This window comes from Eschrichtius robustus, chromosome 7, assembly GCF_028021215.1.
Source record: "Eschrichtius robustus isolate mEscRob2 chromosome 7, mEscRob2.pri, whole genome shotgun sequence".
NCBI lineage: Eukaryota > Metazoa > Chordata > Mammalia > Artiodactyla > Eschrichtiidae > Eschrichtius > Eschrichtius robustus.
The window spans coordinates 139,364,857-139,500,506 of NC_090830.1; the positions used below are offsets into that span (position 1 = coordinate 139,364,857).

The 135,650-nt window shown below is 60.0% G+C and overlaps 6 protein-coding genes across 10 annotated transcripts in view; 2 read left to right on the plus strand and 4 right to left on the minus strand.

Annotated features, from left to right (window-relative positions):
- Positions 1–30,923: 30,923 nt before the first annotated feature.
- ADAM8 (ADAM metallopeptidase domain 8) lies at positions 30,924–43,147 on the minus strand. Of its 2 annotated transcripts, XM_068549115.1 has the most exons (24): positions 43,018–43,147; positions 41,813–41,916; positions 40,795–40,871; positions 40,558–40,636; positions 40,387–40,463; positions 40,040–40,223; positions 39,664–39,726; positions 39,525–39,593; positions 39,050–39,219; positions 38,870–38,951; positions 38,414–38,562; positions 38,103–38,280; positions 37,758–37,847; positions 37,481–37,670; positions 37,304–37,385; positions 36,835–36,997; positions 36,281–36,358; positions 35,573–35,657; positions 34,743–34,857; positions 34,013–34,199; positions 33,504–33,569; positions 33,269–33,319; positions 31,879–31,956; positions 30,924–31,499 (listed from the first exon to the last, which is right to left on the minus strand). In XM_068549115.1, the coding sequence occupies exons 1-24, from the start codon at positions 43,061–43,063 to the stop codon at positions 31,449–31,451; spliced, it is 2,514 nt and encodes an 837-aa protein (XP_068405216.1). In that variant the 5' UTR covers positions 43,064–43,147; the 3' UTR covers positions 30,924–31,448. The 2 variants fall into 2 exon arrangements, with proteins under 2 accessions (XP_068405216.1, XP_068405217.1); XM_068549116.1 differs by lacking the exons at positions 30,924–31,499; positions 34,013–34,199 and having other exon boundaries at positions 31,883–31,956.
- Positions 43,148–45,373: 2,226 nt separating this feature from the next.
- Positions 45,374–64,267, minus strand: TUBGCP2 (tubulin gamma complex component 2). 2 transcript variants are annotated; one of them, XM_068548803.1, is made up of 19 exons: positions 63,936–64,267; positions 62,695–62,949; positions 61,965–62,134; positions 60,928–61,056; positions 60,027–60,203; positions 59,006–59,165; positions 55,443–55,650; positions 55,061–55,260; positions 54,620–54,809; positions 53,895–54,040; positions 52,285–52,465; positions 51,711–51,891; positions 49,516–49,688; positions 49,238–49,366; positions 48,845–48,965; positions 48,191–48,334; positions 47,941–48,069; positions 47,075–47,238; positions 45,374–45,628 (listed from the first exon to the last, which is right to left on the minus strand). In XM_068548803.1, the coding sequence occupies exons 2-19, from the start codon at positions 62,810–62,812 to the stop codon at positions 45,493–45,495; spliced, it is 2,856 nt and encodes a 951-aa protein (XP_068404904.1). In that variant the 5' UTR covers positions 62,813–62,949; positions 63,936–64,267; the 3' UTR covers positions 45,374–45,492. The 2 variants fall into 2 exon arrangements, with proteins under 2 accessions (XP_068404904.1, XP_068404905.1); XM_068548804.1 differs by lacking the exon at positions 62,695–62,949.
- Positions 64,034–67,705, plus strand: ZNF511 (zinc finger protein 511). Of its 3 annotated transcripts, none has more exons than XM_068548805.1 (6): positions 64,034–64,244; positions 64,494–64,567; positions 64,847–65,063; positions 65,181–65,305; positions 66,431–66,580; positions 67,371–67,705. In XM_068548805.1, exons 1-6 carry the CDS (start codon positions 64,092–64,094, stop codon positions 67,447–67,449), a joined length of 798 nt encoding a protein of 265 aa, XP_068404906.1. In that variant the 5' UTR covers positions 64,034–64,091; the 3' UTR covers positions 67,450–67,705. The 3 variants fall into 3 exon arrangements, with proteins under 3 accessions (XP_068404906.1, XP_068404908.1, XP_068404907.1); XM_068548807.1 differs by having other exon boundaries at positions 67,400–67,705; XM_068548806.1 differs by having other exon boundaries at positions 64,862–65,063.
- A 13,069-nt stretch (positions 67,706–80,774) lies between these two features.
- Positions 80,775–82,486, minus strand: LOC137767219 (homeobox protein MSX-3-like). Its single transcript, XM_068547929.1, has 3 exons — positions 82,186–82,486; positions 81,812–82,093; positions 80,775–81,202 (listed from the first exon to the last, which is right to left on the minus strand). The coding sequence occupies exons 1-3, from the start codon at positions 82,484–82,486 to the stop codon at positions 80,775–80,777; spliced, it is 1,011 nt and encodes a 336-aa protein (XP_068404030.1).
- A 33,664-nt stretch (positions 82,487–116,150) lies between these two features.
- CALY (calcyon neuron specific vesicular protein) lies at positions 116,151–119,347 on the minus strand. The gene is made up of 4 exons (XM_068549117.1): positions 119,225–119,347; positions 118,235–118,351; positions 117,492–117,605; positions 116,151–116,471 (listed from the first exon to the last, which is right to left on the minus strand). Exons 1-4 carry the CDS (start codon positions 119,345–119,347, stop codon positions 116,151–116,153), a joined length of 675 nt encoding a protein of 224 aa, XP_068405218.1.
- A 15,419-nt stretch (positions 119,348–134,766) lies between these two features.
- Positions 134,767–135,650, plus strand: part of PRAP1 (proline rich acidic protein 1) — a 4,258-nt gene continuing 3,374 nt past the window's right edge. The window contains exon 1 of the mRNA XM_068548808.1: positions 134,767–134,916. Coding sequence (XP_068404909.1) covers positions 134,909–134,916 — 8 coding nt within the window. The 5' untranslated portion in view covers positions 134,767–134,908. The remainder of the gene's footprint in view (positions 134,917–135,650) is intronic.

Sequence of the window (135,650 nt, forward strand, 5' to 3'; positions counted from 1 at the left end):
ATCCCTTCTTCTGGCCCTGCCGTGACTCCCTTTGGCTGTGGCTCTCTCGAGGGCCTTTGGCTGTGGCTCTCTCGCGGGCCTGTGTCCCTGTCCCGCTCTGTGACACGTGTATCTTATGCCGGGCATCCTGGGTTTGGCTCTGCACGTGTGCGGTGGACACACCCTGGTGGGATGGTGTCCCGGCCAGGAGAACACCTCTCCCTTTGCCAGACCCCGGGTGCAGGGCAGTGACCCAGCAGGGTCTCCTAGGACCAGCCCTCAGGTTAGTGCCATCTCGTCTCATCAGTGGCCCCTTGGCCAGCAGATTCACACTTATTATTTTATTGTGGTAAAATACACATAACATAAAGTTTACCATCTTACCCATTTCAAGAGTGCAGCTCAGTGGCATTAGGTATATTCACATTTTTTGTGCAGCTGTCACCACCGTCAGCTCCAGAACTTCATCTTCCCAAACTGAATCATTAAACACTAACTCTGCAGCCCCCTCTCCCAGCCCCTGGCACCCAGCACCTACTTTCTGTCTCTGGATTTGACTGCCGTAGGAACCTCATGTAAGTGGGATCAGACATTATTTGTCTCTCTGTGTCTGGCTTATTTCACCTAGAATAATGTCCACCAGTTTCATCCAAGTCACAGCATATTGCAGAATTTCCTTCCTTTTTAAGACTGAATGATCTTCCATTGTCTGGATGGACCACAGTTTGCTTCTCCACTGATCCGCTGGTGGACACTTAGGTTGCTTCCACGTTTTAGCTATTGTGAATAATGCTGCCATGAACAGCGGTGTGCAAATACCTCTTCAAGACCCTGCTTTCAATTCTTTTGGGTGTATATCCAAAAGTGGAATTAATGGATCACATGGTAGTTCCATCTTTAATTTGGGGGGGAAACCTCCATACTATTTTCCAGCCGCTGCCCCATTTTACGTTCCCACCAACAGTGCACAAGGGTTCCAATTTCTCCACATCCTCGTCCACACTTATGTTCTGTTTTGATTTTGTTTTTTTATCTCGGCCATCCTAGCGAGTGTGTTACAGCATGTGGAATCATAGCAATGCTGCAACTGACCAGCTGATGCTCGCCTGTCCAGCTGCTTGGTGGACCCATCTAGCTGGTACTTCCACCAGCTGCTCCCTGTGTTCGTACCACGTGAATTCAACTGCACGCCCGTTCTGTCCTGCGGTGCACTGAGCCCCGTGAACAGGGTACCTGTGCCCCCACTAGCTCGGATGACCTCCAGCAGTGACCGTGGGTCCTCCGCTCCCTGCCATGGGGCCCTGCCCCCCATAGCTTCAGGGCCCTGGGGCTGGCTTTGCTTTTTCCCTTTACCCCATGTCCTCTTGGTGCTGCCGTGTTGTGTGTGCAGGACCGCCCTGGGCCCTTATCCTTGTCCGCCCCCGTAACTCAGAGTGGTAGCCAAGGCTCGCTCCTGGGGCCGGTTTTGTTTCCGTGTGGGCAGCCAGTAGGCTGGAATCCAGCTCCCGCCTCATTCAGCGCCCTCATCCTTCCACCCAAATTCCGTTTCCTCCCAGGCTGGGGCCAGAGAGAATTCGTTTTCACAGCATGTTCGTCCATTAAGGATCAGTGCTGTAGGGCCCTAGAAGAGCAGCTATTTCCAATGAGCGATACATTGGTTATAAGGGAACACCTAATGTTAGATGTATTTTCCCCGAAGAGGCATTTAAGCCTCTCAACTTGGGGGCTTCTTTACCCCTGGATAGGGCTACACTCTTTATCTCTAATTAGCTCTGCTACCTGTGCTCCCTCCCATGTCCAGACTGTCCCTAAAAATTTAACTGAAGTAAGTTTCCTGTACAACCTCATGTTTCAGAATTGCCCGGCTTCTTGATTCTCGTTGTTCATCTTCCAAATTAGTCTCTTCTGTACCTGTTCCTCCAGTCACACCATCTATACAATGCTCCACTGTCAAAGAGCTTGGTATTCGGAACAATCTCAAACCGGAGAGTCTGTGGGGTGCTTGGACTCGGGGGCAGGCTCTGAATCCGCATCATTTTTCAAGTCAGTGCAGATGGGGCCTGAGGATATCGATCTACTGTTTTTGCAGATAAGAAATCCCTAAGATTTGGTAAATGTGCGTTTCTGTGATTTATAGTGAGATAAGGATGGCTCCCTCTAGTATTTTCTCCATGCTTCTGGTCTGCCTAATCACCCCCTTCTCTTACAGGACATCAACCCTGACTGTGATTTCTTCCCCACTTTTGTGCCCCCGGGGGGGTGGGGGGCAACTGTGCCAACAGGCACAATAGCAATGTTTCCCTCTCATCCTGGTTCTGCTGCTAAACTTATTTGTCTGCCAAAAAGCACACTGCTCTGTGTTATGGACTGAATGTGTCCCCAAATTCCTATGTTGAAATCAACCCCCAGTGTGGAGGTGTTGGTGGGGTGGGGGGAGGGGGGTGTGTTGGGAGGTGATTATGTCATGAGGGTGGGGCCTCATAGTTGGGATTGGTGCCTTTGTAAGAAACGAAATAATGAGAGAGCTTGCTTTCAGTCCTGCTCCCTGCCAGGCGAGGCCACAGCAAGAAAGCAGCCAGCATTTGCTGCTGAAGCCCCCAGTCTGTGGTGTTCTGTCATAGCAGCAAGAGCAGACGGGACACCACTGCCAGTCTACACACGTGCATTCAGGGTTCAGTGCTGCGTCTGCTCCAACATGCTGCAATCTGCCCAGCCCTCCTGCCCACCTGCTGGTTGGCCTCTCCCAGAACTGTCCTCACTTACAATCTGCAGTTTTTAAACAGACAACGGCTACTCCAGGTGGGCCTTTCCTCCCCCTCACCTGGCCCAGATCCAGGCCCTGCGGAGTCCCCGGCATGGACCCTGTGTGTGACCCATCCTGGTCCTCTTCCCGGGCCTCACAGTGGGATCAGCCCCTGCCCAGCCTCCATCAGCGGTCAGTGGGGAGTCTCTGCGGCCCATCTCTGTTGGCTGTTCATCCATGTGAGTGCCACTGTCATTTCTGGTCCAGTTTCTCTGCCCATCGTGGGTCTAACCCAGTTCCTTCCCCTTCAGGACCCCCGTGGGCATCCCCTTCCTGCCTTCATTTTCTGAGTGCTTGGCTCTGATCTGTTCCTTCAGGGGCCCTCCTGGCCTCCAAGAAAGGTCAGATCCCTGGCTGATGGGTGGTAAGTCTTACTCTTCACTGTGTCAGCTGGGCCATGATTAATCCGCCTTCATTTTATGTTTCTATCTTCTACCAGATGTTTCACTAACGTTTGTCACCACACCCACACAGTTCTCTCCTGAAAGCCCGCCTTTGTCAACAGAGCAGAAGGTCCCGTGTCCCTCGCCAGGCTGCCACCTGCCCTCTCCACCGTGTCGGAGTCACCACGGCTTTTAGAGCGCCGCACTACTTCTCCCCGTCCTGTCTGTGACCCCTGACCCCATGTGACACAGCCCTGCTCATGCGCAGCTCTGTGGGTCAACCTGTCCCGTTTCGTGTCATCACAGGTCACGTTAGTCACCGTGCCTGCCGCCATCTGCAATGCCTGTCATCTTTGTCACCAGAATCTCCCATAAGGGGGTCCCTTCCTGAAGACCCCAGGGGTCATCGTCCTCATCATGTTTATAAGCAGGTGCTTGTCTGACTTGTCTTGGTTCATTGCTGTTTCTAATAACAGCACCAAGCAAAAGAACTCTCTGGGGTGACGGGAATGTTCTAGAACACCACCGTCCAATTCGACAGCCACCAGCCACATGTGGTCACTGAGCTCCTGAAACATGGCCAGTGCAACAGAGAAACTGAATTTTTTTTAATAGGTATTTATTTATTTATTTATTTATTTATCTTTATTTTGGCTGTGCCAGGTCTTAGTTGCAGCACGCAGGATCTTTAGTTGCAGCATGCATGTGGGATCAAGTTCCCCGACCAGGGATCGAACCCAGGCCCCCTGCATTGGGAGCACAGAGTCTTACCCACTGGACCACCAGGGAAGTCCTGGAACTTAATTTTTTAATCTAAGTTAATTTACGTCGCCACATATGCCTCAGAGTTCCACATTCAGTCCTTATGTAAAATTCTGTTTTATTCTAGTGCCATTGGTTTCAGCTTCCTATTTTCAGAATCTCACCTTGAAATTTACATTTATCAGCAACAAAATCCCATTCCTTTCACCAAAGACAAAGCCCTGGAGTCAACAGGGTCACCACAGGCCCCTTTCTGAGTCTCAGACTTACCGGGCGACTTACCAAATGCAGCCTGAACCCGCCCCCGTACCACTCCGACCCTGTGTCTCTGGGGGACAGATGCAAGACCACAGGGCCTGGCTGTGGGCAGTGACCTTCAGTCTGTCTTCTTTCGGAGGACCTTGCCCGCACGAGGCCACACCCCAGCGCGGCCCAGCGCCTCCTGCCAGAGGCCCTCCCGGGACTAGAGGATGGCGGAGCCCCCACCTGCCAAGGGAGACGTGAGGGGAATCAGCCAGTGCTGGGATCGCTTCTGAGGCAGCCGACCAGAGCAGGGAAGGCGAGGCCTGGCGAGGGGTGGGGGCTGGTGAGCAGAGGGGCGAGAGGGGGAGGGTGCGAGCAGAGGGGGCTGCAGGGGGGTAGGGTGTGAGCAGAGGGGGCTGCAGGGGGGGAGGGTGTGAGCAGAGGGGGCTGCAGGGGGCGAGGGTGTGAGCAGAGGGGGCTGCAGCCCCCGTACACTCTGCAGCACCAGCCTCAGGGCGGTGGTTTTGAGGAGGGGAGGTGAGGGCTGGGGGGTGGCAGGTGCCCCCTGCCTCTGCCTGTCCACTCGGCCTGCCCTGCTGCAGCCTCTGAGGGCAGGATGGAGGGGGACAGGGAGAGGCAGGGTCCAGGGCTGCGGTTCCTTGGGCAGCAGCAGGAAGCTCTCCTACCTGGCCCCCTAGGAAGGAAGGGGCATAGGGGAGGCGCCCACCCGCCCGACAGGGAGACCCAGACAGATGTGATGGGGTCCCCATGAGCAGCCCCTTCCCAAACTAGGGGAGGGCGTGCAGGGCTCTACCTCATCACACCTGCCACCTGGGAATCGGACACCACCCACCCACCGGGTGCTCTCCCAGACTGTCGTCCTGCTGGGGGTAGGGTCATGCCCACCACGCCCCCACAGTCACACCTCTGTTCTCGCCACCGGCAGCACAAACTCGCCCTCTTGGCTGCAACGAGGGAGGTTAGATGAGGGGCGTGGCGACAGGGGAGGGGCCGACCTGCGAGGGCGGGGGTGGGGGGAGTGCCGTGGCCCTGGCTCTCTGGGATCGTCGCGAGACCACGGGGCGTTGGAGAGAGATGGGACAGGAGCAGTGATGCGGTCACACAGGACCAGCCTCACCTCTTGGTGGGGGTGGGCGTGGACAAAGGGTCTTGGGAGGGGCGGGGCCTCCCTCGGCGCAGTCGTCCCCGCTGTCGGTGGAGGTGGCCTGGACTAGTCGAGGCCGTGATGGCGAGAACCCTGCGGGTCGGAGGATTTAGGCAACTGGACCCCCAGGACCAGGTGCCAGGACGCAGGGCTGGGGCTGCTGGAAGAGCCCGTTTGCAAGGGGGGGAGTTGACTTCGGTCGCGGGTTGGGTCGGGCCGCAGGGCCTCCGAGTGTAGACGGGACTCGAGAACGCGGGGCGGCCACTCACCGCTCGCCTCCACCGGCCCGCACCGCCCGGCGCAGGAGGGACGCGGCTCTCCGCGGCGCGCATGCGCGGGATTCGGCGCGAGGTCGGCTGCCGAGAGCCGAGGCCACGCCTGCGCCTCATCACCGGGTCTCCGAGGAAGCCAGCAGCGGGGTTGCAGAGGGGCAGCAAACCCGGGGGGTGGGTCCCAGAGCCAGGAGAGGGGCAGGGCCTAGGACGCTGCTCCCAAGCCAAGTGAGGAAGCTGAGGCCAGGCGTGGGTGACACAGCTGTCACTGGAGCAGCCAAGGTTAGAGGGAGGGGAGACCCCAGGGGACACGAGCCAGCCAGGTCGGGAGAGAGCGGGCCTGCGCCCGTGGCAGTGCTGAAGGACGAGAGGGGACCACCCCAGGCAGCAGCCGGGAGCTGGCGGGGAGGACTCGGGGTGGGGGCCGTCTGACCTGCGGAGGTGAGGTCACCTTAGGACTCAGGAAGGGCAGCTTCAGGTAGGGGCTGGGAAAGTCAAGGTGGGAGGGCCATTAGAGGAGGGCCCCGGATTAGGGAGGGGGTCGCCCAGCAGAACTGGGGTGGTGGGTGCGGAGGATGGTGCCCGTGTGGGGACAAAAGACCGAGGGGCCGGCCCTGAAAGATTAGAAAGGCAGAGATGCTAAAACTGGGGTTTGAAAGACGTGGTACATGTTAATGCCTGACATTTCCTAAATCACCGCTTTTGAGCACACAGTGCAGTAATTCCCAACAAACGTTTCCTGTTACCTAGAGGGTGCCTGTCCCGCCCGTTCTGTGCAGCTGCAGCAGTCGTGGGGCTGGGGTTTACTTCTCTTTGCCGCCCTGGGGAGGCACCGCCCCGCCTCCACCCGGAGGGGCTCCGCGTACCCGTCCCCCCGTCCCCCCAGCTCGGCCGCTGTCGCAGGTAGCGGAACAGACACTCTCGCGGCGGCATTTAGAAGCCTGCCCCGGGCGTCCTTGGAACAGCCCTGGGGACGCGCGACTTCCAGGACACCGTGCAGTAATCTCACAAGACACCCCACGCGACACACGGCGAGTGAGTTAAATCCCCCGCCTCACCCCTCAGGGTCCGGTGACCGAACTGGGCTGGCCCAGGGGCGGGAGGAAGACGCGGGGTCCGCGACCCCGGCTCCTCCCCGGTGTGCCCGGCTCCCACCTCACCGGCCCCTCCCCAGCCCGAGCGGCTCGAGGGCGGGGTTGGGGTGTTAATCCCAAGGCGAGGCCCGTGGGGCCTTTGATGTCCGCGGGGCGGGCGCGGGGGCGGCCTCGGTGTCCCGCCAAACTGGCGCCGGCGCCCCTGGGAGTCCAGGCTGCGGGCTCGACCCGACCGCTCGGAAGCCCTGCGGCGCGCTGGGGGCCGAGTTCGGCCGCCGGGGGCGCCGCGCCGACTCAAGAGCCCGCGCTCCGGGGGGCGCAGCTCCCGCCGGCGGGTCCCCGCAGCAGCGCCCTGCGGTCGTCTAGAACGCACCACGTGTCCGCCTGCCTGGCGGCGGGGAGGAGACAGACGCGGTCCGGCCAAGGTTGGAGGAGAGGTCCCGCTGACCCCGCCGCCACCCCACGGAGCACGGGCGCCCCAGACCTCGCCGCCCCCCTTCCCCGAGGCCAGCTTGGCGCCAGGGACGCAGACGGGGCCAGTGAGTAGTGAGGCGCTGGCGGCACAGGGCACTGGGACAGGGTGACTCTCCCTAGGCTAGCCCGTGCGGCCTGGGCTGCTCAGTCCGCGGGAGCCCTGTGCCCTCCTGGCCACCACGAGGTGGAGCCAGGCAGCAGCACAGCAGAGCCCGAAGCGGTCGGGGACCCACAGCGGAGCACGGTGGCTCCCCTGTCCTTCCTGCTCGGTTCCTCCTGGGAGCCGGACGCGGACTCATCCACGTCCTGAGCCAGCAGACCCCCTTTCTTCCTGTCACCCGAATGTGGAGACAGCTCCTATGGCACCAGAGTGAAACCCAGCAGAGGGTCTGGGCAGGGGCTGGGGGGTGGAGAGAGAGAAGGGCCAGCAGAGCCCGAGGGACCCTCTCTGACCAGCCCCTCCCCACCCTGTCTGGCTAGTTGCCCGCCCACATTCCTACCCAGCAGGCCAGCAGGCTGCAGGAGACACGCCCTGTCCAAGCCCTCCCTGTGCTGGGAGTAGTGATGCGGACCCCTGACCCCCTCGGGTGTGCACACCTGTCACCTCTGGCACTGCAGACCCACGGGGGCAAGTTGGACAGAGGAGACAGCTCGGCACTCCACAGGACAGGCTCCCAGCCGGGGTGCTGGGTGGGAAGGGGCCGTCCTCACCTTCCTGCAGCCCAGGCCAGCCAGGTGGGGGTGGGGGGGAGATGAAAGGCTGTAACAAGTCCTCAGTTACCACCTCTCCATTCACCGGCGACACAGGCCCGCCCCTCCCCCAGACATCTTGGAGCCGGGGGAGGTGTGAATGGCCTCCTTTGTGCCTCTGAATTGCAGGCAATTAGGTGCTACTTGTCTGTGGGGGGCATTTGGGTCCTCTTTGCAAACCCACCTCCCACCCACCCCGCTCCTCCTGAGCTTATAAGTGCAGCCCAGCCCTGCCAGACCTGAGGCGGACCCTGTGCTCATCCTGGCCCTCCTGCCCGGCCGGGGCACCCCATTCCCAGCCCTCACTGTCTGTCCGGAGGCAGATCCTGAGTGCGGCCGCACCGTCCAGCAATGCCTCCCTCCTCCGCCTTTCCTGGTGCCTGCGAGCCTGCCTCCAGCCTTGGCTCGGTGGACCGGCTCTCCCAGAGAAGCTGCGCGGGGCCAGCGCACACCACCAGGCCCGCCGAAGTCTCCCGGGGGAGCCTGTCTGCCCCAGCCCGGGTGTGCAGCGGAGGGGACCACCCCCAGACCGTGGGCAAGGAGGAGGTGAAGCCCTCAGGAGTGTCTGCACCGGGGACGCCCACACCTGGTAGGTGTGGGGATGGGGGGGCCTTCCTTCCCAGGTTGGGAAGGGAGCTGGGGAGGGTTCAGGAGCAGGGTCACACGTTTGTGTACTCCGGCCGCAGGTGGGGCATTCTTTGCAGGGCTGGGGCTTGCGGGTTGCGCCGGACCCGTCCGGCCGGTGAACCCTTCCCCTTGGAAGCAGAAACCACAGTGGCGGTCTTCCCTGCTCAGACCTCGTGGAACTTCTCTTCCCCCCCGCCCTGGAGGGGCTGCCCCCGCCCTCTCTGAGCCAGGATGCCCACCTTAGCACTGGGTACACGTGGCCTTCAAGCTCGAAGTCCTTGGGGCCCGCTTCTGCAAGAGGGTCGCAGGTAAGTGCGTCTTGCAGCTCACGAGTCTGCTCCGTTCGGAGGGCTCACCGTGGCTCCTCCTGCAAAGCCGGGTGCCTTCTTTCGGCATCCAGACTATGGCCTGTTCGCCGGCCGCCTGGAGCCCTGCAGGGTTGCTTAGGGAGAGCCACGACCCGGAGCCCGTTGTGGTTCCGTCCTCGTGAGCTTCCCGTGGTTTCCAAACTTGATGGAACGCTTTGTCGTTGGCGGACGGGGCTTTCTTAGTCCGTCTTTTAGTCTTTGTGACTTAATGACCGCTCTTAGGTGTCAAGTCCTACATGGTCAAAAGTGGGGCTGGTATTTGTAAATTTGCATGTTTTAAAAAGTTTAAATAATGACCATGGAGACATCTTCACCTCATGGGGGTTCTTAGTGCTGCCCCCATCTCATAATTAGAAATCAGAGAACAGACCTGCAGGAGACAGGGCCTGGGTACATGGGGAGTCCACGGGAGGGCTTCCCCAGACCGCAGGCCTTTGCCGAGGGTGGGCTCCGCCAGCCCGCATTGCACACCCCCCCCCCCCCGCCGTGAGTCGGAGTTACTTGTCTGCGGGTGAAAGAAACTGGTTTCTGGAAGGGAGCACGGGGCAGCGGGTGAGGGGCCGGTGTCAGGACTGCTGTCCACTCTGTCGTCCTCTTCGACATCCACGCCTCTGGACCCCTTCCACACTCAAGCTGAAGGCGAGGAGGGGTGTCGCCTTGGCCCAGTGGGAGGCTGGAGGGCGGGCTGCTCTCCTGAGGCCCCGCTGCCAGCACCCTCTGCGGTCACAGCTGGTGGCACCTCCCGGGGGGTGCCCTGTCCCCCCAGGCAGCACTTCCAGCCGCACGGAGTGGGTGCCCTCCCGCCCTCCCCTAGGGCTGAGCCAGGAGGCAGAGGGCGCTCGGGCTCCCCGTGTGCGCACAGCCTCCACGGCGGAGCAGGTCAGCGCCCTGGAGCGCTCCTCCCGGCACCGCCGCTGCCTGGGCCCGCTGGAGCACCAGAGGCTGGCCCGGGAGATGCAGCTCCCCAAAGTTCAGGTGAGGGGGCTGGCCGGGCAGGGGGGTGGCCCGTCGTCGCCCTGCTCTGATCTCCTTTTCCCCACAGATCAAAACCTGGTTTCAGAATCGCCGCGTGAAACACAAACGCCACCTGCAGGGCTCCCAGCTGAGCGCGCCCTTCCCCACAGCACTCCGTGCGCCCCTGGCGCTCTGCCCCCCCACCCTCTGCCCTGGGCTGCGGCCTGCAGCTGCTGTGCCCATGGGCATCCTTGCCTGGGCCCCCGGCTCTGGCCCAGCCTCTGGGCTCCTTCTGGGGTCCCTGCCGAGCGGAACCAGCCTCCCTGGCTTCCATGTGGGCCTCGTACGGCAGACAGCCCCCCAGACGCCAGGAGCCCGGTGCACACGCTGAGCCCAGCTTTGCCCTGGGGAGCCTGGCGCCTGTGCGCCCCGCCAGAGACCCGGGATGCCTTTTTTTTTTTTTTTTTTTTAATTTATTTATTTATTTATTTATGGCTGTGTTGGGTCTTCGTTTCTGTGCGAGGGCCTTCTCCAGTTGCGGCAAGTGGGGACCACTCTTCATCGCGGTGCGCGGGCCTCTCACCATCGCGGCCTCTCTTGTTGCGGAGCACAGGCTCCAGACGCGCAGGCTCAGTAATTGTGGCTCACAGGCCCAGTTGCTCCGCGGCATGTGGGATCTTCCCGGATCAGGGCTCGAACCTGTGTCCCCTGCATTGGCAGGCAGATTCTCAACCACTGCGCCACCAGGGAAGCCCCCGGGATGCCTTTTAAGGACGTGTGGCTGCCCAGAAGCCCGCAGCTGAGGCCGGTCAGACCCTGGGCCTCCATGCAGAGATGTGTCTGGCATCCCTGCAGAGACACGGTGATCCCCTGTGTGGGCACCTGGAACCTTCCGGCCTTAGGACTGCGGAGGGTTTACAGTCGAAGGCGTTTCAGAGCCACTTCATACCTGAAAATTGCCAAAGGGTTGGTTTAGGAAGTGATGGGTCAGCAAACGGTCAAAGGCCTAAGTGTACTGTGCTGCCCGGGCCCTCACACATTGGTAACAAAGTTACCCTTCGTTAAGGGTAACTTATTCAACAGAAGGTTTCCAGTTAGGATAAATGAAGTCGGATTCTTATGCTATATGCTTCCAAGCTCTGCGCATGAACATGGAAACTGGCAGAATTAGGGGGAAGTGAAGGTGCTTCTCACCTTGGGGTTTGAATTCCACGTTAACGATGACCCCAAAGCTGGAAGCGGGAAAGGAACTGAGGTGACTGATTTCCGCGGTGGTGATGGTAGCTTCCAGAGCGCGTGTGAGCCAGGGACTGCTCGCCGTGCTGCCCTGCTCCTTCCTTTGCTGAGGAAGGACCCACGCAGCGTCTGGCCTGCTCCCCCTGAGCTGTCCTCTGTCCTCGCCTGCAGGGCTGTGCCCCCGGAGCAGGAGAGAGAGGGCCCCTCCCTGCCGGAGGCGCGCCTGGAAGCCGCCTCACTGCTGGAGGAAAGAGCCAGGGGTGCAAACTTTCTGGAGGGTTCCGACACGGCACTCAAAGGGTGTCTGCGCCACATGGGTGACAGCGGGCGAGCCGGGGCGTGGGGATGACTCCGCGGTGAAGGGCCAGTTCAGAGGGGACCTGGGTGTTCATTACAGGATCACTTCGTATTCATTACAGGAGTGCTTTGGGGGAGAGTAGGAGGGATTGAGGAAGAGGCAGGTGATCGGGGTGGGTTCTGAGCAGAAAGTCTCCATGCAAGAAACAGAATCCTGGGTGCCGGAGGATAGAGCCGGGCCAGGGTGGGAGCCGCTGCCGAAGGCCAGTTGGAGCCTTTGGGATTTTGGCCAAGTTCGCAGCAGCACCGTGTGGGCCTTGTTACTGCATCGCGATTGTGGCTTACTTTACAGACGTGGGGCTTTTACAGCTGTGTGCAGCCATTTATTCAAGATTTCTTGTGGGATCAGGATTTGCTTAAATGTGTACAGGTTTGTGTGGTTTCAGCTGTTTGAACCTTTGGTTCAAAAACGCCTGCCTGGATTCTCTCTCGACCCTAAAATCTTAGCCAGTGTCTAGCTTGTCTCGTTACTTCTAAGCTACCCAGTGGTTCAGGGGAAGCTGAGTGATGCTCAGTGTCAGTGTGCCGTGATGTGTGTGTGTGTGTGTGTGTGTGTGCCTCTGTGTGTCTGTATGTGCGCGCCTCTGTGTGTGTGTGTGTCTGTGTGTGTGTGCGCCTCTGTGTGTGTGTGTGTGTGTGTGTGCGCCTCTGTGTGTGTGTGTCTGTGTGTGTGTGCGCCTCTGTGTGTGTGTGTGTGTGCGCCTCTGTGTGTGTGTCTGTGTGTGTGTGCGCCTCTGTGTGTGTGTGTCTGTGTGTGTGCGCGCCTCTGTGTGTGTGCGCCCCTCTGTGTGTGTCTGTGTGTCTGCGCGCCTCTGTGTGTGTGTCTCTGTCTGTGTGTGTGTCTGTGTGTCTTTTGCCTGAGTGCTGTCGCCCCCGCTCCCAGGGCTTTGGGTGTCACTTGTCTGCAACCTCCGCCCACTTCTGGGCAGCGGTGCCCCCTTACCTGGTCCTCTCTAACCCACGGTTGTCATGACCAGCAGTGACTGGTGAGGCCGCGCTTCCCAAGCCCGCCTTCCCTCCTGCTGCTCAGACAGGCGCGTTAGAGCCTCACCCGCTGGCAGGGACTGGGCAGAACAGTCTAAATCCCAGTTTAGGGAAACAGGGACTTTGCAGTGGACACTGGCTGGGGTAGCTGGCCTTGAGCAGGAACCGGGTGAACATGGGAGAGCCCACGGCTCTGCCAGGTCCGCCTCCTCTGGTTTGGGAGCAAGACCTGGTGACAGTCTGCAGGGCCTCGTGCCTGAAACTTACACGCAGAAGGTTCCAAATCCATACGGTAAGGTACATAGGCCAAATGTTTACAGCGGAACCAGCTGGTGGGGTCTACGGGCTGTCTGTCTTGCTTTATTCTCTCTGCAGTTGTCACAGGAGGTGCTGGGCTGGGCTGCTTGGGTGTCGGCCCCTCCCCTTCCCAGGGCCAAGCGCGTCCCTCCGCCCGCGCCCCCCCCCCCCCCAGTTCTGAGCCACCCAGTTCTTGGCGCCCAGGCAGTGACGCCTGGTTGTGGGTCACGAATGGGTGCTCTCAGCCAGGCCACCCACACGGGCCCCATAGCCGAGTGGAAGGAGCGGGCCTGCAGAACAGACGCGGCACTGCCAAGCCCCCTTAAGGGTGTGGGAGCACCCCCCCCCAACACGACCGCACAGATTCTCGGTCCTCCTCCCGCTTCAGTGGCCCCTGGTGGCAGAGGACCTGCCATATCCAAGACCATCGCTGTCCAGGGGTCAGGACTACCAGGGCCACAGGGCAGGGCTCCTGGCCACCAGGTGGGAGCACAAGCCTCCCGGGGCGGCAGGTAGGCGCCAGCACCCAGGCCTCTGCAGCTGGAGGGCTTCGTGTCACCCCCTCCCCAGGCCGGTAAGATCCTCATTCCCAGCTGTGGTGGTAATTGCAAGAGACAAGGGGGCAGGTGGAGGGAAACCCCTCCACAGGGAAGCCATTCACCCAGCGCCTCTGATCTCCACCCCACCATTTACCGGGACAGGGTCCCCCTGAGACTGGCGGCCTGTATGGGCGTCACCTGGCTTTTCCGAGGGCTGCCTGGCCCCAGGCTGTTCTCTGTGCTGCTCAGCTGAACCAGAGCTGATACAGGACACACTGGCCTGCTCTGTTCGACCTCCTGGTGGGGACTCCTGGCCTATCTCCCTGCCCAGGGAGCCGCCCACAAGGGACCCCCACCCTGCGGCTGGGGCAAGTCCGGGACCAAGGGGAGGGTATGCCCGGCCAGCTGCAGTGACTCTGAAGGGTTTCCCTCCCTGGGCCCAGGAGCCATACCCTGCAGCTGCTGACTGGAGGATAATGGTAGAGAGCAAGGCAGAGCCACTGGCTGCCTGGATCCAGCCGTGCCTGCAACCCACCTCTCTCCCCATCACAGGAAACACAGGTGTCTGGATCAGGCCACTGTTCCTCATGCACACAGGGTATTGTATATACCTGCTTCCCTTCAATACTCTCAGTGGTCCAAGGGGAGCCTCACCAGCAGAGCCAGCCCCCAGCCCCCTGGTGAGGATGGACCGGATGGAGAGTGGCACTGTGGGGGTGGGCGGCTGCCTGAGCAGGGAGGGCCCCGGGGGCTGCGCACCCTGCCTTCCCTGCTGCGGCCCGTGCTCTTCCCACTGCCGAGCCTGGGGCGACCACTGGTAAAGGGAGCCTGGTGTCTATGAGCTCCGTTCGCTGGGCTGATTAGCTGATAAGATAAGCCTGCCCGTCGCTGTTGAAGCTCTCAGTTCACTGGGCTCCCTCTGTCCCTTTTCCTGCTGCAGGATGTTAAGGCCAATAGGCTCCAGGGCCAGGGAGTTCCCACCTGGACCAGCGGGCCGGTGCCCCAGGCAGCGCTGGGGGGCGGGCTGTGCTCACTCCAGCCCTGGGAGTCCTGGCCCGCCCACCTGGCACCCGCCAGCGCCCTGGGAGTGTCCTGCCCCCATGACCCTGGTTATCAGAAAGCCCCCCACCCCACTGCCCCCCCCAGCTGATGTGTCTGGGAGTCGTTTCATTCCCCCATGTTTATGTATTTTTTATTAAGTTCCCTCAAGACCACTCACTCTTACTGATGTGCCCCCCCCCAATGCCCCCACCAGCACGGACGAGAGGAAAGCTTTCAGCGCTTCAACGGTCAAAGCTTTTCCACACTGAACTTTACATGAAGTCACCTTTATTGACATTTTCGAAGAGAAAATCCACTCACACCCGTTACAAGTATGATGAAGGTGGAGGGAGCAGCCCTGTGGCAACTCTCGCTGACGCCCTCCCCCCGCCCTGCTTCTCCGCACGTCCGAGCCCCCTGGTCCCAGACCCAGACCCCGCAGTGGTCCCAAACGGGCTGCCCCCCGCTCCTGTTCCGGCACCTTCTGTAACTTTTCAGGGCAGCCCCAGTGACAGTCACCGTGGAGCCGGGGCCTGCTCCGCCCCGCTCCCACGCTCCTGCAGGGGCAGGGCCTGGACCGCGCCGTCCACAGCTCTAGGGCACACATGGAGGCGAAGGTTACCCGATCTCGTCCTACGACGGGCGACCCCTCCCTCTCCCTGCCCCCACCCCCTGATCCATCATCCTGATGGAGGAGGGCAAGGACCCCCTGGCCCCGTCATCCTGATCCATCCCCGAGCCGGCGTGCGGGACGTGGAAGCAGGTCCAGAGGCAGGTGCATGGCGGGGAATGGGCTCTGCGGCGCGGCAGGACCTCGGCGCCCCATTTTCCCATGCCCTACACCTCTTTAGGCCAGACCCTCAAAGAAGTATATGCATAGGAAAAAGGAACAGCGAGCGGCGTGTCCGGGAGGGTCCGTGCTGGGTCGGGTGAGGCACAGGGACAAGCTGCGGGCTCGGCTGGGCGGCTGCAGGCGTCCTGTGGGTGCGAGCAAGCGGGACGGGCTGGTGGGCTGAGGAGGAGGCAGGGAGGCCAGCCGGGCCTTACCTGGTCAGCCTTGGGTCCGGGGTCTCTGCGGGCGAGCGGGGCCGGGAGCGAGGAGGAGAGCCGCTTGCTGACTGCGGGCTCTGCTGCTGCGGCTGCTGGGCGCCCCTTTATGCGAGGCGGAGACCTTGGCGGGTGGCGCCCGGAGCAGCGGCCGTCATGTGCGGTCACGGGCTGCTCTGTGCCAAGGACCCCACCCGCCCCCGCACCTGCGAGATTGGGGCACAAAGACCCGCTCTGAGCAGAGCGCCCAGCCTCGGCAGGCGGGCAGCAAGGCCCACGGGGCGGGGGGCTGCTGGCCAGGACCTGGGACCTGGGACCGGGCCAGCCCTGGCCGGCAGCCTCCTCCGGACCTTATCTCCCCACGAGCCTCTGCTTGCGTCACGGCCCAGAACACACAGGGGAGAGAGAGCCTCCAGGGAGGCGGCACCTCTCCCCTCCCCTCCCGGCCTCCTGGCCTCCTGCCCCGGCCACGGAGCCCCAGGACCCCTGCCTCAGGAGGCCGCCTGGGACTGGGGCAGCCAGGAGTCCAGAGGATCCGGTGGGGGAGCTCTGCCTGGCCGCACACCCGCCCGCCGTGTGCTCAGCTCTGTCCCAGGGCCCCAGGCTGTCTGGAGAAGGGCAGGGGCTCTGAAGTCTTGGGGGGGACACTGTAGGGACAGGAGAGGGAGCGGCACCCAGGGGACAGCTGATCGAAGACCCCAGGCTTCCCACACAGAGACACACACAGGCGCGCCAACCCTCTCCCAGGCCCAGGGGCCCCAGGAGGGCAGCTCAGCCTCCCGCCGTGTGTGGGCGTGGGTGCAGTCAGTACCCGCTGGAGGGGCAGCTGGCTCCACGTGGGCGAGGGTCCCCACTCTGCTCACGAACATTTCTGACCTGTGGGGAACGGCAGAGGTGGTGGCCTGAGTCTGAAACTGACCGGCCATCACGTCCCCCACCTGTTCCCTGGGTCCCAGGGGCCCCTCCCGTGCAGCACCCACAGCCTCTGCTCCCCCTCCGCCCCTGGGGTGGTCCGCGCCTCCAGGACCAGGGACGGTCCCCCTCCCTGCCTGAGGGTCCAGAGAGGTGACCCCACCCTGCCCGCCCTTTGCCCTGAGACCGGCCCTGGTGTGTCTGTGTGTCTGCTGCGTGTGTGGCGTGCAGCAGCCCCTCGGGCGCTCAGCCAACCAGTGGGGCCTCGGGACTGTTGCTGAAACCCCGACTGAGGGGTGGGCTCCTGGATGGGCCAAGGCAGGCGGAGGGCACAGGTGGACGTGTGAGGGGAGCCAGGTGAGAGAGTGACCACCCATGCCCGTGGACGTGCCAGGCCCTCCTGACACACGCCCGCCGTGGCCTGGACCCGTCCCGGCTGAGCAGTGGCTGAGACGCTGCAGACCCTGGGCTGGGTGGAGGAGGCAGGTACCCCTGCCGGGAGGCCATCCGCAGTCCAGGGCCTCTGGGGGCCTGCAGCCTGGCAGTGGGCGCAGGGTCAGAAGATGCCAGTGGGCAGTTGCTCAGGGCTCTCCTGGGCGGGTGGGAGGGGCCGGGCCGACCTCTGGGCTGCACGGGGCCACAAAGGGGGTGTCAGGCCCCGACCTCTGCTGGGCAGGGGAGGGGCCCTTGGTGGAGGAAGACCCCCCCCCCGCTCCGGGAGCTCAGAGGCCCGAGGGGGGCCACCTGCTGAGTCTCAGGCTGATGGGTGAAGCCCCAACTCGAGTGGTGGCTCTGGGACCATCTGCTCAGGCCCCTGTTCTCTGGAGAACCACTCGGGGTCCTGCTCCCCCTACCCCGGGGCCGCCTCTTCCTGAGCCTCCATCGCCCTTGACCCTCCCCCTCGAAGCTGCCTCCCTTGGCTCTTGGGAAACACACTTGCACCCTTGACCTTGGGCTCCTCAGGTGGGTGGGCGATGGGCCTGCAGGAGAGGAGGCGAGAGGCAGATGGATAGAGACAGAGAGAGACGGAGAAACAAAGACAGAGACAGAGACACAGAGACAAAGAGACGGAGAAACAGAGACAGAGAGACACAGAGAGACAGAGACAGGGAGTTGGAGGGGTGATGGGTGCAGGAGGCCCTGCTGCTCTAAAGCACCTCGGAGGCCTTCCCTTGTCTTCTTAATCTTACCGTCCTGATTATAAAATCAACACCTGCTAATTACAAACCACTTTTTGAATTCAGAAAGGCATAAAGAGAAGATGGGGCAGGGACGGCAGCCTGAGCCTTCTGGCACCAGCCCAGCGTCTCCGGTGTGTGGACCCCAAGCCGTCCGCTGCTGTGCCGCTGGCCCTGCTCCCGTCACCGCCTTAAGCCCCTGCCTCCACTTTCCCTCCGGCAGTGGGAGTAGCTGGCCCTCTACCAGCGGGAGCCCGGGGGGCTTGGGTGGGAGGCCAGCTGGGGTGAGGGGGCTGGACCCACTGTTTCCCCAAAGGCGGCAGGGAGTAGATTCTGTGTCCAGGAGATTTCCTCAGGCTGCCACATAGAGCTAGGCAGAGGGAGGAGGCGGCTGAGGGGCTGGGCCTTCCTTCCACAGCGGGCTTCAATCCCATCCAGCCCACCTTGACCCCTGGAGGGCCCAGACTCTTAGGGTCTCAGCCCCCGAAGGCTTGCTCTGTGGCTTCTGGAGGTGAAGGAGTGGACTCAGGGCCAGCTTCTGGCCGTGGTGGCCGAGGGCAGGAAGTCCCCAGCCAGAGGGCGCTGAGGCTGCTCGCTGCCCAACAGGTGCACCCCAAGTGCTCTCCCTGCCTCGAGGCGCTGTGTGGGCCCTCAGGGCTTTCAGTGGGACCCAAGGCCCCAGGCTGCCCCTTCCTACGCTCTGGCCACAGACCCATCCAGGGGACCCCGTCAGACTTTTCTAGGAGCTGAGTGGAGCAGTGCATGCCGGGTCCAGCCCCCTCCCTAGGTGGTGAGGACGGTCCCCCCGGGCAGACAAAGCAGCTGGATTCCAGGGAGGCCGGACGAGGGCTCCTCACTCGTGCAGCCACTGGCCGGACCCCACTGCGGGAACCCTTCCTGTTTGCCAACCCTTTGGCGTCCACACAGCCCCGGGCACTGCGTCCTGGTCCCTGTCACCTGGGGCAGGGCCCCCTGCTGGGTCCAGCCAAACCCTGGGCGCAGAGGCACCCACAAGCGGCCCTTGGAACACAAAACATGCTGGGCCCAGCCCGCCCTTTGCCCACAAGACAGAAAGTATCCTTGCCGGCCCTGGAGGACGTGCTTGGCATGGAGTTGACTGGTGATAAGGGGTGTCCTTCAGGACTGCTCACTCCCTCCCTCTGCTCCATTCCTGGGGGGGGGGGTCCCCACAGCTGTCTGCTCAACTCAGGCCAAAGTTTCCAGCCACCAGGAGGTAGCCTACATTAACCCTTGGTGGGTTCCCATAGAGGGTGGCCTGTGGAACACAGGGACCTCGGCCTCTGCCCTGCCTCCTAGCCTGCCCTGTACCCCAACCTGCCCTGTGCCCCAACCTGCTCTATACCCCAATCCTGCCCTGCGCCCCAACCTGCCCTGCACCCCAATCCTGCCCTGCGCCCCAACCTGCCCTGCTCCCCAGTCCTGCCCTGCACCCGACCTGCACTCCCTGGGTTATTATCCACTGGCGCTCCCCACCCCGAGGGGCAGGCCAGGCAGGGTCAGCAGCCCCTCCCTAGGGCGTGGCTGAGGCCTGGCTGCAGCTCACACAGCCGTGCTGTGCAGGCCGACCCTCCTGGCCTCAGTTTCCCCACCCATCAAAGGAGGCTCTGAAAATGGCCCTCCCGTCTGGAGACAGCAGGTTGAAGCGGTGTCCACCCTGTGACGTGGCACCTCCACTGCCAGGTGTCTGTGCACCCAAGACGAGCTGCCCCAGACAGACTGGAACAGCAGTGTCTGTCCTCAGACTGGAAACCTCTGCAAGGCCCCCCGAAGAGCAGGGGGTGGAAATCCCGGCGGCCTGAGGTCCACGTGGTGGAGAGCACGCGGTAACGTGGGGAGCGTGGCCACGGGAAGAATTATGCGTTGTTGGTCTGAAACTGCACTTTAACCGGGTGCCCTGGATTTTTATTTGCTAAATCTGGCGTCCTTACACCCTGTTTATGGAGAGGACGTGGGCCTGGAGAGGTGGGGGGACGGGAAACCAGGTCTGGGCCGAGACTCCTGTGGCTCCCGGGGCCTCCTGGGCTCGGGGCTTCTGGCACCTAGAGCCTGAGCCCCGCCCGGTCGGGAGGGCCGTGCGGCCAGCGTGACTGCTGTCAGAGGCCCCGGTGGCCCTGGGCACCTGTGGGAAGCCCCTGTGGGCGCTGGGCCCCCAGGCGGGACCAATGCGTGGGTCAGGCTGGGCCTGAAGGCTCGGAGGAAGGGCCGGGAGGGAAGACAAGGAGTTAAGCCTGGACCTGGGCCCCCCCACTCCCCCCGCCCCAGCCTCCACGTCGGGGTTTCAAGGTTGTGTCTGAGCAGCTCCCTTGCTGGGGAGATAATCTCGGCTTCTGGATACTTTCTCTCCCCTCTCCAGGGCAGATCCGGAACACTTGCCCGGCCATGGGAACTGCCCTCCGCCCTCCAAGGCCACAGCATAGACGGCCCTTCCCAGGGCACCCTTGGCCTTCCCGGGACCCCCAACCCGAGGAAGAACTGTGGCCGCTTTTTCCAGACTGCTGACCTGGCAGCCCCACCCCAGCCACTGGCCCAGAGCCTGGGCCGCTGGGCTTGTCACACAGGCTTGCACGCACACTCAGCCCTGGCCACCGGCCCTGGGTCCCGACCCCAGGCTCGGCCCAGGTCCCCAGCCCCCGGCCCCCGCGCGGTCACTGCTGTCCATGAACCAGGGGCTGGGGGTCTCTTTCTCACAGGGGGCTGGGCCCCCACGTTTGGGGAGGGACCTGTCACCTTCAGGCTGCCCCCCTCGGTGGCTGCTGCCCCTGGCAGTCTCCTGGGCACTCAGCCAGCTGACCCACAGGCAGACAGCGTTCCTCAGGCCAGCTCAGCGCCCCTGATCCAAGGCCCCTCGGGGTCCCCGCAGGTACTGAGGGCCCCTTAGTAGAGGCCTGGGGGTCAGTGAGGGGTGGGGAGCGCTGCGGGTGAGGGCACAGCCTGAGACTGGGCACCTCCTGCTTCCCTCAGCGCTGGCCCCCGCTCTGCTGAGCAGGAAACCGAGGCCCAGACCAGCAGGGGGAGCCTAGCTTCCCAAGGACAAGGGCAGCCTAAGCTGGAACCAGCATCCTCTCGGCTCCAGGCGCCTCCCAGGGGCCCCTTCCCACTCTCCTGGATGGAGAAGCCACCTGGCCGGGCCGGGCCGGTGGGAGCCCCCAGCTGAGCCGCCCCCGTGGACTCGCTGCCCCTGACCTGGGAGGGGGCTGGGAGGGCCGAGCGGACCCTGGATCTGGGGAAGGGGCTGGGCTGGGGCTGACCTGTCCTGGCTGCCAGGCTAAGGACCACACTGGGGGGAGTCCCGAGACCCTCCCGCTCCAGACAGCCGTGGATCACAGAGGAGCGCCCAGCCCAGAAGGTCAGAGCCGGGGCCACAGGCGGTGGGAAGAGAGGGGGAGCCCCGGGGGCTGAGTGTGCACGCACATATGTGTGAGCACGCGTGTGAGGACCTGTGGGTTTGGGGCTGTGACCTCGCAGTGGTGAAGCGGGTGTGGGGGCTGGTGAGGAATGCTTGGTCTCTCCCGGGTCCTGGCCTGGGAGGGTGGGCTTTCCTCTGGGAGCCCAGAGAGGGCTCGACACCCACGGGCCAGCTGCCCAGCGTGGCTGCACCCAGGGGGCGGGGTGGGCAGCATGGTGTCATCCGGGGCCAGGGGTCTAGGGATGGGGCCGGCAGTCCAGGTGACTGGCAGGAAAGGTGCCCAGACATGCCACATCCCCACCCAGCCCTGCACTGCCCCTGCCCACCCTCCTTGGCCTGCGGGCATGCCCTCTGCCTGGATGGCCACTCAGCTGACTTGAGGGGTGGAGTGGGGGTCACAGAGGGCAGGTACCACTTCATCGCACCGTGTGGCCTGTTATACTGCGGGGACAAAGACCCCCCCACCAGAACACGTGGTGGGCGGCAGTGGGATCTGGGCCTGGGGTCCTCACGCCTCCCCTGGGGTGAGGCCAGGGCTGCTCTGGCCCCTGGACTCCCAACAACCCTCTCCTGGACGGTTCCATTTTTGCTGGTGGGTGAGGCCCAGCAGGGCTGAGAGACGGATCAGGCCCTCAGCTGCCTCGTCGACTGGTTCTCTGAGGGAGCTTCTCTCTCTTTTAACAAGTGTGTCCTTTTCAGGGTCTATGAGGGGACGGGGCAACCGGGACGGATGTCAAGCGTACGTGGGGCGCAGCAGCAGGCCTGTCTCTCTCAGGCGAGCTTGTTAGAGCCATTATTCTCATTTTTTTCCAATTATAGAACAACATGTTGCTATGACTGTCAACAGTACAGAAGTGACCATTCTGCCACCCAAGGGCCATCGCTGGGAACCGTGTGGGTTTCCGTCAGCCTGTTCTCTGGGCATCTTTTTACCGCTTTCTACGCGTGAGCCACGTCCCTTCCAGGGCAGCTTACCCCCGCCCCCAACCCCGTGGCAGCGGCACGAGGCGGGGCCGCCAGAGGGGCCAGGAGCCCCAGGCCTATGGGTGCTGAGGGCCTGGCCCCCCTGGGGCAGCGGCCAGTCCTTGTCCCAACACGCTCACGTGTCCTCTCCTGCATCTTCTCCGTGCCTTCATTTCTAATCTCAGTCGATTGCAATCTGCTCTGCTTAATTTACTACCTGAATTTAATCACAACTTTGAGCTAAACAAACTCTGTGTTCTGGCTGAACCTCTAAGTTAGTTTTATGGAAGCTCCCCGTCACCAGTTCACTTCTCACACATTTTGTGCGTCTAGGGTGTTTTTCCCTGAAAGGTGTTCTTTAGGTGTCACAGCATATTTAATACACGCACAACGTGAGGCCGGCTGCTCTACCTTACAGCTCAGAAACACAGCCTGGCGAGCTCGCTCAGCCTCGACGCCCCGGGGGAGCCGGGAGCCCGGGATTCGGCCCCCACCAACCCCGCGCGATGGCTCCGGGCCCTTTGGTTGAGCACCCGCCCTCCCGTCTTCTGGAACTCTCTCTAAGCATTAGTGATGCCCGCGATGTCGGGCCCACCGGCTCTGCCTTCCAGGCGCCCCCGGAACCTGACTTCTCAGGTCTTCGCTGCTGCATCCTGGTCCTCGTCCCCCAGGGCTGTCAGGTGCCTCGCTGCCACCCCGGCCCCTCTGCCCTCCCCGCCCCGCAGCCCCAGGGCTGAGCCCTGCTCTCCACCCAGGCCCCTGTGTCGCTTGCTCCTCTGTCTGAGCCGCCAGCCCCTCATTTTCTTCACGCCTTTACTCAGGAGTCAGGCGTGGCGGGCTTCCGTGGCCCCCACTCCCACACGTCAGGCTCGGTTTTCATCTCCCCACCCGCTCTATTTCTGGGGGGTGCGCCCCTCCCCCCCCCCCCCCCCAGGCCTCACATTTCCCTGCTCCATCCTGCTCTCTGGCTCTCGGCCGCTGGAGAGGGTGGTGGTTCTTTGCAGGACTCACAGCGTGTTACCACTTTTGAAGGAGGGTCGGGAAGGCGCGATTTCTGTCCTGGCCACGCGGAGTCGCCCTCGGGCCAGCCCGGCGCCGCTCCTGGGCAGTGTGGGCGCGGCGGCCCCGGGCACCTCCACTTTCCCATTTCACAAAGGAGGTTGGGGAAGCCCGGGCTGCCCACTGACCTCGACCCACCCTGGGCGGACGGTGTCACTGGATCCTGGGCCCTCAGGATCTCATTTACACCTCTGTGCCTCCTAAGGTTTTCCCCTTAAAAATGTTTTTAAAATTATGAAATATTTAATACATGCAAAAAGATCTGTCCAGTGGCGCACCAAGTATCCAAGCGTCCACCTTGTGCCCACGGAGACACTTACCAGGCCTTGGGGTCTGCTTCCTGGGCTGGGGGGAGGGCAGCCTGGCCTCAACCTCCCCGTTAACTGCCAGGCAGTCTCTGCGCCACACAGAGAGAGCTGGAGTGACCTAAAACGCTCAAACCAGAGAGCTGCCTTGAGTCCGCAGCCAGCGACGGTGAGAGCACGATGGGTGAGAGCACGATGGCGTTGGCGGGATGGACCAGCAGGCGGCCTCGGGGCGGCATCACCTCCTCACGTTCTGCCAGAGAGAGCCCCGCCTCTGCTTCTCCCCCGGGACCCAGGCCTGAGCCAGCTCTGCCCGTAACCCAGCAGGACTCAGATCCACTGCCCGTCACACGTCCCCCAGGCCCACCAGCCAGGGCAGGGGCCTCCCTCCAGGGCCCCCAAATCAGGCCCTGCCGATGCGCCCCGAGCCCAACCCTACCCGGGCTGCTCCTCTGCATTCCTGCCCCTGCTGGTGGCACAGCCCCTCCCGAGGTCTCCCCGCCTCGTGCCCCCTGGTGAGCCCCCTGCCTGCCCCCAGCCCCAGCCCTGGGCTTAAGGCCCCTCGAAGCTGGAGTAGGGCGGGGGCTTTGGCTGGGACCCCTGCAGGGGCCACCTGTGGGCTCGTCTTCCGGCCAGCGATCGGGGCCTGCATCTGGGTGGTTTGATCCGGGGCCTGCATCTGGGTGGTTTGGGTGCTGTGCTCCTCACCTGGGAGCAGCCCCGCCTCTGGCCCCTGCAGCTCAGCACCTGCTCCCAGGTCCCTGTCAGGGCAGCCCTGTGCCCTGGGCTGTGTTTCCCAAGCTCCATCCTCTGTCTCCAAAGCCCAGCCTCCGGGCCAGCCCCATGGCCACCTCCCCGGGTGAGCGAGCACATGGGCACTCCCTGACACACGGGCACGTGTGTGACACGCACAGCAGGCTCCTGCTTCAACAAAGGGCCAGCCAGCCTCCCGCGTGTGCGCGTCTGGGTGTCTGGCCCTGGAGCACAGTGGCAGCCCCTTGCTGTACCCTGAGGTGGAGGGAGGCTGCAGGAGCCCGCACCACACCCGGGCTCCTGCCCAGCTGGCAAGACACTGTGAGCTCCGGGCTGTGGGAGCTCATCTCCGTGGGCCTGCCAGCTCCTGACACTAGGAATCAGCAGGGGCTGCTTGTGGCCCAGAACCTCGTAGCCGGCAGTCTGGAAGCCCCAGCACATGGATCCTGCGGTCCTGGCTCCACAGGCAGGGCTGCTACCCCCACCGCAATGTGCTGCCCCCCTGGAGGCTGTGTCCAGGGCAACCCCCAGAGATGGTCCCTTCCAGGCTCTCCCGGAGGCAGGGCCCCTCCCGGGGGGAGCAGGTCCTCGGCCTCAGCCGTGCTTCTAAGGAGCTCAAGCCCCCATTCTCTCCACAAGGGCCTTGGAGCCCGCCCTTGGAGCGCCATGGCCCTGACCCGGGCCGCGCAGTCTGACTCAGGGAGGATGCGGGCTGACTCACAGCTGGAAGCAGCCCTGAAACCCTGACAGAGGTTTTCAGCTCTGACGCCGCTTCCTGAAACCCTGCAGGGGCCCAGGAGCGTGAGTCAGTGGGCGGGGAGCAGAACCAAGGCTCCGGGGTGCCCCCCAGCCCCCCAGCCTGGATGCCAGGACACGGAAGCCAGCAGGATGCAGCCCCTGTCCCCACCCCCCAGCCCCCCTCAGCGTCTGGGGCACCTGGCCACACCCACCCACCGCCCTGAAGTCCCCGCCCAGGGCCAGGAGCCCCACGTCGCCTGGGTGGGGCCCATCCCACAGGTCCTGGCTCCGCTCTGACCCCCCGGCCTCCAGAGCAGAGTGGGGCGATTACCGTGAGGCTCTGCCGGTTCCCACAGGCTCTCTTCACGGCCTCCCAGCGAGCTGTTTCTCCGGGGTCGTCAGGGAATTCAGGTCAGCTGACAAGCAACATTGCCGCCCCCGGGCCCCCACGGCACACAGCACGCCGCAGACCCTCCACATCCACAGACACAGCGATGACGGGACAGCTTAGGGCCTCCGGGGAATCGGACCCAAGTCTTCACGTCCAAACCAGTCTCGGGCGCGGGGGAGCCACGCCGGCCGGGAGCCCTGGGACGCGCGGCCGGGAGCCCTGGGACGCGCAGCCGGGACGGGCCCAGGCCTCACGCTTGTGGACACACTCGCTTGGCCCCCGCGGCGCTCTGAGCCTGCTGGACGGTGTGCGGCCACACCCGGAAGCACCTGGTCTGGGGGAGTTCTGTGTGGGTTCAAGGTCAGAGTCTGGTGGACGGGGAGCGTGGCCCCTCTAGCCCTGGGGGTCGCTCTGTCACCGGGGCTGGTCTCTGTTGCACGAGCTCTCCAACCGCTGGTCCTCCAGCTTCACCAGGTGCTCCAGCCTGGCCGCCTTCATCTCCCCGAAATGAGCCTGAGGGACCCAGGGTGATGGAGGGCAGGACACGAGAGGGAGGGGCTGGCTTCCCTCCCCCATCCCTTCCAGCCTACTCCTGGGTCCTGCCAGCCGTGGGCTGAGACCTCCGGGAGCCTCCCGGCCTAACCCCTCTGCAGCCCCTGCCTGGCCCCGGGCAGGTCCTTGGAGCACGCCCGCTGAGGTATGGTGCAGCGCCATGTGCAGGGGTCACTTCTGAAGGGAAACAGCCAAGAAAACGCTCCCGTGAAGACTGACGGTTGGGAGGGACCTCCCGGCGCCCCTGCTCCGCTGTCCTGCCTCGAGTGCAGCCGCTGGCCCTCCCGAGCCTCCTTCCACGGGCGGCCACGGCGCAAGCCTCCCCTTACTGGGAAGACAGAGCCCGCCTCGCTCAAGCAGGTGAGACAGAGAATAGATTTGGAAAAGCTCATCTGCCCCCAGATGCCGTGTCCAAGGACAGATGGCTCCAGCTGGCCGAGGCAGGGGGTCGGCATGTCAGCAGACAGACCCCTCCGAGGCCCCTGGGCAGGGTGCACCAGCAGAGACAGTGTGCCACCCCCCATGCGGCCTGGCCACACCTCTCCCCAGTGACAAGCTGCGAAGGGCAGGGGCGTCCCGAGGCGGCACACCGATTGAGCGGCACACCGATTGAGCGTGTCCAGTTCTAATTTCAGTCGACGCAGCAGGCCCCGGCCCGGCACACCCAGGCCCCTGGGCTGCTGCTTCTCCACCGCCCTCCCCCCACCTGCTTTATCTTACATCAGTGACAGTCATGGGAAGGGCACTTAACTGTGTCACCATCTTTTTTTTTTTTTTTTTTAAACTCAGTTGCTTGCTTCTTTTTTTTTTTTAAAGCATTATTCATTTTAATTAATTAATTTATTTATTTTTGGCTGTGTTGGGTCTTCGTTTCTGTGCGAGGGCTCTCTCTAGTTGCGGCAAGCGGGGGCCACTCTTCATCGCGGTGCGCGGGCCTCTCACTCTCGCGGCCTCTCTTGTTGCGGAGCACAGGCTCCAGACGCGCAGGCTCAGTACTTGTGGCTCACGGGCCCAGTTGCTCCGCGGCATGTGGAATCCTCCCAGACCAGGGCTCGAACCCGTGTCCCCTGCATTGGCAGGCGGATTCTCAACCACTGCGCCACCAGGGAAGCCCTGTGTCACCATCTTAAATGGCAGGTGAACTGTTTTCCCCTCTGGGTTTCATAAAATAAAACACAGTTGGCAGTTGAACAATGCGGCGAGGAGTGGCGGCGGGATGTTAGGGGTGCCAAACCCCGCCTCGCCCCGCACAATCAATAACCCGCCTACAACTTTACCTTCAGTCCCGCACCCTGGGTCTGCGGCACAGACAGCGCAGCGCCGTGGTGCATATCTACTGAAAAACACACGCGCCATTCAAACTCATGTTATTCAAGGGCCCACGGAGGCCAGGGCTCCCTGTGTCAGCCCAGTGGCCAGAGCCACGGCCGTGGGTGCGAGGGCTGCGAGGGGCCTTGCTGAGACAGCAGCTTCGTTCCTACCACGGCTTCCTCTCTGCTGTCCAACACACGCAAACCACACAATGACGCCACTTTCCTGCTTCCTCAAGAAAACTGAGTCAAGATCCGCGCAGCCCTCAGGAACCGCGCTGTCATCACAGTTCCTCACAACCCCTCGGACCCTGAGGCCTGACATGCTCGGCCTGCACGCCCGCCCCGCCCCCCCTGTCTTGGGCCCAAAGATGCAGCCTGTGCTCCCAGGGGGCTGGGGGAGCACGCAGTGGTCGCTGTGTGGCAGTGAAGGGACCTGAGCACGTCCTGAACCCAGGAATGCTGGAGACCCTTGGTGAGAGAGAGGGGAAAAGGCTGCGCCCTCAGAACCGGGCTGCGCCCCCAGAACCGGGCTGCGCCCCCAGAACCAGGTGTGCACCTTAGGGATGTGCCTTCTCTCCCTGACCCGGCCCCACGGCCCCTGGGCTGCCGTCCAGCACATCGGTGGCAACGCCTGTGAGTCTGCAGCCCCTGGCTCGTGGGCCCCAGGTTTGATGACTGGTGAAGCTGGGTGGTCAGTCTGTGGGGATGGGGGCTTCTAGGTGTCTTCGGAACGTCCTGTATTTAAATAATCAAACTAAACGTGGGTCCCCGGTCAGGGGCCCCGCCTGCCCCCCACCGCCTCCCCGCACACCGTCCGAGCTGCTGGGAGGGGCGCCCGGGCCGGTACCTTGACTGCCTCTTGCAGAACGCCTGCTTCTCCTCCAGCAGCGCTGCAGCCCAGGGTCCAGGCGCTGCCAGGGCTCGCCAGCTGGGCCCCGACTGAAAGGCAAACCCGGGGCCTTCAGCCCGCGGGCCAGCGGAGGTGGGTCTGGGAGCGCAGAGGGCTCGACATGGGGCCCACCCTCTGTGTGCCCAGCAGCCCGTCTCCTCTGGAGCCCTCTGACTCCCAAGGGTCTCCGCCCCGGAGGGCGCTGAGGGGCTCGGCAGGCCTGCAAGATGAGCGGACCGCCAGCTCAGGGCCTCCGGCTGGGAGAGGGGCACACAGGGGCGCGGTGGGATGGGGGGCTGAGCCCACACCGACAGCACGACGGGGGCACAGTCGGGCCTAACGTGGTGCCCAGGCGCAGCCCTCGGTGCCCCTGAACGGCTTCCCCGTTTGGAGAGGTGACCATTGAACGACGGCCTCCCCGCACGGCCTGTGGACAGGGCCCGGGGGCGCCCACTTGTGTGTGTGGGGGTGTTGGCCATTACCAGCGTGTGCAGAGGCGGTGAGCCCCACGCATGGTCTGTCAGTGTCGCCACTGGAGGCTCCTGGGTCCTGCAGAGGGTTCAAACGTTGTGCAGGGAGACCGGCGGGAGGGGCTGACTCTGCTGGGTCTCCCAGTCAAAGACGGGGAGTGGGGAGGGGCTGACTGGGGGGGGGGGCGGGGCTGGGCCTGAGCACTTCTGCAAAGGGAAGCAGACGGGTCAGGCTGGAAGGGGCCCTGGCCTGGGCCTGCACTGGCAGCGCAGCCAAGACTTCACTGCAGTCTGGGCCCCAGGGCCGTGGGGACCTGGGGCTGCATCCCCACTTATTTCCTGGTTTTACTCTCTCTCTGGCAGATAATGAGCCGACGTCCAAACACAGCAGGTTCCAAGGCTGTACGACGGTACCCGCATGTCCAGCCCTGCCGGGCGGGTCCTCGCCGGCCTCCACCTTATCCCTCACTGCACACAAGACCGGCTCGATGGCCCCAGGCGTGCTGGCCACCACCTTGCAGATCTCCTCCTCCGAGCCACAGAAACCCAGCTTGTGGAGGACTTTCCTGCAGAGGAAGCAGGGTGCAGCCCTCAGAGCAGAGCGCCCTGCGGAGCTGGGCAGCAGGGCTGGCTCGCCTCCGTGCAGAGGGGCCGGGACAGGGGCACCTGCTTGCCCCACCCTGGTACCCACAGAGACCCGTGGCCATCTCGTTCCTGGCCGCCCCATCAGGGGTCACAGGACACATGGTGCCCTGTGCCTTCAGGCCAGGCGAGTCCCAGCCTGGGCCACCACCTCCCCGATAAGTGTCCCAGGGACTCTGCGGAGGACTCATCCTCTTGCCCGAGTCTCCTCTGTTCTGGGCGGAAGTCCTTCTGGCTCACCTCCAAAGTGCTCAGAGCCTGACCTCTCACCACATCTGCCTGCAGCTGCCATCCTCTCGCCTCTGGGGGCGGGGTCAGCCCACCCCTCCTCCCCCTTCCCCAAAGCCCCCTCTCTCCTCAGAATAAGTCCTCGACCCTGCCACGGCAGTGACCCCCCCCTCAGGCGGTGTCCTCCGAGGACCCTTGGTGACATCCCCTCCCCACTGCAGCCCCACTCTGTTCACTGTCACTGCCTTACAGGTTCTGCCTCGTTGTCCCTCATGTGACTTGTCACAGCTGACACTGGTCCCATCTCTTCATTTATCTGTCTTCCCCACAGACGTACACCCCACGAAGGCAGGGGCCCATTTACTGCTGTGTCTGCTGGGCCTGAGCAGAGCCTGTCAGCCAGAGTTGTTGGCGGGCGGGTGGGTGGGTGAGAGGTGTGGTTAGCATGAGCCGGTCACGAGGTCAGAGGGCAAGGCTGGCGCCCCGGTGAGCGGGTCTCGAGCTGACCGGTGCCATCCTCTTGGCGGGGCGCCCCAAGGAGCCCCAGGTTGGACTGGACGGTGTCAGGGAGACCCACAGCAGGAACGCAGCCTGAAAAGTTGTCCCAGGGGCTGGGAGGGGCTGGGGCCCCCCTTGGAGAGTGAGGAGTGGGGCCCCAGCAGAAAGGGCAGGGGGCAGAAGGCCCGCCACGAAGCCCTGCCTGTTGGGAATGCTCCAGTTGCTGAGCTGCTGGAGCGTGTTGCAGGTGGGGATGTAGCTGTGCATGTCCTCAAGCCGGGGGCGGAAGAGCTTCACAGTCTCGGCCAGCATCACTGGGGCAGAGCGGGCAGGGGCGCGAGGTGAGCTAAGAGTCCTTGGATGCCTTAAATCATCAGTCATCCAGGGCCTCCGAGGCGGATGAGGACAGAGAGAAGTCCTGGGGAGCAGCCGCAGGGTGTGGGCGCCCCAGGGGAGAGGGCTGTGAGAGCCGGCGGGGTCAGAGGAGCTGCTAGGAGACCCCCAGTCTGCCCCATCCTCCCCCGGGGAACGCGGGGTCCGGGGGCAGGAGGAATTCCCGTGGCCAGGTTGAACGTATAACCGGCCCCTCTCTTTGCCGCATTCCTCCTCCGTCTGGGGCCATCGAGGCAGCGCCCCTCCCACGTCCTGCCCACTCTTTCCAGAGGCCCCTCACGCCCTGCCTCTGGGGTCTTCTGCATTTTGCAGGGAGCCCGGGGAGCGGGGACACTTCCGGGGCCGCGGCCCTTGCCTGGCCGTCCCGACTACCGGCACATCTCGCTGGCCGGGAGGGATGACCGCTGGGCTCTTCCCCTGAGCAGAGAGCGCCAGGACCCGGCTGACAGGCGGCGGCCCTGCGGCCTGGACCCCCGGCGGTCACCCCGGCCCCCGGCCCCCGTCGTGGCCGCCGCCCCGCCCTCACCGCCGTCGCTGAAGTCCCGGGCCAGGTGGCGCTCGCGGCGGCTGAGCGGCAGTGCGTCCAGCCAGGCGTAGAGGCCACGGAGGGCGCCGGGCAGCAGCGGCGGCCGGGGCGGGGGGCTCGGCCTGGCGGCGCCCACCGTGGAGCCGGGAGGGTGGTCGGGCCGTTGCCGGGAGACGGCGGCGGAAGGGCGGGGCCGTTGCCGGGAGACCGGAGCGGGGTCGGAAGGGGAGGGGCGCTGCTTAGTTTAGGCAGAGGAGGGCTTACGATAAAGTCTAAGAAGAAAATAAGGGGAAAGTTTGACCTTACCCATTTACAGTAGACTTTTATTTTAACAAGCGTTGGACCCTTAACTCTTATAAATTCCACATTGTTTCGCATGCAACATTTTCCACCGATCTCCCGTCCTTTAGAATTTGATCAATAGTTTAATTGTAGAATACAAAAATTTCATTAAAGTTTTCAGCCCTACTGAATGTGCATCTGAGGTTTCCAGAGACCCAGACAAGACACCAGTGGCAGTCTGGAGACACACGTGGGTGAGAAGGCACTGGCCTGGCCCCCCTTCCTGAGGTCAGGACAGCAGCCGAGGGCCCAACCGCGGAGTCCTGGGCGGAGAGGGCCTGGGCTGTGACCGTGGGGTGAAGAGTGACCTTGGCCATGAGGAGTTGGCTCTTCCGCTAGGACTTTTCACAGTGGACCCAGCCCTCAGGGAGGGGGACGGAGGGCCTGGGGCCAGGCAGCTGGTCTGTCAGTGCTGGTGGCGAGGTCACATGACCACAGGCAACGTCCAGACAGGGGCACAGATGCCCCCCAGGGTGCTTTGAGCTCAGGCCCCATCACCTCCTCTGGTCGGGGGGTTTCAGAGCAACCTTTGGGCCAACAACTCCCTTGGAAAAGGAAGAAAGAACTGACATTAAAAACCATCTGCTACAAAGAGCACAACTGAATCTAATTTCCTTTTACTTTTCTTAAAATTTGGATCCTCAGTTCATCCAACGATATGACTGGGCTCAGAGCTCAGAGCTGAGTGGAGACAGCCCAGGTATTAACAACTGATGCTTTATCAAGAATAGACTTCTGTGCTTACACTAGTGGAGAAAAAGACACAGTAACAGCTGGAAGAAGCGGCAAGCACCGAAAAGTCCTCTGACAGGGTAGAGGGCGGATGTTACACCCTCTCAGGGCTGTGCCCCAGGCAGCCAGATGGGGGAAGACAGCTCGCTCTGCCCGGCGAGGTGGGCACTGCCCTGTGTGTGAGGGCCTCACCTGAGTGGGTCCAGGCTGGGCCCCTCCGGCCCTGGGCTTGACAGGTGGCATTGGTGGAGTGCAGGTTGGCTTGACGACCTGGAAGGAGGTAGACACAGCTGATGGCCAGCTGGACCAGGGCGCCAGCTTCCGAGCACCTTCTAGAAAGTTCCCTGGGTGCTCTGCTCTGCTCCAGACCGGACTGCACGTTTCTCTTCGCTGAGCTCTCTACAGAGAAGTGCCCCCAACCCCCTCCCCACCCACAGCTGCCACTGCCCCGGAATGAAACCGAAATGTGGCAGGGCCCCCATTCCTGGGCCCATCGGCTTATCTCACTGCCCCACCCTCTTCCCTCAACTCCCCCACCCTCTTCCCTCAACTCCCCCCTCCACCCTACCCCAACATTACCCAGGAAAAGCTCTTAAATTGCCAGAATGTGTGTCTTTGGAAGCTCTAAAGCGAAGGATCCACTACTAGAATTTGTATTTGTTTGCATCTCAGCTTTCCCCGGGGCCAGGGCTGGGATGGAGAAGGAAGACCTCCAGCAGGGGCCCTGCTCAGCCCAGGCAGCTCATTCCAGCGCCAGGGGGACGGGGTGGGCCCAGCACACTGAGAAGGGCCCTGCTGAGCAGAGAGGGAGAAGTCGCCTGCACTTTTCTCCCCCAGCACAATTCCCTGGCTGCCACCATTTCCTTGGCCAGAAATCTCTCTGCCCAACCCCCCTTCCCTGTTTGGCCTGTCAAAACCCCTCCTAAGACTTTTTTACGGACTATTTTTGTAACTTCACTGTAACTCTAAAATTAACTCAAAATAAAAAGCAAAAAATAGAGAATCTCCGTTAAGCAAACGCCACAGTAATGGTTGTTGTAGGCGAGATCCACCCACGGAGGCACCGCGGGTCAGTTTAGGAAGTAACCAGCCGGGCATCGCTCCAAGTATCTCCACGACATTAACCGCTAAGGGAAGACGGGCCCTACAGAGATTTAGAGCCCTGCAGACACCACTGCAACCAAGTGATGACTCCACACCGCCCGGCGGACAGGCTGCCGCGGGGCCCCCCAGGCTCCTGGTGGGTGGAGAGAGGAGCCTGGGTCTCCCTGCCTCACAATTCGCCAGAGCGGGTGACCTCCCCGCCTGCCGGGAGGTGAGTGTGCCTGTCCAGAGGTGCGCAGGACCCTCGGCAGTACCCATGGGGCTCCCAGCAAAGGAGGGGACCCGCCAGGGCCAGACCTCAGGACAGGCGGGAGGGCCTCCCGAGCGAGCCCAAAGGCAGGGGGCTTGCTGGGGCTCCAGTGACTCACATTTGGGAGAGACCCTTCCCAAACCCCTGAAGCCTCAAACCAAAGGGAGCACCACGATGGAGCCCACGGCCCCGCACACCCCTGTGCCCCTCCCCCGGTGGTCCTCTCACCTGCTTGGCCTTCAGCACCGGGAGGGGCTTGGTGGGAGGAGCAGGTCTGAGCTGGTGGGAAGGGAGGAGCGGTCAGGACCCCAGTTCCCCTGGGTTCAGTTCATGTCGGCCCCCTGAGGGTGCAGTGGCCACCACCCTAGGGTCCCTGGCCCACCAAATCCAGCCCCAGACCCTCCGCCTCCCAGGATCTGCTTTATGCCACCGCGACCGGCCCCTCTGCCAGCCCCCCACTCACCTGGCCCGGGGTCTGCCGGCTATACACAGGAACTGGGGACGGTGGGCTGGACATAGTGGCTGGAGGCTGCAGGAAGGTGGCCGTGAGCCTGGGTCTCAGGGCGGCCACCTCCAGGGAGCCCTGGCTTCGGAGCTGCCCCCACCCAGCTGAGGACCCAAGGTTCCGGCCCCTCCCAGAGTGGGAAGAACAAAGCCCCGTGTGTGCAGAGGGGGCGCCATCCTGCCCCACCGCTGGGCAGGGCCCTGAGTTACGCTCCCTTCCCACAGCCCTGGGGACGCACACAGGCGCCGCACGGCAGCGAGGGCGTCTGGGCCTCAAAACCGTCCCGAGGTGGACCTCGCAGAGGCCTCGAGCCTCAGCTTCAATTCTGTCACCAGCTCCGCTCGTCCTAAAGCCTCGTTTTGCCTCTAAATGGCGGTCGTGGTGGCCACTCTAAGCCCCAGGGGACCGCATCCTGGCCTGAGCTTTGGGGTGGCCTGGGGAGCCCGTCGGGGATGCCTGGTGCTTACAGCAGGGGGTGGCCACTTAGGGGTCACCGTGGAAGCCGTGGGTTTGGGGGGCTGGCTGGGGTGGGAGGAAAGGCCCGGCTCTGGGGGCCCCCTGGTGGGAGCCGGGGCCCTGCCCTTCACGGGGGTCCTGTGCCCCTCGTGGAACAGGGGGTTGGAGAGCCCCATGGCCGTCTTGGCTGCCACATTCCTGGGGAGAAATAAGATGGGTCAGTGCTTCCTGGCCTCAGGATTCAGCCCAGGGACTTGGGGCTCCTGGGCGTGGGAACCCTGGCCTGGCCAGAGGCCCACTCAGCTGCAGCTGCCCCTCGGGATGTGCCAATGACAGCCATGTGCAGAGGGAGAGGCGGCCTCACGTGTCCTGGCCCCATTGGCTCTGGGGTCCAGGTGGGCCCGCAGGAGGTACTAGGAGGCCACTGGGCAAGTGTGTCCTGCTGCGGCCAGCGTGGGGGTCGAGGTCCCCCCAGAGTGGGCACCGGGGACACCCAGAGCCCAGGGCAGGCTCAGAGCGCAGTGCCCACCGAGGGCGGTGGGCCGGCGCCCGCTGGGGTGCGAGGGGGAGACGGGGTCCTCTCTGCGTTTCCACATCACCAACCTGTCACCACAACCCGCACCTGCTCCCGTGTCAGTGAGGGCAGGGGGCCCAGAGCGCATTCTCCCCCTCCAGCAGTGCAAGCAGGCGACTCACTCTGCACACACACGCTGACGCTCTGCAAGCCCAGAGCTCACGCACCTCCTTCGGACGGGGCTCCGGGCTTTGCGGTAGATGACCACGCCTGCCAGGGTCAGCGCCAGAGGCACCAGGAGTGCCACAGGCACCAGCACGCCCACCAGGAGGCTCCCGGAAGCTGTGGGGACACAAGAGGCCAGGTACCACCAGGGCCGGACGTGCCTCGAGGCAGCAGGGGCTGGGAGGGTCCGCGGGCAGCTCAGCGCCCGTCCAGGCCAGCCTGGGGCCAAGGAGGGGCCTGAGGAAGGTGCCCCCTCCTTGGCCACGCCAACAACCCAGAGCCCTGGGCCCCCTGCGAGGGCCAGGGCCATCTGAGGACCCTTGGCCCTGAGAACCGGTACATGACGCCAGCGCTCTGGGCTCTCAGGGGACCGGTTGGAGGGCTTGGCGGTGGGTGGCCCCAGGCCCTCAGTGACGTGGGCGCGGCCAGGCCAGGCCCTGTAGGCCTGACCACTGGGGAGGAAGACACCTGTGGGGGTGGGAGGCCCCGAGGCTCCCGGGCCCAGGATGGGGCGGAGCACCCGGCAAGGAGCTGGCGCTGTCCCACGTTGCTCCTGCAGCCCTCCCTCTGGGACGGGCCCCCCTCCTCCCACAGGGCCGAGGTGGGGACTCGGGATCCTGGCCCCAGCTCCGGACCTGTGGGGTCCGGATGCCGGGGGCTGCAAGGCCACATCTTCAACATGCCCCTCACGGTTTAGGGGCACACGGCCTCCTTCTCGGCCCCTCCCAGGTGGCCTGAGAAAAGGCAGGACCCGCAGCCAGACCCCACTGGGCTTGTGAAGGTGCAGGGCGGGGCGCAGGGCGGGGCACAGGGCGGGGCGGGCCCTGCCTACCTGTGCGCACGTTAGGCAGCAGCTCTGCGCAGTAGGGCGGGGCCCAGCCCGGGTGGCAGTGGCACTGGTCCTTGTGGTTGCACACCTGGGGGACGACCAGGCGTCAGGGCCTCCAGACCCCCACCTGCCGCACTGCCCAGTGCCCACTGAGGCGCCGGCTGCTCTGCTGGGGCCCCTACTGACAGAGGACAAGCTAGGGGTCCAGGACCGCCACCACCCAGGTTTCGTCAGATGTGCTGATGGCAGCGGCCCCTCCCCAGGTGAGGGAGGAGGGCTCTGACGGGACGCTGCGGGCTCTCTGAGCAAAGCAGGCATCGCCGCAGGAGGGGCAGGGTGACTTCGGGGCAGGCTGTCCTCCTGAGACGGGGGCACAGGAGGGCACTGCCCCAGGCCCCCCGGTTTCTAGCCCTCAGAGCTCTGACCTCCCCAGCGTCATAGCACAGGTTACTAAGAGCTCAGAATAGGACACTTCACATCAGACCGGCCTGGCCCACGTGTCCACCGGCACCGTGACTACCCCGGGCTCCCGTGTCTACACGGGACGCCCAGATCTCTGTCAGTTCCAGCCTCGGGAGGCCCCAGCGGGCTCCTGGCACAGTCCCAGGGCACCAGCCTCTGCCCTCTGTTTGTCTGGGCTATCCTAAGCACGGCCTGCGCATCTTTCAAGCCCAAAGGGCTGGTGGGAGGCCATCCCCTGGGCCCACGTACCCCATGGTTGCTACACCGGGCAGAGCAGTTTCTGGATCTGTAGACACGGAGGTCCTGGCAGAAGCCTTTCCAGCAAACCTGGAGGGCAGTGGGGGTCTCCGTAGGCAGCCAGTCTAGACTCCTGCTTGAAGCACCCCCGCTCTCCACCATCAACCAGAGTGGACCCAAAACCTGCGTCTGGGCTTCGGAGGGGCAGGCCACAGCCTTCACACCCCCGGTGGCCTCGCCCGCAGCCCATCTGCTGGCCGGCCTTGGCCACGGGGAGAGGCACTGCCCGGCCAGCCCTCTGCTGCCACCAGGGCCACAGAGGACTGGCCCCGCCCATCCCCAGAGGGCTTGCAGAGGGCCCATCCCCAGAGGGCTTGCAGTCTTTAAACCCATTAACTGAAGAAGGGTCTTCTCCCGCACCCAACCCCCCCCCCCCACCCCGCCCCGTGCGCCTTCCGAGTTTCTACCCAGAACAGAGTCCTTCTCCAGCCGCCACCGCCCTGCTCTGGGCCCCGCCAGCTCGCCCTGGGGTCCAGCAGCCCGACCGAGAGGCACGTCCGGCCCACCTGCTGCTTGCCACACTTGGTGCCTTCTGGCACTGGCTCGTACGCGCTGCTGCTGTCCTGGACAAGAGCCTGGCAATCACCCGAGGAGGAGGTGAGGGTGCAGGAACTCCGCTCCGGGGGCTTCTGCCCCCACTCACAGAACAGAGTGCCACACCTGTTGACCCTGAGGACAGAGGGACGTGCGTGGAGCCAGCTCCACGGGGACTCCTGCTCGGTGCTTACAGCCGTGCTCAGCGCACCAGGAGCTGTGGGTGAGGCCCTGGGTCCTCCCGCAGGGGTCCACAGCCCAGCCGCAGTGACCCACTCTCCCAAAGGGCAGCATGCTCTGGCCCGGGGGTCCTGCAGGGCCAGGTAGGCCCCCGGAGAGGCCCCTGACTCAGCTCCCGGACTCCTTTGTGCAGAGGACTCTCCTGGTGGAGACATTCCGTGCCCTGGACCCAGGGGAGCCAGGCCACGGGTGGACGCTCACCTGCCCAAGTCCAGGGGGATCCCACTCCTGCAGCCTGCAGAGATGCTGTAGCTGTAGCACGTCTCCGTGGCAACCCGAGCGCCTGCGGGGCAGAAGCAGGTCAGCCCTCCGGCTCAGGACCGGCAGCCATCCTGGCAGGCCTGAGGGTCCCATGAGCGGGGCCCAAGCCCGCCTCACCTGGCCCCCACAAGTCCCGGCACCTCTGGGCCAGCGTGGGGCAGGCCCCGTTGTAGCAGTAGCCCCCCGGGCAGGGCGTGCCGTTCTCCCAGAAGGCGTCCTCGGGACACACAGGCTGCCGGCCGTCGCAGTACTCTCTGAGGTCACACTGGTCCTTTGCAGGGCGGCACGGCTCTCCGGCCGGCTTCACCTGGTTCAGCAGAGCCAAGCTCACCGCGGGAACGGGAGGCCCCCAAACACCCACGCCTGCTGCTGTGCCCCAGGACCCCAGGCTCACCCTGCACTCGTGGCAGCAGGTGCCGTGGGCACACTCGGCCCCCTTGGCCAGCAGGCAGGTGCTGGCATTGCAGCAGCGGTTCTGACAGTCCTGGGGGGCGGGGGCAACGGCGAAGGTCTGAGCGGGGTGCACGCTGGGCCGGCCCCAGGCCCTCCCCTCGGGTGGTCTGGTCACTCCCACCCATGAGCCCTGCCAGTCGTTTCGGTGCCAGAGGACAGGAGGTGTCGCTGTGCGAGCGCAGGGCGCCCGGGGGTCAGGAACGGTTGCCCCAGCCTGTGGATGGGGGCCGGCCGCCCACGTGGGCGGGCGGAACGCCGAGGGCGGCGGCGGGGCCCGGCCCCGCACCTGGGGGGCGCCGCAGTCGCACTGCTCCCCACGCTCCACGAACTGGTTCCCACACACGGGGCCGCCCACCAGCCGGGCGGGGTCCGGCACGTCCACCAGGCAGGCCGTCCGGGCCTTCTCCACGAATGTCTCCAGGTCAGCCCGGCTGCAGTGGCTGAACTTTCTGGGGAAGTTGGAGCTGTGGGGAGGGGAGTCCCTGTCATCAGAAGGGTGGGTGGGTGGGTGGGTGGGGGCCGGCCGCCCGCCCGCGCCCTGGGACACCCCTGCTCGGCGGGGGGCCGTCGGGCGGGCTGGCTGGGGCCGAGCCTCACCCGATGCTGGCCGCCATCACGCAGCCGCCGCCGGCCCGCGGCACCGGGCAGTAGCAGTCCTGGATGTTCTCGTCGTGGTCCATGCCCAGGTTGTGGCCCATCTCGTGGGCCATGGTGCTCGCCACGCCCATGGGGTTCGGGCTGTGGTCCTACAGGAGGGGCCATGTTGGCTGGGGCCACTCTGGTGGCCAGTCCCCCGCCCGCCCCCAGCCGGCTGAGGGGCTCGGCGGTGCCTCCTGCCAACATCACTTCTTCAAACCTAAAGCGTCAGTGCATCCTTTGGAAGAGGCAGCTGCTCAGGTGTCCGGGGGACAGCGTAGGGACCAGCAGGTGGACCTGAGTCCTGAGGTCCCCCCTCACAGGCCCCAGCTCAAGCTCCGATCCCCACTCCCTGCCCCCCAGCCCCCGTGGCCAGCTCCAGCCTCTGTCCAGCAAACCCAGCTGGATCCTCCGCACCTGGTTCACAGCCCCCGAGTCCTGGGAGCACATGGCGGACACCTTGGCCAGTCCCACGGTGGTCCCTGCGAAGTTGACCCCGCTGGGAAGGAGAGCAGTGTCTGCACGTGGACACCTCGGAACCCGCCTCCCCTGGGGGCCCCCTCGTCCCGGCGACAGCGTGGCCCTCCGCCCACTCACGTGATGAACTGCGCGTTGTCGTGCAGGTGCCGCCCCGCCAGGTCTTGCACCCGCCAGGACAGGAAGTTGCTCAGTGTGGTGTCGGCCTGGGTGCTGACGTGAATCTTGTCCCCACCGTTCCACATCTCCAGGCCCACGAGCACCACGCGGAAATTGAGCTCCTGATAAAGCTGCCAGAGGATAGGGAGCCCCGAGGGTCAGGTTCCAAGGGTGAGGCCAGCGAAGGGCCAGAGGTCCCCCCAGCGTCCGCTGAGATGGGACAGGTCACGAGGGCTGGGGCAGAGTCCTAGCCCCCCCATCACCTGGCGGATGGTTCTACCGGCAGCTGGGCGCCCCCCATGGCCAGCCCTCGCCTCCTCTCCCGGTGCCCCAACAGGCCTCTACAGCCAGGGTTTCTGTTGGGCTGGGTGTGTGCTGCCGCGGGGTCCCGGCAGCCCCTGCTGAGAGGAAGCCCCCAGGGCGAAGCGGCCCCCACCTTGTCCACGTGGTTGACCACCTCCAGCACCCGCTGGCGCACAGCCTCTCTGCTCCCCAACCGCTGGAACTGGAGGACAGCAGACCCTCAGCTGCGGCCTGTCGGCCCGCCTGCACCGCCCCCGCCCCGCCCCAGGTACCTCTGTGCTGTCCGTGACCACGAACAGCTCCACGTAGCGGGTCTCTCGCGGCACTGGCCAGCTCTGAGGGGTGGGGACAAGAAGCCGGTCAGCCACCCAGCCACAGCCCGCCTGTCCTCAGCCCGTCTCTGCACACTGAGCAGCTCCGGGCCCCGGAGCTGGCCCCGCAGTGCTGGGGGAGCCTTGGTGGGAGCGGGGGGTGGGGGGCGCTCTGGCGCAGACTAAGGAGCTGGGTCTGCAGCCAGCGCGCAGCCAGGCCCAGGCCCACCCCAGCCGCGGGGGTGGCAGGCAGCGCCCCCGCTTCGCTGGGCACCCAGGAGTCTGGGGATGCACGGGCCAAGCGGACGGGGAAGCAGCGGGCAGGGCCACCCCTCACCCGGGGCCTGAGGGCCGCCGAGACCCGCGGCCCCAGGACGGCCTCCAGGCTGCTGTCGTTGACCCCGCAGGTGCCGGCTTTCTGCTGCAGGTGCTGCGCCTGGTACAGCGCGTGTTGCCCCTCTTCCCCGCCCCCATCCAGGGGCTCGATCAGGTGGACGGTGGAGCCGGCCTGGAAGAAGCCCCTGAGGCAGAGCGAAGCCCATGGCTCTGAGTTAGTGAGGGACCCAGGGCAGCAGCTGCCCCCAGCCCACCCCTCTCTTCTTGGCCTCAGTTCACTTCGCTGGAGAGTGAGACAGCGCTGGGCCCTGACGTCCTGACGCACCCCGCCTGGTCGGCAGCACCCACCTGAGGCCGGCGCAGGTGCTGAGGCTGGCAGCGGAGCCCTGGTGCCCCTCCACGTTGCCCTGGTAGAAGCAGTGGTCCTGCAGGAGGAGGGCATGAGGGTTCCGCTCCCGGTGCCCGCGCTCCCCGCACCGCCACCACTGGCCTTGGCGAGGGTCACTCGGGGGGCCATACCTGCCTCGGCAGCTGCTCTGTCACCTGGGCGCCATCGGCGGCCGTGTAGGTCTCCACGTAGCCCGAGCCCACCAGGTCCCTGGAAGAGAGCCCCCATGATGCTCTGGGCCCCGCCTGCCTGCCCCAGAAGCCACCTCTGGTGTGGAGGAGAGGCTGGGCCAGGGAGCTGGATGCCCAGGACACAGGTGTGCTGGGGGCAGGGGTGGGAGCAGGCTGCAGGCTTAGGCCCCTGCTCACCTGTTCTTCCGAAGGTGCAGGGTGAAGGTGTGCCCTCGGGCCCCCAGGACGTAGCTCACACTCTCCGGATACAGGCCCTGAGCCGGGAGAAAAGGGAGGGGTCCAGAGAGAGGGGCCCTGCCCCGGCCACGCCCACCTCAAACCTGGGGGTGGGTAGCACCTGGCCAGTAGGAGGAGGTGGGGCCTCAGGCCGTACCGGAGGCAGTGGGCAGGTGGGGAGCTCCACCCGGAACCACCGCCTCGGGTGCCTCAGGCCTCGGTTTCCTCACAAGTCCACACAGGGAAAAGGAGAATGCCCCTTACCAGGAAGCAAGGGGAGGGGGGACACAGCCCCTGACAGGCAGCCTTAGAACCCAGGCGGCAGAGGTGACCCGCCCCTGCGAGGCCCCGCCCCTTCCAGCCCTGGGCCCGACTAGAGGGGTGCCCCCAGCCCGCAGCTGACCCCTAGGACACTGTGCCCTGTGCCCGCACCCCGAGGTCAGGACGGGGCTGTCCTCGACACACACTTGGGCACGTCCATCCGCACACCCGCCCAGACGCAGGCGCACACGTTGCAGGTCTCAGAATGCCCCCAGGCGCCCCGGGGAATCCCAGCCCCAAACTCCCGAGGGGCGTAAGCTACGCCCCTGCTGGGCCATCCCCTCCGGTCTCAGAAGAGTCTGACTCATCGCTGGAGTGAAACTGGGGAGTGGCCGCGGCTGGCGGAGCTCCTGCCCAGCCGGCACCCCCCACCCCCTGAGGCGGGGCGGCTGTGGCCCTGCCCAAGGGTGGGTGGGACGGAAGAAGAAGGTGAGCCCTGGGGGGAGGAGGAAGGCGGCCCAGGCAGAGACGGCCCAGGTGGGTTGTGAGCTCCCCAGGGGTCTGCCCGAAAGCCCAGAAGCCCGCCTGGCCCTCAGCCCCAAAGGCGGCCCCTCACGACTCGCTGGGCACACGGGGAGCTATCACCCTGCTCACAGACAGACACGGGCTCTGAAGGGCCGGGGAGGGACCCCCAGGCCAGCCTCCTGCCCAGGCTTACCGAGTGGGAGGGCAGGGCTCGGCGGGTGCGGGGTGCTGGCAGGCGCCGGGGCCTCACCACCTCGTACTGCTCCACGTGGGGCAGAGTGGCCCTGGGGGCGGCCTCTGCAGGAGAGGGGGGTCAGCAGGCGCACAGGGCACCCTCCCGCCCTGGGGGTCCCTCCCCAGCCTGCTGTGCGCCGGCACCTCCTCTTGGGGAGTCACCCGGCAGCGTGGGGACCGCAGACGCTGAGGCCTGGCTCCCCAGCCCAAGCCGGGTTCTGCGTGAAAAAGGCCACAGGACCCCCGCCGTGGGTGGGGTCGGGCAGACTTGCGCCTGCCCTTCCAGGAGCCCACCAGGCTGCCTCCCAGACCCTGGGGTGACCCGGATGCCCCCTCCTCCTCTCAGGACGAGGACACACACAGGCCCTGGGCTGGGGGTGGGGGGGGGCGCGGGACGACAGGTCTGCCCGTCCAGCGCTTAGAGCTGACGTTTTTCATCCCAACTAATCACATGACTGCATCTAACGGGGAACTGGCAGCCCTCTTCCGCAGGGTTCACCCAGCCCAGATCTAGAAGCTGCCCCGTATCCAACAACAGACAGCAGAGACCCAGCCCAGGCCGAGGTGGAAACCTACTCCCCAGGTGACTCTTTTCTCCCTCTTTCAAGGTGTTAATGGTTGTGTCTCTGTAACCGTTATCTGGCAAACCTCCCGGAGTGAAGGCCGTGGGGAGGGCCTGCCCCGTAAGCGCCCTCTCCCCCGAACCCCAGGAGGCTCTCAGGAGCTAGGGTGGGGGCCAAGGCCAGCAGCACAGTCAGTCCCCCCAGAGGAGAGGCAGGTCCCCATGTGGCAAAACAACCCCCTGGGGTGCCCCCAACCCCTCGGCTCCAGGCCACTGCTCCTCGGTCCTCCCTTCCCTGCCAGGCTGGGGGGTCCCCGTGGAGGTGGGCAATCCCCCCGAGGCCCCGGAATGGAGCCGAAGCAGCCAGGCCCTCCACCCCGTTCTGTCCCAGCCGGTCCCCACCTCCAGCGCAGGAAACGCCCAGGTGGCCGCTTCCCCGCGCACTTCCCTTTTGAAGTTTCCGTGTGTGCACCGCCCAGGGCCTCCCGGCCGACTGGCCACCTGTATGCCGCCGAACCCCCGAGACCAGCCCAGAGCCCCGCGCAGGGAGCGGGGGTCAGGCGACCGGACCAGCCAGAGCCAGACGCCCAGCACTCACTCACCCTGTAGCCACAGCGCAGCAAGCAGCAGGAGCCCGAGGCTGTGCATGGCGGGGGGTGCGGGCGGGGTGCGGATCCGAACCCACGGTTCCGGGGGGCCGGGGAGAAGGAGCTCCGTGCTCAGGCTGGCTCTGGTCCTGCCCTCGCCTCTGAGGCTCGTGCCCTCGCGCCCCGCCCTGCCCCAGCGACCAGCCCCCTGCCCGCAGCCAATCAGCCCCTCAGCGCTGGGAGGGGCCGGACCTGGGTACCTGAGGGTGCGTCCCGCCCCCACCCCGCCTCCCCGGTCTCCTGGTCCCCTGGGGCTCCTGGACAGTGTCCCGTGTCCAGTGCTCAGCACACAGAAGTTCTGTCAACGTGGACTGAATTAAGCAGGGCAGGTGGACAGACTACCCTGGGCCACTCCTGCCACCGCATCCCCCAGGCAGGTGAAGAAACAGGCTGGGGCTGCCGGGGCCCCGCGGGGGTGGGGCTGGGAGTGGAGGCCCTGCTGCGTGTGAGGGTGTGAGGCGTGCGAAAGCTCCAGCAGCCCGCGGCCAGCCCTGCTCCCAGGCTCCTGAGGCCTCACTGGGGAGACTGGGCAAGGGGAGCACACAGGGGGGGCTGCTGGCCAGGTGCCGGGCAGCCGCCTGGCTCAGGGAGCAGACCCTGCTCTGTGGAGAGGGCGGATGCGGAGGCCCAGTGGACAGCCCTGGGATGCGGTTGCTATGGGCCAAAGTCCGCAGCTGCCTGCCCGCTGCTGCCCCCGGCCCCCAGTTTCTACCCGCCCTGACCTGCCCTGCAGGCTGGGGCCGCCCCACTCTGGCCTGGTACCTGGGGACCCAGGCTTCTTGCAGCTGAGCCGGCCGGTGGCACCCCAGCCCCATTCTGGACGTGCCCCTGGGAAGGCAGGACATCAGAGCATGTCAAGGCCTCAGGTGAAAGGGTGTGGTGTCCAGTCCACAGTGGGTCCAGACCAGAGGTCAAAGTTCAACGGACCATCATTTCCCCCAAAGTGAACAGCAGAAAAAGGAAAACAAGGCAGGAGGGGTTTGCACACTCTTTGGGCTATCTCGGGCGTGGGTGACAGAAGCCCCCAGGGCCACAGTGAGCAACGGGCACAGGCAGCTTGTGTCCCTGAGCCCACACATGACCGTGTTTCACACAACGATGCGTGTGAACCACCCCAAATCCTCCTGGCCATTGTACTTCTCTTTTTTGGTATTGCGTGTTATCTGATAGCAGAAGTTCAAAGGCTACGTGTCCCTATTTGGGCAAAAACCCCAGCTGCTGGGACTACATGCTCTGCTGCCCAGACCTCAACAGGGAACTCGGCAACAGGGGCTCAGCCCTGGCACCCCCACCCCACCTACAGGACCAACGTGGGCCCACAGAGCCCCCCTACCACAGAGAACCCCTCCCCAAGCCCACAGGGTGCTCCCCTCCCGCCGTCAACACCTGCAACCCAGAGGTGTCTCCTTCAGGAAAGCCCAATGCCCAGAGCCCAGGACAGGGATGCAGGGCTTCTGGGCCTCGGGACAGGTGGGAGGGCCAGTGGGTGCCTCTGCCCAGAGCCTGTGTCGCAGAAGCCCGGACTGTGGCATTTTGGGTGCACCCGCACGCACTGCAGCTTAGAAGAGGAAGCAGTCTGTGGCTTGAGTCCAGGCCCCCAGCTCAGGGTGCCCCCTCCACAGGGCAACAGCGGGGCTGGGAGCTGCCCGACCCCCGCCCCTAGGGGAACCCTGTCGTTCCTTATCTGCGGAGGTCGGGGGGGGGGGGGGGGGGTGGGGGTGGGGCGGGGACCTGGAGGAGGCGGTCAGAACTGAATTTTGAAAACGACACACGTGGAATTCTGCAGGAAGGGGTAGCGTGGCTGGGAGGGGAGCAGAGCAGCACAAAGGTATTCACCGCAGGCCACACCTGGGGCTGGCTGTGCCACCCACTGCCCGTCGGGAGGGGCCGGACAAGGCTGGGCCTAACAGGACAGAGGCCACAGCCTCAGCCGCCAGTCCCAGGCAGCTCTTCCATCCTCAGTGGGCGTGTCGCTGACTCACCCCCCAAGCTGCTCCAGCTTCGGGACAAGGGGCTGTGCTGCCCCCTGCTGCCTGGACCAATCCCCTGCCTGCGGTGTGAGGGGTTCCTGCCGACCCCAGGGAGCCCAGCCCCACTTCACAGGGCCGGGTGTGGACATCAGGCCCAGACCTCGCCCCCGCCTGGCACCTTGGTGACTGTCCTGATGTTGTTCAAAGGCCATGTGTTCTCACTTTGTCTGACTTGAAACCAAAAAACTCTTTAAAGTGACTGCTCGCTTCAGGAAAGCGCGCAGACAAGCAGACCCTCTCTGGTCTGAGTGTGCGAGCCCCGAGAAACGAGAGGAGCTGAGTGCAGACAATTCAACTTTATGTTTAAACAGGACACACAGCACAAGCGTTCTGGAAACATCTGGTGAGAAACCTCTGAACTCATCCACCTGAAGCTTCAGCTGTGGCAGGAGCGCTGGCCTCACTGCGCAGTGACGGCGACCCTGGGCGCTGGAGTTGGGGGCCCCCGCGGGCTGGGCACTGGGGGGGCCGCCTTCTGGCTCCTCTCTGCAGACAGGCGCTCCAGCCGCTCTGTGTAGAAGCCGTTGAAGTCGAGCCTGCAGGGGAAGTGGGCAGGGTCCCTGCAGACGCCTCCATGGCCACACTGGCGACCCCCTTACCACCCCACGGTGAAGGGCATGGGAGGCACTCAAGTCGCCAGCACACGCGCATGTGGACACACACACGGGCCCCAGGCTCCACCTGCCCCAGCAATACTGAGAATAAAGCTTAAAGACACAGGTGAGGGCTTCCCTGGTGGCGCAGTGGTTAAGAATCCGCCTGCCAATGCAGGGGACACGGGTTCGAGCCCTGGCCTGGGAAGATCCCACATGCCGCGGAGCAACTAAGCCCGTGCGCCACAACTACTGAGCCTGCGCTCTAGAGCCCGCGAGCCACAACTACTGAAGCCTGCGCTCTGCAACAAGAGAAGCCACCGCAATGAGAAACCCGCGCACTGCAACGAAGAGTAGCCCCCGCTCGCCGCAACTAGAGAAAGCCTGCACACAGCAACGAGGACCCAACACAGCCACACACACAAAAAAGACACAGGTGAAGTGAGACAAATGTCTCCAGCCCCTGGATGTTGGGGCTCTCCGAACCCCGGAGCCCGGGACATTGGAACACCTGTGGGCAGAACAGGGCAGCCCAACGTTTGGCCGAGCCTGAGGCTACCCAACAGGAGGCTTCCCAGGGCAAGGACAGCCCCCTCCTCACCTGAACCCGCCCCCAAAGTGAGCAGGCCCGCCACGTCCCCACTGAGGAGCAGGCAACCGCCAGCCCCAGGTCCACAGACCCCACTGACCGGCCCTCGGGCCCCGCGCGCCCGTCCTCACCGTTTCTGCACAGTCCTCCCCATGGCCCCCCAGACTCCGCGGACTCCTGCTTGCGTCAGACCTGCACGCTCGCCGCTCCCGGCGTCTCGGGAGGTGGACCCCAGGGGGGCACCAACGTGGCCCTCGAGGCGCGGCCGGCCCCACATGCCAACACGGCAGGCCAGGCGAGCGCTGCCCTGACCTTCCGTGCGTTCCCCGAGGTCTTCTGACCTGCCGCCAGTGGGAAGGCAGCGCCTCCTCACTGCTCACCTGGAGACAGTGCGACGGCCCGCGGCTGGGGGCCAAAGGGCCCTTCCAGTGTCCTGGGTCCTGGCTTGGGGCACAGCGGCCAGTGCAGCTGACCCAGGCCTGGCCCTCGGAACACAGACAAACGGGGAGGGGGCTGATGGGGCGGCCTGACGTGTGCTGGTCAACACGTGCACGCACGTGAGCACGCATGTGAGCACGCACGACGCACGTGCGAACACACACACAGCACACCCTCACACGTGTGAAAGCCCAGATGCCATTCCTCCAGCAGGTGACCAGCAGCAGCACGAGGAGGCCAAGGGCGGCGCCTCGGCTGAGCAGCCGCGGCCTCGGTCACACCTGCTCCGAGCGGCGGGAGGGCGCATGGGACGGCGGGAGGGCGCGGCGGGGCAGGGAGCCGGCGGGGGGCGGGGCGCCCACCTGGAGATGACGCTGGCCATGCCGTGCTCGCAGTCGCTGGTGCTGTAGATGCTCAGCCGGGCCAGGAGGTCGAGCAGGTGGGCTGAGAAGTTCTTATCGAACTTACTGATGGTGGCCTCGAAGCTGGAGGCCAGCTGCGGGGCGTCCACGTGCTCGGCCAGGCACTGCAAGACACGGCTGTAGTGACTCGGCCGCCCGCCAGCAGCTCAGCCCCCCTTCTTCTTTTTTTAAATAGAAAAATGTGTCTCGGGAATTCTTCACGTGATGAAAGGTAAAACGTTAGGCACTGTGAAAACCCCTGAGACGGCAGGACCTAGAGACGCTCCAGGTAGCCGGCCCTGCGGCCCCACCACACGGAACCAGGAAGGACGCGAACCTCAGGGTTTCCGTGTGTGGCTCAGATTTTCCAGCTCACACTGTTTTCTCTTGAGCGCCGCTCAGCAAGCGGGGAACCCGGGAGCGCCTGCCTGGGCTCACCCTGCCCCGCCGCACCCCACCCTACAGGACGCACACCTGCACCCGCCGAGACGCCTGGCCCTTCTAGTCACGGACAGACTTCAGTCACCGCGACCGCAGGGCCCCAGCCCCACGCCCGCTGAGCCGCAGGCCCCTGCGGGGCGTCCGCACGGCTCAGCCTTACCACACGCCCCCTGAACGACGCAGCCTCGCTGTGGGAAGTCGGGAAGGGAGATTCTCCGTGGCTTGTATTTGGAACATAAACTTAAGAGTCTTTTTATCAATCAAAGGGAAGACAGGAATGGCAGGCTGTAGCAGGTGTGCTTTCTAAGCGCTGTGACCCTAACGCTGTGTCAAATCCCAGCGGGAGAAAGGAGGGTCTCGGGGACGCCCGCTCGGCCACCACCCACCTTGCGGGCAAGCTCCTTGCGGGCACGCTCCTCGGCCCGCTCGGCCTCCGTGGGCGGCCCCCGCATCGTGCCGTGCTCCAGGGTCAGGTGGCCCAGCTCGCTATCCAGTTTCATGCTCTGCGTGAATCTCTTGGGGGTCGGGAGGAAACGCTCATCAGCCACGACCGGCCCACTCGAGGAAACGCGGCCCCCACGTGGCTGGGCGGCCTGCAGGACGGGCCCCCCGCCACCCAGAGCCCTGGCGGCGAACCTGCATGCAGTTGGTGAACATGACGCACACGGACATGAGCCTGGAGAAGACGCGCAGCAGCTCGGGGTTGGTCAGCATGCAGTCCTTCAGGCAGCTGTCCAGGAAGCTGGTGTGGTGGCCCAGCACGTCATCGATGTTGGAGGCCTGGGCGGGAGACACTGTCAGAGCCGCTCTGCTGAGACGACCGCGCCGAGGCCCTGCCTGGGCTGCTTTGTATGCTCTGTGTTGTTTCCATGTTTTAAACAATCCTGCGGTCTTTTGGGGGAAAACTTCAAAATATCGCTAAAAGAACACACTGAATGTGCCCTAAAGGGTCCAAGGTTTTCGTTTTGAAAGACAGAAAACAAGGAGGAAACACTGCCCCCTTGCACCTTCCGCTCCTGGAATTTGGTGACATGAACTTCTTGGCTGACGGCCCCAGGGGCCCTGGGATGGGCCTGGATGGGGCGCTGACCCAGCGCCGAGGCCCCGAGGGAGCTGCACGCTCTTCCGGCAGCCTGAGCCTGGGCCACGCGGTGCTGCGTGCCCTGCCCTCCACTGCTAACGCGGCTCTGGCGGCGTCGGCGGGGCCATCGGGGGAGCTGTAGGGTCCGTGCCCCACCTCCGCCTCCCTGACCTCTGACCAGGCGGCGTGACCAGCTGGGCTAAACTCACAGATCTCAGGCTCTTCTCCAGGACGTGCCAGGTCGGCTCCAGCACCTCGAACATCATGTAGTACTGGATGTTCTGGACGAAGTTGAGCATCCGCTGCCGCAGGGTGAAAGCGCCAGCGAACCTGTGCCAGGCGAAGGCGTCAGATACACAGGGCGCCCGCGGGCCCCCAGCACTCGCGATGTGCTGAGCACCCCTGGGCCTGCAGGCGCTCCCAGCCCTGGAGGAGCCGGGGGTCCACGAAGGGCTCTGGCCCAGACATGCCCCGCCATCCCACAGTCTAACGGCAGCATGGAACATCAGAGGCACGGAGGCTGCACATGCCAGCTCCTGGGTCTCCGTTTCCGGGGTGTGGAGAGGAACCACCGTGCTCCACGGGAGCCCCGGAGGACGTACCACTTGGCCGAGTGCAGGGAGTACTGCTTGGCAGTCTTGTTGCTGATCCAAACGTTGCAGAGCTGCCGTTCCACGTGCTTGCAGTAGAACATGTGTCTGAAGAGCATCTGATAGCGGGTCAGGGCTTTCCTGCGAAGAAGGAACAAGGCGGATTCCGACGGACGCCTGGGGCTTGTTGCTGGCACCAGACGTCAAACGCGAGGCTCACGGGGTGGAGCGTGACCTGAGCAGCCAGTAACCCCCAGGGGCCTAAGCAGGCGCGAGAGCCTCATGCTTACCTGTTAATGATCAGAGACAGGGGCCACTTCACCACGTAGTCAAAGGAGAAGGCCTCCAGGCCGCTCAGCGTGAGTTCGGTGGGGTCAGCGTGGACCATCGCCTTCTCCTGCTTGGTCTCGATGGCGAGGACACGCAGAAGCTGGGTGATGAGGTCGTGAGGCATCAGGTCGATCTGGGGAAAGAGAAACAAAAAAGCATCAGGTCCCAACCCCACCCCGCCCCTGCATCACGAAATGGAAAAGTGAGTCCAGGGCCGAGGAATCTCCTCCAGACATGGATTCTAAGTCTGGGAGGCTGGCTTAAAACACCAAAACATCTACTGATAAACCTTAATTAAAAAACAAAACTGCTTTCAGTCGAAACAGAAAAAGAAGAGTACAGAGAAATTACTTTAAAAACATCCCTGATGGTATCAAGGAGAAACAAGGGCAAGTGGGAAACCCTGAATCCCGCGAGACTTAGCCCTTCTCCACCACCTGCACAGGCCAGGCGGAGGGAGCACGTGGTGAGGACGGCACAGTGGTTCTGGGCAGGGAATGCGGTCCACACACTGCCTCATTCACACCCTTACAAGGTGCCACCTACGTGCCAGAGACGTGGGACAATTCCTGTAAACTGATGAGAGACTGAGAGGATAGAGAATGAATGACAGAACCACAATGAAAGACAAACAAGGAAGGATGAAGAAATAAACAGGAATCCGCAGATGAGAACTCACGTCACCTGCTGCAGAAGCGGACCCTGAATGGCTGTGCTCCCTCCCACCAGGGCCGTGGCCCGACTCAGCGGGCAGCCCGGGGCCCGGGGACTGAGCATCAGTGATGTCAGCCCAGTGGAGCACTGGCCGTGTGCTTTGACCCAAGAATCTGACTTCCAGGATCTTATCCTGTAAGAACACTCCTGCACCTCACAAGAGACCCCAGAACATCTGAAGTGGGAGCTGACAGAACTGAGAAGGGTCTACGGTGACAGTGGGAGGCCTGACACCCTGCTGTCAACAACAGAGACAACCGGGCAGGTCAGAGACAGGACGTGAGCACAGAGAGCTGACTGACCCCCACGGGACACGGCCCCAGACAGCCAGTGCACACAGAACACTCCCCAGGACAGACCATATGTGAGGCCACAAAGCAAGACTTATTAATAAGGTTAACAAAACTGATATCGTAACATGCCCTCTGATTACAACAGGATGAAGTTAGAAATCAGTAGTAGGATAAAATGAGAAAATTCACAAATAGTGAAAATTAAATATGCTCTTAAAAACAAATGGGTCAAGGAAGAATCACAAGAGAAATTCAAAAACATCTTGAGACGAAGGGAAATGAAAACACTATAACCAAAACTGATGGGATGCAGTAAAAGCAGAGCTCAGAGAGAAACTCACAGCAGCAAATGCCCGCGTTAAAAAAGAACAATCTCAGGTCAACAACCTAACTTTACAACTTAAGAAACTAGAAAAACAGCAAACTAAACCCGAAGTCAGCACAAAGAAGAAGATAATAAAGATTAAAGAAGAAATAAACAAAACACAGAACAGAGAAACAACAGAGAAAACTGATGAAACCAAGTTAGCTCTCTGAAAGATCAGCAAAATGGATGAGCTTTTAGTTACGTTTGACTAAAAAAAGAGAGAAGACTCATATTACTAAAATCAGAAATGGAAGTGGGGACATTACAGTCAACCTTACAGAAATAAACAGGATAATGAGAACTAATTCCTACACAAATTCCTGAGCACACACAAACTACCAAAACTGACTCAAGAAGAAACAGAAAACTGGAACAGACCTGTAACCGGAGAGGAGACGGAAGAAACGACCAAACCTTCACAACAAAGAAAGCTTCACTGGTGAATTCTACCAAACACTCCAGGAAGAGCTGACACCAACCCTCTTGAAACTCTTCCAGAAATCCGGAGGAGGGAACCCTTCCAGATCAGTCTACGAGGCCAGAGATGCTACAGAAGACTAAAGCCAACATCCCTGCCAGACACGGATGCAGGGTCCCCCAGAGACCCCGACCCCCCGGTACAGCAGCCCATGGAGAGGCTCACACACCACGACCCCGAGATGCGTCCCTAACAGAGCCAAGGAAAACCCTGTGAGCATTTCAACCGAGGCAGGAAAAGCACTCGTCAAGGGCTGGCTTCTGCTGTTTCTCTCTCCAAGGTCGCTGGGGGGCGCCTGCTCACCTTGAGGTCATCTTTGAAGGGGTCGGTGTTGGCGGTGCTCATGCGCAGGGCCAGCTCCAGCAGCGCCTCCAGGCGGGTGGGCGTGATGTCGTCCACCGGCTTCTTCAGCTCCTCCTCCGTGAGGTCCATGAAGTGCACGAAGAAGTCGCCCTGGTCCATCAGGAAGTAGCGCTTGATGGACCTGCGGGCAGGAGAGGCGAGAGGCCGTGGACACGAGGACAGCCCAGACCCGCAGAGTGCTCCCCACGAGGGGTGCTGGGGTGATGGGGGGAGCAGGGCGGAGACCGGGAGGAGGTTCCCACGCCCACGGGTGCCCCGAGTCCACGGGTGCCCACGCCAAGAAATACATTTACGGGGGGACCAGGGGTCGGCTCCAAATGTGCTGAAATGAACAGCGGGGTCACAGCACTGTGCAGGACATGCTGCCAGCAAGGCACTGGGGACTGCAGACAGGTCCCTGGGAGGGCAGGGGGCCAAGGAAGGGGCTGGCGGCCGCAAGGAGGGAGCTGTGCCACCACAGACGAGGGGACGCGGGCAAACACGGCCCCCTGTCGGCCTCTGGGGGCGGGCGCACCTCAGGCGGGCCACGAGCTCCTTCTCCTCCATGAGGAAGTCCAGCAGCACCTTGCTGGCGTAGTTGAAGGCCTTCTCGATCTGCTCCACGTACGCGCGCTCCTTCAGCGTGTAGATGACCTCTTTGGCCACAGGGCAGGTGACGTCATGGCCACACTCTCTGACCACATTCAGATACTTTCCTGGAAAGGGATGGAAAAAGTCAGATTACCACGCTTGCTGTATACGTGATAACTCACAGGCCTGAGCCGCAGACGTCGCAGCCCCAGTGCTGGCCAGAGGCTGGCAAGAGGGCCAACCAGCTGAGCACATCCCGGAACCCCCTCGCCCAGAGCAGAACAGCACAGCTGTCGCCACAAAGGGCCGCAACCTCCTGTGACTTTATACCTGCACTTGCCTCATCAAGGGCACAGGAATAACCTCAGAGAGCCTCACGAGGACCAGATCCTACACCACCTCCCGGCCCCTTCCCTCAGCCCAGATCTCAGAACCAAAGTGTGAGGCCCTGGCTGGAGCGTGTCTCCAGGTAACTCATCCCACATGTGTCTCTACATCATGTTCCTGACCACAAGGAGATGACTAAAAACCTTGCCAGCCCAGTGGGGCACGTGTCCTTTACTGCTTTTCCTGTGCTAGCCTGTGATACTGAGAAATAAGACACATACCTCTGGTCTTTGTTCTTGGCTCCTGGCACTGAGCTCCTAAAACCCCTGGGATTTTGTGGTTCACAAGCCCCTTTCACCCACACCTGAGTTTACACTCAAGAAGTGACTCCTGGCCATCCCTACAGAGCTTCAGGATGGGGGCTGGCGGCCAGAGGAACCAACCACGTGATGGGAGAGTGAAACCCTCAGCCCCGTCCCGATATCTGGGGAGGGGAGGGGCTGGAGGCTGAGTTAATTACCAACGGCCCGCGAGCCCATCAGCCGTGCCCTGTCCCGGAACCTGCATGAAAACCCTGGGGGTAGAGGTTTGGAGAGCTTCTGGGCTGGTGAACGTGTCCACCTGCCAGGAGGGTGGTGCCCGACACACCCCAGCTCCACGGGGACAGACTCTCCTGTGCTCGGGACCCTTCCACACTTGCCCCATGGACCTCCTCATCTGGCTGTTCATCTGCATCCTTTACAACATCCTCTGTAACAGACCAGCGGTCTAGTTAAGTCAAGTGTTTTCCTGAGTCTGGGAGCTGTCATGGCAAACATCGAACCTGAGGAGGGGGTCGTGGGAACCCGATTCATGGCCACACTGGACGGAGTGCAGTGGCCTGGGGACCCGACACTTGTGACCGGCGCCTGGTGGGGGCGGCCTCGAGGGATGGAGCCCTGACCCTGTGGGGCGTGCACTGACCCTGGCACGTAGTGCCAGAACTGAGTTAAACGGGGGGGGGGGTCACCCAGCTGGTGTCCACAGGGAGCGGAGAACTGACTGCTGTGCGGAAACCCACACACCTGCGGTCAGAAGCGCTGGGAGCGGAAAACAGTCTTCCTTTAAGTGGCCGCAGAGCTTTAAGAATCACGAAAGGACGGTGAGTCAAGCTCAGGGGCGGGGACGGAGTGAGTCCACCGGGTGTGGCCCTGTGGGCGCCCGCCCCCGCCCCGCCCCCTCGGTCACCTGTGCTGAGCGCCTTGCCCGCCATCTTCTGCAGGAAGGACGGGATCTGCCGCGGCACCACCGTGTAGCGCTGGTCCCAGTACTTGTCGTTGTAGTCCTCCTGGATCTTCTCCTTGCGCAGCTCGTGCTCCTCCACCATGAACTCGCTGAAAGGCACGGGCGCCGGGGACGGGCAGAGCTCGCCACACAGGCCGCCCCCAACAACAGGAGGCCACGGGGGCCACGGGCAGCCTCGCCGCCCTTAATTCTCAGCCGCGGGCAGAGACGCACCCGCCGACCCCCTCTGGGGCGAAGTGCTCATTACCCGGGTGCAGAGGGGACTAAGATCTGCAGAGCTGGACGGGACGCTGACTCCACTCTACTCCACCCGCCCCCCTACGGGAACCTCGCGTGTTCTTCCGTCTGGAACGCGGGCAACAAGACGACGCTCCCGCCGGGGCCCATGTTCCTGTCACCGGCAGAGCCAGACACCCTGACGCCACCTACGCTTACCGTGGAAGGGCTTCCTCGCCAGGCCCTCATGCTAGATTTTGTCGTCTGGATCGTTAGTAAATTACGCCTAGACAACAGCTTCATTTTTTTTAACGTTCCGACGTGTACAACAGATACACGTCAGCATAGAATTCTCCGCGAGCTGACGCGCTTCACGCTGTGCGCCGAACGTGGCGTCAGCTGAGAAGGGCCCGCAGGCCCCCACCCCACCCCGCTGCCTCCGCGGCCCCTACCTGTACGGGTCGTCAATGATGCCCCTGTAGATCCACTTCTCCAGGATCTCGAAGTAGGGCACGCTGGCGGCCGTGGTGAGGTACAGACACAGCTCCTGTGCCTGGCTGTCGCCCGTGTAGCTGAAGCTCCGGTCGTGCAGGAGGCTCAGGGTCGACCCCCCGACGCACTCGCCTTTGTCCACCGAGGTGGCTGCCAGGGGAGAGGACGGCGCTCAGTGCCGAGAGGGCCACCGGGCCACGACGGGCTAGAGCCCCTCCTCAGGGGACAGGCCTTCTTTCTGGGATAAACTCCAACTATAAAGCTGTGGTTTTTGGAAGCTCCCGGAGTCTTCCTCCCGCAAACTAGTAAAACACAACGCTGCGCGGCTTTCGCCTCACAAAAGTAAGAATCGGAGGAGGAGTGCCCTGGCCCAGGGTGCCCCTCCCGCCAGGCCCGCGCACCCAGGGAAGCCAGGATGTCCACGGTGCGCATGGCCGGCTGGATGTGGAACCAGAGCTTCTGCAGGGACAGGAGGCCCTGCCTCTGCAGCTGCTCTAGCTGCGTAACCAGGATCAGGTACTCTTTCACCAGTGTTCTCATGGCGGCCGCCAAGGCGTGGTTCACCTGCCCGTACTCGAAGGAGGACTTTTCCTCGACAAACCTGCGAGGAAAGGCAGCCCTGAGCACCGGGCGGGTGAGAGCTGCGCCTCAGAAGGGATGGTCGGAGCCTCTTCCCCAACCCCAGAGGGCACCGTGGGCAACGCCTCCCTCCCTCTTCCAGGCCCAGGAGTGAGGCGGCGACTGTCCCCGCAAGGGGCTGAGTGCGCCCCTCTGGGCGCCTACCTGGTCACGGTGGAGTAGCTGGAGGCTGCCGGGAGGACCCTGCTCACCAGCTCCCGGATGGACAGGTCCAGGCTGGGGTCCACGAGGAAGGTGCGGCTCTGCCTCCCCGTGAGGGGCTGGGCGGTGACGTACCTGCCGTCCACACCCACCAGCACGTACAGCAGGTCCTCCACGACGGCCGCCTCCTGGGCGGCCAGGGGCAGTGTGCCTGTGGGCGCAGACGCCAGCTGGTCTCGCCTCCCCCAGACCCCCCTCCGCCGCCCCTGGCTGACTCCCTCCGTTGCTGGCGGACATGAAAGCCAAGGCGATCCCTCGGCTTAACTGATCCCGTCGGGGCGCCAAAGGCGGAGATTACACAGCCTGGACCGGCCTATCGGAGCCTTAAAGCAAGTAAAACCCTCCACACAGAAATAACCCGCTTGCACTTAAAAGGACAAAGTCGGGAACGACAAAGCACTTCTGATACGTGTCGTGCTCGTAACACTCACTACAACCTGGTAAGCCTGCGTCACTCAGGGAGAAAAAGGTTTCCTCTGAACGCTCTAAAACGCTGATGATTTCTCTCTCACAGTGCGAGATGGTTCCCTTTGACCCTGATGGACTCAGGACAGTCACAGGCCACGGACCAGGGCTGCCCCGCAAACGCCTCGCGGCCCCAGCAGCTCCCCACCTCTTGGTTCTCAGCCCAGATGGCCCTGGGCACCCTCCCGACACTGCTGGGCCAAAGGCAGAACTGGGAGAGAGGCGTCCAGGGCACCCAGAACAGCGGCCTGGCAGCTTGGGATGGGGCGCACCACATGCCCACGCTTACAGAAGCCCTGCTGGCCTTGCACGTCCGCGGGCGCACACCTGCCGGTGGAAGCAGGACGGGTCTGAGCCAGTGGCCCCCTGTCCAGGCACGGGTCACTCAGGACTCAGAGCCGCCCCTGAACTTCAGGTGGTTTTCCTCTATGGCTCTGGCAGGTCCGACTCTGACCTCAGGACCCCTGAGGGAGGCAGGTCCGGCTGCCTGACCCCCGAGTGCAGGGCTGCTAACCTCTGCACTGCTTACTGCCAGCCTTGGTGTCTCCCTGGCCACGGTCCGGCTGAGGCTCTCAGGGTGCAGGCCCCGGGTGGGCACCTTGGGACTTGGGGCAGACGCCACCCGGGCCCCAACCCCTCTCCCGCCAGCGTGGAGAGCAGAGTGTCGCGGGCTGCGTTACTGTGAGGCGGGCCGAGAGACTACGTACAGGACCTTCGGGAGGCACGGCCAGCCTGAGGCCTAGCTCTGAGGGACACGGTGCAGGGGCTGGGCTGGGAGCCCGCGTGAGCCGCCGGGGTCTCCGCAACTCACCGGGGTGCAGGGCACAGGCCGGACATGCAAACCCGGCTCTGGGACGACAGAGACAAGCACTGGGGGCCGGGCAGGACAGGGCTCAGGTCTGTACCCTCGTGTAGGGCCACCGGCCACCAAGGTCAAGTTAAAGAAAACCAAAAATCCAATTCTCAGCCACGCCAGCCATCCAATGCCCACCAGCTGCGTGTGGCCGGTGCATGCACTGGACGAGACAGAAAGTTCTGTGGGCCGTGCTGAGACCCCAGCTGTTGGGAGCGGACAAATGCCCTCAGGCTAAAAGGGCAGGTGGAGGTGGGGCTGGGGCCAGGCTGGCGCAGCGGGAGGGACGCAAACACCACACGGCGAGGAGGAGACGCCGGGGAAGGTCGGAGCCCATTGTGGACACGCTCAGCACACAGATCCTCCCGGAGTTCAGGAGAGCGGCGCCAGGGACAGAGCTGGGGTCACACTGGGGACGCTGGATTCCTTCAAACTGATGCGGTCACCCGGGAAGGGGACCTTTGACGAGAACCAGGAGCACGGGCCGAGGATGCGAGACGAGGTGGGGCGAGAGGTCCCCTGGGGGGCCGGGGGTGTGTGGCGCAGGACGGTGCCTGTGCTGCCCAAACGTCCAGCAAAGCGACCGCGTCCGCAAGACCTGCGCCCGAGGCTCGGGGGCCCATCAGAGAGAGGCTGCTGCGCGGGAGCGCACACGCGGTTACAAGACACCTGCGCTCGTGACCTTGGGGACAAGGCCCCGGGTCAGGGCAGGCCTCGTGAGGGCGGGAGTCGCCACGCCGTCTGGCCGTGGACGGGCTGGCCCAGGTGAGCACACGGAGCTGGAGGCCGGCGCAAGGAGGGTCAGCCCGGCTGTGGGTGGGTGGCGGGCAAGTGGGTTGGGGGGGACCTGCCCCAACAGGGACTCAGACTGCAAGATGACTAGGGACGGCTGGTGGGGTGACACCGCGTGGCTGGTGGGGGTGTCCCGCAGGGCCGCTGCATGTCACCTACGGAGGCAGGTCCCTCCCGGGGGAGGCCAAGGCAGGGCCGAGGACGACCACGCTGACCACAGGCACCTGAACCCAGACGGGGCCAGAGGGCCGTGGAGGCTGCGTCAGGGCCTGAGGCCCTGGGCCAGGGGGTGACAGAGGGCAGTAGGGTGACAAGAGGACTGCGGGATGGGCGTCAATCCCGCCTCCGGAGCCCACGAGGTGTGGCTGCAGAAGGGACACGGGCCAGGCTGCCCACCCGGACAGAGTCCTCCCCGGGAACGGCGTCACGCAAGGCAGCCTCGGAGCCACCCCCATGCGAGGCCCGCCCGCTGCGGCCAGTGTGTGCGCGCAGCCCCACAGGAAACCTGCACGCGAAACCCTGCACGTCGATCAGCGTAAGCGCATCCTGCCCTGGAGAGCCAGCGCCTGGTCGCGCCTCCCCCGAAGGCGCCTCCTGCGGGCCTGGAGCCTCCGTGGCTTCTAACTGGCCCAAGCCTGCAAACGCAACACGGAGACGCCACGACCGCGGGGAAGAGCCTCCCTCAGCGGTTCTGCTGCCAAAGTCCTCCAGGTTCTGCCGCATGTGCAGTGGAGCCCGAGGCGTCTCATCTGCCTGCCCAGCCAGCCCCTGGGAACGCCAGGCCCCAGGCCTGCAGCACCGGGGCCCCCGCCTGCCCTGCTTCTCGCCCTTGGATGTGGCCCCGGGGCCCAGGCTCCTCTGATGGCCACAGAGCGGGCGTGGCCACGCTCCCCTCCCCAGGCGGGCTCTGTGAGCGCCTGTCTGTGAGCACCGAGTGTTCCCTGCTGCCCCTGCTTCCCATGTGCCCCGGGAGCCAGAGGGCGAGACGGTAGTCAAACCCACATCCCCAGATGCCCCATAGTCCATCTGAATGCGACACACAAAGGCCTGTGCGGCCAAGGCCGTGTCACCCGTGCAGCAGAATCTGCAGCAGCATGACTCACTGTTGGGAAGGCTCACCCGGTGATCCCGCTGTCCCAGGGCTGCCCGAGCCCTGGGACGCAGGCGCTCCTAAAAGCCAGGCAAGAGCCAGCCCAGACACTGGCACATCACCACCCACTGCTGACCGGGGATGGGAACATGAAGGACGGTGTCCGGCGGGCACTGCTCCTTGCCACGTGGCCAAGGGCAGCAGAGGGCCCGGGTGATGGCACAACACCGGCCCGCCGTCTCCGCAGGGCTCAGCCCTCCCTGCCGCGGCGAGGCCCCGGCGGTCAGAAGTCAGCGCGTCACCTACCGATGGGCACTGCCACGTCCATGCTCGCGCCTGAGCCTGTCAGGAAGTCCCCGAGCAGCATGGGCCTCTCGTACACCCACGCTGGGAAGACAGGGAGGCGCTGGCCCAAGTTTTTTTTGTTCTGCTTGTCTCGAAGCATCTTTCTCGTGAGTTCTAGAGACTGGTGGGGAGGTTTTTAAAAACAAAAAAGAAAGATACGCCTTCAGTACAAACACTTAAAACTGACACATCCGCAGTATGAAAAAGCAGATCACTGAGCACACGTGTGGAACTGAAACACACGTGTCTGAGCCCATTGCAGTGCAAGGGGCCGGGGACAAGGCAGACGGAGCCCAGCCCCTCATCAGGGTCTGGTCTGCACGGGGCCCACGGGTAAAGCAGGCCCACTCTCCGGACCTCTGGGCACAGCTCACCGCTTTTCCCAGTGGCACGAGGTCTAGACCCGAGCTGCCAGGTGAAAGGAAGGCCCAGTGAGAGTTGGCCGGAGAAGGGGCGCCCCTACCCGAGCCCCTCGGGGCTGAAGGACAGAGGGGGATGGCCACTCTGGCTCGGGCAGGGAGCCGTGGTCCCCACGGGCGCCCAGCTTTCAGAAGCACTGGCAGGGGGCGAGGGGCCGTCGAGGAGAGGGGCAGTGGCGGGAGGACCACATGAGGTGGGGACACAGGACGTGCCCAACCCACACTGGCCTGCAGCTCAGACCTCAGGATGCAGCTCTGAGGGGCTCGAGAGCCAGAGGCAAGACTGTGGGAAGACAGAAGGACGGCAGGAGACCAGGGCTGGACACAAAGTCAAAGGCAAGAAAAGCGGCAGATGAGGGAGATATAGTATCACCTCAAACCAATTGCCCAGCGTCCATGAGGGGAGCCGGGACTTGCACTGGCCAAGCCTACAGAATGGGCGGGCAGCAGGCGCTGACCCCCAGGTGAGTCAGAACCCCCCGCCCGGGGCCCGGAGCTCCTGTCCCAGAGCCAGGCCCCCACCGGGCCAGAATCCACACTCAGACGCCTCTGCCACACGGTACCTGCTGCCATGTGGGGCCCGTGGCCACGCTGCCTAGCTGCTTCCTCAGCTCCTCCAGCTCCTGCATGGAGATCTTGGAGGCTCCGGCGGGGGCGCAGAAGCTGGCAGTGCTGCTGGCTGCGGCGCCGGCCGCGAGCTCTGCTCTCTCCTTGGCATTCTGCTGTAAATACTGCAGGGTCTGGAAGCACATGGCCCCGGTGTCACGCGGGCCTCACGCTCGTGCCCTCCGCCGGGCCCCGCCGCCCCGCCCCACTGCCCCCAGCTGCAGCCTCCACGCGGAGGCCGAGAGCAGGGGCCCCGCTCGCCCTGGAGCTGCAGCCTTTTCTCCCGACGCTGCCCGCCACGAGGTGCCACGCCCCCAGATCACGGGAGGTCGGGACCCCAAACCCTGCTCCCAGTGGCTCGGCCTTTTCTCCACACGAGACCGGCCTCCCTTGCTGCTTGAGACCACGTCCCTTTATCTGTCCCGGTGAGGCGGTCACCACGTGCCCGGCCACACGCTTCCCCGCTGAACGGACCCTGGGCCTCGTGATGCGCGAGGAAGCGCCGACCAGCCCTGGATGCCCTGGGCCACGGCTCCTCAGGCTGCACGCACTTCCCTCAGTATCGCAAGTAACACACGCTCAGTTTAAAACAGACAAGAACACGGCCTGGACAACGAAGGACAAAGGCCCTCAGCCCCAGAGGTCACTGTTAACGCTCCTCGTGTTGATCACCACCGCGCGTTACTTCCGTTCAGGCGCGCGTACCTCAGTGCTACAGGTGTGAGGCCGGGGGGGTTAACGAGGGGCCGCCCAGGCGAGGACAGATCTCGGGGGCCAGGCGGGACACCCGTCCGTCCATCCCCCCAGACGCAGAGAGGCTCTCTTCCTCACATAGCCACCCCCGAGCCCGGCACCCACCTCCCTGTCCTCCGTGAGCTTCGACAGCAGGTACACCAGGGGGTCAAGGTTCCTCGTGTTCTTAGATTTCAGTTCATCATATTTCTTCAGAAAGTCTTCAGGAGTACGAGAAAATTCTGCTATTTTAACCTCAAAAGCACAGACAGAATGATTTAGAGACGATAACTAGGAACCTTAAAAAGCCTTGCAAAAACTAAACCCAAAAAAACAGAGTGAAATTAGGTAGATGGAATAGTCATGTGTCTCTGAACTAAAATGAAAAAAACTCATCAAAATGCTTTGTTAAACTTACCCATATTCTCTAATGTGGTTTCTCCCACGTTAGGCTTCCTAAGCCTTAGATCAGAGAATAACCACTTACGTTTTTCCTAGTAGTTTATGCATTCATTCCATACACTTAACTTTTTTTCCTCTGGAATTCATTATTACACACACGTTCAGGGGCTATGTTTTCTCACTGATTAAAATGCTCCCCTTAAAATAAATTAGACATAACTACGTGTCCTAAACTCTCTATTCTGCTCAGTAAGTTTTCTGAATTATCCTTGTGCCATCATTAGGCTGTTAAAATAAATGAAGCCTCATAATGTGTTTTAAAAATAGATTTCAAAATTGTCTTTTACTGAAAACCTATAATTTTGAATTTTACATTATTTGAATTTAAAAAAATCCACTTTGAAGGGATTTCAATGTGGCTGAGGCCAGGAGCTTCCTTTTTCACCCAGAGGAGAATCTGTGTCACGATGTGAACAGAAATCAGGACCATCTGGGCCCCCTCCTCATGGGGCGCAGGGAGGGCGTGGCTAAGAGCCTGGGTTCCCAGGTCAGGCTGCCAGTCCAACACTCTCCCCGAGCCTTCATTTACTCATCTGTGCGACGGGTGATGGGGAGGAGCCAACGGAAGCAGACTTGAGCAGAAAACATGGTCCATGAAAAGCATCTGACAAGTGCTGTCTGCCAGCGTACTGGCACCGCTGTGGCTGCTCGGCAGGGAGGTGAACTTTGTGCCCAGTGCAGCACCGGGGACAGGCACTCACTTTGGCACTGTGTGCTGACACAGTGGTTGTGACATACGGGGTCCTGTTCCTCTGCAGCAGGTCGATGTAGACCTCGGCCCCGTCCCCTCCGTGCACTCGCAGAAGGCTGAGCAGCTCATTGACGTCGTGGTGAATCCGAAATTCACTCATGACTTTGGCTCTGTGTTCTCCTAAAGGTGAGAGGAGAGCCATTTATAAAACAAGACGCTATAAATTAAAAAGTTTTAAAGCAATTGAATTGGCCAATATCAGGTCTTTGAGAAGCCAAATTGTCACAGGGCCCATCCTGGCCCAAAGGTTCCCCGTGAAGACACCACCACAGCCTGCTCCGACCAGCACGTGGGGCCCCTTCCTGGGGAGACTTCCTCCTCGCCCTCCTCGCCCGCCGCTGGGGTCTGTCATTCTCCCTGGGCGCTGTCTCAGTAGGCAGCTCCCATGGGAATCAGTGCTGAGCCCCATCAGCTCCAGCCAGGTTCCAGGCTCACTCCTCAGCTCGGGGGGGCTGGCACGTGCACACAGACTGGACGTGGCCCTAAGGCCCGGGCCCCCCTTCCTCCTGGGTGACCCCAACCACACGTGGCCCTGGGCCAGCAGGGAGCTGCTCCCCTCAGGTGGCAGACAGCACTTTCTAGTCCCAGCTGTGCAGATACAGTGGCCCCAGCCCTTCAGGGACCCTGATCTATACAGGGAGCTCTGCACAGGCCTAAGCCACCGCCCCTCGCGGCCTCACCTGTGAGGCCTACACCTGCAGCTCCAGTTGCCTCCAGCTGTGTGTCCTCTGTGCACCCTGGTAACCAGGACACTGCCTTTTCTCGCCCAGGCTGGGCTTTGCTAAGACTGCTACACATCTCCTATGTACTTGAGCTGGGTGGGCTTCCCCTTCAGCTCAATCTGCTCTGCCGATCAGATGTCCTAGGGTCTCCCCACTGGATCTCATTTTTGGTCAAAACCATAAATGAGATCCCACCAAGAAGACAGTGGTAGCCTGCAAGAGAACTTCTATGCAGATGTCCCCAAAGGGACAGTAGTGGCCTGCAGGAGGACTTCTGTTCTCCCACTGATGACTGGTCCAATTAGCCATTATTATTAAGAGTAAGACAGACAAACACGGCCAATTAGTCATAGATTCAACAAATAAACATGAGCAAACTTTACATGCTTCACATAAGCGTTTCAACGTGCCTACGCAGGGTTCATAATTTGGGATCACGAACTACCAAAGACTGCTGGAAATTACAGGCAAAGTCATTTCTGTCTGTGATTTTTCTGAGGAAAGGGTCCTTCAACAGATTCTCGAAGGCTGCGACTCTAAAAAGGTTAGAACGGCTGTGTCAACAGCTCCAGTGAAGACAAGCCATGAGTTAACAGCAGGTGGGGAAGGCTCGGCACACACGCCCACAACGTGGATATTAATTTGTACCTCTACATCCACAGACTCTAATCCTGAGTGATGGAAAACAAGTTCCCCACATACAAATATCACAGTCACCTACATAAACGTCAAATACCGGCCAGAGGCAGGGTGTCTCCAAACACGAAAGCAGAACAGTAAGTGTGAGCAGGTGTGGAACTCGCCAGCATGCATACATTCTACACCAGGAGGGCTCACAGTGATCACAGTCATGGGCACGGGGCCTGGGTTGCGGGGTCCCAGGCAGCCTGAACCCTGACTTGGTGCTTCCAGGCTGTAGGGCCCTGGACAAGGAGCCTGTCCTCTGTAAGCTTCCTCTGGAAAGGGGTGAGTACTAAATCCTGCCCACGAAGCTGTTGTGGAGATTAAATACAGCACCTAAGGGCCTGCACTGCTGTTATCAGAAAAGCAGAAACAAACGGGACGGGAGGGAGCCTCTACAGCCGGGAGCCTGCGCTGCTCGGGGTCGGGAAAGGGACCCGAACCATCGGCGGGACGCGCGAGGCCAGCTCCGCATAGAAGCCGCCCCCAGGCTCAGGCCCCTCCGCCCCGGGACTCACCGCAGGAGCGCGCCCGGCCCGAGCCCGCCGAGCCCGCCAAGCCCGCAAGGCAGCCCCGCCGGCGGCGGAAGTGGCGCTCTACGTCACGTCCGGCCCCGCCCCGGCCGACTCGCGGACGGTGGCCGACAGGCCGTGGCGCCGCTGGCGCTCAGGGCGATGCAGCTGCCGCCCGCGCTGCACGCACGCCTGGCGGGGGCACCCGGGTCGGCCGAGCCTCTACCCGTGGAGCGGGACCCCGCGGCCGGGACCACGCCCTTCAGCTTCGCGCCGCGCCTGGTGCGCTTCCCACGGGAGCACGACTTCTTCGAGGTGCGTGAGCGGAGGAAGGAGAGAGTGGTTGTGGGTGGGGGTGGAGCCGGCGCCCTGGGGGCAGGGCTTGGATGGGGCGGGGGAAGTGCTCGGGGCGGGGCCTGGGTGGGCCGGGCCTGGGTGGGGCGGGGGCAGACTCCCGGTGGGCGGGGCTGAGGCTCTGGGTGGGGCCGGGGTCCTAGGGGCAGGGTCCTAGGGGCGGGGCCCGGGGTGGAGCCGGGTCTGAACCCACGACGCTGTCTCCCGCAGGACGGGGACGTGCAGCGGCACCTCTACCTCCAGGATGTGCTCACGCAGGTGGGCGGGGCGCCCGAGAGGCCCAGGTGAGTGCTGTGGCCCAGCAAGGGGCGCTTCTTGCCCTCTCCTGGTCCCTCCCTCTGCCCGCCCCGCCCCTGGTGCCCGCACCGCCCCTTTGCTTGTAGCACCACCGAAGCCTGCGTGTCTGGCCTCACCACCGCCTAGCTTGTCTGTAAAAATGTAATTGTTACGAAAGTAGGATTTGGGCTTGCAAGAGAAAATCCGAAGCTTTATCAGTCCACTTAAAGGGGAGTGGTGACAGGGAGCCTGACGTTCTGTCCGCCGCGGAATGGCATCCCCACCAGGCGTCCCTCCGCCAGGGTGCCCGAGTTCACCTGTCAGGTGGCCGGCTGCTGCCAGGTGTTCGACGCCCTGGAGGACTACGAGCACCACTACCACGCTCTGCACAGAAACGTCTGCTCCTTCTGCAAGCGGGCCTTCCCTTCCGGCCACCTGCTGGACACCCACATCCTCGAGTGGCATGACTCCCTCTTCCAGATTCTGGCCGAGCGGCAGGACATGGTGGGTGACGGCTCGCCCGCTCCCAAGGGCAGTCATCACGGGGGCTCGTCCCTGAGCCGTGTGCCTCGTGGTGCCAGAGCCTGGGGTCAGGGTGGGGTGATGCTGTTTCCGTTTCAGTATCAGTGCCTGGTGGAGGGCTGCACAGAGAAGTTCAGAACCAGCAGAGACCGGAAGGAGCACCTGGTGATGCGTCATCTCTACCCTGCGGACTTCCGCTTCGATAAACCGAGGAGGAGCAGAGGGTGCGTGGCGGTGCGCCGCGAAGCCACCTCCCGAGCCTAGGAAGCCTTTGCGCGCGTAGACTTTGAGGGTGCAGATGCCCTCGTTCAGCATCCCTGCCGCTAACGTTACATTTAGCTGCAGGTTACAGAAGCCCTGACAAGTCGGGAGTCGTTAACCGAGAGGGGTTAAGCAGATGGGGTGGTTCTGTGTGTGGTCCCCCCCCCCCGGCTGCAGGGAGGACAGGAAGGGGAGAACCTGCCTTCCCGGGTCTGTGCTGGGAGTGGCTGGGGTACCATCTCGGGGTCTGCCGGGCGTGCAGGAACACCACCGCGTCCCTCTGCATTCACGCTTCACCTCAACCCCGCTCATCACCTCCCTTCCATCCTCATGTGGGCCTTGGGGAATTTGTCCCAGGCCATGAGCCCCTCACCTCACGTGGGGCCGTCTGGTTTTTCCCTTGTCCCGTCAGTATATGTTTACTAACTTGACGACACAGCCCCGTGTTACATGTTACTGCTCAGAACGCACTGTGGGAAGTACCTCTGGGAGTAGCCCGTAAGTGCGTGTTGCGTTACTTTGCCTTTTCATTAACTGATTCCCTCAGGTGACACTTCATCACCATCTGAAAGTTGCATTGACTGAAGTCGTTTCAGACTAAATTGTTGTCCCCAGACAGGACTTTGCTGTTGACAGTAGAATAATCTGGAGAACCGACTTCAGTATGGGAGATTTTTATAAGGCCTTGAGTATAAGGTAACCCCTTCCTTTCCAAGGAATCATTTGAAGGAGAAGAACCCTGCGATGCTGGATTGAGACACTGGCGTTAAGGAGATGCTCAGTATCGTACGGTTGCTTTTAGTAAACGTCTCGGTAACTGTGACGGAGAGACGTTTGGTACCGTTGGCAGTCATTTACCACGTGACACCATATAAACACTATTTTTAAAAGACAGCGTGTGATTATCATACCTAAATTCATAGAATGTGGCTTACGTCATATGAACATTCACTTCTCCACGTTCTGGTAGCCTGAAAATTACTCTCTGATAAAACAGTCATAAGATAGCTTTGCGAATTCAGTCCTGGGGGAAGCTGGGGCTGCAGGCCCTGAGGCCTGGGAGCGCCCTCACCACCTGTCTTCCCCAGGCCAGCCGTGCCCGGTGCCGCTGAGCAGGTGTTGGCAGAAGCCCTGGGAGACGACCGGGTACCGTCGGAAGGCGACGCCATGGAAGTCTGCTCTGAACACGTGGAGCCCTCGCCAGAACCCGCGGGAGAGAGGCGGGCCTACAGCCACAGGTCAGTACCTGGGCACCTTTCTGAAGCAGGTTCTGAATCTGTGCTTCTCCTGGAGAATTCCGGGTTTGACCCTGGGCCGGTCCAGTTCTCGCTGAGAGAAACCGCCGCTGGGTTGGAGCGTTGGCTTCAGCGGGAGGTGAAAGCCAACCATCCTGCTGCCCTCGGACGACCTGGAGCCCCAGCAGCACAGGACTGCAAAGCACTGCCCCCTTCGACCGTGGCCTAAGCTGGGATGGAGAGACCCAGGGTGTAATTGCTCGAGTTACAACCTACGAGTCTGTCTTTCTAGTATTAACTGTGCTTTCATCGGGGATAAAGTTGATTTCAAATCTAAGTTGGGGGTAAATGTTGGAGAAATGGAAAAAAATCGCCAATAAATTCAAACCGACAGGGAGATGAACTCGTGTCCTTCAGCTGCCCTCGCGCAGTTGCCCAGAATTCGGCCTGAGAGTGAGTCCCAGGTGCCACCTGGAGGGCGGGTCACAGGGAGCCTGAGCTGGAGCCCGGACACATTCTCTGGGTGGGTGGTTGGCGGCAGGTGGTCGGCGGCAGGTGGTCAGTGGCGGGGAGCGTCTCCCACCGGAAGCAGGTTTGGAGCAGCTGGCCTGCTGCAGCCGGGGAGGGGAGAGTCCGGGTGAGAGCGAGCGGACACCCTGCACGGTCCGCGGGGGAAGAGGGAGTGTCCAGAGCAAGAATCAGACCCGCGCAAGCCCACAAGACTGCCAGCATGAATTGGGTTGTTTGTGAGCAAAAGCGTAGCAGTTTAGCGTGAAGGTGTCTTTCATTTCAGGATACCATCTACCATCTGTTTTGGTCAAGGTGCCTCACGAGGATTTAAAAGCGCCAAGAAGAGAAATAAGCACCAGTAACGGCAGTTCCTCTGCGGCCCTGCAGCGGTGTTGCCGGGCTTTTCCTCTCGCCCCACGGGGGCCCCAGGACCCTGGCCCGTGCCGCCCTCCATGTCGTGTGCCCGTGACCGACTGAACGAGGCCGGTGGCTATGTGGGAAGCCGTGGGGGAGCCGCGGATTCCGGGAAGGGCCCCCTCGTGCAGTGACTGGGGTGTGGGGAGCAGCCCCCGCCCCCCAACGTCCTTGTGAAACACGTGGAGTAAATGGTTATCATTAGCGGTCTCTGGTCGGAGTTCTGTGTTGGGGGGAGGGAGGTCAGCAGCAGTTACTGGCGAGGACTTTGTTCTCAGCGGCCACGTCTCAGAGGGGGTGACTGGCTTGCGCAGCTCATCGGGGCTGCAAGGGAGATGCCCGTGGTCCTCGCACCCGCGCTCGGCAAGGTGAGCAGAAGCCTCGGGTGGGGCTGGGGAGCCGGGAGGGACCCGGGCCGGGGAGGGCGGAGCGCAGACCTAGGCGGGCAGCTGGCTTGCCTCCGATTTGATGGCATCAGGGCCCCCGGGCTGGACCTGGGGAGTGGGGGACCCACCAGCCAGCTGTCCCCCTGCGGTGCCCGGTTCTGCCGTGCCCACCTGAGGCCCCACTCGGCCCATCTCGCCTGGCCTGCTCCCACTCTGGGCTCCGGTCTGGTGGGGGCAGCGGGTGCTGGCCTGCGACTGCCCCCGCCAAGCCCTGTGCACAGCTCTGCAGACACAGGTCGGGGCTGGTGGTTGTCAGTTTAAAGTTGTTCTTTGGAAGATTACTTGTCTCCTCTTTGTCTGTTGTGGTTCCACTAAGATGTCAGGGGAAGGTACTCATCGCCCTACCTGCTCATTGTTGAATGTTTTGAATCTGGGTTTTATCTCTTCAAATATTGTCTTTACTCCAGTCTCTGTTCCTTCTCCTTCTAAAACCCCAACCAAATGTACGTCAGACACCCTTCCTCTGTCTTCTAACAGCCCTTCCGTATTTCCCGTTCCTTATCTGTCTTTGCTACATTCTGGATAATTTCTTAAGATCCACTTTTCAGTTCACTAATTTTCTGATCAGCTGTATCATATGGGCTGTTGAACTCATTCAGTGTTTAATTTCCATAGTTACGATTTTCAATTCTTTAAGTTCTATGTTGTTGTTCTAATTTGCTGGACTTTATAGCTTTTGTTTATCACATTTTCAACTCATTCTTTTCTTTTTTAACATGTTAAACTTATTGTACGTTCTCTGGTTGATAATATCAATGTTTGAAGACTCTGTGGGTCTGATTCTTCTGTCCATTTTTTCTGTTGACTCACTCATGGTGCCTTGTTTCCTGGTGAATTCTGTGATTTTTGGCTGTGAGTTTGTATTTCTTGGAACCTTACCTCTGGAGTTTCTCTGACATGTCTGGGTTCTTCCTGAAAAAATTAGTATTTGCTTCTGCCATGTGACTGGGGAGCTATGATCTAGGACCACTTTAACTTTAAGATAAATTATTAGGAAAAAAAAGAGGGACTTCCCTGGTGGTCCAGTGGTAAAGAATCCGCCTTCCAATGCAGGGGATGTGGGTTCAATCCCTGGTCGGGGAGCTAAGATCCCACATGCTGCGGGGCAACTAAGCCCACATGCCACAACTGCTGAGCTTGAGCACCACAAACCATGGAGCCCACACGCCCTGGAGCCCATGCGCCTTAACTAGAGAGGAAAAAAAAAAAAAACCCACACCACAACTAGAGAAAAGCCTGCGCATCACAACCAAGAGCCTGCACCTCTACGAAAAGATCCTGCATGCCTCAATGAAGATCCCGCATGCCGCAACTAAGACCCGACACAGCCAAAAAAATAAAGAAAATAAAATTTAAAATAAAAAAAAAGGGCTTCCCTGGTGGCACAGTGGTTAAGAATCTGCCTGCCAATGCAGGGGACACGGGTTCGAGCCCTGGCCTGGGAAGATCCCACATGCCACGGTGCAACTAAGCCTGTGCGCCGCAACTACTGAGCCTGCGCTCTAGAGCCCGGGAGTCACAGCTACTGAGCCCGCGTGCCACAACTACTGAAGCCCGTGCGCCTAGAGCCCGTGCTCCGCAACGAGAAGCCACCGCGATGAGAAGCCCGCGCACCGCAACACACAGTAGCCCTCGCTCACTGCAACTAGAGAAAGCCCGCGCGCAGCAATGAAGACCCAACGTAGCCAAAAATAAGTAAATAAATTTATAAAATAATAAATAAAAAATCATTAGGTATGAGTTTTCACCCCCAATTCACTTTTCCGCAAATGCCTTTTCTGTGTTGTCCTTCCACAACCTTAGCCAAAGCAGAGCATCTGAGTGACAGAAACACACCCCCTTATTTCACTCATAGCAAGAGAAAGAGAAATAAAAACACACAGACCCTTTCTTACACATCCAGTTGACAGAACCCAAAGGTTTGATGGCACACCCTGTTGCAGGGGGTGGGGGGACACGCATCTCATACTCTCACACGTTGTCAGCGGGGTGCTGAATGCTGCAGCCACCTACGAAGTGGAGTCTACCAATGCCTAACAAAATCACTTCTGCACTTACCCTTTGACCTAGCAGTCCTACTTCTGGGGATATGTCCTGAACTCACATTGGCAAAACTTCAAAATATCTACCCTAAAGGTATTTCACTATTCAGTGAAATTTTTAATAGCCAATTGCTGAGAACAGCTCAAATGTCCCAAGTACCAAATGATCTGAGTAGCGTTGAGAACTGAAATTTTTTGGCTTGGGAAAAAGAAGATACAGGTTTAGGATCATTGAAGTTAATAAAAACCCCATAGTCCTGAATTTGAAGTGTTGCTATAAACCCATAATGTATATACCGTATTTATTAAATCAATAACTTCACTGAAAGCCTGGACTAGTTGTTTGGAATCAAGGAAGTTACTGAGGAGCGCCAAGCTGGGCGTCAGGAGCCACCCTACAAAGGTCCTGCTGGCTGAGAACAGGGCAGCTTGAGTGGCACTAAAAACAGTAGCTACCATTGAATGAAACACATGAAATATACTTAAATCCATGAGTTCATGATCATTCTTTAAAAACAAAACCTCATTGACTACCTTTGGGAGGATATCAGGAATTGACATCTTTTGAAAACTGGTAAATCAAGGGAAAGTCAAGGACTTCTCCTACCTTTCCTGAAAGAACTACACCTCTGGGTAACGAGGTGTTGATGTCAGCATCTGCGGACATTACGAAAAGGGTGAACCAGACACTGGCTGTTTCCTGATAGACGTTCACCACACAACCTATTACATAGTCTTGCCAAAACATCAAGGCAGAGCCTGAGGTAAGGGGTTGCATGGAGGTGGTTTATTTTGAGAGATGATCCTGAGGGACAGGAGTGGGGGGCTGGGAGGGTGAAACAAGGAAAGAGGGAAAGCCCACCCTAGGAGGGCATTATTGGAGTGGTCCCCACTGTGGGCAATTGAGGCTCTGTCCCACTGGAGACCCGAGAGCAGAGGATTCGTCCACCGGCGTCCCCACGGGCATGAACTCGCTCCCTCACGCTTCCAGGTCTGCAGTGTGAAGGGTCAGTGTGGTCAGAGAAGCTGCAGGGCGGGGAGCCTCAGAGCGGCCGGTGGGAGATGCTGTCGGCAGGCCCAGGCATCTTGGGAGGAGTGCTCCCAAGGAGGAGTTGCTCATTTCTCAGCTGGCCGGAGAGATGTGAGGCGGGCACAGAGGCACCGGGGCCCTGGTCAAGCTTCCAGACACAGAACACGTGAACCACACCCAGGACGCAGGGAGCAAGACCCAGACACCAAATCCCCAAGACACACGCCAGTCAGCGGCAGTGTGTGGACCTTAGTGAGATCCAGGTTCAAATAAACAAACTGAAAAAACCAAACCAAGACTACCTGCGGGTTAACTTACATGAAGGCAGCGTGAGGCACTCCACAACCCATTCCCAATGAAACTGGTGAAAACTATAACAACAAAAACAAAAAGACAACAATACCTACAACCTCTGGGAATGGTCCTACAGGCAAACAGCAAATAGAGAAGCATCTATCCAAGAAAATCTATGAAAATTTGGTAAGAAAGGAGAGTGGGGCATCTGACCCAAGACCACTCCCTCCTCCCCACTCAGCTCGGGGACGCAGGGACCCTGCGCCAGAGGCTGCAGTTGAGAACACAAGACTTCCTGTCCCCTGGCTCTGCGTGGAAGGGCTTCCTTCCCTGAGCAGCAGGCCTAGGTGTTTCTGTCTGCCCAGTGCCTGCTGCTGAGGCTAGGTGCGGGTGAGGCTGGTTGAGAGCAGGGGCTCCCTCCTGCCCAGCCCAGCTCTTGGAGTGGAGGCTCTACCTTGGCACCACTGAGGGTGCTGAGGCCCTGCTCACCTTCCCTGGCTGTGGGGCAGTGGTTCTCACCAGGAGAGGCGGCTGAGAGGACACCAGGCTGGTGCCCCTCTCGTGGAGCTCCTGGAGGGGGCGTCACACAGAAGTTTGCCCTTGTCCTCACCCCAGTTCCAGAGCCACGGCTCAGAGATTGGGGGGATGGGGGGCTGTGATGAGCAAGTCGGAAAAACAGATCACTCCTAATTTCTTCCCAAAGGAACTGACTCTGTTTGCAACAGACTGTGGAGAAGTTCAAGCCCAAGTTCTCAAGAACAGTGAGGTAGCGGTGGGCACTCAGGAGGAGGGTCAAGATACACGCTAAGTTGGAGGCTGGTTCACAGGAGGGAAACAAGTGATAAGAAAAGCGGGGTGGGGTGGAAACAAACATGAAACGCTGACTCAGAAAAGACTGTGTCAGAGAACTTGATTGGATTCCTTTGTAGAGGAATTTACGCCCAGGGGATTGTTGAAAACAGTAGAGCAATCAGCTGGCAATTACTGGAGTTTAACAGCTGGGTGTGGTCCCAGGTGACTGTGGACCTACCCAGAGGTGCATCTCCCTCAGGACATCAGAGGCTTAACACTGTGGGTGTGGGCGTGGGGCGGCAGATAGTCTTCACGGAAATAACCCAGCCAGTCACCGAAACAATGAACAAGCAAATAATAATAAGCCCCAGAGGAGGGGGACCAGTACCCAGAGTTGCTACAACATACTATCTATAATGTCCAATCTCCAACAAAAAATTATGAGGCATGCAAAGAAACAGGAATGTATAACCCATATATCTGCAAAAGCAAGCAACAGAAACTGCCTGTGAGCATTACAGGATGTCAAATCTATCAGAAAAGACTTCAAAGTAGCCATTATAAGCATGTTATAAACATGTTCACAGGACTAAAGGAAACTATGATTAAAGAATGAAAAGAAGGGTTGATGACAATGTCTCATCTAATAGAGACTATCGATAAAGAGATAGAAATTATTTTTTAAAAAAAGAAAACGGAAATTCTGGAGTTGAAAAGTACCAAAACTGAAAAATTCTAAAAACTCACTAGAGGGACCCAACAGTAGAGCTGAACTAGCAGAAGAAAGAATAATGAACTTGAAGACAGATTGATTGAGATTATGTAAGCCAAAAAACATCGAGAAAAATAATGAAGAAACATGAGGAGAGCCTCAGTGAAACTTGAGACACCATTAAGAACACCAACGTGCATGTAATGGGAGTACCAGGGGGAGAAGACAGAGAAAAGAGCAAAAACATTTGAAGAAATAATGGCTGAAAGCTTCCCAAATTTATTGAAAAACAAATAACCTATACATCCAGGAATCTCAATGAATTCCAAGTAGGATAAATGCAAAGGGAGTCCAGACACATCATAATAAAAGTAGCAGCTGACTTCTCATCAGAAATAACAAACGCCAGAAAGAAGTGAGATAGCATATTCAAAGTGCTCTTATGCTATTAAAAAACTGTCAAGGGGACCTCCCTGGCAGTCCAGTGGTTAAGACTCCACAGTTCCAATGCAGGGAGCACAGGTCATCCCTGGTTGGGGAACTAAGATCCCACGTGCCTTGAGGCGCAGCCAAAAAAAAAAAAAAAAAAAAATTTGTCAAGAATCCTACATCCAGTGATCAGAATGAAAGTGGAGGCATCACCACATACCATACAGATATAAAAAAGACTATGAAGGAATATTATGAAACAATTGTATCCCAACAAATTAGATAACTTAGATGAAACGGGCACATTTCTAGAAAGACACAGAATCATAAGCTGACTCGAGAAGAAACAGACAATCTGAATAGACCTATAACAGCTGAAAAGATTAAATTAGTTTAAAAAAAAACACACAAAAAAACTACCCCTAAAGAAAAGTTTAGGACCAGATAGGTTCACCAATTCTACCAAATAGTTAAAGAAGAATTAAAACAAATTTTTCAAAAACTTCCTAAAAGGGCTTCCCTGGTGGTGCAGTGGTTGGGAATCTGCCTGCCAATGCAGGGGACACGGGTTTGAGCCCTGGTCTGGGAAGATCCCACATGCCGCGGAGCGACTAGGCCCGTGAGCCACAACTACTGAGCCTGCGCGTCTGGAGCTTGTGCTCCGCAACGGGAGAGGCCGCGATAGTGAGAGGCCCGCGCACCACGATGAAGAGTGGCCCCCGCTTGCCGCAACTAGAGAGGGCCCTTGCACAGAGGCGAAGACCCAACACAGCCAAAAATAAAATAAATAAATAAATAAATAAATAAAAATAAAGGAATTAAAAAAAAAAAAAAAACTTCCTAAAAACAGAAGAGGAGGGAACACTTTCCAACTCCTTTTATAGTCCAGTATTAGTGTGTTACCAGAACCAAAGACATCACAAGGGAGGCATAGTCCAATATCTGTTGTGACTATGATGCAAAAATCCTCAACAAACTTTAGCAAACCAAATTCAGCAACTTATAAAAAGAATTAGACACCATGGGACTTCCCTGGTGGTGCAGTGGTTAAGACTCCATGCTCCCAATGCAGGGGGCCCAGGTTCAATCCCTGGTCAGGGAACTAGATCCCACATGCTGCAACTAAGAGTTCACATGCCACAACTAAGGAGCCCACGTGCCAAAACGAAGGAGCCTGTGAGCCGCAACTAAGAGGAGCCCGCCTGCTGCAACTAAGACCCGGTGCAACCAAATAAATAAATAAATATTAAAAAAAAAAAAAAAAAGAATTATACACCATGACTAAGTGGGATTTATCCCAGGAATGCTAGGTTGGTTTAACATCAGAAAAACATTTAGTATACTACATCATATCAATAGAATAAAAAACAAAAACCACACGATCATCTCAATTGATGCAGAAAAGTCATTTGACAAAATCCGCCTAAGGATAGAAGGGAACTTCCTTAATCTGATAATGGCATCTATGGTAACCCCACAGCTCACATCATACTCAGTGGTGAAAGACTGGACGCTTTCAGGAACAAGGCAAGGATACCTGTCTGGCCACTTCTATCCAACATTGTACTGGAGGTTCTGGCCAGAGTAATTAGGCAAAAAAGAAAAAGAAAAGAAAGAAAGAAAGAAAGAAAAAGCATCCAGATTGTAAAGGAAGAAGTAAAACTATTTCTATTCACAGATGACACGATATTGTATGTAGAAAATCCTAAGGAGCTCACTGAAAAATGATTAGAACTGATAAAAGAACTCAGCAAGGTTGCAGGATAAAAGATCAATGTACAAAATCAATTATCTTTCTATACCCTTGCAATGAACAATCCAAAAATTGACTTAAGAAAACAATTCCAATTGCAATAGCATCAAAAAGAATAAAATGCTTAGGAATAAATTTAACAAAAAAAAATGCAAAACTTATACCCTGAAAGCTATAGAACATTGTTCAAAGAAATTGAAGAGGATCTAAATAACTGGAAAAACATCTCACGCTCATGACTGGAAGACTTAACATTGTTAAAATGTCAATATTTCCTGAAACAGTCCCTAATCTACAGATTCAATGCAATCTCTATCGGAATCCCAGTGGACGTCTTTGTGGAAACTGACAACCTAATTCTAATATGGAATTGCAAGGAACCCAGAATAGCCAAAACATTCTTGAAAGAAGAACAAAATAGGAAGGTTTCAAAACTTACTACAAAGCAACAGTAGTCAAGACACTGTGGTGCTGGCAGGAGGATAGATATATAGATCAATGGAATAGACTGAGGGTCCAGAAATAAACCCATACCCCTATGGTCAAGTAATATTTGACAGCATAAAAAGACCATCCAATGGGGAAAGAGTAGTCTTTTCAACAAATGGTGTGGGATAACTGGATAACCACACGAGAAAGAATCTAGTTGGACCCTTACCTCACAAAATATTCAAGAATTATCTCAAAATGCATCAAAGACCTAAATGTAGGAGACAAAACTATAAAACACTTAGGAAAAAAACAGAGTGAATCTTCATGATCTTGGATTTGGCAAAGGATTCTTAGGTATGACACCAAAAGCATGAGCAACAAAATTAAAAATAGATAAATTGGATATCATCAAAATTAAAATAGTTTGTGCTTCAAATGACACAATCAAGAAAGTGGAAAGACAACCCACATAATGGAAGAAAATATTTGCAAATCCTGTATCTGATGAGGATTTAATATCCTGAATGTATAAAGAACTCCTACAACTCAACACAAAAGACAACCCAACTAAAAAATGGGCAAAGGACTTAAGTAGATGTTTCTCTGAAGAAGATATATAAATGGCCAATGAGCACATGAGAAGATAGTCAGTATCCCTAGCCATCAGGGAAACACAAATTAAAGCCTGAGACTTCACACTCACTAGGCTGGCTGGAATCAAAATGTCAGATAATAGCAAGTGTTGGAAAGAATATGGAGAAATCGAACTTTGCACTATAATTTACCACATTAACAGATTGAATGGGGGAATCAACTGATCATCTCAATATATGCAGAAAAAGCATTTGATAAAGTACAATATTCATTGATGATAAAATGTCCTATTAACTAGTTGCAGAAGGAAATGTAGGTCACCTGGAAAAGGCATTTTGAAAACCCCCCTGCACATATCATGCTTATGGTGAAATGTTAAAAGTATTTCCTTTAAAAAGCAAGGATAAGACAAAATGCCCCTTCTGGAAACTTCTAGCCACACTCACACTGCAGGCTCTAGCCAGCCCAGTAAGACAGGAGAAAGAGCTAAGAGACGGGTACCACTGCGCTTTGTTTCAGTTCCATTTAACAGAAAACCCAAACAATTGCTTACACGGGTAGGAACACAATCCTCTCTGGCCCCTGAGGCCTCCCCAGCCTCCTGCAGGGTCCGGGGGCGCTGCCTCTGGGCCTCTGAGTGCAGCATTCACCGCCCCAAGTTGTGGAAACAGGGGCTCGCCGAGGGTAGGGGTGAGTACATGGTTCCTCGTTCTACAGATTTTCAAAGTCAACCTGGAAGAACGGTAACACCCCTTGGATGCGTAAAGGAACAATGCAGCTGTTTGGTGTGGTTTTTAAAAACACGTGCTTCATAACATGCTGAGACATTTCCTGCTCACATTTTACTGCCTCTGAAATTCAGCATCTTATCATCATGGCCATGTCGGTTAACTTGCTATATGGTTATTTTTCTTAATGGTCTAATCAATGGAAATACAGCATAATGTATAGAATATCAGAAATAGCAAACACTGTGTATATTTAGTTAATGAGGCAACACTTTTTTAAAAGTCAAATGAAAGTACCAGAGCTTCAGGCCATCTGGATAGCATTATGCATTATCACACCAGGGAAACACAGTGCAGTACAGTGATTCAGAAATACTTCCTGAGGGCGTGCACAGATTTGGGACCAGCGAGGCCAGGCCAGCAGAGAACCCTGCCCTTTGCCTGCCCCTGGCTGTGTCCATGAAGCATGGCATCTCTGGCGATGCAGAAATGGCATTTTTCTTAACATGCCAATCATTTTACCTTTACAGTCTGTTGGGAGGAAGTACCGCCTAAGTAGTGTTTTCTTGTTATGAAATGTTTTAAACGCACAAAAGCAAATGTAAAATCACACGTCTGGGCTTCCCTGGTGGCGCAGTGGTTAAAAATCCGCCTGCCAATGCAGGGGACACGGGCTCGAGCCCTGGTCCGGGTAGATCCCACATGCCGCGGAGCAACTAAGCCCGTGCGCCACAACTACCGAGCCTGCGCTCTAGAGCCCGCGAGCCACGACTACTGAGCCCGCGAGCCACAACTACTGAAGCCCGCGCGCCTAGAGCCCATGCTCCGCAACAAGAGAGGCCACCATAATGAGAAGCCCGCGCACCGCAACGAAGAGTAGCCCCTGCTCGCCGCAACTAGAGAAAGCCGCGCACAGCAACGAGGACCCAATGCAGCCAAAAATAAATAAATAAATAAATAAATACATTTATAAAAATAAAAAATAAAATAAAAAAATAAAATCACACGTCCTGGCAAGGACAGTAGATACCACAGCCCCACAACCCAGCTTAAGAAGCACCCAGTGTTTACTTTTAGGAGTCCCATGAGAGGGCCTCTACCCTCCTGGCAACTGCTTCTTTATGATCGTTCAAGACCTATGGTCAGATTGCGGGAGTCCCTCCCCCAGAAGTACTGAAGCAGGACTGACCTGGCCCAACCCTCTGAGCGGTCCACAGGCGCAAGACCTGCGGCCTGGGGTCCATGCCTGGGCTGGGCCAAGAGCAGCACCCCCAGACACAGAGTAGGCAAGGTTGGTCCAGGGGCCAGCAGGGGCCCTAGAGCTGACTGGGTGCCAGGAAGGGACCCTGGGGTCCAGCCTGATCCCCACCCAGGAACCAGAGGTGACCCTGACGTGGGAGCCTCAGGGCAGCCTTCCTGAGACCCAGGCTTGCTGAGTGGGTCACTGTCTAGGGTCCTCCATGGTCCCACCTTCCCCACTCTGGCACTACCGGGGTCAGCACAGTCCACACCTTTGCATAACTTGGCCCACTCCTTGTCCCCAGATCAGGTGGCCCCTGCACCTCCAGAGAGGCGTGGTCTGCCCTGAACTGCTCTCCTGTCCCCCTGTCCAGGTGGTCTCCCAAGGGCAGGGCTGCTGTCTCCAAATCCAGCAGCCGGGCATGAGGCAGGTGGCTGGGAACCAGCGGGGTTGGGGGGAGCAGGACTCTGGAGTTCGGACCCCTCCATGCAGGGTCCTGATGGGTGAATCCTCCTGCGTTGGCTCCGGCCAGCTCGGGCAGCCTCAAGGCCTTGGAGACACAGTGGCCGAGGAGATGGCCGGCAGTGTCCCCCGGCCCCAGGACCTGGCCCAGGGCGTTCAGGGGCCCGAGCTGTCTATGAGAAGGTGGCCAGGCAGTAGAGGTCCACAATGCTCCTGCCCTGGCCGGGAGCCTGGTCTAGAACAATGGAAAAGTCCTGGTCTTGAGAAGTTTGCTTCAGCCTTTCCCAGCAAGGGCACCCAGCTGGTGGGCTCTGGGCCTCCACAGAGCCTCCCTCACCCTCCAGTGGTCTGGGTGCCAAGCCCTGAGCCAGACAAAGGATGGTCGAGCGGCTCCGTGGGGTCCTGAGAGGAGAGGCCCCCTGGGGAGGTGTCTTGGTCAGAACTGGTTACGCAGACCCGTAGCAAATTGATGCAGCCGATTCCTCTGCCAGCCCCGGGCTGCCCAGCGCTCTGGGGTGTGGAGAAGAGGATCAAAGTATTGACGGGCCTTAAAAAGCTGCAGATGTGCTCCTGCAGGTGCCTGGGCACACACAGAAGGCGGGTGGTCGCTCTCAGGGCCCCTGGGCCCCTCGTCCAGCTCCCTTGGTTCAGTGGCCCCCACCTGCCTTCTCTGGCACTTTCCAGACCACAGGCGGGTCTGGCCCCTTGAAAATCGTGACTGGAGCTGGGTTCTGAGCTTAAGCAGCACAGGTTCAGGACTCGCTGGTCCACACCCCAGGAGGGACTGGACGCGTCCGGCCTCCTCCCCCTTCCCATCACCAGGCCTTCATTCTTAGCAGCTGCACTTCAAGAACTGCGTTAGTTTCTCTTTCCAATTCATCCTGAGTTTGCATTTTTCCAGGAAACCGAAGGAGAATGATGGCTACGGCATGCAAATTAATGCAGTAATATCCTTGCTTCCCGCGGAGCGGCACCTCCGCTGCCTGCCCAGTAAAAGTCAGTACTTCCCCTTCGCAGGCGGCAGGACCCCAGCCCTGCAGTGATTACAGGGAGAGAAGGGCCTGGAATTGGCCTCTCGCGTGGTCACTGCGTGTCCCTACGCCCACGCGGCCGAGGCGGTCTGCCGCCCAGGTGACCCCTCCAGCCCTGCGGGTGAGGGAGGGGAGGTGAGCTAACCCCAAGATCGCCTGCCCCGGCCCCAGCCCTGAGTCGGAGGATTGGGGGCGGCAGGGCAGACCCTCGGAGAGGGGAGAGGGTCGGACCGTCCTCTTGCTTGGCGCCTGGGTGCCCGATTCCTAAGTTATGTCAGCACGTTGTCAAAGGCAGCAGAGGGCTGAGCGGCAGGTCCCCGGCCGCCGGCAATCCCGGCGAGTCGGTAGGACGTAGCTGGCCGCTGGCGCCGCCGGTCCTGCTGCGCGGGTGCGCGGCGATTCCTTCTCTCTCCGCCGCCGGACAACGCCGACCGCTGTCCCGCTCCAGCTCCGTCCCCGCGGAAGCCAAGCGACCGCGCCAGGCCCGCGGTGCGGTCCGCGCTCCACCGAGTCCACGGTTCCGAGGCCGCGGGGCCCGCGCGTGGACGCCCCGCGCACACTCACCACACGCACCCTCGCGCACATGATGCCACAGAGACAGCACTTCGCCTCGGACGTTCTCTAGTAAAATAAATAAATAAATAAATGAACGCGGGAAAAATTCCCTAAAATAAGCGTGAAAGTTTCCACTCGCTCACAACGCTGAGAAACCTAGTTAGTGAAAGTAGTTGGTAAGTTTCTCTTTAGCAATTCCGGCACCAAACTGTTCCTGTCGTTTCTTTGTTCCGAATCAGTTTCCTGCCGCCGCAGCCAGAAACAATCTACTAAGTTCTTCGGAGCCGCCGCGGTTACCGAGACAGGTCCACAGAGTAAACCTCAGAATACTTTATTGTCTGCTTTGTACACATTGGAAAGCCCTATTTTGTCCATTTCGAGGACACTATAAAACTATGTTCACTGTCTTTCAGGCAAGTTTGCACTAACATAACTTTTTAAAAACAGTTTTTAAATATCCGTAAGATACCCACAGATAGTCTTGCGGCATCCATTTTAACACAGTATTAACAACGACAAAAACAAAAACCTGAAAAACGAGACAAGAAGAGAACCCCGAGACGCCCACTGCGCACCAGGAGCAAGGACCCGGCTGGGGCGCCGCTCGCTCGCGGGGACCCGTCTTCGGCCCTGGGACGGGGTGGCCCCGGTGGCGGAAGACAACACCCCCCCCCCCCGCCGCGCGCGGGCCCTTCCTCCCCAGCGGACCCCCAGGGCACACGGCCTCGCAGCTCTAGGACAGGTAATACATGCCGTAGGCGGCCACGGGCGCGGCGAGGAGTCCCGGCACCTGCGCCGCGCCGCCGTACACGGCCGGGGAGCCGTGAAGGTGGGCGCCCAGCGGGAAGGGCAGGGCGAACGAGGGCAGCAGCGGCTTGGCCGCCAGCTTCAGCTTCTCCAGCTCGGCCTCCTGCAGTCGCTTGGCCTTGGCCCGGCGGTTCTGAAACCAGATCTTGACCTGCGTCTCGGAGAGGCTCAGGCTGCTGGAGAACTCGGCGCGCTCCGCGATGGGCAGGTACTGCTTCTGGCGGAACTTGCCCTCCAGCGCCAGCAGCTGCGCGGTGGTGAAGGGCGTCCGCGGCTTGCGGTTGTTCTTGTGTTTCCTGAGGGCGCAGGGTGGAGGGCTGGGGGCGCCTGGGGGGAAAGAGCACAAAGCAGGCGCTCAAACGCCAGCAGTGCGCGCCAAGGACGGTTCCGGATGCGTGTCCCGGCTTCGTGACCGCGGGCCTCAGTGGAGACAAGATCCCCCCAAACCTCCGGGGTAATAGAAGCGAGGCACCGGGGAGACGGCGCGCGGAGAGGGAAACCGTTGTGGACTCGGGCTCTGCTCCCCAGATCGGTGGCCCTGCGTCCCTCGGGAGGAGGGGAACTCTGCCCACTTGGAGAAGCGAAAAACTTGGGCGGGAAGCCGCCGCAAGAACTGAGCGGTGAGCGCAGAGGCCAAGCAGAAGTCAACGTTCGCGGGGAGTGCTCGGCCAGAGAGACTCCGAGGCAAGAAGCCCCGGGTCTTGGGTTGCGGGCTCCGCCCCAGGGTAGAGCAGAAGCCTGTTTGGCGTGGGACCGGGGAGCCGCCGTGGGGTTCGCGCGCGCGCGCGGGAGGGGTCGGGTGGGCTCGTGTGGGCTGGTTTCTTTTTCTGCGCCCAGACCGGCGCGTTAGTGGCTAGTTACTTTCCAAAGTTAGGAGAGACAGCGTCCTTCCCGCCCTTGTCCTCCGACCCCGGGCCGGGCGGGCTCCTCTCGCAGCCCAGGACCGTGCGACAGGGCACTTACGTGGGGAGGGCAAGGGGGCGGCCGCCGGGACCCAGGCCCGGGGTTCCGCGGCGCCCCGCGGCCTCTCCTCCCGGGGTTCCGCGGGCTCCGCGCCCAGCCAGTGCTCTGCCTGCAGCAGCGACTCGACGCTGAAGGGCAACGGGCCGGGCCCCGCACGGTCCCCGCTGCACGTCCTGAGCCCAGCAGGGTTCATGCCGAGCGACGCCGGGGCCATGCGCGGGCCTGCGGGCGCGGGGCTGGCGGGGCCCAGCAGGCGCGACGTGTGGGCAGCGCGCCGCGACACTGCCGGGGGCTCCACGGCGACCCGCCCTCAGAGCCCTATAAAAAGGCGGCGCCCCTTTCATGCCCAGCTCTCCAATCGCCGCTGTCGCTGCCGCGTGGGCCCAGGCGTCCATTGGTTTCGCTGACCCGGGAGGGCGGGACGGCCGACTGGGACTCGTGCGCCCCAGCCCCGGCCTGCCTGGCGCACGCCTGTCGGTTTCCCAGAGCCCGGCTGTCCTCTCCGGAGCGCTGCGGCCCGGCTGGGAGGTGGCTGGTACACCCGGGCAGCACGAGGAGCTGGCCCCAGCCTCCCCACGCGCAGGAGCCCACAGTGGGCGCGACCTGGTTGAGCCGCGGTCCGGGCACAGGTCGGGACCGCGCGCGGACCCTGAGACGCGGAGAGCTCGGCGCCATGAGAGAGGCGGCGCCGGCGCCTCCCGTAGTGTCGTCCCTCTGTCGCTCGCCGGCTGCTCTTCCCGCTGCGCCCAGCCCGGAGCCTGAACCCTCGGCGCGTGCCTGCTGTGGCCCAGGCGTTCCCTCCGAACCCTGGGTGCTGCTTTTGCCTGACCCTGCGCGCGGACTGAGGACCCTGCTTCTGTCGCCCTGTGGTCGGGCCTCAGGTGCCCTGACCCTAATGGCTTTTCAGGCACCCGTAGCTGCCGAGCGCTCTCCCTGGCGTCCCACGGCCTGGCCCCAGGAGCGGCCGGCGGGGCACGTCGAAGGTCCCCGGGCAGGGCCCGGAGCCGCGGAGAAGGCGGAGGGGCCGACCTCTCACCCGCCTGCGACGCAGGGCTTGGGGCACAGGCAGGGCGCCTCGGGCCGCCGGGGCGCGAGGTCAGTCGCTGGGTGTCGGATTCACCGTCAGCCTCTCCCGCTCCGCACTTGCTCGGCCGAATCGTCCGGAGTCGCGGGACCTGGGACCTGGGAAAAGACCCGCGGCGCGGGCTTCCGACCGACGCGGCCAGACGGGGCCGGGCTGTCCCCGGGGCCCCCGCGGCTCTGGCGGAGCGGGATCCCTGACCCGGCTCGTAGAAGGTGGAGCCAAGGCCCGACAGAGATTTGCACTTACTCGGATTATTTTTCTAAAACTGAACCAATCTTTGGTTTAAAAACCTTCTGGGGTGCTGCAGACGAGGCACCGCTCTGCAGCCTCTCCCGGAACGGAAGAAACCCCGACTGCGTCTTAGAATAAATCATGAGATTGGTTTGCAGGTAACGCCTTTATGTCCGATTAATATCCCAGAACACGGAAACAGCAACCTAAATCCGTACATGTTTATTTTTGAAAAACCGAAGTTGTTTAATGAAATCTAGCTTTGGGTGACACTTTATGCAGTTCAGCTAGAGAAATTCAATTAGAAAGTTTCTCTCCATGCAAATTTAGAAGCATGACTGAAAGGGGCCCTCAGACCCCTCCAGGCCAGGCCTGCGTCTGTGGCTAGATCAGTTCTTTCTGCATTCCAAGATGGATTGCCCCTTTCTAATGTAATAAAGATGTTCTGAGTTGATTGAAGATAATTGCATCATTAGAGCACTTTCTTTGAAGGCCTCTCTCCTGATAGTTTATCTTTAGCAGGCCACTTACGGGAGCGTTTGAAAAAGAATTTTAATGAGGATGACAGCCAGCTGCCTCCGCCTGCCCATGTCCACTCAGGACACTCCGGAGGTGGCCTCTGGGTGGATGAAGTGGGGGCCTGGCTGTGGCCTGGTTAGCCTGGGGGTGGGATGGGGCCATGGGGCCAGGCGCAGGGGCCGACCTTCAGGACCGGCTCCCTGAGGGTGTTGGACTGGTGTCTCTAGTTCCCAGCAAGGCTGGGCCAGTGCTGACCAGGCCCCTGACTGGCACTGGCTCCAGCAGGGGGGTAGAGGAAGGAGGGAGGGAGGATGTGGGGCTGGGGGAGAGCCCCTGGGCTTGGAGACCAAAACCCAGACCCCAACACTGGGCACAAACAGGCCTCCAGCACAGTGTCATCTCCAGCCCCGCTGGGCCCTGGGATGGGAGGTGGGGCAGGGGATGGTGGCGGTGAGAAGGAAGGGATCCCACTTCTGTCAACGTGGGGGCTTTGGGCGCAGAAACCTGGACCCCGTGTGTAGGGGAGCCTGGGCACCGTCTCTGGCCACCAGGAGGGATGAAGACGCCTGCAGGGACCCGGCTTCCCAGCGGCCCAGGAGCAGGCCAGCCAGGCATGTTGTGTGGACAGGAGCCCACCACCCCGTCCCAGGTGAGCCCCTGAAATGACGGCAAAGCCCCAAAGACTGCCCCACTCAATCCACCCTGGGGCAGACACTGTCCCCAGTTCGAGTGGCATTGTTCCTGCCGTTTGCTCTGAGCCGTGAGGGGACAGGAGGTCAAGCAAAGGCCCAGACACTTTTATTTCCTGTGTTCCTGTGCCTCCTTTTGGTGCTGAATTCATGCGGAACGAACACATCCTTAGCTTCCAGAAATGAGTGACGAGGACAGACACGGGGGGATTGGAAGCCCTGAGGGGCCTCTTCAGTGGAGTCAGTGTAACGAGATGATTCTTGAGAACGGATTTTGTGTTGTAGGATTTATCCGGGCAAGTTTGGTGCTGGGCAGGACTCAAACAGCAATGCTCTCCCTCCTCTTAAAACCTGGTGGAGGGGAGGGTTTGACGCTGCGGAGGTGAGGTCACGTAGAGCTCACGCCGACGGTGCCGCAGGGTTGAAGGCGATACCACGTTACTGAAGAAAGCGATTGTCCCCTTTTGTATGCGGATGGTGGCCATCCCGTCCTGGATGCGGTCTCCACGGTGGTAGTGCAGTTTGCACACAAGGGACCATGACTGGCCCATCTCCTGGGTCTTGCTCCAGGGCGGGACCACCCACTCCTCAGGGCCCCTTCCAAAGGGCCGCACTTCCCAGACAGTGTAATCTCCAGGGGAAACCATGTTAGAAACCATCGATTTATGCCTCATCCTCTGTGTCATTGCTGTCATTGCTGAGGCCCCAGAGAGCCTCCTATTCATCCTGAAAGGCCGGGGCCACTCCCCTCCTCAAAGGCATCTGTGTTGGAGCCTTTGAATTTTTCCTTCTCAACTTATTGGAAAATTGCTCCAAACACAAGTGGTACTTTACCCATGACTCTGGCCAGAGGGGGACTAGGTGACATGAGCTCCAGCAGCTAGTGGGTGTGCTAAAGGAGAGGCAGGTGGGACGTGAGGTCCTCCAGGTGGGACGTGAGGTCTACCTCCCCAGGTGGATGCTTTGGCGTCACTCAGGAGAGGACCTTCTCCCCGTCAGATGAGGCCCATGAGATGGGAAAGGCTCAGATGAGAGTGGGAGCTGTGGAGAGAAGGCTCTGGGACTCATCCTGCGACCCCATCACTTCATAGTGTCTCCCCACATCTTTTTTCTTAGCCTCACCTTGCAGCATGTGGGATCTTATTTCCCTGAAAGGGATTGAACCCGCACCCCATGCAGTGGAAGCGTGGAGTCTTAACCACTGGACCGCCAGGGAAGTCCCTCCCCACATCACTTCTTTTCTCCTGTTCACCTCTATCTTCTCTGCCAATTTACTTTCACATTTACTCTTTACATCCAGGGCTTTGAAACTTTGCCAAACCTCCTGATGGGGGAAATCAGAGGAGAAGCCCATCTTTATTGAGTGACCCCTCTGTCCAGAGCAATAGGTGCCTATAGTTTTGTCCGGTACAGAATGACCCGCCCCCCCCAGGAGGTCTGCAGCCTAGTCCCTGGGACCTGGCGATATGTCAGTGTACGTGGCACAGGCGGGATTGAGATTGTTCATCAGCTGCCCTTGGGATGGACCATCCTGGCGCACCCAGGTAGACCCAGTCTAATCATGAGGGTCCTCGAGGGCCCAGAGACATGGCAGCGTGGGAAGGAATGAGCTAGCCATAGCTGGCTTTGGTGGGCGGCCTCCAAGGCCTGGGGTCCCCCAGAGCCTCCAGCACGACCAGCGCAGGCCGCTAACACTTGATTTAGCCCAGGGAGACCCACTTGGGCTTCTGGCCCCAGAACTGTGCAGCAATAAATCTGGGCTGTTTGCAGTCAGTTGTTACGGCAACAGTAGGGAACTGGTCTCCCTCTGAGGCACCTCTTAACACCCCTGCTTTTGTGGGAGAGGGAACAGGCTCAGAGAGACAGACGACTTGGCAGTGGGGGTCAGGCAAGGTGGGCCCAGCCCTGAGTGACTCTCAAGTCCGTGCTCTGCCTGGGGTGGTGGGCCTAGCGCTCTCCATGGGTCAGAGGCAGCAGGGAGCCAGGGCTCCATGGCACCTGGGACCTTTGCTCTGGCCCCAGCTCTCCCAGAGCCCAGGCCCCCCGGCGCATCCTGGAGCCTCCTTGCTGCCGCCCTTGCTCTGCCTGCCCAGCCCATCTCCAAGCCCCCAGGTGGGATGTGCTCAGGTCGCCTCTGCTGGCAGAGCTGAAGTCAGACTGCCTGTGTGCGGTGGGGGTGTCACTCTCTCCTGGGGGAACTGGCTGTTGGGCATCTGACTGCAGAGACCAGGCAGAGCTGGGGGCCTCGGTGGGCACAGGACAGAAGTGGGCCAGTGAAGCCACCGTGTGCAGAAACAGTGGGGCCCTAAGGAAGGGCTCACCGTGCAGCCCCAGGTGCGGGCCCGAGTGTAGGACGGCTGGAAGAATCCATGAAGCGCCGCAGAGAGGATGCTATTTTGGAATTATTGAGTTGTAAATATTTACTTTATTTTGAGGGTTAACAACTTTTCTTTGGAGATGCTTGAAAAACAGGCGGCGGATGGGGGGGAAAACGACACCATGCAGGAGAAGACGGGAATGAGTATAGGATGGTTTTAGAAATAGGAGGAACCAAGCAGCCACTCCAAGCTTGACGCCCCTCAGCTCCAAGGCCCCAGACGGGACAGTAATTAGACCCAGGGCTTCTGGCCGGTGCTCTAGAGCAGGCTGGACAGGGTAGGACCATGCCTCGGAAGTGAACTAAGAAGCCCACAAGTGTCCCCTGGTGCCAGCTCTTTGGGCAGCCTGAGGCTTACCAATGCCACTGATACCTAGCAACCAGCTCTCAGATTCACTGCCTTTATTGTTTCCTGGTTTCTATTTCATTGATTTCTACTGTGATCTTTGTTGTTTCCTTTCTTCTACTTAGTTTGGGTTGTCTTTGCTCTACTTTTTCAGGTTTCTTAATGTGGAAGCTGTCATTGATGTTTTAAACCTTTCTTCTTTTCTAATATAGCCCTCAGTGCTATGAATTTTCCCCTAAGTACTGCTTTGGTGCATCCTACAATTTTGATATGTTTTCAGTCTTAGTTCAAAATAATAATTCCCTTTTGATTTCTTCTTTGACCCAGGGTCACTCAGTGGGTTACTGAGTTTCCAAGTATTTCAGGATTTTTTAGGGATGTTTCTGTATTGGTTTTCATTTTACATTCATTTGGTAGAACACACTTTGACATGTGTCCTTTTACATTTATTGAGACTTGTGTTACAGCCCCAAATATGGTCTATCTTGGTCAATGTTTTCTGTTGTCCCTGAGAAGAATATGAATTCTTCTGTTGCTGGGTGGGGTGGTCAATAAATATCAATATCAATTGGTTGATAAGCACCTACCTACTGTATTTATTGTTTGGTACTGTAGGGTTATAGGCTCATTTTCTGCCTACTTGTTCGGTCAATTATAGAGAAAGGAGTATCGAAAACTTCAATGGTAATTGTGAGTTTGTCTATTTCTCTTTGTGATTCTACCAGTTTTTACTTCACCTATTTTGAAGCTGTCTTATTAGGTCCACAAATGTTTAAGATTGTTACATGCTTTTGACAAGTTGACGCTTTTATCAATTTGAAATGATCTTCATTTCTGTAATTTCTTGGCTCTAAAGTCAACTTTGTCTAATGTTAGTGTAGAGACTCCAGGTTTTTTTTGACTAGCGTTAGCATGGTTTTCACTTTTCCATGCTTTTACTTTCAACATAGTTGTGTATTTATCTTTAAAGAGTGCTTTGTGTAGGCTCTGTGCATGTGAGTCTGGCTCTTTTATCCACATTGACAGCCTCTGACTCTTAATTTGGTATTTAGACCAATTACATTTGGTGTACTTATTGATAGGTTAGGTTTATTTTTAATTTTTTTTATAGCTTAATTACATTTTTTGCGGGGGGCTGTTTTGGGTCTTCATTGCTGCATGCGGGCTTTTCTCTAGTTGTGGCGAGCACAGGATACTCTTTGTTGTGGTGCGTGGGCTTCTCATTGCGGTAGCTTCTCCTGTTGCGGAGCATGGGCTCTAGGTGCATAGGCTTCAGTAGCTGCAGCACGTGGGCTCAGTAGTTGTGGCTCGCAGGCTCTAGAGCGCAGGCTCAGTAGCTGTGGCTTGCGGGCTTAGTTGTTCCACGGCATGTGGGATCTTCCCAGACCAGGGATCGAACCCATGTCCCCTGCATTGTCAGGCGTATTCTTAATCACTGCACCACCAGGGAAGTCCTGATAGGTTAGGTTTAAATCTATCATCTTACTAATTATTTTATAACTTCCCATCTGTTCTTTGTTCTGTTTTTTTTTTTTTTGGATCAATTGAATATTTTAAAAAGTATTCCAGCATATCTCCTTTGTTGGCTTATTAGCTATAACTTTTATTATTATTATTATTATTTTTTTTTTTTGCTACTTTAGGGTTGACAGTATACATCTTCAGTTTACCGCAACGTACCTCTAGTGATAGCATCCTGCTTTGTGTACAGTATAAGAACTTTACAGTAGTGTCTGGTATCTCCATTTCTCCCTTCTGACTCTTGTGCTATGGTTGTCATACCTTTTACTACTACGCGTTATAAATGTCACACTACATTCTGTTTAAACGGTCAGTTACCTTTTAAGGAGGTTTAAATAATAAGAAAAAGCCTTTTCCATTCCTCCATGTAGTTGCAGTTATTGGTGCTCTTCGGTTTTTTGGTACATTCATATTTCCATTTGGTATCACTTTCCTACTGTGTAAGGGCTTTTTTTAATCTTTCTTGTAGTGCAACTGTAAGTTGGCAGGTTTTAGTATTTGAAGGCATTGCTCCGCTGTCTTCTCACGTGCACTGTTCCCAGCGAGAGCTCTGCTATCGTCCTCATCTTTGCTCCTGTGCGCACAAGATGTCTTCTCTCTCTGAGAGAAGATTTTGCCTTTATCATTGGTTTTGAACAATTTGGCTATAACGGACCTTGATGTAATTTTATGTTTGTTTTGCTTGGTGTGTCATGTTTTTGGCACAAGGATTTATTACAAACATCTCTGCTTTGCAGAGTCACTGGAGGTCATGGGAAACTCCACCCTGGGGTGCGTGCGCTGAGTTCCTTGGGTGGGACCGCATCTGGCTCTCACCTGCACCGCTCAGAGGCCAGCCAGGCACGTGCTCCCTCCCACCTGCGCCCAGGCTGAGGGTCCATCCTGGGGGGGGTCAAGCGTCGTGGGCAGCCTCGTACAGGCCTTGACTTGAGAGGAGGGAAGGGGAAGCTGGAACAGAGAGAGACATTGGGGGCAGAGGCCAGGGCCACAGCGCTCAGAGGAGGGGCCCCAGGACCCATGGGGCCTGAGAGGCCATGGGACTCATGGGGGAGGGGCCCCAGGGTTCAGAGCAGTGAAACTGCAGTGGGTCTGCATCTGCTTCTCCTGGGAGTTAAACGGCCCACCCAGAGTCTCGGGGGAGAACCCTTTGTCAGGACCCTCTGACCGAGGAGGGGCTGGTGGAAAGGCAAAGGCCCCTGAGCAGCTGGAGGTCCTGTGTGGCTCGAGTGCAGGGAGTGAGGGGAAAGTGGGCGCTGGGAGGGGAGGGCAGGTTCTGGGGCTGGGGTGTGGCTGGGGTCAGGGCTCTACTCGGGAAGCACGGAGGGACGGGCACCCTGGGGCCCATCTCGTCTCCGTGTCACCTGCCCGCCTACTGCGAGGACTCTGGGAAGTCCACGGAAAAGTTCACGTGGCACCTGGGCCGAGGGATGGTGACAGCCTGGGACCCCCAAGGCAGCCCCCACCCCTGGGAAGGGGAGGGAAGCAAAAGGCGAGCCCCGCCGGTTCAAGGCCTCACTGCTTTTTTTGGTGCTGCAGGAAGAACTGGCTTGGGGCCCCTCCCCTCCCTCCCCTGCTCTCCTGGGTGACAGGTAGTCCCAGGTCTGGGTGGGGATGGAGTGATGCGGGCGGGTGGGGGCTGCCCAGGCCCACCCTCGGCAGCCTTTTGCTCTTCCCCCCATGAGGCGTCCCACTGTGGAAGGGGCCTCTCACGAGCCGTGGGCACTGTGGACAGAAGTGCCGGTGAGGGACGCCGGCTTGTTGCATGGGTGGGGAAGGCCGCCAACCCGAACCCCATCCTAGGGCGAGACAGAGGGATTCTCCTGGGCCCGGCCCCTCCCCCGGGAAGTTAGAGAGGGTCCTGTTCAGCTGGGCCACGTGCTCCCCTCCCAAAGGCCTTCTCCCTGCCTGGCCCTACGGCCCAGAGCGCGGCCCCCCTCTGAACGCCTGGCCAGGCCCCTTTAATCACGGCCTGGCACCATCCAGCCAGGCAGGGCTCTCCCCAGGCGGAGGAGTGTTCTAAGGGCCTGAATAAACAGGTGGGGCATTTTGGGGACAACGGGCGGCCTGGTCTCCAGTCTCCAGGCGGCAGGGACCTGTGGAATCCTCCGGCTGCCGTGCTCTGCTCTGTGCAGCCGATGTGCTTTGTGCCATCGCCACCGCGCTTTGTGCCATCGCCACTGTGGGTTAATGAGCTGGAAAACACAGTTGCACCTCCCCGGCTGTGAAAATCGCTTCAGGGGTGGCGGAGTCAACTTAGTTGCTGGGAGAACCCACAACTGATTTCCTTTGTCAGGAGGGCCCAGTGCATCCCGGCAGAGGCCACGGGCCGGGTCTGGGCCTCCTCCCGAGAAGACCCCAAGCAGCCCAGGCCTCAGAGGGGCTCTGAATACAGCCGGGGACCCGAGGAATGAGAAGGCTTGAAAAACGAACAAAACAGCAGACACCTTTCTCCTGCCTCCCCCAATTTCCAGAGCCCTCCCCCGCTTTTGGACCGAGTACCAGACCCCTCCCCACATCGGGCGCCACGCCAGGAGGACGACGTGGTGGGCTCGGGACACCACGCCTCCCCCACCCCTTCCAGAGGAGGGCAGCAGGGCCAGCCCTGCCCGAGAGGCCCCCAGGGATCACGCTCGACCTTGCCTGTCTCTTGGCCAACTCCGCGTTCATGGCTGAACGTCCCAGGCGCGGGGGGCGTGCCGGGGCGACTGCAGGGAAGGTCTGAATCATCTCTGAGATGCAGGGTCATGAACGTGCAACCGATTTCTGAGCCTGCCGAGAGCGCCTGACATTTTGTGACGTTTTCTCCCATCTTTCAGGCTGACCCAGTGTTCGGCGTTAGATCTTTATGAGGTTGTTGAAGGCCAGCTTCTGTGGACGCCTTGAAAGACCGTGTTCTGGAACGCAGTCCATCCTCATGACGCAGGTGGGGCTGCAGGCCTCAGGGGGCCAGGCTGAGCCCTGGTGGGTGGCGGGCTGTGCTCAGGGGGTACCCCTCCCTCTGCTGCAGGGCGACCGGACGCTGGGCCACGTCACAGACGGGCCACCAAGAGCAGTTGACTCGGATCTTCACGAGGGTCGAGGACCTGTGGGTCATTTTCTACTTGGGCCTGGAATTCAGAGCCGAGACCCTGATTCCAGAACCTCATTCCGTGGTTTCCAGAAGCCCAGAGAAGCTGGAAGTGGTTTGAGGAAGGCCTGCAAATCCCGGGGGAGGGGCTGTCTCAGGGCAGTGAGTGGTGTTGAGGGGCTCCCCCCGCCTCCCGCCACTCCGGTGTCAGCAGGGTGGGCCTGTGCAGTGAGACACGCGCACCAGAGTGCAACCCCTCAAAATGGGAAGAAAAGAAACCCCTCAGCCTGGGACTGAGAGGTCTCCTTGTTGAATTCTCCTTGGTGCTCGTACGTGGACTTTCAAAATGCGGTGGTTTCAAAACCAGAGCAGCCTTAACTTGGGTACCTTTCCTTTCCTTAAGAGGTTTTCTGTTTCCTTCTCCCTCCACAGCAAGGGAAGTTCTCCTTTGTCCCCAGTAACAAGCAGTATCAGAGTGTCATCACAGGCGGCAAGAAGCCTGGAGTTGGGGGCGGTGCCTGGGGGCCCCTTTTCGGAGCTGCCCACCCATCCACCTGCCCGCCGAGCCCCTCGCACTTGGGGCAGGTGGAATGTTCTAGCTGCCAAGGCCTGTGGGCATGAGTTGGAGACGGTGCCCACATCTCAGACCCCCACCCACCGTGAGCTCCACCCTGCAGGCCCCGTGCTGCGCCGTCTCCGGTCAACCCACGCTCCTGGCACTCAGAGCTGACCCACGGCAGAGGACAAGGGGCGTGTACTGAGTGCCAGTTACAGGTGGGTCTTGGAGGGGGTGGGAAGGGGGGGTCAGGGGGGGTGAAGGGGCACTGGGAGTCGCATGCCCGGTTCTAGTCTTGGCTCTGCTGAAGGGCCGTGCCACTGACCTGGTATCTTAACCTCTCTGGGCCTCAGTTTCCTGTTCGGTCTCCCCCACATAAACCGAAGCAAACTTACAAAGAATTCCTTCAGTCATGGTCATCAAAGCCCCTGCCCACTGCCCTTGCAGCCCCTCCGGTCAGCCAGGCACAGAGGCACCGGGGAAGGGCAGGTCGCCAGCAACAGAGGGCAGCAGGTGGCCTTAGGGAGAAGCAGGGGCTACTGAGATCTGCTGCTCAGGGGAGGGAAGGGGGACCGTCCTGTCCTGGGCCTTCAGGGCCGATGGGGCCCACTCCAGCTGCCTGGGGCCTTGAGGTGGGAGGGTGCCCCTGGCTGTCCACTGAAGTGGGGGTCCTGCCAAAGTGCCCTCCGCCCTCCCCGACCCCCGTGCAGCAGGGACCACTCCCAAACAGGACGGGTGGGCCGTGGGCCACTCTTCCTCTGAGCCTCTGCGGGAGGCTTCTGGGGGTTGTAATCCCACCTAATCCTGCTTCAGATGCCTGCGGGCAGGAGGAAGGCCACACACAGTGGCCTCGTCAGATCCTGGTCCTGGGGACAGGCCAGGGGAGTGGCCCCCTCCGGCCATGAGACCCTCCCCTCGGGGTCTGTGTCCAGGACCTGCGTGCACAGGTGAGAAGCTGAAAGGAGGAGGTGCCGGCCTCGCCTGCCTCTCTGTGGCCTCCCCTCGGCCTGGGCGAGGCCACGCACAGAAGGCAGAGTCAGCTAGCCCGGTCCGGGTCCAAGGCCAAAGTAAACCAGAGCTGGGGCCTCCCCAGCACCTTGGATGGGAGCTACTGGGGACCTTAAAGGGTGCTCTGGCGTTTTTGTTCGCACTGAACATGGACCCTGCCTCGGGAAGTACATGCCTTGGGAAGTCTTCTCTGAGCTGATGGCCTCCATTCCTGAAAATGGCCAAGTTGGAGGCCAACTTGTGGTGAGGACCAAAGGGGCCAGCCCCAGAAAGGGCATCCCCCCAGCACGCCCCCCACTGCCCAGCTGTGCCTGGTCAAGGGGACCGGGGGCCTCAGACCATTTGGGCCCTGTCCACCCTCCAGTGGCCACTGGGCAGCTCCTGGACCTCTCCAGGGAGACGGAGGGAATAAGGGGCAGCGAAGGGCCAGGAGGTCACACAGGGCACTCTTAATGCATCCTCTTACAGCCCTACAGCCACAATGCCACATGACACAGGAGAGGGACGATTAGGTGGCCTGGTCAAGGAAACCCAGAGTGAAATCTGAGAGGAGACTCTAAGGCCAGGAGCGCTGTGGGGACAGAGGCGAGGCCGAGAGCCTGCACTGCGGGGGAGGGAAAGAGGACCTCGGGTCATCAACCCTGTGGTTGAGACTCTGGGTTTTGTTCTAAACGTGGTGGTGGGGGGCAGGGTCAGGCATGGAGCTTCAGAGGCTCCGATCAGAGGGGCTACAGCAGCTCTCTATTCCCGCCTAACAGCTTCCTCCAGCAGGGTGGGTGGGCAGCTGCAGTCAGGAGGCGGGTGGGCAGGCAATGAGCGCCTGACGGGAGCCAGTGGAATTCCTCCTCTTGATCAGAGAGGGCTGGCGGTGTGACCTGTGGGCATTTGTGGACGATTCATGGCCCGAGGCTTGTTATGTTTGAAAACAACCTATAGAGGGTAATTAACAATCGAGTATCTAATTTCATCCTGGTCTGAAAGCTCGTTTAAGACTGAGCAGCTGAGTGGACACCTGGGCAGTGGGTCTGACTGCCGGGCTCTGCAGGAGGGCGTCTAGGCCCTGGGCTTCAGTCAGGGGGGAGTGAGGGTCGGCACACCGCGGTGCTCCCAGACCCCAGATGGGACGGGTGACAGGCTCACCGTGGGGGAAGCTCACTGCTGCCACGCTGCCATGAAGGGCAGCACCTTCCCCGGGGTGGCGCAGGCGCCCAGCGGCCATCCTGGTCTCGGACCCCGACTCACACGTGTGACCTGCATGCAGCTCGTGCCCGGCTGTCGCGGGGCCTCTGTGTGTCGGGCCGACCGAGGACTGGGCCTTAACCAGAACTAGCATCTGGATAGTTCTTCACTCCCTTGGTTGCTAAGCCTGAGCGGGGTTCCCATTCTGTGTGCCCCTATTAAGCTGTCACCCCTCAGCCCTGCACTGGACCTTCTCTGGGGCACGTGTGAAATCCTGGAGGCGCTCATCCAACCCAGAGCCGGTGGCGAGGAGCCCAGGTCGCCGGGGAGCCGTGCAGGGCTGAGGGTTCCCTGTGCTCTGAGGGGATGGGAGACTTGCTGGGGGTCTGGAGCCGCAGCAGGACCCTCAGCCGGGGCTCAAAATGGGCTGAGGCAAAGCTGAAGGGTGTCCCAGGCCTGAAGGCTCCTAGGGCCCAGGCCCTTGCTGCCATGTGACCCTCGGTCCCCCAAGACGAGCATGCCCTCCTCACCCTGCCAGGTCAGGGCTGAGCAGCCTGTGCCCACACATGACCCAAAGAAGGATCATGCTTCCCAGGTTCTTGGCTGTGAGGTGGGCTGAGCCCCGGTAGGCAGGCAGCCACGCCCTCCGCACCACCACGGCCGCAGGACTCTGAAGAGCGCCCACCGGCCCAGGAGGGGCGGAGCCAGGCGCAGGCAGCCCTCTGAGGCTGGTTCCCAGGTCCCCGGGGGGTGAGCACGTGCCCCTCCCCAGGGCGCTCCCTCGCATCCCCAGTGAGGGCGCTTCGGTGAGGAGCATTTTCACCGCCCTGCCTCTCCCCAGAGGGCCCCCCAAGCCAGTCCTGCTCCTCCTCCACCAGATGGGGGCTGGAGGGACGCGGCGCCGAGCTGTCGTGAGACGGAGGAGGTCCTCGAAGGTCCTGCGCCTCTGAGTCTGTAAGGCTGCCGGAGGAGGAGGCTGTGAGCGGAGGCCCCTCTCGGATCCCCAGGCTGCAGACCAGCCAGAGTTCTGCCCTCTGGCCTCTGGGTTTGGCGGCTCGTCCCTGGCTCCTGCAGCGGCCGAGGAAAACTAGGCTCCCTGACTCAGGAATGCTGTGGCCACGAGGGCACCCCCGCCTCAAATTCTCCTACATGACTCCGGAACAGGCAGTTCTGGCTTCGGCAAACACCGGGGTGCTGAGCCCAGGGCGGGCACCGGGCAGGGGACCGGTCGGTGGCAAGTTTCCCAAGGGAGGGCTGGAGCCACAACCCCCGGCTTCCCGCAGAAGCGCCCAGGAGTCGGGGCCGGAGAAGCGCCGGAGGGGCCGGGTCGGACCAGCCACACTCGAGTGCGCGCCGCCCTCAGGGACAGTCGGCCTCGCGGCCCGCGGCCCCTTTGTCATGCACATGAGGGTGCCGAGGCTGAGTAAGGGTCCCCATCAACACGGAGTCACCGATGAAGAGCACTTTGTTTCCCAGTCTGCGGGCTTGGCACATGCCTGCTGTTTCCCAGTGGCCTCCCATTCAAAGGGCCCGGTCCGCCATTCTTTGTCCCCCTAGGTGCCCGGCCGACAGCCCCCGGCAGCTGCTGCGCTTTCAAAGGCGCTATAGAGCGTCTCTGCAGGTGAGCCCTCCTGCCAGGGGCTCCCGTCAAAGGCTCTTTGAGACGTCACCGCGGAGCGGGCTCGGGGCGGGTCGCGCTCGCAGCGCCCGCACAAAGGCCGCGCCACTCAGCGCGCCCCGCCCGCGCGCTTCCGTGGGGAGGCCGGGCAGTCCCGGGTGGAGGGCGCCGGGCCCCCAGTCCTCCGGCCCGCTCCCCCTTTCCCGCCCCCTCCCCAGACGCCCCGTTTTCCCGCTGGCCTCCCCGCCACTCTCTGTGCCCCTCCCCATCTCGCCGCGCAGCGTCTGGGGGGCTCCGTCCTCCCCGCCTCCGGCCTCTCCTCCCCCCTCCCCGCCTCCCCCTCCCCGGCCTCCCGCCGCCAGCCCGGGGTAATTGCTCCTTTGAAGCCCCCGCCGGCGTCGCGGCGCCCTGAGCGCTCCCACCCCGCGCGCGGGGCTGCCGTCCGGCCGCTAGGTTTCAGCTCCTTTTCATCCTTTCCTTTTCAACCTTATTAAAACCAGCGGGGCAGCCGGCGCGTGGGGGCGGGGCCGTGGCCGCGGGGGGCGGGGCCTACGCTCTCGCGGGGGGGGTGGGGGGAACCCCGCCCCGCCTCTCTGGGCCAGCGCGTGGGGGCGGGGCCCAGCTTACCTCTGCCAGCCCTTGCGTGGCCAGGCGGCCTGGGGCCCCAAGGTGACCAGGGACTCTCCCAGGACTCTGGTCCTCCTGGTTGTTTTGTTTTTAGTGTTTTTTGAAAGAATGAGGCGGGGAAGGAGAGAAAATTCGGCGAATTTAGGGCACAGTGCCGCCAAGCCCCCCACCCCAATCGTCCTGGATGGGACCTCAGGCCTCAGAGATTGTGCTGGGCCTACCTGGAGCGGGTGGGTGTGAAGGACCCCATAGGTCCTGCCCCTGGGAGCTCGAGCTGGTGGCTGGAGCTGGGGGGCAGTGTCCTTGGGGTTCAGCTCCTGTTCCCCCCAGCCCCAGATCTGCCCTCAGGGGTGAGGGCCTGGCCAGCAGACATGGGGGGTGGGGACTTGGAGGGGGGCACCTGCTGTTTGGGCGTGTTCCTGGGAAGTCTGTTCTCCACCTGGAACAGATCAGCTCTTCATGCAGGGGCGCAGAATGTGTGGTGTAAAATCACTTCATTTATTCACTCATTCATTCATTGAACAAACACCTGTGGGGTTTCTGCCGGGTGTGGTGGCCAGGCCCTGGAATGCAGCCCTGGGAGGGACCGACTCGTCCGTGGCCCTTGGGAAGCAGGAAATGACTCTGGAGAAGAACCCTTTGGGGCCCTGCCCCCAGCGCAGGCCACGCCCCCAGTCCCAGGCCACGCCTCCCCAGGTCGCGCCCCGCCTCCCCCCAGCCCCAGACCGCATACGGGGTTTTAAGGCCTGGGGTGTGGGGTTGGGGGTTAGTTCCCAGGGCCTCTTGGAGGTCGGGCGCCACCGTCCCGGGGCTGGACACCCCCTGGCCCGGGTCGAGGCCTGAGTGGGCGGTTCACAAGGCAGGTGCAAGCCCGGCGGCCACTTGTCCGAAGTGCATCCCCTGAGTTTCCTGTATCAGACAAAACATGGCACTGGTTCGTTGGTAAACTGCGAAGTGTGACGTTTATACAAAACGTTTGTTTGGGGGGTAGTTTTAGATACACAGGATATTGCAAAGGTGTTTTAGAGGGTTCCCTGGATTCCCCTACACCTCACACCTGCGAAGGTTGCATGTAAAGATAAGTGTATTTGTTCACACTCTGGAAGTCTGGCTTCCCTGCAGGGAGGAGATGGGTCAACATGGGAGGTGACCCTGAGGGGTCCTGCTGCCCTGAGGCCTCAGGAAGCAAGGGTCCTGCTTGTCACAGGAGCCGGCTGGTGGCTCAAGGTAGGGGAGGGGTGGGAACTGCCGTCGGCAGAGATGGCTGCAGGCCTGGTCTGGCTGTCCCTGGAGGCGCCCAGGTGTGGGGCAGGACTTGACAGGTGTGGCTGCGAGAAGAGGATGGTAGAGTTGGCTGCTCGGACTCAGGCCTCAGCCTAGTGAGGTCCCATCCTCACCCGCCACCTTGCTCCCCTTCCCCTGGGCAGGGCGGCCACAGACAGGCACAGGGGACGCTGTCCTTGCTGGCCAGGTCCCTTGCCCAGGAGCACATCCAGGCTGTGTGGCCCCGCGGGGGTGGCACCCGGGACCAGCTGTGCAGGCAGTACTGGGTGGGGTCCGGGCCCCAGGCCTATAGCCCACCAGAATTCCGCAGGGAGCGCGTCTGCTCCCGGCCCAGGAGATGGCCGCCTGTTGTCAGCTCAAAGAATGAGGGTGCCCCCAGGCCAGTTGGAATCCCTCCGTGCCCTGCCCCGGCCCACCTTCCTGCTCTCCTCCCTGCAGCCTCTGAACCCCGGGCCAAGCTACCCCTGCTTCTTCTCTCCCTGAGCTGAGCAGGGGGCGGGGGGCTCCTGAGGTGCCCTGCGGAGTGGAGCCCCCTCCCCGGGCCTGGCGCCTGCCATGGCGCCCACACACAAGCCTCGGTCCCCTCCTGCAGGGGCACCGTCTCCCACCTCCCGTCCCCCCCCCGCCGGGCCTTGCTCCTTCCTCTCCCTCTCCTTCAGCCGAGCGTCACAGACACCATTTCAGGTCACTGGGAAGGCGTCTTGGGCAGGGCTTCCCCTCCACACACACCACGCACCCTCGTGCACGCAGAGACACACACGCACAGATACACACAGAGCCGCCCGCGCACCTGTAGCTCCCAGAGCCCGAGGAGCCTGCAGTGCAGGGTAGGTAGGAGCGCTCAGCCTGGTGGCCCCCACGCAGGACCCCCAGGAGGTGCCCCTCAGGATGTGGCCCTCGGGTCTCGTGGCAGCCTCTGCCTTGTGAGGGGTCCCAGGCACCGGACCAGGAGGGGCTTCTTCTAAATCTGGGACCGTGAATGCAGAGACGTTACCTGGCCACGGGCCTCGGTGGGTGAACCTCAGGCTGACCAGATGAAGGTGCGGGACAGCTGTGGCCAGGCCGAGTGCTGACCGTCACCCTTGCCCCCCACAGGTGCTTGCCCCCCTCAGCTGGGACTGTGGTTCTCAGGTTCCTGGCTCCCCCACCTCCGTGGCAGCACCCCTGGGAAGCAGGACCACCCCTGCCTCACATGCCAAGCCCACACCCAGAAGCAGGGGCTCCCCTTTCCCCCTACAGCCCTCACAGTACCTCCTGGGCCCTGTCATGGGCACAGCCTGCCCCGTGTTCCCTTCCCAGCGAGGTCTCCCCGGACCACCAGCCCTGGTGGCCACGCCCGTCCTTCCCAGCCCTTCAGACCACTAGTAGAACGATGCCTCTCCTTCTCCCCACCTCCCTGCCACAGGGGACATTCAAGTGCTCAGCGGGAGTCCTATGAATGGACCTGGAAAGTGCTCCGTGAACATCTGTTGGTGAACAGATTTGTTGAATTTGTTGTAGGCAGAGGGCGCCCAGAGCAGGCTGGGCTTGGGGTGCCTGCTCCCTGTCCACACCCCTGGGAAGCCACGGGGTAGAGGACGCAGGTGCCCGTCCCCAGGGACACCCCCGCCCCAGCCTCTCTTGGAGGTGGTGTGATCGGCAGCTGCCCGGGCACTGCCTCCCGTTGGGGGAGAGGAACGTTCCTCTACCCTTCTAGGTTCTTTTGGCTGCTCTAATAATCAAATAGGCATAAGGCAGATAAACAGGAGAAAAACAAACACATTTGATTTTGTACATGCGAGGTTCCATATGGACCTAAGTCTGTGATCAAAACAGACTGTTCATGTGTCTTTTTAGACAAAGAATCAATTCTTTGTGAAGATTTGACAAAACAAAGGGATTTTTGCTTGGGGTGGCAAATTAATGAAGAAGTAACAAAGTTTGATTATACAGCAACTTGGCCTTGAGTTCCCTGTCTCCGGCGCAGAGAATGCCCTCCATCCCCGTGCCTGTGGGGATGCTTCTCGTGGGAGTTTGTTTCCTGCTTTCAGGGAGACAAAGGAGGGTCAGAATGCCCTTTGCCTACTGACTGTTTCTCAAGTAACTTTAATTCAAAAGAGTCAATATGCCACCTTGGCGTATTTTGGGGTGGCCTGCTCCGAGCCCCTTCACACCCCGTGCCCCTCCCAGCCCGCTGTGGTGGTCACTGGGCTGGTGGGCGGCTGACAGCTGTCTCCGTGGGTGCTCATGGGTACGGTGGGGGGCCAACCCCGCCACCCCTCTTCTGTCCTCCCTCAGGGGCCACATGGCAGCTGCCTGGCCACCCCTGGCTGCTTCTCACCATGCCCCTGACGCTGACCCGCCCCATGAGGCCCTTCCTTCCACGGAGTCTCCCCTCCCCCAGGTTAGGGCCGGGCAGCAGTGGTGGGGGGGGCTTTGTGACCAGGCCCGGCCTGCTCCCACCAGGCCCAGGGTCTGGAGTGCGGCAGACCATCACTGAGGCCTCCTGACCTCAGACGGGGAGGGCTCAGGGGCTCCTGGGGTCCTGGGTCAGGTCCCTCCCCCGCTGGGGGCCCTGCTGGCAGTGGCCCCTGGAAGGGCTGGGCTGGGGGCCCTGTGGTGTCTTGCCCCGGCCCTGAGACCTTCCCTGCTCAGAGACTGGACATGCTGTTTTAGGGGAGCCTCCCAGGCTCCAGAGCCTGCTGGGAGGGGCTGTGGGTGCAGCGACGCCTGTCTAGCAGAGCCTGCCTGGGGGGGTGGAGGCATCACCCCAACGCCCGGTGGTCACTCCGGTGCTACCAGATGTCCCCGTAGACGCAGCCTCAACCGGCCCACGTGGACAACCCTGTAATGTCCACGTTCGCTCAAGTGAGAGTCAATTTACTGCACATCTATTTAAAGTATCTGTGGCAGTAGCCTGTTACATTAATAACGTTACAAAGGCCGCGAGGTTTACAATGCTGGGTGCCTGCAGCACAGCGTGGCTGGACTCTCGGGGTCCACCCCAGGCTCGGGGTCAGCCCTGTCTGTGCACAGACACGCGCCCCTGCAAATCCTGCTCCCGTCGGAAGGCCACGCACCCTGCTGCCGGGGGCTGCAACGTGTATCAGGCTGGTCCTCCGGCTCTGGGCTGCCCAGGGGCCACCGTGCTCGGTCCCTTTCTCGCCGGGACGGCGGGCATGCGGCTGGGGGGTCTCAGTCTTGCTGCAGGTCAGGAGTCGGGGGTCTCCCCCCCTTCTGGGGACACTGAGCTGTGGGGACACGGCCGGCCAGCCGAGCCAGGGTGCGGATAGGGCCCAGCTTCCCCAGACTTCAGAGTCGCCCCAACCTTTAGAGTGAGGTACATGGTGGGGGTCAGACCAAACATGGGCTGGGGTGCAAGGCAGTGGCCTGGTGTGGTGGAACTCTGCAGGGTGGTTGAGGAGTTGAGGAGGCTGTCCGTGAGGGTGCTGTCCCTGAGGGGGGCTGTCCCTGGGGTGTGTTGTCCCTGGCGGGGGCTGTCCCTGGGGTGTGTTGTCCCTGAGGGGGGCTGTCCCTGGGGGGGTGCTGTCCCTGGGGTGTGTTGTCCCTGAGGGGGGCTGTCCCTGGGAGGTGTTGTCCCTGGGCTGGGCTGTCCCAGGGGTGTGTTGTCCCTGGGGGGGCTGTCCCTGAGGGGGTGCTGTCCCTGAGGGGTGCCGTCCCTGGGGTGTGTTGTCCCTGGGGGGGCTGTCCCAGGGGTGTGTTGTCCCTGGCGGGGGCTGTCCCTGGGGTGTGTTGTCCCTGAGGGGGGCTGTCCCTGGGGGGGTGCTGTCCCTGGGGTGTGTTGTCCCTGAGGGGGGCTGTCCCTGGGAGGTGTTGTCCCTGGGCTGGGCTGTCCCAGGGGTGTGTTGTCCCTGGGGGGGCTGTCCCTGAGGGGGTGCTGTCCCTGAGGGGTGCCGTCCCTGGGGTGTGTTGTCCCTGGGGGGGCTGTCCCAGGGGTGTGTTGTCCCTGGCGGGGGCTGTCCCTGGGGTATGTTGTCCCTGAGGGGGGCCGTCCCTGGGGTGTGTTGTCCCTGGGGGGGCTGTCCCAGGGGTGTGTTGTCCCTGGCGGGGGCTGTCCCTGGGGTATGTTGTCCCTGAGGGGGGCTGTCCCAGGGGTGTGTTGTCCCTGGGGGGGCTGTCCCAGGGGTGTGTTGTCCCTGGCAGGGGCTGTCCCTGGGGTGTGTTGTCCCTGAGGGGGGCTGTCCCTGGGGGGGTGCTGTCCCTGGGGTGTGTTGTCCCTGAGGGGGGCTGTCCCTGGGAGGTGTTGTCCCTGGGCTGGGCTGTCCCAGGGGTGTGTTGTCCCTGGGGGGGCTGTCCCTGAGGGGGTGCTGTCCCTGAGGGGTGCCGTCCCTGGGGTGTGTTGTCCCTGGGGGGGCTGTCCCAGGGGTGTGTTGTCCCTGAGGGGGGCTGTCCCTGGGGTGTGTTGTCCCTGGGGGGGCTGTCCCTGGGGGGGGGGCTGTCCCTGAGGAGTGCTGTCCCTGAGGGGTGCCGTCCCTGGGGTGTGTTGTCCCTGGGGGGGCTGTCCCAGGGGTGTGTTGTCCCTGGCGGGGGCTGTCCCTGGGGTATGTTGTCCCTGAGGGGGGCTGTCCCTGGGGTGTGTTGTCCCTGGGGGGGCTGTCCCTGAGGGGGTGCTGTCCCTGAGGGGTGCCGTCCCTGGGGTGTGTTGTCCCTGGGGGGGCTGTCCCAGGGGTGTGTTGTCCCTGGCGGGGGCTGTCCCTGGGGTGTGTTGTCCCTGAGGGGGGCTGTCCCTGGGGGGGTGCTGTCCCTGGGGTGTGTTGTCCCTGAGGGGGGCTGTCCCTGGGAGGTGTTGTCCCTGGGCTGGGCTGTCCCAGGGGTGTGTTGTCCCTGGGGGGGCTGTCCCTGAGGGGGTGCTGTCCCTGAGGGGTGCCGTCCCTGGGGTGTGTTGTCCCTGGCGGGGGCTGTCCCTGGGGTGTGTTGTCCCTGAGGGGGGCTGTCCCTGGGGTGTGTTGTCCCTGGGGGGGCTGTCCCTGGGGGGGGGGCTGTCCCTGAGGAGTGCTGTCCCGGGGAAGGGGGTGCTGCCCCAGGCTGGGTTCAGCTGCGTAGGAAGTGGCTGTGTCCCCTGTGGCTGGCGTTGGGGAAGGCAGGACCACCACAGGTCAGTGGACCCTGGGCCTCACAGAGGGCACTGACCGGCTGGGCTCTCAGTCTGTCTGCAGTGGACACCTCCGTGGAACTGCTCTGCCCAAGAGGAGCTGTGGCCCCCAGCAGCTCGGTCCAGACAGGGCTATCGAGGCCTTAGCCCTTTGTCTCTGGCATCCAGACTCCACCTTGACCTGTGGTGTTCCTGCCCTGTCACCCGCCCGAGGTGCCAAAGGACCTCAGCGCACCCGCCTTGGTAGAAAGCTGACACCGTGAGGACTGGCCACCGGCTGCCCAACAGGAAATGCCAGATGGGTGAGGGGCTGGGCCAGCGTCCTGCTGTGGCCTTGAAAACAGAGAGGATGTGAGTGCCTGCCCCCCACCCCCCGCCCGCCCGCAGCGAGGGCTCTCAGGGTCTGGCACGTAGGAGGTAGGGCTCCTCCTGGGGGGGCACGTGCCCCCCTGCAGCCTGCTGTGCGGAGTTGCGGGCCTTCCCTGCCTCTGGGGTCTGGGAGGGGCCCGGCCTGCGCGAGGCTCTCTGTGCTCCAGGCACATGTCAGCAGGGAGCCGGGCCCGCAGCACCATCTCCGCCCCTGGTCAGGGGCCCCTCTCCACCAGCCCTCGCCGGGCGTGGGCTTCGCAGGGCCCAGGGCTCTCCTGCCGTCCCACCTCGAGGCCTTTGAAACCCAGGACCCCTTCTGGGGTCGTGGGGCAGGCCCTGGCTGGGGGCGATCCCTGAGCCTGGAGCTGCACCTGGGGGTGGGCGTGGTCCAGGTGTGGACACAGCTGACCCATGGCAGAGGGGCCCGTCACATGTGGAGTGACATGTGTGGAGCTTGGTTCTCCCTCCCTCCCTCCCTCCCCAAATACGTCTGCTGCTTGGCAGCCCGGACACAGAGATGCCCGCCATGTCCACCTCATGGAGCCCTGCCAGGTGGGGCCAGTGAGCCCAGATGCAGCGCCTGTGCTGGGGGCTGCTGGGGAGGGGTGCGACTCCGTGGGGGCCTGACTCAGAGGCGCCACCTGAGGTCTGGAAGCAAAGAGGGAAAGCGTGACTGGCAGAGGGGACGGAGGCTTGGTGTGGCCGGAGCGCTGGGACTGAGGGGCTTGGAGGGTAAGGGGCCAAGGGAGCTCGGGGAGAGCAGATCTGGGGACCCCGCAGGCCAGCAGGCCCCGCTCCCCCCAGGCAGCACCCGTGGCTGTCCAGACACCGTTCAGAGGCTCAGACAGCAGCGGGCCGAGGTCATCCAGTCCAACCTTGATGCGAGGGAAAGAGGGGGGCAGCCCTCCCACGTCCCAGGAGAGCAAAGGCCCGCCTCAGGGGGTGTGGTCAAGCAGGGCGCGAGGACGGGACGGAGCAGGAGAGGGGGCAGGGGTGTTGGCCACTCCCTGTGTTTCCACGTCGAGGGGGTGGGGTAAGAGCAGAATACAACCCCAGCCCGGTTGAGGCGGGAGCCCTCTGGGCTCTGCTCTAAGGAAACACGCCAAGCCCCATAGGGCAGCAGCGCGCCAGGCTCCGGCAGGAAGCAGTTCCTCCCTGCATGGTCAGCATCTTGTCACAGCTGTGGTCACGTGGAACTGCCACTGGGGCCGTCCAAGCGAGTCCAGAGCTTGCAGGCCCCGTTGCTGTGTTTTGAGTGCTCTGGTTACCAGTGAGCTTCCTTTAACTCTATCTTGCCCATATGCCATCTTGGTTTTTTAAATGGAGATATAATACACATACCACAAAATCTTCCATTTTAAAGTATACACTTTAGTGGTTTTCATTGTATTCACAAAGTTATGCAGCCATTACAATGATCTAATTCTGGAACAGTGGTTAAGAATCTGCCTGCCAATGCAGGGGACACGGGTTCGAGCCCTGGTCCGGGAAAATCCCACATGCCGCAGAGCAACTAAGCCCGTGCGCCACAACTACTGAGCCTGCGCTCTACAGCCCGCGAGCCACAACTACTGATCCCGTGTGCCACAACTACTGAAGCCCGCACACCTAGAGCCCGTGCTCTGCGACAAGAGAAGCCACAGTAATGAGAAGCCCACGCACCGCAACGAAGAGTAACCCCTGCTCGCCACAACTAGAGAAAGCCTGAGCGCAGCAACGAAGACTCAATGCACCCAAAAATAAATAAAATAAATCAATTAAACAAAAATAGAAATAATTAAAAAAAAAAGAAATTCAGGCAAGGCTGTATTGGGGCCCCTGCTGCAGCAAGGGGGAGTGAGAACAAACAACAGGCCCCCTTGCTTGCTCACTCCCTGGCGGGGCGGGGAAGAGAGGGGGCGAGCTCCTTATGTGGGGGGAGGGTAGGGGTGTGTCCAGGGGGTCGGGCCGGAGGTGTGGCTTAGGTGGTTTGCCCACCCCTGAGGTGGTGGTGTGTGCAGGGGGCATGTGCAGTACTCAGCTTTTGCTCCCGACTCCCCACTTTTGCTCCAGGCTCTTCAAAAGTGGCAGCTGTGTTTTTGTGGTCTCTGTATCTTTTGTCCAGAATTTGTCCCAACTGCCATGCACACAGTTCTTTTCAGTCCCACGCGGTTTCTTTGTATTTTGTTGCTCCAGGAGATGTGTGTCCAGGTGCAAGCACTGCAGCACTGCTGCAAACGGTCCCAGGTCCCAGCTTGTCTCACCTGCAGCCCTGAGCCTTGCTGAGAAGCAGTCCACAGCTGGGCACCGGGCCTGTCCACCTGCCCGGCTGGGAGAGGCTGTGGCCCCAAAGGGGTGGCACAGGGGTCAGGGTGCACAAGGCCGGTGGCCCTGGGAGTCCTCTTGGGAGGCCCAGAGCTAGGCCTGGCTGGGAGGGCAACAGGCCCTGAACTGCCTGCCCCTGTGCTGCCTGGGAGGAGAGGGGCCTTCCAGAGGAGCAGTGCTTGCTAATGTCCTGCAGCAAGAAAGCACCAGAGCCGGGACCCCAGAGGCAGGGAGGAGCAGAAAGTGGGGTGCCCTCCCTCTGGGTGGGAGTGGGCCGGCAGGCAGGTGCGGCTGTCAGGAGGGGGCTGACTGGGACAGGGCTGGTGCATGTCCCCCCCCCCCCCGCCCCCGTGTCCCACCAGCCCCCACTCGGCCCTGGACCCTCCCCTTCATTCAGAGCAGATGGGCCCCCTGGGCCACGTCCTTTCCCCTGCTCTGAAGCCGCTTCTGTTCTTCTCAGGGAAAAAGAGCCTGAGGCGGCCATCCGGGCCTAAGTCCAGCCAGCGGCTGAGGGTCCAGCCAGCAGATAAGCTCAGCGGGCAGTTCTGGGGCCTGGAGGCCTTTTCTCCTGTGACCGAGCCTGGTGCTGGTTTCGTCCGTGAGTACACGATTAATTTTGCCTTACTTCCACTCCAGGCACCTCCCAGGAACCTTCCGCTGCACTGTTGGGGAGGGGGTCTTCTCTCCAAGGCCATTAGCAGTTGGACGTGTCTCCGGTGGGACATGGGCCCTGAGACCCACATGCAGCTGTTTTTTAAAAGAAAACAAAATTGTTATTCATGGCACTGAAGCTATTGAGAGGCAGGTTTTCAACGAACGCAGTTGAAGATGAGCCACGGGGGTGGGGGCACCTGAGCTGGGGAGAGCCTGGGGGCCCCAGCAGCTCCAGCACCACCCCCTGCATCATGGGGCCCAGAGGTGATGCCCCTCCTGGGCCCCCGAGGGAACCCACCAAAGGCCGGGGGCAAAGCAGGCACTGGGGGAGCCCAGAGTCCCCGCCGGCAAGCTCCTGAGGACCACTGGGCACTTCCTGGGTGACCGTGGGAGGCTGGTCGGGCTGGGGGGGGCGCTGTGAGTGGGCTGAGGGCACTGGGCTCAGGCTGAGGCTCCGAGTCCCAGGCGAGCCCCCAGGAATCCAGAGCCAGTCCCAGGTGGGCAAGGACGGCAGGGACAAGTGGCCTGGCCCCCAAGCTCCCAAAGCCTGGGGCCGCCCCCAGGGTGACCTCGCTGTTACAGGCCTTAACTGTCGCGTGGATGTTTCTTTTCAGATTACAACATACTCTGACCATGCCCCCCACCCGGCCCCAAGCTGGAAGTCGGAGGTCAGTGACCTGCCAAGCAGAGTTAAGACGAGGGGGGGCGGTGGTCAGCTTCCGGCCTCGCTCTCCTCACCCCATCCCCACCCCCCATCCCTCACTCCATCCTTCACCCCTACCCCCACCCCCGTGGACCTGGTGAGTGTGAAAGCCGGGCAGAGGCCTGGGAGGTCTGGGGAAGCGGGGAAGTATGGGGGTGGGGTGGAGGAAGCTGGGGTTCCCACGTGCTTCAGCCCAGAGCCCGGTGGGGCTGTGCAGCCAGGTGGGCTTTGGTTGGCAGATTGACCCACCCAGACCCCGGGGCTTGGGTGCCCCCGAAGCTGCGGGTGTTGGGGCATCAGGGGGCTCCCACACAACCTTTCCTGGAGGACTGCCCCGGCCAAGGACACTGCCCCTGCCCCGGGCGCCTGGGAGTTCTGCCCCGGGGACCCCACCCTCTGCGCAGGTAACGGAGCGGCTGAGTCCCCACCCCTGCCCTGCTCCTTCCGGCCTGCTAGCCAGCTGACGAGGAAACCGACCCCCCCGCACCTTGGGCGCAGGCACCTCAGGTGGCCCGTCCCCCTTGCTTTGGAAGAGTCCACCTGAGTTGGCGGAGCGGAGCAGGACCCCCAGGGAGGGACAAGTAGTGAAAGTCGTTTTCATCCTTCGAAAGGTGACGACGCTGGAAACGTATGTCCCTCGAGATCCCATAGTCCAGGCACAGTCAAGTCAGCCGCAGTTACAGCTCCTGCGGAATTTGGTCCTCAAAGGGCAGAGCCCTCTCTCCAGGCCTCCTGGAACACAGTACCGGTTCTGTTCCAGATCAGAGGGGACAGGTCTGGCCACCGCAGCCGACCGGCACTGGGCTACTTCATCAGTTCTGGATTTGGTGGTTTTATGGGAATAAAAGAGTAAGTACCACACTGATTTAGCGTGTGTTTCTTCATCAGGTATGAGGTTGAATAGCTGTTTTTTAAGTGATCACATGGGCCTGATGGGAGCCTTTGAGGGCCACCTTCCCCAGGTGGGAGGGAGTCATCGAGGGGCAGGGCCCCGAGGGACAGCGGTGGCCACTGCCCGGGTTACTTAGCAGAACTGCTGAAGGGGCCAGGTGGGCTTCCGGAAGCCACAGGAGGGTGCGGCTGCCCGCTGCCCTGGGCCCCAGGGGCCGGGGAAGTTACTGGAGGAGAGTGTGGCTGTGTGGGGAGGGTCACCCAGCAGCTGGGATCTCCCCTTGGAGGGGCAGTCAGCCCCAGGGCAGCGAGGGTGCACTCCCACCCCTGAACCCCGCCAGGCCTGCCCCCCTGAAACCGGTCACTCCAGCCCTTCCCGTCACTGCTTCCAGCCGGAGGGCCTGGCCCAGCCCCGGGAAAGCACGGGGCTCCGCCAGGGCGCCCTGATCACCTGGCACCACCATCAGACGGATTTCGGGAGAACCCTGGCCATCCTGCCTCCCAGGCGTCCGGGTCCAGCCCGTGCCTCTTCCCAGCACCTCAACCCCGCCTTCCTTCATCTGCTCCCTTCTTTCAGTTTCTCGCTGTTTGTTAGCTTTAGCGAAGATGCCTTCAGAAAGTGTTGGCTGAAGGCTTCCTTCTGTCTGGGGAAGCATCCCCGGCGGCCCCCAGGCCTCCTCGGAGGACTGGGGTGAGGAGCGGGCAGCGTGAGTGCAATATTCAGACCGCTGGTGCCCAGGACAGCACGGCGGTGGCCTCCGCCTCCTGGACGCCTGGACGCTGTGGAGGGAGCGCCCTTCCCCACTTGGGGGTGCAGGTGAGAGGACCCGGGGGGCGGGCGGGGGACACGACCCTGAGCGCCAGGCTCTCCCACCGTGTCCCTCAGAGCCTCCTGTCCTGACGCTCAGCTGCCACCTCCAGGAGGGGACGGCCGCGGCACGAGGGCTTGCTAGCCAGGAAGGTGTGGTGCCTTCCTGCCGCAGGGCAGGCGGCGTCAGGGCTCCCTGTGGAAGGGGGAGTGGGGAGACAGTTTCCCGGAGCTGCTGGCTAGACCACACGGGCCTTGCAGGGCTGGCCCAGCCCTCGTGACCCCACCCTGCCCACCCAGGTGGGGAGGGGTCTCAGCTGGGGGCCCCCGGCTGCAGGGAGGTCACAACCCACCTCACGCCTGCGGGTTTGCGGGGCTCCAGCAGGAGGGCCGCTTGCTGGGGTCACCACGGCTGGCCGTGGGCACGTGCGAAAGCTCCCACGACTGAGTCCTGGGGAGGTGGCGCCCTTAGAGACAAGCAGGCGGACCCAAGTAAGGGCAGTTCAAGCTCAGCCCTCCGCTCACTGAATTGGAACAGCGGCATCTCGACGGGAGGGTGTGTGCAGAGCAGAGGAGGTCTAGTGCCCTGGACAGCGTGACTGCCCTTCCTGGGCATGCTGTGGGGTGGGACCCGGCCCAGTCCACTCAGCTGCACCGCACCACACCGCGGGAGGTGCTTACACAACACACGGTCACGTCCCACCGCTCCAGAGGCTGGAGGCCCCGCAGACCAGGGGCTGCGTGGTGTGGTTCCCTGAGGCCTGCTTGCTGGCTCCTAGACACTGGGTCCTCACGTGGGCTGGGGGAGCCCTCTGGGGTCTTTTTTATAAGGACACTGACCCCATCATGGGGGTTCCACCTGGTGACCTCGTCGCTTCCCAAAGGCCCCGCCTCCTTAGACCATCACCTTGGGGGTTAGGATCTCAACACAAGAGGTCTGGGAGGGGACACAGACATTCAACCTCCCATGACCACTGACACATGAGTCACAGGTGACTAGAAGGTGTGGCCACTGTAAGCCCCAACCCTTTTGGAGCTAGATGTCCTGTGGACGTCGCCAGAGACCCCCAGGTGGGCACAGCAGAGGCTGGTTGCCCAGGGCATGCTGGAGTGGGGTCCAGGTCACTGGGGTTTGGCAGGGCGGGGAGTAGGAGGCTTCCTGGTGGGAAGGGGGCTCAGGCTGCCCCGGGAGGCTGGGTCCTGGAGGTTAGTTAGGGGAGCGTTGCGACTCTCTCTGGTGGGTCCCGAGTTGGAAGGGGGAAGAGTGACAGTCGTTGGCCATGTCCTGGTGGGTTTGGGTGGTTTGCGGCTTCCCGGGCTGGTAGCGGCTGGTCGTGACTGCGGCTCCACCTCTATTGATGGTCGGCCGTAGTCTGTCCGCACAGTCAGCCTGTCTGCCTTGGTCTCTTTCAGCCTAAAGGCAGTTTTCTCTGCAGGGACCAGAGGCAGATTCGGGGCAGCGCCCATGGGTTCCAGTCCCAGGGAGGAAGGCGTGGCCCTGGCCATCCCCCCACTGAGGCCAAGCGAGAAGTCCCACTTGTTTGTGAGTTACAGCGGCGTGGACGCCACGTGGACCCGCGGGCTCCTCAGTCCCTTGGAGGCGGACCACGCGGGGCTGAGGGTCTGCCTGCACGAGCGGGACTTCACGCCGGGCAGGAACGCGCTGGAGAACGTGGCAGACTGCATCCAGCAGAGCCGGGGCTTTGTGCAGAGCCGGCGGTGGCTGCTGGAGGCCGACTGTCCCTCTTGGGCTCCTGCCTGGAGGGGAAGCCCGTCATCCCGGTCGTACGGAGGGCCTGCTGGGTCCCGCTGCACCTCAGCCTGAGCTACCTGGAGGCTGCGGACAGCCGCTTCTACCCGAAGGAGGCGCAGCTCCTGTGCCTCCCCAGCCGCTGTGTGGCGCGCCCCAGCCCTGCGCTCGGCCCCCCACGCTCTACAGCGGGGACACCTGCTGACCCTGGACTGCGTCAACAGGGGCAACCTGCCCTCGTGGAAGGTGGGCACCTTCAGCACCCTGGGTGTCCCGGACCCCTTGAAGGAGGTGCTGGAGGACCCCGAGGTGCACACACACGCCGTGGGCACCGTGAGCGGAGCTCGGTCGCCTGCGTCCTGCCTGCGGTACCGGGGCTGCAGGATCACACTTGGCATCGTCCTGATTCTTCTCTCCTCGGCATCACTGTTCCTCCCCTTGCTTTTAGGGCTCAGGGAACGCCACCCAGCTCAGCGGTTCCTCCTGATCACCGCCAATGCATTTTTCTGCCCCGTCCTCATGGTCTTCAGTGTTAACGCCCTGTGCTGGTTCTGAAGGTTTTCCAAGAGGAAGACGCGGGAGCTGGTCCGCAGAGCTGGGGAGGCCAGCCTGCTGCTGGCACCGCACTCGGCGCTGACGGGCTGCGAGACCAGGAACAGACCCTGCTTCGTGTACGTGCTGCTGGGGGACTGCAGGTGGGCCCTCCTGGGCGCCCCCGAGGGCGAGGCCCTGTTCCAGGAGGCCCTGCTGCCGTTCTCGCCCAGCTACACCTGCTGCCTGGCCCACGCACACCGCCCCCACTGCGAGGACGCCGCGGGGGCCCCGGGCCACGTGGAGCTGGGCCTGTGCTTCTGCCAGTTCGTCTCTCTGCAGCTGAAGAGACTCGGGGGGCTCGGGGTTAAACCCGTGTGACGGCTGGAGGGCCCTGCAGACGTGGCTGTGCTGAGCCCTGGCTGGTGCACGCAGGCCTCTCGCCTTGGTCCCCTGTGCCGAGCGTGGCGGCCCTCAGGCCCCTGCGTCCTGCCAGGCCAGAGCAGGACTGACTGCAGACCGGGCGCCCTTTCTGCCCGTGGCCTCCCCTCCAGCTCCGCCCCAGCTCCTAACTGCAGACCTGGTGGCTTCTGCTTCTCCTTCCCCTTTGGGTGGAGGGCGTGCTTGGGGCTGCAGCGACGCCCCCTGGAGCAGGGGGCGGTCCATCCACCGGCGCTGCCCCTGCAGGCTGGCTCCGCTTCTGCTGACGCTGTTCATCCCCGAGAGAGCAGCCTTGGAGCGTGAACTGGTTCTGGGTGTGGGGATAGCCGGGCAACCTGAGAGTCCTGGCTGAGTGGCGTGGCTCCCATCGCTCTGTGCCCCCAGGGGAGCAGGACTCTGGCCGGGGTCCCCAGAGGTCCCTACGCACCAGGGCAGGACGTTGGAGGTGCATAGTGGCCCTGGGGCTCTGTCCTGGGCCTCGGTTTACCGATCTGTAGATGAGCAGCTGGCAGAAGTTCCTGGCCCTCCTCGGGGAGCCCCGGCCCGCGGCCAGGTGCTGTGCTGGCGAGGGCTTAGCTAAGATCCTGTGTGGTATCGTGGCCCCGGAGCCACTTCGTTTGGCCGGCGGCCTTGCAATCAGCAAGTGCAGGCCGCGGACAGCAGCCCCAGAGCCACAGGCCAGTGCAGGCTCCCGAGGGGCCTTCCCAGCAGCCCTGTGAGCCACAGCGCCCTCCCTCCCTGGCCTGCCTTCCCCTGGCGCCCCTTAGATGAGACCCCCAGGGTAGACCAAAACCCCACTCTTTTGGTTTGAATTGACCAATCCGGCCCAGCCCAGGGACCCCAAAGCACTGCCCCCGTGGCCCCTGATGCAAGCCCGTGCTCTGGTCCCGCCTGCCTGCCTGACCTCCCCTGCGAGCAATAAACTCGCCTGTTTCATTGTCTCTTGTGGTCTGTTGTTGGACCTGCCTCACCATCCAGCACCCTGTGCTCCACTTAACAAGGGTTAATTGAACGAAATCATAACACGAGTGTCTTGCTGGAGGCTGGCACAGAGGCTGTACTGGTCACCTCCATCCTGGGGCCAGGATCGCACAGAGAGGCTCCCGCTCCAGAGGAGACTGCCCAGCAGTGTGAGAGACAGAGAAGAGGAGGCTCTGGGTAGGGGGGCAGCGTGAGCAAAGGCGCCAGGCAGGAGCCGGACCTCGGGGGCCCCAGAGGTGGGCCCTGACACAGCCTCTCCGTGGCCCGTGGGGCCTGGCCCCCCCTGCAAATTTAAGGGTTGGGGGCTGATGGGGAAGTAGCATGGCCAGGACATGGTGAACGGCACAGCCAAAGGGGGGAGTGTCCTGTGAGCCCCAGAGCCTGCTAGGCGGCTTGGGCGCCCGAACGTTCTAGGGGACGGTGCTTAGCAGCAAGACCCACCCCGAGGGTCCCAGCACCTGGCCTCTGAGATGCCCAAGGAAGGGCACCATCTGGGCCTCACGTGGAGAAGGAGCCTCGGAACAGTGGGGGCTCCTGCTGCCTTCCAGCAACCCCCCCCCAGACCCCACTGGGTCCTCCATCCCCAGCAGAGCCTCAGCATGGGTCCATCCACCCCTGCTCCAGGCCAAAACTGCCTCTCGGACTGCACAGGTGGCACCCACAGTTACAGAGAGGTCGACCCCAGGCCACACTGGCCACGCCTGCCCAGGCCGAGGGTCCACTCGGTGCCCAGAATGCATCTGTGCCAGAGAGCACAGGAGCCCTGGGCGCAGAGCTGGGCAGCTGGGCAGCCTTTAGGGACCAGACTCCTGGGGGCAGCACAGGGAGCCCTGGGAGGCAGCGCCTGGGACCGGGGGCGGAGGCCTACCTGTGCGAACGCACCCACATGTATCCGCACATGCCCACATGTATGCCCACATGCACCCACATGTATCCGCATGCACCCACATATATGCACACCCACCCACATGTATCCACACATGCCCACATGTATGCACACGTACCCACATGTAACCTGCACACGTCCACATGTAGGCGGAGGCCTACCTGTGCGCACGAAGGAGCCTCGGAATAGTGGGGGCTCCTGCTGCCTTCCCTGCAGATGCCCCAGGAAGCTCCTCTGCTGGGTCCTGGACTGGCTCTCAGTGGGGTGACCTCAGGCGGGCTGGGGCCTGCGAGCCCCAGGGAGGGGCTGAGGCCCTAACCAGTGCTGGGACCCCCCTCACAAGGCTGCTGGTCACCAGGTGCTCCCGCAGCTGTCCGAGGCCGGCCCTGCGTCCTGGCACGCCACCCGCCGGCAGCCACCCCACGGGGCCTCTGCAGCAGCCCCCCCTTCAGCCCCGCAGTTTCCCATGAGACAGGAGAGGAAGGCCTCCAGGATGAGGCTGCCACACCCTGGTGACCCCCGTCCCAGCTCAGGCCTGGATTCAGCAGGGGTGACCTGAAGCTCTGAATGGACTGTCCCCAGGGCCCCATACGACCCTCCAGGGCCTTTTAGGACCTCCTGACATCCCCAAGACTTCCTAGGCCCCTCCACTGACCCTCCACCCGGCTGGGACAGCTAGTCCTCTTACCATGGATGGTGGGGATGGGCCGGAGCTGCCCTCGCCAGGATCCTCCCCCAAGGGGTCAGGGTGGGGGTCCTGACAGCAGAGGGCTGTCCTGTACCTGCTCCGCGCGTCCTGAGCACTGGGTCGAGGCCATGAGCCAGGCGCTCTCCCCAGAGGTCCTCCCTAGAGGGGAGACCTGGGCGGGGCCGGGGGGGCACCAGGCCCAGCTGGGATGGAGTGTAAGGGCAGGTCCTAACCGCCTCGCTGAGAAGCGTCTTCACAGGTCTTGGGGTCCAAGGTAGTTGAGAGTCACTTTGGCCAAGGAGACGGCGGAGCTGCGTGTTGCTGCAAGGGGTCCACGCAGGTGACGGGGTTGGCCATGAGGGTGGCAGCAGTGGGGGGAGGGGTCCCTCAGCAGGATGCCCTTGGTGGGGCGGGTTGCAGAAGGTACCCTGGGAGCGGGTTGATGTTGGCACTGCCCAGCGGAGCCTTGGTGACCCCAGGGGCACAGAGAGCCTTGTTCCAGAGCGAGGGAACCCACATTCGTGAGAGGGGCCCTGTCCCAGCAACCCCACAGGCGCCAGCTTGCCTGGGTCCCCATTTTACAGACAAGGAAACTGAGTTTTCAGGGGTCTGGCCCCAAGAGACTGTGCAGCCCCCCGTGGCAGGGCTGCGGCTGACTCTCTTCTCTGGCCGAGGACCCCGCCCTCCGATCCCCAGCTGCTAGGTGAATGGCAGGAACCCTGAGGCGGGACGTCCCACCCGGGGACACAGCCACAGCCAGGCGGGTTCTGGAGGCCGGTTCTGATGGGAATCCACTCAAAACACAAGCCAGGAGCCCCCACCCCAGTCCAACACCCAGGACAGTTGCTACCTCTGCGGGCCACAGTGCGTGGCCGGGGCTACTACTGCAGCGGGCCGGGCAGGCCACCCAGCCCACACCCTGACACTGGCCAGAACCCACGGCCCTCTTGGCCCGGGTCCATCCCAGGAGCCTGTCCTGGTGCGGCGAGGTGGGCCGCGGGACCCCGCAGACGGCGCGGGGAGGGTGGAGCCCTGCTCTCGCTGCCCCTCTTGGCTTAGGTTCGCCCAGAAGTGGTGCGAGCAGCGTCAGTTCCTGTTTGCTGCTGAAAACCCGGGAAAGTCTTAAGAGGATGTAGCACAGGCAGCTCATTTTAACTTGAAATGGCTTAAATTTCATCTCAGCAATCCTGGGTTTTAGTTCCAGGAGGTGAGAGAATTTCAGTTTAAGCTCTGACTAACTCCGACCTCGCGGTGTCAGGCGGGTGGGGGCCGCGCTGTTAGATGCTCAGGGGGCTCCTGGGGTATGAGACCCACAGGGAATCTAATTAATGAAGTTTGTCACTTCCGGGAAATGTCTTTAAAAGTTTAGAGAGATTCAATGTATTAAATGTATAAATTAATGGCGTATTAATTAAAGAATAAGTGAAGACATACACAAAGGTTACTAGGTTAATAAATGCTTTTAAATTGAGCTTTAAAGTTTGAGAAACGCTGGGCAACGGGGGACAGAATTCGGGCCCTCGCCCGAATGGGGTTGGGGGGTCAGGAAAAAGGCCGGAGAACCGAGGATGCTCAGGGAAGCGCGAGATCCAGGTGGAGGTGAATCTTTACTCAGAGAAAAGAGACAGAGCCAGAGGCTCACGGGGCGGGGGGCGTCAGCGAGGGGGCCTGGGAGCAGGGGCGCGACCACGGCGACCACAGAGCGGGGAGCGTGGGGCGAGGACGGTCACAGGTGCCGGCGTGGGACGCTGCGAAGACAGAGGGGAGCAGGGGTGAGGCCGGGCAAGTTGGGGGGGGGGGGGCGCACGACCACCCCGCCCACCTGCGTGCGAAGAACAGAGGCTGAACTCCGCCCTCCCGCCTCCAGTCCACCTGACCCCGCTCCGCCCACACTCCGGTCCCCGACCCCCGCGCCTTGCCCACGCCCCCCATCCCCCATCCTGCCCTGCCCACGCCCTCGTCCCTGCTCCCTGCCCGAGACCCTCAGGCGGTCACAGGGGTCGCCAGGGCGGACAGCAGCCCTGAGTAAGCCTCCGGCAGACCGGGCCGGCGCCCCGCCCCCCCGGGGTGGGGGGGCGGATAGGAAGGAGGGTCCCACCTACCCGGACGGGCTGCGGCCCGGAGGCCGGAGGCCATCACTGGGGGGCTGGGGGCGGCGCGCTCCCCTCCACCTTCTGCGCCGCCTCCTTCTCGCCAGGCGCCGAGGCCTCCCCGGAGGGCTTCCCCGAGGGCTTCCGCGAGGGCTCGGTGACCGCCGCCATGGCCGCGCGGGCAGGCGTCTTGTGCGCCTTGGGCGCCTCCTTGAAGGCGTGGTAGCTCGCGGACAGCCACGGGGTCTCCGTGCCGTGCTTGCGGCCCACTGGGTAGGCCCCGATGGCCGCCAGGAGGCTGCGGTGGTGCTCGGGGTCCAGCTCGGTGTAGTACATCTCCAGGGTCAGCGGGGTGCAGATCTTGTGCTGCGGAAGGGGGCCGGTCAGGGGCGGGGTGGGGGGGAGAGGTGTGGTTGCTGCGCCCCTGGGCTCGGGTGTGCAAAGTGGGGTGCGTTTTTTCTCAGTGGCATCAGCCGCGATGCGGGAGCCGCGTCCGTGGGCCACCCGCGGGCGGGCGGTCACCTCTGGGCCTTCCCGTCCCTTCCCGTCCCTTCTGCTTTTGAGCAGTTCGGTCATACTGTAGACAGTGCCCCTAAATACACTGATTTCTGCCGTAATTTCAAGCCATCAGGGGTCGGCCTCCAATTCAGAACTGGAGGCTCCCCAGAGAGCCAGCCCTTCTCGGAACGCACCGGTGGCCATGGCCTCCTCCCGAGTGAAGGGGAGGGGGCTCGGCGAGTGCCCCGCGGCCCGCCCCCGCCCCGCGGGCCCCCGAGGGGATCCCAGTGAGTGAGGGGCGGTAGCAGCCCGGTGCACCCCTGGAAGTACCGTGAGGGCTTGTGGCCTCTGTGGGGGGAGCGCTTCCCTCTCGGAAATCATGGGGAAAGGGGGAGGATTTATCTACTGAAAACTTAGAGTCTTGAAAAAATACACTGAAAATGGTAAACGTCACCATAAGCAAAGCTGAGAGAAAAGAAACAAGGATGAGAAACACTTTCCAAGCATAGAGAAAACCTTAACATCCTGTGACATAGAAACATGCCACATGCAAGTGAGGGAGACTTCCCTCCACCTGGACCTCCTTCCTTACGCTTTACTTTTTAAATTACAGGAAGAGAAAACCTCTCGCTAAAACACCTTTTCTTTTAATTTTTCTAAAGATAGGGCTTGAATATACCTGGGAGGTGACGGGGCTTGAGGGCCTTTGCAGGTCACGTTCCCGCAGAGCTGGGAACGCCCCAGGCCAACCCTCCTGGGGGTAGCTTGGGGGAGAGGAGGCGAGGCACCCCGTCCTTCCACAGGACACCCCCTGGGACCCTCCCTGGCACTCTGTCTGCAGGGCACGACTGCCCTTCCCAGCCCCGGTGCCCAATCCACCGGCCTTACCCGAAGCAGGAAGCCGTCGGGGCAGCTGAACTGGTCGTACCAGATGGCCTTGTACATGATCAGGAGGCAGCCCATGAGCGCCATGGTGAAGGCGATCATCCGCCCTGTGGGCATCTGGGGGGTGGGCAGGTGCGGAGAGGAGAGGTGGGGAGGTGAGGCTGCGCAGGGCCCGGGCCGCGAACCTCAGGGCCGGCGCCCATCGCGCACACAGCCCAGGGCTCACCGGCCTCTCAGAAAGGATGGGGAAAGGGGCAGAGTTACTGCTGAGAAATGAAAGGCTTTAGAAATGGTACACTAAAACTTATCAAAAAGCCTCCATTAGTAAGCTGAAGAGCTAGAAGAGGAAGGGAAAACACATTTGCCAGAGACACAGCAGGAAAAGTGTGTCTCCATCGTATACGGGAATCCCGCAGTCACCGAGGAAGAGACAAACGACCCACTTGGGAAAGGGTGCAGGGCGCGAACAGGCACTGCGTCTCCCGCCAGGAGCGCCTCTGAGGGCGGCGGCTGCCCTCACCCCATGTTACCGCAGCAGCAGGGAGGCTGGCAGGAGCCCGGTGCTGCCCAGGCCCGACCCCTACCTCTCATGGGGTGATTCCCTGTCCAGCTCTACTGAGAGCAGGACCCTGACCGAGGGCCCCCCGGCCCACCCAGCCCAGAGCCTGGGTTCCCATAGCTTGCAGCTGCCTCTCCACCTCCCCTGCCCTGACTCCCCACGGAACTGGCGGGGAGGGTTGGGTTACCCTGCCACGTGCATCCTCCGGGTGGCCACCGCCCAGCTTCTGGGCCTCCAGGTCGGAGAACTTTGTCGGCTGGTCCCCGGAGGACAGCTGGTATTCCGTCTGTGTCTTAATGACAACCTGTGGGAAGAAATAATGCAGGAGGACCCTGAACTAGGAGGGCTGGGAGGGAAAGGGGGCAGGGGTCAGCTGCCCGCAGTGGTGTGGGTGCTAGTGGCAGGGCTCTAGTGGCTACAAGCTGACACCAAGGGAAGGGGACACTGGAAGTCGGCCAGAGCCGTGCCAGCCCAGGGCCTGGCCTGTCCCTGCCAGAAGCTTCCTCTTCGATGGCACCACAGCTTGGCCCCCTCCTCCAGGAAGCCCACCACTGAGCCTTCCCTTTGGGAACCAGGTCCAGAACGGTAGCAGGCATGGTCGAAGCCCACACAGATCGCTGGAGAACTGCCCTCGACTCATGGGAGCAATGCTGGGAAGTGCCCCCTGCCCTCGTCAGTGGCTGACTGACAGGGGCCTCAGGCTGGGACAATTCTCCGTGCCATTCACTCTCCAGAGCTCCGGTGGGGTCAGGCAGGGCTGTGCCTGAGCTGAGCTCTGCTTCTTACAGGTTCCTCCTGAGAGCTCCCCCTCCACCCACCCCTTGCCCAAGGACCTCATCTCAGGCCGCAGTCCAAGAAAGAGCACGCCCAGCAGAGGAAGGGGGGTAGTTCTTGCGGCTGAGCCCCTGCTGGACAGCAGGCAAGCTGGGCACTGTCTGTGAGAGCTTGTGAATCCTCACCACCACCCGTGGCCAGTTTTACCCTGGTTGCAGATGAGGAAAGGGCAGTTCTGGGTGGCGGGGGGAGCTGACCGGGTCACAGAGCAGCCTCAGCCTGGCCCTTCCTCCGCTCGCTCAGCTGCCCCTTAGAGGAGGCCACACCTAAAGCCACCTCGCTAACGCCCATGTGTTTCCAGGGCAAGATGAGACAGGCCTCCACGCCGGCCCAGGCCCCTCACCTGGTCGGAGAACGCAGGCTGTAGCTGGCTGACGTCCAGGGGGCTGATGAGAGGAACGCTGTCCATGGTAGCCGCGTCCCCGGAGCCTGTCTTCCCCGAGAAGCTGCAGTTCAGCTTCACCATGGTGGATGGCAGTCCTCGTCCTGTCCAGAGGCAGACACAGGGTCACTGGCCACCGAACGGATGTCCACACCAGCTGGCTCTGGAGTGAGAGGGCCCCAGGCTGGCCCTGATGCTCCTCACGCCAGAGGCGGGTCGGGCCGTGGGCGGCCAGGCCAACCTCCCCAGGACAAACCGGGTGAGTCCAGCCACAGGATTCTAGGCCCTTCCTGCCCACTGGACTCCCTTTGGCCCCCACAGCCGTGCAGGCGATAGTGCCTCTGACTGGTGACTGCCTGGCAGAGTCTTCCACTGGCCCACCTGCTCCAGGAGACATTCTAAGGGCAGCAACCAACAGAAAACAATCCCAGATAGAAGCCTGGAGGGTAGGGTGGCCAGACTTAGCAAATAAAAGTACAATACGCCAGGTTAAATCTGAATTTCAGATAAGCAACGGATGCTTTTGCTTTTTATGATATATCCATGTAATATGCAATACAGGGACATACTTATACTAAAAAGTATTGTCTATCTGAAATTCAAATTTAACTGGGTGTCCTACGTTTTATCTGGCAACCCTACTGGAGATGCAGGAAGTAACAAAGAGCTACAGAAAGAGGATGCTGGTGAACGAATCCAAAAGCGAACTGCACAGAGCATGGCAGTAATGGTGTACGTGGACGGGACCATCTGGGGAGCTGGACGCCCCGACAAGAACAGGAGTGGGGGCCAGGGAGGAGGGGGGAGGGACCTGCATGGCTTGGAGGAGCGCAAAGCTTCCCGGGGGAGGTCAAGATGGTTTCACTTCTAGGCTGACCGATAAGAGAAAAGGAACACAGCAAATGACTTGAAACTGAAAAAACAGAACCACAAAATATACTCAGTCAATCAAAAGGAGAAAGAAATGGTCCCATGTCCACTAAGAAATTAAATCTGTTGTTAAAATCTTCCAACAAAGAACTCCAGGCCCAGGCAGAATCACCCCTGGATTCTACCAATCACTTAAGGAGGAAATAATGCAAATTTCATACAAAACTCATCCAGAGGAAAGAACAAGGGAGCACACCCCAGCTTGTGAAGGCAGCACGACCTCTGTCTCAGAACTCGGCAAGGACAACGAGACAGAAGACCTCGCAGGCCATGCTGCCCACCAACACCAGTGCCAAGGCCCCAGATAAAGTGCAAGCGTGTGGAATCCAGCAAGATATTAAAAGGCTGGCTGTATTCTGGAAATTTCACATCTGAAAAGCAATCATTATTTTCACCATGTGAACAGAATAAAGAAGAAAAATGATCTGATCAATTTCAATAGTAGCTGAAAAAGTATCTGGTAAGATTCAACATTTGTTCACTATTTTAAAAAATCTATTGGAATTCCCTGGTGGGCCAGTGGTTAGGACTTCACGCTTTCACTGTCGAGGGCCCAGTTCAATCCCTGGTCTGGGAACTAAGATCCCGCAAGCTGCGCGGCACAGCCAAAAAATAAATAAATAAAATAAAATTGGGAGGGAGATACAAGGCCCTTTATTATCAGTTCTATAAATGATGGTGATTTATAGAGGTCCTAGCCAAGCCATAGGGCAGGAAAAAGAAATAAGAGGTACAAAGCCTGGATGAGATTAGGTAAGACTCTCATTATTCACAGAGAAAGCATCTTGTGTGTGTAGAAAATCTAAAAAAATCTGCATATAAATTATACGGATTGGAAAGTGAGTTCAGCAGAGTTGATGGGTTTAAGGTATTCAGGAATCAATCCTGTTTCTATGTAGCAGTGACAAAAAATTAAAACATAATTTGTTGAGAGATTCTACTTAAACAGTATCAGAAATATCGAATGCTCAGGAGCAGGTCTAAGAAGAGATTAGAAGGACCTCCCTGTGGAAAAACAGAGAAAACTTCTGTCAAGACATTATTGACTGGGACTTCCCTGGTGGTCCCATGGGTAAGGCTCCATGCTCCCAATGCAGGGGGCCCAGGTTTGATCCCTGGTTAGGGAACTAGATCCCGCATGCCTGCCACAACTAAGAAGCCTGCATGCCACAACTAAGACCCTGTGCAGCCTAAATAAATAAATATTTTTTTAAAAAAGACATTATTGGGGCTTCCCTGGTGGCGCAGTGGTTGAGAGTCTGCCTGCTAATGCAGGGGACACGGGTTCGGGCCCTGGTCTGGGAGGATCCCACATGCCGCGGAGCGGCTAGGCCCGTGGGCCACAGCTGCTGAGCCTGCGCGTCTGGAGCCTGTGCTCCGCAACAAGAGAGGCTGCGATGGTGGGGGGCCCGCGCACCGCGATGAAGAGTGGCCCCCGCTTGCTGCAGCTGGAGAAAGCCCTCGCACAGAGACGAGGACCCAACACAGCCAAATAAATAAATAAATAATAATGAAAGGTGCTAATAATTAAAAAAAAAAAAAAAAGACATTATTGACTGAGACCAAATAACTCTTAAATTCCTTAAATAAATGCGGAAAGATATGGCCATGGATTTTGGAAGTTTCCATGTTTAAAAACGTCATTTCCCTTCAAAGTGTACCTATAGAATCAATAAATCCCAATCAAAATTCCAAGGTGAATTTTTTGTGTGAATTTTTAAAAAATATATCGTTATGTATTTTTAAAATAAATTTATTTATTTTATTTTATTTTATTTTTGGCTGCATTGGGTCTTTGTTGCTGCACGCGGGCTTTCTCTAGTTGCAGCGAGTGGGGGCTATTCTCATTGCAGTGCATGGGCTTCCCGTTGCGGTGGCTTCTCTTGTTGTGGAGTACAGGCTCTAGGCACGCGGGCTTCAGTAGTTGTGGCACATGGGCTCAGTAGTTGCGGCACATGGGCTTAGTTGCTCCCTTCTGGGCATCAGCTCCACCACCGCCGGTGCTTGCCAGGCCCTCACACAAACCCTGGCAGCCAGGCCCTGCTGTGGGTTCCGGTGAGGGCAGGCCAGGTGGGAACGCAGAGGGGGAGCCCCTGCCAGCGGCAGAGTCAGACAGACCTGCAGGACGTGTGGGAGGCGCTGGGCAGGGAGGCTCGGGGCGGCCACTGTGGGGAGGGCAGGAAGCCCCCGGCCCAGGCTGGGAGAGGGGCCGCCCCATCGTGGACTCACTCCCCAGGCGCCCGCGGAGGAGGGTTCTCTTAGGGTCTTGAGCCGGCGCCCTTCCCTGGATGTGCGCGCCTTGCCCGGGCTGTACAGACCAGCAAAGCGTCCCCACTCCCCACCCACCCCAGGCTGGGGCGGTGTGCTCTTCCTGAGGCGGGTCGAGGCCTGGCCGGGGCTCGGGCCTGTGGATGACGTCCGGGTACCTGGGCACCTGCCCCAGACGGGCGGGCCATCTGTCATTCTCCGCTCGTACAGCGCTTATATGACGTCCACGCTCCACGAGGCAGAGATGGACAAGGAGCCATCAACAAAGGTCGGGCAATCCAGTGCGAAGAAGAAAATAGAGATGAAAGCCGCCGCCGAGAGGGGGCCGCAGAGGGGGCGGGGGGAACGACCGGGGACTGCAGGGGAGGGCTGTGCGAGGTGGGGACAGCAAGCGCCCCGGCCTTGAGGGGAGCTTGGCGAGGGGTTGGGGAGGGTGCCATCCAGGGGGAGGGGCCTAGGGGCCTTCACGCAGCAGACGCCCCGCGACTCTCAAACCCAACCTGCGGTTTACAGACAGGAGCCGGGAGGGGCAGAGGGGGCGCAGCCCCCACCCCCGCAAACCTGTCAGTCTCAGCTTGGTGGCCGCGCGCCCTGGAAGGCGGAAGGCCGAGGTCTCCCCCTCCTCCCCCGCAGGAGGCCCCTACCCATACGAGCTCCGCCTCTGGGTTCCCTTTAAGCCAAACGTAAGCTCCAACTCCTCTGCCTCTGCATGACGTCCACGTTACATCATCTTGGGTTTCCATGGCAACAGAGACAGGCAGGCAATGACACGTCTTCTTGAAGAAAAGAAGACTTGGGGGCCCAACGGACCCTCTGCGTCTGGCTCCAGGCGCCTTGCTCCACGCAGAATGCTGGGGTAGGGGCTGGGCTGCATCTGGCAACCCCCCCCCCCCCCGCAAAATTCCTTTCCCTGCCTGAGTCATGCAGACCCTCTGGGCAGGCTGGCTGGGCTCATTCACACGACAGACACATAGCTCCGTGGAATGGGAGGGGTCTTCCCTACTCCTCCCGCCGGCCCCCTCCCTCCACCCTGCGCTGTAATTGTGCCTTCGACAGCGGATCAGCTGCTCCCCGCTCGCCGCAGGCTGCTGGGCTGGGGTGTGGGGCTGTGTACGTCTCCTCTACGAGGCCTGGGGAGGGGGCACAGGTTGAGCAGTGAGCCTGTGCTGAGGCTGCGATGGGTGGCTGGACCGGAGGGCACGGACCCTCAGCTGAAAGCCTTCAGGAAGCGCGGCTGCAGGTCGCGTCACAGACTCGCTTTCACACATACGCCACCCTGCGATGCTGCGTCACTAGGAGGTACGCACCGGCGCCTGCATGTGCGGGCGGGCACGAGCGTCCTGTGCGCATCGGGCGTGCGTGTGACAACGGAGCGCGGGGGGCCTGCGCGCTTTGCCGAACCCCGCAAGGCCCCCGCCCCCGCGCCGCCCCTTCCAGGCCCAGCCGCAACGCCCACCCAGGTGCGCTCCCACCCATTGCCCTGCAGGCCGATGGGGGGTTTGACTGCCGGTTCAAGGGCAGCTGGACTGCAGGCGCCAGCCCAGCCCTGAGAGGCCCAGGCGAGCGGGGCAGGTGGGGGAGGCGCAGGTCTGCCCCCCGCCTCAGCGTCCCAAGTACCAGCCACCTGTGGCTCCGCACCGAGAGCCCGCGGCAGGCGGTTCTGGACAAATGCCCGCTCCCCGCTTCTTGGCCACGTCCCGCCTGCCACGCAGCCTCACTCCCCTCCGCCACCACCGTGCCGTTGCCGGCAGCGCTTCGTGATCTGGTCCGTCGGAAGCCCCTTCTGCCTCCCCCACCCCCTCAGGTAGCGCTGAACCAGTCCTGGAACTGGTACCCCTTCCTCACCTCGGGACGCCCAGCTCCCACTGGCTCTCTCAGACCTGCAGAGGTGGAGCTGGCTCGCGGGGAGGGGGCTGCAGTCACCACGGGACGGGGGGAGCTGATGTCCAGCAGTCCCGCCCCCACCCGAGCCGCCCCTCGGGGGGGCCTGAGGACAACCTCCTGCGCTCGGGTCAACAGAGACCCCAGGGGAGGACCCCTGCCCGGCCGGCCGCCAACGGGTCAGCCGCAGTTCCCCCCGCCCGCCACTCTCCCACCCCTGCACACGCCCCTCGCACATCCGTGCACACACACCAGTATACCTGCGACCCCCGCACACCCACCACGCACACCCGCGCGACGCACGCGCACACCCTCCCCCCAGCCCCGCTCCGCAAGGACAAATGTGGAAATGGCTCACAGGCGGCTCCAACGGGCAGCTGCAGCAGGATGCGGTCGCAGGACAAGGATGCGGAGGAAGGATGCGGTTCCAGACGCTTCTCAGCTGGGGCGCGGCGGGGGAGGGGCCGAGCCCCAGACCGAGGCTGCCCTTGTTGCCAGGGAGATGCAGGCTGGAGGAGGGGAGCACTGCGTCTGCCGCCGCTGCCCCCCTCCCACGCGTGCCCGTAGGAGCTGCGCTGCCCCCCCCCCAACCTGTCACTGGCTTAGACACGTACACCACATCCACCCACGGCACACATCTCACACACACATCACACACACACCATTCACACGCTGCACACACACATATACATACACCTCACACCACCGCACTGCAGGCGGGGCGGGGCGGGGGGGGAGGGGACGGACACCCTGGCCAGCATCCTCCCCCAGGGATGTCCAGGCTCCCAGGCACCACCTTGTCGGGCGCGCAGACTTGCCCTCTTGCCCCCTTTGGGCCGCTTGGTTCAGGCACAGCTGGGTTGGGCCCCCACCCGCCCAGAGGGCCTCCTCCTCGCGTCTCGGCGTCCAAAGCCCCGACTGTCCGCTTTCCGAGGACAAGCCCGTGGCTCCCGGTAGCCGCTGTGGCCCAGGGCCTGCACAGCGCCGGGCATAGAGCAGCCGCCGCGCAGTCGCGTGGTCCGAGCGAGCAGGTGAGCGGGGGCCGTGGTCTCAGGACCCCGGGGCTCAGCCCAGCAGGGTCGGGGCTCCACACCTGGGCTCACAGCTGGCCGAGGAGCGATGGCGCGGCTGTGTCACGCCTTTTTGCTGTTGACTAGTGCCCCGTGGTGCGGATGTGTCCCGTTTGATCTATTCAGTCGCCAGGCTCTGGACTGTTTGTCCCAGGTGTGTCTACTGTTCACAGCGTTGCTGCCAACGTTCTTGGACTAGTGTTTGTGTGGACACAGGGCTTTCATTTCTCTTGGGCAGGTACCTAGGAGTGGAATTGCTGGGTCGTATGGTAGTTGACATGTAGTTTTTAAAGAAAATGTCTTAACTTGTTTCCAAAGTGGCTGCAGCATTTCATATTCCCACCAGCGGTGCAGAGGGGCTTGGCTTCGCCCCCGCCCCCGCCCCGGACGTGTGTTACTGTCTCTCCTTTTTACTGCAGCCGTCTGTATTCGCTCGCTAGGGCTGCCATAACTAAGTACCACAGACCGGGTGGCTTAAACAACAGGAATTATTTCCTTGTGATTCTGGAGGTTGGAAGTCAGACATCAAGGTGTCGGCAGGGTTGGTTTCCTCTGGGCCCCTCTCCTTGCCTTATAGAGGCCGGCTTCTCCCTGTGTCTTCAGATGGCCTTTCCTCTGTGTGTATCTGTGTCCTAATCTCCTTTTGCTTTTTTTTTTTAAGCTTTTAAAAAATAAATAAATAAATAAATAATTCCTTATTGGCTGTGTTGGGTCTTTGTTGCTGCGTGCGGGCTTTCTCTAGTTGTGGCAAGCGGGGGCTACTCTTCGCTGCGGAGCACGGGCTCTAGGCACGTGGGCTTCAGTAGTTGTGGCTCGCGGGCTCCAGAGCACAGGCTCAGTAGTTGTGGAGCACAGGGTTAGCTGCTCTGCAGCATGTGGGATCTTCCCAGACCAGGGCTCGAACCCATGTCCCCTGCATTGGCAGGCGGATTCTTAACCACTGCGCCACCAGGAAAGTCCCTAATCTCCTTTTCTTATAAGGACACTAGTCAGAATGGATTAAGGCCACCCATATGACTTCATTTTAACTTAATTATCTCTTTAAAGACCATATTTCCACATACTGTCACATGCTGAGGTCCTGAGGGTTTGGGCTTCTACGTATGAATTTTGGGAGGAAACAATTCTGCTCATAACGCTGACCTCATACCCACTAGTAGGATGAGTGATATCTCACTGTGGTTTGAATCTGCATCCCTAATAACTAATGATGCTAATGTCAACAAAAATTAATCAGTAGTCCATCTAAAGAAGAAATAGAGAATTTTATTCAAGGCAACCTGAGGATTATAACTCAGAAAACTCTGAGGACTGTTCAGCTTGCTAGAAGTTGAAGGCACAGCTCTATACATTTTCAAGACAAAGGATTGTTCATCAAAATGACCCTGACATTTTATGTAAAGTTCACCGAAAATACACACTCCAGCTCTACATGTATGAATTGAGTGCGGGTCACCACGACCCTAACAGAACTAGGAAAAGAAGGAAGGAGGAAAAAGAAATGATCTTTTTGGTGAGGCAGACATTCTTGCTCTTGAGGAGGGCCCAGGGCAGGGAGTATGGTCTGCTTAAATTTTCTTGTCTTGTCTTAAAAACATACATTTTATTCCATCATTAACTATACATCTCTTCGTGGGTTTCTTAGCCACCTGTATATCTATGGTGAAATGTTTGTTTAAACGTTTTGAACATCTTTCAGTTGGGTTGTTTGTCTTGTTGTTACTGAGTTGTTAAAACTCTTCATATATTCTGGATACAAGTCCTTCAGCAGGTAGAAGATTTGCAAATGGTCTCCCCCAGTCTGTGACTTGTCTTTTCACTTTCTTGATAGTCTCTTTTGAAGTGCAAAAGTCTGTAGTTTTGATGAAGTCCAAGGAATCAATTTTCTCTTTTATGTGTCGTGCTTTTGGTGTTGTGTTAAGAACTGACCCAAGGCCATGAATATTTTCTCATTTTTTCTTCCAGTGGTTTTGTAATTTTAACTTTTACATTGAAGCCTATGATGCATTTTGAGGTAGCTTGTGTGTACGATGTAAGTTATAGGTCTAAGTTATTATTATTTTTTGCATATGGATATCCAGTTGTCTCAGCACCTTTTGTTAAAATCACTAATCTTTTCATGTTAAGTTGTCTTGACATCTTTGTCAAAAACCAGTTGTCCATACATATGTGGATTTATTTCTGGACGCTTAATTCTGTTTCACTGATGTGTGTCTCAATCCTTATGCCTACAGTATATCTTTTACCACTGGGGCTTTGTAGCAAGTTTTGAAGTGGCGTAGTGTATCTGTTCTAATCTTGTCCTTTTGGAAATTATTTTAGCTCTTCTGAGTCCTTCGCATTTTCATATAAACTTTAGGATCAACTTGTCTATTTCTACAGAGTTCTGCTAGAAATTTGATAGGAATTGCATCAAATCTATAGATTAATTCTGGGAGAATCACCATCTTGACGAAGATTTGAGTCTTCTAATCCATGAAGAAAGAATATCTCTCCATTTATTTAGGTCTGTGATCTTCCTCAGCCCAAGTCTTGTGCTTCTTTTGTTAAATTTATTCCTAAGTATTTTATTACTTTCAATACTACTATGAATGAAAAATTCTTCCTAATTTCATTTCAAACTGTTCATTTCTAGTATATAAAAACAATTGATTTTTGTATATTGATCTTATATCCTGAGATCTTACTAAACTCTTTCTAAGTATGGGATCCTATCATCTGTAAATAAAGACAGCTATTTTTCCATTCCATTTCAAGCATGATTTTTTCTTTGTCCTGCCTTGTTGTGCAGGCTGGACTCTCCAGCACAATGTTGAACAGCAGGGTGAGTGTGGACGGTGAAGTCTCCTCCCCATCTGAAGGTGAGAGTTGGTGGTCTTTCACTACTGAATATGATCACCACTGTAGGTTTTTCTGTACATGCCCTTTTACCAGGTTTAGAAAGTTCCCTTCTACTTCTACTTTTTTGAAAGTTTTTTTTTTAAATCATCAATGCATATTGGCTTCCTGAAAAAGAATTGCAGATTCTTTTTGTGTCTATTAAAATGATCATTTCTTTGTCTTTCATGTTATCTATATAGTATAGTACATTAATTATCTTTTAAAATATTAAACCAACATTGCATTCCTGGGATAAATTCTTTTTTATGTGTTGCTGGATTTCGCTGGTATTTTTTTTTAATCTCATTAATAGCTTTTTAATATGATTTTTAAAAATTTATTTATTTATTTATTTATTTTTGGCCACGCTGGGTCTTCCTTGCTGCGTGCGTGCTTTCTCTAGTTGCAGTGAGCGGGGGCTACTCTTCGTTGTGGTGCGTGGGCTTCTCATTGCGGTGGCTTTTCTTGTTGTGGAGCACGGGCTCCAGGCACGCGGCCCCCGTAACTGTGGCCCGCGGGCTCCAGAGCGCAGGCTCAGTAGTTGTGGCGCAGGGGCTCCGCGGCATGCGGGGACCTCCCAGACCAGGGCTTGAACCCTTGTCCCCTGCATTGGCAGGCGGACTCCCAACCACTGCGCCACCGGGGAAGACCTCGCTGGTATTTTTTATTAAGGATTTTTGTGTCAATGTTCAGGAGGAATGTTGGTCTGTATATAGCTTTCTTTCCCCTGTAATGTCTTTGTCTACCTTTGGAGTCAGGAGGTGCTCTCACCTCCTCTACAGGTTGTGAACGGTTATTTTTGCTGTTATTCCTTCTCAAGCATTGTCTGCAGGCCTACGGTGTTTCTGATAAGAAGTCAGCTTTAATCGTGTTGCTGGTTCTCTGCGCAGAAGGAGTAGTTTTTCTCTTGCTACTTTCAAGATTTCCTCTTTATCTTTGGGTTTTAAAGTTTAACTGTGGGCTTCCCTGGTGGCACAGTGGTTAAGAATCCGCCTGCCAAGGCAGGGGACACGGTTTCGAGCCCTGATCTGGGAAGATCCCACATGCCACTGAGCAACTAAGCCCATGTGCCACAACTACTGAGCCCGTGCTCTAGAGCCCTCGAGCCACAACTACTGAGCCCACGTGCCACAACTACTGAAGCCCGCGTGCCTAGAGCCTGTGCTCAGCAACAAAGAGAAGCCACCGCAATGAGAAGCCCGCGCACAGCATCGAAGAGTAGCCCCCGCTGGCCGCAACTAGAGAAACTTGGCACGCAGCAACGAAGACCCAACACAGCCAAAAATAAATAAATAAAACAAATTAATTAAAAAAAAATAAAGTTTAACTGTGATACATCTTTGTTTTTATCCTATTTGGGGCTCATTGAGCTTATTGGGGTCTGTAGATAAATGCTTTTCATCAAATTTGGAATGGTTTTTGCCATTATTTATTGAAATATTTTTTCTGTCCCTCTCTTTCCTCTACTTCTGGGACTCCATGTATGTGTGTGTATGGTGTGTGCCTGTGTGTGTGCACATGTGTGGTGTGTGTGTGGTGTGTATGCATGTGTGTGTTGTTGTCTCACAGGCCTCTGGGCCACCAGGGAAGTCCTTGTGATGCTTTTCATTTTTCTTTTTTTTCTCTTCCTTCAGGTTGGATAATTTCTATTTATGTCTTTAAGCGTTGATCTAACTTAAAGGTATATACTTAAATAATGTCTTCTATTAAGCCCTCTAGTAAATTTTTTATTTTAGTTATTGTTTTTCAATTCCAGAATTTCCATTTGATTCTTTTAAAAATGTTGTTTATTGAGATTTATTTATTTAAATCACTTTCATCATATTTTCCTTTAACTCTACACATGGCTTCCATTAATTTTTTGTTCTCTAAGTCCAATACCTGGGTCCACTAAGAACAGTTTCTATTACCTGCTTTTCTCCGGCATATTGGTCACACTTTTCCTGTTTCTTTGCCTGTCTTGTAATTTTTGGTTGAAAAATACATGTTTTAATTGGCTCATCATTTGTAACAAATATACTAACCAATGTCAGCTAATAGGAGGGGAAATGGGGATGGGAGAGGGTATTATGGGAACTCGGATTTTCTGCTGAATTTTTCTCTAACCCTGAAATTGCTTAAAAATAAAGTCTATCAGGGGACTTCCCTGGTGGCCCAGTGGTTAAGAATCTGCCTTCCAAGGCAGGTGACATGGGTTCGATCCCTGACTGGAGAACTAAGATCCCACATGCCGCAGGGCAACTAGGTCCGGGCGCTCTAGAGCCCGCGCGCCACACGGCAGATCCCACGTGCTGCAACAAATATCCCACGTGCCGCAACTAAGACCTGACACAGACAAATAGATAAATAAATGTTAAAAAAAAAAGTCTATTAACCAAAAAAACTAGATGTCTTAGATTATATTTTGAAACAACTATGGATTATGATATTTTCCCCTGAGGGTAGTGGTTAGCTGTTTAGCAATTTCCTGGACTAAATCTGAGGACTGTTTCCTCGTGGTATGTGGCACTGATCTCTCTCTGCCAGGGTAATAGATAAACGGCAAAGATCCTTCCTCTTAGGACGTTATTTTCAATGATACTTGCTAGTGGTACAAGGACCAGAATTAGAGAAAAATACAGACTAGATCCTATGTGTCCAGTGACAATAAATGGGTGATCAAAGGGTTGTCCTCTGTTTCATATTAGTGTCAGTAGGTGCCCTACAAGTACTCAGATAAACATTGGCTAAGGGGTCGGAATGTTATACATCGTTGTTTTGTTGTATGAAGTATTGGGACAATTGATAAAAATAGGATTGAGAAGATTAAGGACAGTATGCTCCCTGTTTGTTGTGAATGGATCATACAATTGTGTTTGCAAATAAGGAGTATCATTCTGGCTTAATGTGGGGGGCTGTGTTGAGGGGGTTAGGAGGAGTATAATGGTCTGGGTCCCCTAGAAGTTCAGATGAGACTAGTACCAGCATTAGTGAGATTAGAAATAGGAACAAGGCATACCAGATATCTTTAATTGTGTAGTGTGGATGAAACGGGATTTTGTTCATATCAGATGAGATCCTTGTTGGATTATTAGAGCCTGTTTCATGAGGAGTAATGGGTGAAGAGCTACTAAAGCTGCAGTAATCAATGAATGGGAGGATAAAGTGGAAGGTGAAGAACAGGGGAAAGGGTGGCTTTATCCACTGAGAATCCTCCTCAGCTGCATTTGACTAGGTTAGTGCCAATGTAAGGAATTGCTGGAAGGAGATTTGTAATGTAATGTAACTCACCGCAACTAGAGAAAGCCCGTGACAGCAACGAAGACCCAACACAGCCAAAAATAAATAAATAAATAAATAAATTTATTTAAAAAATAAAGCTATTTAGCCTCATGATAAGACGTAACCTGTAAATGCTGTGGCTATTACTTTAAATAGCAGGATGATTCCAGTGTTTCATGTTTCTAGGAAGGTGTAAGATCCATAATACAGACCTCTCCCAACATGGGTAAATAAGCAAACAAAGAATATGGAAGCTCCATTTCCATTAAGTATCGGATAATTCATCCATAGTCTCCATCTTGGTAGATATGGGCTATGGACAAGAAGGCAGTTATTGATACATGATACATGATAATGTATTGCTAGGAATAACCCTGTTAAGATGTGTAAAATTAAACAAATAGCAAGCAGGGAACCAAATTTCATCATGATGAGATATTTGATGGAGCTGGTAGATCAATAAATGAATCGTTAACAGTTTTGATTAATGGGTAGGTTTTTCTAATGTTGGTCATTAGTGGGGTTTTTAAAATAAATTTATTTATTTATTTATTTTTGGCTTCATTGGGTCTTTGTTGCTGTGCGTGGGCTTTAGTTGTGGCGAGCGGGGGCTACTCTTCATTGTGGTGCGCGGGCTTCTCATTGCGGTGGCTTCTCTTGCTGCGGAGCACAGGCTCTAGGCACGCGGGCTTCCGTAGTTGTAGCACGCAGGCTCAGTTGTTGTGGCGCACGGGCTTAGTTGCTCTGTGGCATGTGGGATCTTCCTGGAGCAGGGCTCTAACCCATGTCCCCTGCACTGGCAGGCAGATTCTTACCCACTGTGCCACCAGAGAAGCCCCGGTCATTAGTGTTTATATAGTTGAAAGACGATGATTTTCATGGCATTGGCCATGGTTACATTCCACATAAGAATAATCATGACATACGTTGTATTTATTTTAAGTACATTTTGGTAGTTAGTTTTGAAGGTTTTCCTTCGAAAGCTTCACTTACTTATGGTGGGCTTGGGTTGATTGTGAGTGGTTGAATTGGTTGTGGTATTGTAATAAGTTTTGGTGGGTCATCTTTGAGCTTAAAGGTTTTTAAGTTTATTTAGGGGGACTGTTGTTAGTTTTTGGTTATACAACAGCTGTGCCTACAGAGCAGTAGCCTGAGGTTTGTGTGTCTAACAAAACTGTCTTAGGGCTATTTCTTTTGGGGTTGATAATGGGGCTTGCAGTGATCCTTTTGCTTAAAAAGATGAGGAGCAGGGATTGTGTTTAAGTTTAATGGGATGGGAATTGAATAATGTATGCTACAGGAGATTCCGACTTTTTAGTGAGGAAGCTACAGGAACGGCTGTGTGGTATAGTTACGGTGTTTGACTGGTGATTGGTACGGGTTGGTCACTGCTTATTGGTGTTCTGGTTATGATGGAGATTACCCGTGGACATTAAATAGGGTTTTACTTAAGTGTAACGAGGAAGGAGAGCAAATGTAATTTGACTGGGCCTATACGTGTTTGCCGTAGGCTGTGAATAATAGCTTTGGAGCATATACAGAGCGTGGCTTTGAAGAACGCACGTGTGAAGGCATGGAGGCGTGCTAGGCAGGGTTTCTGCTGTCGGTAGTTAGTACTACGAGGCCTAGTTGACTTGAGAGGGGTATGCACTCTGAGGCAGTGGTGAATGTATTGACCCCTATCAGGATGATGGTGACGCTGGATCCTGAGAACGGTGGCGTTACTGCACCCGAGCAAGGGCGCTTGTCCCCTCGGAGCAGAAAGCAACTCTGGACAGCAGGCGTTTGCAGCAAAGAAAGGGTTTATTTGCAGGCTTTAAACAAGGGCATGAGAGACAAGCCTCAGATCCACTCAGACCAGCTCAGCTAAGCCTCCGACCAACTTGGTCTTTGAGTTAGGGGATTTTTTAAAATGGGGAACAAAGAAAGAGGCTGGGATTCATCATCGTTTTGTGACATTTCTGTGACATTTCTGAATCTAGTTTCAGGAGTCAGGCTGTCTCTGGTTTACATTCTCAGGCCAGGCGGTCCATGGCTGGGGGGGGGGGGCGGTCTGTGAGCTCATCTTGCCCTGGAGAAACAACCTGAGTTTGTACATTAACCATGATGTCTACAAGGCAATTTTAGTACATTAGCGATGTTATCAACAGCAGCCATCTTAGTCACCTGACTCTGGTCGATTAGTGTTCAGTTAGCACAGGATTGAGGTCAGAGGGAACAAGAAAGGGAATAAAGTTTTGGGTGGAGAGATGAATCATGAACTCAGTAAGGGAACTCGGTTTTAGGGGGACTTGGTGTCACTACTACAAATAATTCTCTAATTAAGCTGATTGTTGGGGGCAGGGCTATGTTTGTAAGCCTTGCTAATAGTCGACATTGCCATTAGTGGAAGAAATGTTTAGGCCATGGGCTAAAATTACGGTACAGCTGTGAATACGTTTGTGATTTGAATGTGCCAAGCAAAATAGTATAGATGATGTGAGGCCATGAGCACTTCTAAGCCCCTGCGACATCAAGGTGTCCGGGTAAGAGCAGCTAGGCTGCCAGTGTGGCCCGTGGAGGAGCAGCGGTGAGTGACTTTCCGTCTGTTTGGCGCACGTGGGTTGAGCTGTTATAATTATTCCTCATTAGGATGATGTAAGGATTGGATCTGCTCTGTGGCTTTAAGGGGTTTGGGAGTTTGAGTGCTGCGGCTGCAGGAACCGTAGATCCCGGCGTCGGGGCTTCCTACACCCGCCCTGCAGTCAGAGGTGTAACACGTAGAGGGGTGTTTTTACTGTAAAAGCTATTATGTATGCTAATCGTATGAAAATATTGAATAGAGAGTCAGATGTTGCTTGGGTTCGGTACTGGATCATTAAAAAGTTTGGGGAACCTGTGGTATTTCGGAGGAGTCCAGCAGCTGCGGCTGAGGACCCAGCGGGCAGGGTGGGCTGGGTCGCCCTCCGGCTTCCATCCAAGCAGTCAGCCCCGCTTGGGGTCCCATGCCCCCGGGTGACAGAGCCCAGGGCCTGGGTGGGGCGGAGGCTGTGCGAGTTCCAGCGTGTGGAGAGGTGGGGGCAGGTAGGGCTGCGTCAGGTGGCTGGAGCGGGCAGAAGTCAGGTCTTGGGGAGGGTCATGCATGTGACAGACAGGTGGAGTGGGGGCCGGCCCGGTGCACTCAGTCACCTCGGCAGCCCAGGCAGGATCCCTGGCCCCGACCTCTGTCCAGACACGCCCACACGGGGGCCATAAAACCTCGAGAGAGGGCGGGCAGGAGGAGGACCAGACGTCTGGATCCCTGGGCCGCTGGCGAGCTGGGTCTGCAGCTGCAGGTCCCCCAGAGCGCCGTCTACACTGAGGAGGGGACCCCAGCATGAGGAGGTAATGCCCAGCGCCTGCAAACCTGGGTCCCCACCCAAACACCCCACTCACAGCTTTGCTGTGTGGTCACTTGGGTCCAGGAGCCCTGGACGCAGGGGCCAGCCCCTGGGGCACCTGGGTCCCCAGCCCAGCCCGGTTTCAGGTGGGGGTCGGGGCTCTGTCTGCAAACCAGTGTCTGGCTGCTCCCCAGGAGCGCCGTCTCCTCCCGGGTGTTAGCGGCTTGGGGACACAGCTCTCCCTCCCGCGTCCTCCAGAATGATTGTGGCCCCTGGGCTCCCGCTCCAAAGGCCACCCCTGTGGCTCCTGAGAGACAGCACTGTCCCTTGGGGTCCCTTGACCCTGTGGAGAGTCACCCGGGAGCCCCTGGAAGCGGGTGGGAGGCACCAGGGCCAAAGAAGGCAGGTCTGTGACTGACGAAATGAAAGTGGGGGTCAAGACGCTGAGACGGGGCTGGAGGCTGGGGGGCGATGTGGGCGGGGCAGCTGGAGCCCAAGGGGTCGTCACCCCGGGAGCTGGGGTGTGAGGCCCGGGGAAGCACTGGGGCTCCTCCAGGACCCTGAGGTCAGAGGCCATTTCCCCTGAGGGGGTCTCCCTCCTCCCCCTCCACCTGTGGCAGGGGTGGGGGGCCCCTCCCCCTCTAAGCCAGAGCTCTCCCCGGCCCTCCTGTCCTGGGGGGTTCTCCTAGGGACCCCAGCGTGGACCAGAGGCGGGCTGATCAGTGACGTGGGGACCTC

Excerpts from the sequence above, each read along its gene's own strand:
- ADAM8 (XM_068549115.1), bottom strand. The coding sequence starts at position 43,063 with ATGCACAGCCTCGGGCTCCTGCTGCTTGCTGCGCTGTGGCTACAGG. Across the intron at positions 41,917-43,017 it reads TGCTGCGCTGTGGCTACAGG|AGGCCGCCCCCAGGGCCACT; the intron begins GTGAGTGAGTGC and ends CCTCTCCTGCAG. Across the intron at positions 39,594-39,663 it reads TGGTCACGGACAGCACAGAG|TTCCAGCGGTTGGGGAGCAG; the intron begins GTACCTGGGGCG and ends GCTGTCCTCCAG.
- TUBGCP2 (XM_068548803.1), bottom strand. The coding sequence starts at position 62,812 with ATGTGTAGCAGTCTTAGCAAAGCCCAGCCTGGGCGAGAAAAGGCAGTG. Across the intron at positions 62,135-62,694 it reads TGCAGGTGTAGGCCTCACAG|GAGAACACAGAGCCAAAGTC; the intron begins GTGAGGCCGCGA and ends TCTCACCTTTAG. Across the intron at positions 59,166-60,026 it reads CGGGCCCCACATGGCAGCAG|TCTCTAGAACTCACGAGAAA; the intron begins GTACCGTGTGGC and ends CCTCCCCACCAG.
- ZNF511 (XM_068548805.1), top strand. The coding sequence starts at position 64,092 with ATGCAGCTGCCGCCCGCGCTGCACGCACGCCTGGCGGGGGCACCCGGG. Across the intron at positions 65,064-65,180 it reads TGGCCGAGCGGCAGGACATG|TATCAGTGCCTGGTGGAGGG; the intron begins GTGGGTGACGGC and ends TTTCCGTTTCAG. Across the intron at positions 66,581-67,370 it reads AGGCGGGCCTACAGCCACAG|GATACCATCTACCATCTGTT; the intron begins GTCAGTACCTGG and ends CTTTCATTTCAG.
- LOC137767219 (XM_068547929.1), bottom strand. The coding sequence starts at position 82,486 with ATGGCGCCGAGCTCTCCGCGTCTCAGGGTCCGCGCGCGGTCCCGACCT. Across the intron at positions 82,094-82,185 it reads TGGACGCCTGGGCCCACGCG|TGTCGCGGCGCGCTGCCCAC; the intron begins GCAGCGACAGCG and ends AGCCCCCGGCAG. Across the intron at positions 81,203-81,811 it reads CGCCCCCTTGCCCTCCCCAC|CGCCTGCTTTGTGCTCTTTC; the intron begins GTAAGTGCCCTG and ends CTGGCGTTTGAG.
- CALY (XM_068549117.1), bottom strand. The coding sequence starts at position 119,347 with ATGGTGAAGCTGAACTGCAGCTTCTCGGGGAAGACAGGCTCCGGGGAC. Across the intron at positions 118,352-119,224 it reads AGCCTGCGTTCTCCGACCAG|GTTGTCATTAAGACACAGAC; the intron begins GTGAGGGGCCTG and ends TTCTTCCCACAG. Across the intron at positions 116,472-117,491 it reads CCGACGGCTTCCTGCTTCGG|CACAAGATCTGCACCCCGCT; the intron begins GTAAGGCCGGTG and ends CCCCTTCCGCAG.